General features: G+C 37.0%; 2 protein-coding genes, 1 long non-coding RNA gene and 1 other non-coding gene across 6 annotated transcripts in view; 2 read left to right on the top strand and 2 right to left on the bottom strand.

Moving 5' to 3' along the window:
- Nucleotides 1-7,626: 7,626 nt before the first annotated feature.
- LOC144240791 (uncharacterized) lies at nucleotides 7,627-13,444 on the bottom strand. The gene is made up of 2 exons (XR_013337855.1): nucleotides 12,647-13,444; nucleotides 7,627-7,755 (listed from the first exon to the last, which is right to left on the bottom strand). It is a non-coding gene; the product is annotated as an uncharacterized LOC144240791 (long non-coding RNA).
- On the top strand, nucleotides 12,535-85,114 carry TBC1D15 (TBC1 domain family member 15). 2 transcript variants are annotated; one of them, XM_077775194.1, is made up of 17 exons: nucleotides 12,535-12,616; nucleotides 36,978-37,076; nucleotides 37,619-37,693; nucleotides 43,172-43,310; nucleotides 47,097-47,307; nucleotides 55,306-55,408; nucleotides 57,198-57,395; nucleotides 58,452-58,580; nucleotides 59,121-59,224; nucleotides 60,508-60,602; nucleotides 67,921-68,037; nucleotides 74,162-74,262; nucleotides 78,261-78,360; nucleotides 78,723-78,820; nucleotides 82,038-82,154; nucleotides 82,674-82,760; nucleotides 83,771-85,114. In XM_077775194.1, the coding sequence occupies exons 1-17, from the start codon at nucleotides 12,587-12,589 to the stop codon at nucleotides 83,990-83,992; spliced, it is 2,025 nt and encodes a 674-aa protein (XP_077631320.1). In that variant the 5' UTR covers nucleotides 12,535-12,586; the 3' UTR covers nucleotides 83,993-85,114. The 2 variants fall into 2 exon arrangements, 1 of the variants encoding a protein (XP_077631320.1); XR_013337854.1 differs by lacking the exons at nucleotides 82,674-82,760; nucleotides 83,771-85,114 and adding an exon at nucleotides 79,266-79,406 and having other exon boundaries at nucleotides 82,038-82,091.
- LOC144240879 (U6 spliceosomal RNA) lies at nucleotides 46,251-46,357 on the bottom strand. The gene has a single exon (XR_013337878.1). It is a non-coding gene; the product is annotated as a U6 spliceosomal RNA (small nuclear RNA).
- A 17,266-nt stretch (nucleotides 85,115-102,380) lies between the features above and the next one.
- The window catches only part of TPH2 (tryptophan hydroxylase 2), a 100,330-nt gene continuing 88,634 nt past the window's right edge, over nucleotides 102,381-114,076 (top strand). Inside the window, exons 1-5 of one of the 2 annotated variants that reach the window (XM_077775229.1) lie at nucleotides 102,381-102,484; nucleotides 105,110-105,281; nucleotides 107,963-108,146; nucleotides 108,248-108,348; nucleotides 113,660-113,727. In XM_077775229.1, the coding sequence (XP_077631355.1) occupies nucleotides 102,381-102,484; nucleotides 105,110-105,281; nucleotides 107,963-108,146; nucleotides 108,248-108,348; nucleotides 113,660-113,727 (629 nt within the window). Of the gene's footprint in view, nucleotides 102,486-105,109; nucleotides 105,282-107,962; nucleotides 108,147-108,247; nucleotides 108,349-113,659; nucleotides 113,728-114,076 lie in introns of both variants that reach the window. The other variant, XM_077775230.1, reaches the window with a different exon arrangement.

Raw genomic sequence — 114,076 nt, 5'->3', positions numbered from 1 at the left:
AAAATAAAATAAAATAAAATAAAATAAAATAAAATAAAATAAAATAAAATAAAATAAAATAAAATAAAATAAAAAACCATTCTTCTTCCTTGAAGCTTTCTAAAAGGTTAATTATCAACCAGTTCTTTCAAGCCTTAAATTACTTTCTGAGAGTGAATTAGAAAGAGGAGCATGAATTCCATTAGGAGATTGTGGTACTACCACAGATTAATTCTTCTTATTAAATGATACTGTGTTGTTCATTTGTCACCACAAAGAGGCTAACTTAATCCTTGTTTTGCATATTGAGCAATTCTGGATAATTGCATATAGAATGATAACCTTTATAATAGGCAGAATCCAATACAGAGAAAAATTCATTCTTGGAATGCAATTTCAAATTCATAAAGTGAAATTCAGCATCTTAGAAAGAGGGTATATGAGTTTAATGGTGTAGCATCATTATTCCTAAGGGAAATTTCCAATATCTTGTGATTCAATATAGACTCAGGATGAATATATGCTACTGACACTACCTGAGACATTCTAACAACCACATTTGATTCATTAGTAGATAAGTATTATTAGTCAAAGGTTATGTAATGTTGGTCACAGGTACTTTGGTTTTCTGTTAGCATTTTCTTTATGAAAATTTATTTCAATAATAGAAGAGCTCTCCATGTAAAGAAGGACATGTTATAATCCGGCTCTTTGTAAAAAATATTTTCAAAAGATATATTGTACTTTTTTTCCTTTCAAATTAACAGGTTCTTGTGAGTAAATTTGATGAAACGGTTTACCACAAGAATTGCTTTTTATATTCTAAAACAAAAGCATTAAACAAAAGTTGACTTTAACAGAAATGGATATTGCATTATTTCTTCTGCACGTGGCTGTACTTTTTATTTTGTAATGATTTGTGTTCTCTGATATGCTTTATCTCATGCTCGACTGATTACAAGTGTGAAGGGGGGGGTTCAATGTATTCGCTATTGGCAATTTAGCATTAATTGTAATACACTGTAATCCAAATTACAATCTGTCATTTCCAGTCAAATTGTGAAGCACTGTAATTGGATTTTAGAGTTTCACTGCCATTGATTATAGCTACCTCATTTGTGTTTTAATATACCATGACGAATTTGCAAATGGAAATACAATCTTGTAACAAGCCAGGAAACAAGTATTGTTCTTCCTATTATAACAGCTAGAAAATTATTTCTTAACAAATGAAGAGAAGGAGATGGTAAGACAGTAAAGAGAATTCATTTAAGGATGAAAAAGACAAAAGGACTCCAATTTTCTAGCAGTGCATAAAAATAAGTGAGTCATAGATTTTTTTGAAAACCTTTTCAGACGAAACATAAAAGTATTCTTAAAAATAATTTTTGAAATCTACCCATACTAATACAAATTGCTCTAGTTTATTCCTTTGAATGGGCATATAGTATCCCACAGCTTATATAAAATTCTTTCTTTGGTGCTGTTTCACATTGCTTTTACTATTACAAATAATGCTGCAGGGAACATTCTTATATATGACTCTTCATAGCATGGGGGAAGGTTCACTAAGGAATATACTTAGTAGTGGGATTTCTGGGTTACAGAGTATACCTGTCCTCTATTTCACTTTAAAAATTTTTGGGTAAGAACACTTAACATGAGATTCACCCTCTTGACAAATTTTTAAGTATACATTATTGTTGACTCTAAGTACAATATTGTACAGCCAGATATCTAGAGCTCATTCATCTTGTTTGACTGAAACTTTATATATATTGATTAGCAACTCTCCATTTCCCCTTTCTCCCATTCCTTGGCAACCTCTGTTTCACTCTTGGATTCCACGAGTTTGTCTATTTTAGATACCTCATAGAAGTAGAATTATGTGGTATTTGTTTATCTGTGATTGGCTTATTTCATTTACCTTCACTTATTTCACTGTTTTCAAGGTTTATCCATGTTGCCACATATTTCACATTTCCTTCTTTTTAAACAATTTTTTAAGTTTATTTACTTATTTTGAGAGAGAGAGAACAGGAGAGGGGCACAGAGAGAGGGAGAGAGAGAATCCCAAACAGGCTTCACGCTGTCAGCACAGAGCCAGAACTTAAGAACCACGAGGTCATGACCTGAGCCGAAACCAAGAGTCAGACACTTAACCAACTGGAGCCACCCAGACACCCTCAGATTTCCTTCTTTTTAAAGGCTGAACAGTATTCTTGTACATATATGCCACACTTTCTTTATCCATTTATCTACCAATGTACATTTAGCTTCTTTCCACACCTTGGTGATTGTGAATAATGCTGCAATGAACGTAAGAGTGCTAATATCTACTTAAGATTCTGATCGATGTCCTTTGGATAAATGCCCGGAGCAGAATTGCTGGACCATAGGGTAGTTCTATTTTAAGTTTTTGAGAAAGGTCCTTACAGTTTCCCATAGCAGCTGTATCATTTTGCATTCCCACCAACACTATGCAAGAGTTCCATTATCTACACGTCCTTGCCAACATTTCTTGTGTTTTTGTCTTTTTGATAATAGCCACCCTGGCAGGTATGAGATGATAAGTCATTGTATGTTCCCCTGATGATTAGTAACAATGAGCATTTTTTCTTAGATCTGTTGGCCTTTTATATGTTTTCTTTGGAGAAACATCTATTCAAGTTCTTAGCCCTTTTTTTAGCTTTTTAAGTTTTTATTTTAATTCCAATTAATTAACATACAGTGTTATATTAGTTTCAGTTGTACAATATAGTGATTCAACAACTGCATACATCATCCGGGGCTCATCATGACAAGTGTACTCCCTAATGCCTATCACCTATTTAACCCATCATCCCACCCCACCCCCAACCATCAATTTGTTCTCAATAATTAAAGGCCTGTTTCTTAATTTCCTACTCTCTCTCTCTTTTCCTTCTGTTCATTTGATTTGTTTCTTAAATTCCACATGTGAGTGAAATCATACAGTATTTGTCTTTACCTGACTGACTTATTTTGCTTAGGATTATACTTTCTAGCTCCATCCATGTTGTTGTTGCAAATGGCAAGATTTCATTCTTTTTTATGGTTCAGTAATATTCATTGAACAGAATATAATCATTCATCTCTCCTTATAGATATACAATGAATATTATGTATAACATTATACATAATGAATATTATATATGTCTCTATCTCTATCACATCTTAAAAAAATTTTTTTAATAGTTTATTTTTGAGTTTATTATACAGAGACAGAGTATGAGCAGGAGAGGGGCAGAGAAAGAGGGAGACACAGAATCTGAAACAGGCTTCAGGTTCTGAGCTGCTAGTGCATAACCCGATGCGGGGCTCCAACTCATGAACCATGAGATCATGACCTGAGCTGAAGTCAGACACTTAACCGACTGAGCCACCCCGGCGCCCCTCTATCACATCTTCTTTATCCAGTCACCAATCACTGGACACTTGGATTGCTTCCATATCTTGGCTGTTGTAAATAGTGTCTCTATAAACATAGGAATGTATGTATCCCTTTGGATTAGTGTTTCTGTATTCTTTGGGTATAATGTGATTGCTGGATCATAGTGTATATCTTTTTAACTTTTTGAGGAACCTCCACACTTTTCCATGGCAGCTGCACCAGTTTACATTTCTACCAACAGTGCAAGAGGGTTCCTTTTTCTCCACATTCTCATCAACACTTGTTTCTTATGTTGTTGATTTTAGCCATTCTGACAAGTGTAAGGTGATATCTCATTGTAGTTTTAATTTGTATTTCCCTGATGGTAAGTGATGATGAACATCTTTGTATGTGTCTGTTGGCCATCTGTATATCTTCTTTGGAGAAATGTCTAATCATGTCTTCTGCCCATTTTTTAATTTTTTTTTTTTTTTTGGTGCTGAGTTGCATACGTTATATATATTTACTGTTTATTTATTTTTGAGAGAAAAAGAAACAGAGCACGAGCAAGGGAGGAGCAGAGGGAGAGGGAGACACAGAATCTGAAGCAGGCTCCAGGCTCTGAGCTGTCAGCACAGAGTCCCATGCCAGTTCAAACTCAGGAAACACGAGGTCATGACCTGATCATGAACTGATCATGACCAGATCATGACTGCACACCCGACTGAGCCACCCCAGCCCCCCAGTTCTTTACATATTTTGAATGCTAACCCTTTATCAGATATTTCATTTGCAAATATCTTCTCCCATTCTGTAGGTTGCCTTTTAGTTTTGTTGATTGTTTCCTTTGTTGTGCAGAAGTTTTCTGTTGTGCAGAAGTTTTGATGTAGTCTCAGTTTATTTTTGCTTTTGTTTCCCTTGCCTCAAGAGACTTACCTAGAAAGAAGCTGCTATAACCATTGTCAAAGCGGTTACTGCCTGTGTCTTTTCTAGGATTTTTATTACTTCAGGTCTCAGTCTCACAACATTCTGCAAGTAAAAGAGCAGAAATACGGCAAGAAGTTTAGTCTTTGATGACCATGTTGAGGTGGTGAGTTAGTCAGTCCTGATACTGCCCTATCTCTTGAATTTTTATGTAAGACAAAACAAAATCCACTTATTTAGTACAATTCTCTTTGAATGGCTTTACTGCTGCTTGCAGCCAAGGTATCCTAACTGATATGTATATGAATATGTAATTGAATTAAAAAATACCCAATATGCAAACTTTGGAAATTTGCACACAAAAAAATCATGGGATGTCCCATATACCTTTCACTTTTCCCCAATGGTAATGTCTTATATGACTATAGCATGATATAAAACCCAGGAAATTGTTATTGGTACAACCCACAGAATTGACTTAGATTTCACCAGTTTTATATGCATTTATTTGTAATTGTATGTGCACAGTGTGCATAGTATGCAGCTATCACATGTGTAGATTCATGTAGCCATCACTATGATCAAGATGTGAAACTATTCAGGGGTGCCTGGGTGGCTCAGTCAGCTAAGCATCTGACTTAGGCTTAGGTCACAAACTCAGAGTTTGTGAGTTTGAGCTCCACATTGGGCTCTGTGCTGACAGCTCAGAGCCTGAAACCTATTTTGGGTTCTGTGTCTCTCTTCTCTCTCTCTGACCCTCTCCTGCTTGCACTCTATCTCTCTCTCAAAAATAAATAAACATTTAAAAAAAAGTATGAAACTATTCCATCACTGTCAGCACTTCCATACTCACCCCTTTTTCTTTCCTCCCCAACCCTCAAACTCCTGGAACCACTAATCTGTTCTCTGTATATATAATTTTGATATTTTGAGAAGGTCATGTAAATAGTATCATATAGCATTGTAATAATTTCAGGGTTTTTTTTCTTACCATCATTATCTTGAGATCCATCCAAGTTGTTGTATGTATCAACTTCATTCCTTTTTATTGCTGTATAGTGTTTTATGGTATAAATGGATCACAGCTTAATCATTCATCTTTTAAAGGACATTTGGGTTGTTTCTAGCCTTGACTATTATAAATAACGTTTCTATAAATGTTAACATAAATGTTTTTATGTGTGCATAGTTTTCATTTCCCTGGGTAAATGCCCAAGAATACAGTTAATTGCTGGGTCATATAGTGAGTATATATTTAGTTGTAAGAAACTGTCAAGCTGTTTTCCATAGTGGCTGTACCATTTTATATTCCCACTGGCAATGTATTAGTGCTTCTGTTTCTCCACATCCTTACAAGGATTTGGTGTTACCAATATTTTATATTTTAGTCACTCTAATAACTATGTGGTGATATCTCATTGTAGATTTAATCTGCATTTTCCTAATGGCTAACGAAGTTGAATATCTTTTATGTGCTTATTTTGCCAATTTTATATCCTCTTTAGTAAAATGTATGGGGCACCTGGGTGGTTCAGTTGGTTAAGCATCCAACTTCAGCTCAGGTCACGATCTCACAGTTTGTGAGTTTGAGCCCCATGTTGGGCTCTGGGCTGACAGCTCAGAGCTTGGAGATTGCTTCAGATTCTCCCTGTCTCTCTGCCCCTCGCCCACTCATGCTCTGTCTGTCTCTCTCTTGAAAATAAACACTAAAAAAATTTTTTTTTAATGTTTATGTCTGTGGTAGGCAAAATAATGACCTATCAAAGATATCATCCATAATCCCCAGAACCTCAAAACATTTACTTTACACAGCTAAGGCACTTTGCTGTTGTGATTAAGGGTATGGACCTTGAGATGGGGAAACTGTTGTGGATTATTCAGGTGGGCCCATTCTAATCCCATGAATCTTAAGTGGAGAGACTTTCAGGGAGAGCTGTGACTAAGAAATAAAGACCAGAGATGCAGAGATTGCAGAGCTAGCATATTGCTAGCTTTTTTTTTTTTTAAGTTTTATTTATTTATTTAGAGAGTAAATGCATAAGCAGGGGAAGGGCACATACACACACAGAGAGAGAAAGAGAGAAAGAGAGAGAGAGAGAGAGAGAGAAAGAGAGAGAGAGAAACCCACACAGGCTCAGAGCTGTGAGCTGTCAGCACAGAGCCTGATGTGGGGCTCAAACTCACAAACCATGAGACCATAACCTAAGCCAGGATCAAGAGTCAGACACTTAACTAAAAGGTAGGAATTTAAAGTGCAGGAAGAGAAAAAACAAAGTGACATAAATGGTCAGTTATTAAAATCAACCAAGACTTCTAAAACCAAGGAACTTCAATGTGGGGAGGTAGCCTGGCTCTTCATCTAGTCCTGTGGCTAGAAACGTTTTTATTTGAAATAGCCATCATTGAAGTTGATGCTTCTTTTTTTTTCTTTTGAAATTTTTATATAATTTCTAGTTACTTAATTGTTCTGTATAGAAGCTGTCTGTGTGGCTTGTCATGCATTTCTGCTCAGAGCTGCACATAGACAATCATGGGGCTTAGTTGGCTTGTACTCTGTATCTGGCCTCGGGATCAGAATTGGCCCTTCTGTTCCTGATGCCAAGAGGGATAAACTTGCCTCACCTCCTTGAGCCAGACCAGGCTGGCCCCCTGGAATGGATCAGGGAGGGAAGAGAAATATGCAGATGCCTAGGCTTGCGAGATACGATAAAAGAAACAGAAAAAAACAGCTTGCCTAGGACTACGCTTAGGCAAACTTAATGACTAACTGTAAATCACACATGGGTAATGTATATATTGCCCTGCTGGGAAGAGTTAGTTGGAAGTCTCACTTGAGGGGAGAGTCACCCAGGATCCTCAACTGGGACTCCAATAAGGCTGGGGGCTGTCCACTGTGGGGCTTCCTCAGCCAGAAGGTTGGATGTTGTGAGTGCCCAATTTGCTATATTAACCCTTCTTTGTTCTCTATACTTCTCTCCCTTTCTGTAATTGTATATTCCCTTTCCATTATAATTAATAAAGTTTTCCTCCATGAAACAAAGTGCAGCTATCATGAATTACTATCATTCAGAACATTAATATACAGTGAAATATTGGTTTCAAGAGTAGAATGAAGTGATTCATCACTTACTTACAATACCCAGTGTTCATCACAAGTGCCCTCCTTAGTACCCATCATCCATCTAGCTGACTCCCCACCCACCTCTCTCCATCAATCCTCAGTTTGTCTGTCTTTAAAAGTCTTTTACGGTTTGCTTCCCTCTCCCCACCCCCCGCCATTTGTTCAGCTGTTTTGTTTCTTAAATTCCACATATGAGCAAAATCATATGGCATTTATCATTCTCTGACTGATTTATTTCACTTAGCATCGTATACTCTAGCTCCATCCACAGTGTTGCAAATGACAAAGTCAATGCTTCTTTGCAGTGGACATTTTTGTAGTCAAAGCTTAAGTCAGGCACCTGCATAAAAAGAAAAAACAACCTGTCAGGGTTTACAGCACAGAAATAGAATTTCCTCTAAAGCCTCAAGAAAGGAATACAGTCCTGCTGACACCTTGATCTTAGGCCAGTGAGACCTGTGATTGACATCTGATGTGTTGTTGTTTTTTTTTCCAGCAATTAAGTTTGTGGTAATTTGTTACAGCAGCAATAGAAAATTCATGCAATTCCTTTAACCCATTTTCTTTCTTTATTTTTTTTTTTAATGTTTTCATCTTTATTTATTTTTGAAAGAGACAGAAAGAGACAGAGTGAAAGCAGAGTAGGAGCAGAGAGAGAGGGAGACACAGAGTCTGAAACAGTCTCCAGGCCCCAAGCTGTCAACACAGAGCCCAACATGGGGCTCAACCCCACAAATTGTGAGATCATGACCTGAGCTGAAGTCGGACACTTAACCGAATGAGCCACCCAAGTGCCCCTAACCCATTTTCTAACTGGATTATTTTTAAATGTTGAGTTTTGGGAGTTCTTTATAAGGTCTAGGTTTTAGTTCTTTGCTGGATTTGTGGTTTGCAAACATTTTACCCTAGTCTACAGCTAGTTTTATTTTCATCCTTTCCAGTCTTCTGGAGAGCAAAAGTTTTTAATTTTGATAAAGTTCTACTTATCAACTTTTCCTTTATGGATCATAATTTTGATGTCAAGTCTAAGAATTATGCTTCACCATACGTCCTGAATATTTTCCTCTATTTTTCTAATTATTTAAAAGATTGTGGTAAAATACACATAACAATTTACTATTTCAGCCACTTTTTAAGTGTACAATAAGGTGATATTTATTGTAATTAGAAAGTTTTCCTCTGTTCTCTGCATTGCTTGTATCAAATTCCTTTTTTTTTGTTGGTTTGTTCATTTTGGTCCCTGCCTTTCAGCCTAAAGATTTTCTTCAAATGGGTAGTGATTTCTGTTCATATCTAAGGAACTAAAACCAAAAGCTGATTGGAAGTTTTAGGTATACAGGTGGGGTTTGTTGATATTTGGTCTTCACTGTAGGATGATGTGGTTGGTCATCTCAATGGAGATCCCTAACTATTGGTACCTATAGGCCTGATTTCTTCAGCTGGTCAATTTACCCAGAGAGAAGTCCTACAGTCTTTGGCTGTCAGCTCTTTTCATGGTCCTACTTTGTATAGTTAAGCACAAAAACAAAGTTTTTCGTCTGACTGTTCTAAGAGTTCAGGAAAGGTGGAGGTCAGTGAGTTGTGGCAAAGTTGGTAAGTCTTAATAGATGATGTGTGACATGGGATTAGCCCTGAAAGACAAATAGGTTGGCCAGAAACTGAGGTGAGAGGGAATCAAATTGAATGGGTAATTAAATGTCGTAGTTTACAGAGGTGAGTAATCACTTTCAGCTGATAGTGTGGTATAGCTGACTAGGACATATACCAGCAGTGAAGTCTCTAATTTTAGCCATAAAGCAGCTTGTGACTTTGGCAAATCATTAATCTCCTAAGAGACTCAATGTCTTCAAATGAAAACATGAGGAGACTACTGCTAAAGTCTCGGCCAGGTCTAAATTTGCTTTAAGATACTTCCTAAGATTCTTTTACATCAGATGACTTTTTGAGTATAAGTTATAATTAGGGAATGACTATATAGTTTATGGGAGTGAACTTAGGAACTATAAAATTACTCACTCCCATGAAAACAGTAATTATTTTAAGTTATAGGGAACACCATAACTTTATTTATATTAAATTTATATTCATGCTTCTTTTAACAACATGTCCATTTGTTTCATGTAGGTATACTTTGATGTTTTTCTTCTAATATAGTAAAATACTAAAACAAGAAACAAACTACACTGAAATCCTGATCTTGTTTCTTCCCTTTGCATTTAGACAGAGGACATCACTGAAGAAGGAAAATGGTCTCTTTTCTCTTGAATGTAAAGCATAACAGTGCCATTTGTAAATAGAGAATTGAGTTAGTCTGTTAGCCCAGACTTAGTATCTATTGTGGGTCAGGCATTTGTGCCAGGGCTGGTGTTCATAACAAAGAAAAGCATCGTCCACACTTTCTATTAGTTTACAGTGTAGCAGGCAAACAAAGGCAGGTCGGTAAACCAAGTATTTTACAGTGTGATACCATGGGAGTGCAAACATGGGCCCCCTGTAATTGATGTCTGCTTTGGCTTGCCCAGCATCCACTTTCCTTTTTTCCTAGAATGTTTCCTGAATTCTTCTCTGGGAATTACCCTTCCTCTCATTCTCTGCCCTTTGGAGCTGTGGGCATGTGAGTCAAATCTGGCCAATCAAAACATCATATATACTTTGGGCTGCAGTGAGTGGTTTAGGGATGGTCCCAGGACCCAAGCTAAGCCAATCTGCTATTGTTACAAGGAATCTTGGGACACAGCATGGTATTCAGGGAGCAACAGATATTTGACTGTGGTTGGAAAATTGGGTCTGAGTGGGAAGAGTTGGGAAATAAAGCTAAAATGGTAAGCAAGACAAGTTTATGAAGTGCCTTTTCCGTTATGCTGGAGAATTTAGACCTTTTCTTAGAGATGGAAAGCCATTAAGGGATTTTAAGCAGGGAGTTGACTTGATCACATTTATGCTTTGGAAAGGTTAATCTGCTGGGGTTATGAATGACGGATTAGGGGGAAGAAAGTGAATGGATTAAGATGCCACAGTAGTTGTTCAAACAAGTAACCAGAGACCTCAACTGTAGGAGTGGTAGTGGGAATAGGAAGGTGACCCAATGGGGATGTTTGCCATGAGCTCTCTAGAAGACACATCAGAACTGATAGCAACACTTTCCTGGAGAAATTGTGTTCTGGCTGCATCTCTGAGTAAATGGTAGTAAAAGCAAAATGTAAGACTGTGCTTCTTAAAAGTTTAATGTGCCCACAGATCATCTGGAAATCTTGTGAAAATGCAGATTTTGATTCAGTAGCTCTGGGGTGGGACCTGAGATTCTGCATTTCTAACAAGCTTCCAGCTGCTGCAGGTCTGCAGACTACATTTTGAGGAGCAAAGATTTAGGATTTTTTGAGGTATGATGGGCCATTCAAGTAAAAGGGTCCAGCAGGCAGCAGGTGTTGGGCCTAGACTTTAGGAAAGAGTGAGAGAGTTGGGCTGGAGATATTTCAGAGTCATTAGCACATAGGATGTGTGATGTCAGAATATAAAGATAATGGTCTAGGAATAGTGCTTGGAAAAAACTAAAAGAAGCCCAAGGATAGCCCATGGGTAGTGCCAGCATTTATGGGGCATCTAGAGGATGGGGCTTAAAAACACGGAAGTAGCAGATGAAACTAGGATGCCAAGTTTTCAATGAGAAGGCTTTAATTCCCAAATTTATTATATAAATAGTAGCTGCCACTTATTGGGTATTCTATTCTAGGCACTGTACTAAGGGCTTAACCTTTTCTCCAAAAGACAAGGTTTAAGAAAAGTCATATTAAAAAATTCCTCTAACCACACGCCATTACTCTGCACAGGTGGAAAGTTTAACGTGGGTCACTATTAATGATCTGCACACCATACCAAGGATGGTATGAAGGTTCTAGGGGTCTCACTCAGTTCAACACTTTCAGGAAAGGCCTCAAGTCTTCACTCAATGTTGATTATTGCTAATATGCTTACTCCCTCAGCTCATTTATCCCTTGGCAGTGAGCTGCCTTGCTGATTCAATGACAAGCTTAGGCATGGGGTCTCGGCCATGGTTGGAATCTCTGATGCCTCATGGTCAGTCAGCCTCCTTAAGGGAAACTATACATCTATTCCTTTGAAAGTCTTGACACCTTCATCACAAGATTCTTGATATTCACAGAACTTTCAACCCTCTTTTTCTCTTATTCCCTTTGGTTGACACTTACTCGCCTAACCTCACAAGTCTCTAACCTCTCTTCAGAGTCTGGAGAGAGAAGTGTCTCCTACCTCAGTGGGTACAGGTGTTTTGATACAAGGGGACCATTTATTCTGCCCTGGGGCAAGGAAAGTCCCAGAGCTATCAGGAGTAGTACCTAATCATCCTGTGGCATTTCCCCTGCCGCACCCCCCGCATTCTTTTACAGCACTGAGAACAAAACAATGAACATCTTAATATCTCAACAAATCGTCGTAACACACAAGTACTGTCCCATGAGAGCCCTACAACCACTCCATGGGTAACTCTTATTCTACATCCTGAAGCTTGGATGAGTTTAGAAACTTGTGTCAAGTGACACAGCTATCAACTGTGGAGGAACTATGAGGTATGTGATTTCGATTTTAGAGCAACAAGGGTGTGGTATTATCGCAATTCCTATCAAAATACCTTACTCAGAAGGTCATATGTGAGTCACAGTGAGCAGACCCAAATCCAGAAACTTCACATACAGAAGGGGAATGTGCCCGTGTGTGGGATTGCTTCAACCTTCGCCACAGTCCTACTATCCCGGTTTTCAGATGAGAAACAGAAGCTGAAGGTGTGACCTACTCATGGCCACAAAGCCAGGGCCACGTTTGTTGGTTCCCAATATGTGTTCTTCCCATCATACCAAACAGAAGGGGCTTGTGAGTGGCAAACCCACTGCAAAAACACTTCAATTTAGGCTCCCTTCTTGGAAAAATAAATTGGCACATGCGCGGAACGCACCAGAGACCCCGCCCCAGCGGCCTCTGAGATCTACTCAGTACGCCTGCGTCAGGCTGTTCCTCCCACCCGCCCCTTGGCTCGGCGCGGTTCCCGCCACTCTCCGCCCCTTTCCCGCCCGGATATCAGCCTAGTTTTGGCGGATGTTGTTGTGAATCCGAGAGACACGTGAGGCTCTGCTACGTCATCACCAGCACGCGAAGGAAAAATGGCGGCGGCGGGGGTTGTGAGCGGGAAGGTAAGTAACGGCCGCGGCGAACGCCCCTACTTCTCTCTGGGATGGCGTGCTTTGTTGCTTGGAGGCCGGTCGGGGAGGGACGCGAAGGCCATTCTGTATCTGGAACAGCGTGTGGCGGGTGTAAGAGGAGAGGACTTGGTCGTGTCAGCTGTTTTCTCGAGCTTGCCGGCTCAGTCCGTGAATTAGAGACCGGCTCCGGCTCCAGGGCCAGCTAGGCCTCGGCTCTGTTCTCCCCTGCACTGCTCCGGAGCAGGGGGCCGTTTATTTGTATTGTCTAAGGAACGGGTAGTTGCGTCGTTCCTTTCTTTTTTTGTGGCTCACGTTTTTCCTGACTCTGTATTTTTTTAAATCTACTCTTCTGACTCCAGCATTTTTTTTTTTTTTTTTTTTTGGTCTTCCTTTGAGGCGTTAATCTAACTTGCTCCTGTCTTTCTCTACTTCACTCTGGGGAAGGCATCTGTGTCCCCTTCGGATGGAGCTGAAAACAGGTGCTGTGCAGCTGGGCGCTTAGAAGAGAAAAGTGTGTTGGATTCATTTGACCAGGCTGCCGCGTTGGCTGGTGGTTGTGAGCAGCAGGGTACGTTTCCTCTCAGGGAGCAGGAGATTTACACCATCCCACGCATGTCTACGAAGGCGTTAGTTAAGGTGTTTATTTCCTAGGCGCCTCTACGGTGTTCTCGTGAAAGTATCTGTCATGCTGCCGTAACCCCCTCCTGGTGCGTTAGGAACAGGATTAGGTGCGGAGGAGATTTCGTTGTATAGGGCATATACACGTTCCGAGGGCACATTTTAAAGCCTGTTATTTAGGACTGTCAGGACATGCCACAGGCAGCATTTCCCACTGCGGGAGTATTTCGTAAACAGTTGGGTCTGGTGATGACTCATCGAACACTAAAGACGACGTATTTACTTGTCGCCGATAGCTTCCTATGTTCCTTGAGTTTCAGTCATTTTCTCTATGCTGCTCCTTTGCATTTTGAATTATTTTGCCCATTTTGAATTATTTGGCAGCGTTTGTGGTTTGGTGTATGCACTACTAGGCTTGGCAGAACGGCACAGTTGGTCTTGGTTTTACTGTTACTTTGAAGTGTGACCTTGGGAAACTAAGCGTGCGTGACTTCTCCGTCCTTCCTATTTTTTATTTCCAGAATAGTGGTGGTGCCACTTATCGTTGCATAGGAAGTGTTTAGGATTACATGAAATAAAAAAGCATTGAGACAGATTTCATGCTTCTGCATATTGGCTGTTTTAAATGGTAGATTGGTCGTACTTTTTGGATTATTCATGCTCTTTGATTACTGTGTTAGTTTTTAAGTCTTCATGGTGGATGCTGATTTTCTATTTGACTCATTACATATTTGAAAGTTATCCTCCTTAATTTTCTGTTTGGGCTGATCCAGTCTAGGTCTTTTCAAGAAGGGATCCTTTCTGTTTGAACTACACTTCCTTCTTTCAGGTGTGGATTGATTTTGAGAGAAACCTTGAGGTGAAGAAACCCAGTTGTGAAATGTAAGGCTTTTTTCATCCTTTCCTTCCAGCCACTCTCTTTCATAATATGACTTAAAGTTAGTCTTTTATTTCATAACTCTACTTCATCACCTCATTTTTCTCATTGCAAATTGACACCCATTACCATCATTCCATCTAAACCATTTTTCAATGCCAAAAACTGCCCCTCTCCAAACCATGAGAGACTCTTGAATGCTGACAAAAACTGAGGACTGATGGATGTGGGGGGAGGGGGGGATGGGCATGGAGGAGGACACTTGTGGGGATGAGCACTGAGTGTTATGTGGAAACTAATTTGACAATAAACTATTAAAAAAAAAAAGAAATAAATAAAACATTAAAAAATTTAAAAAAAAAACAAAACTGCCCCTCTCCTAAATAATACTGTCATGACCAGCAGAACCCACTTATTCGTCCCTCAGTAAGTTCGGATCTAGTTTAATGGTATCATTGTTCATGGGTTACATGTGAAACAAACTTGGAGACATCCTTTTCAATAACAACAATTAATCAAGAACCAAGTCTTACCAGTTTAAAGAGATTTCTGAAATTTCTGCATCCTCTTCATTCTCTGTGCTTAGTTGTTTTAAACAGTCTGCCTCTAGTCTTGAGTTCTTAGCTGATTTTTCTCCTTGTTTGCAGTTTCTTTGCCCACAATCCCCTCTACACTACCACTGGAGGTTTTCTTTTCTAATGTACAAATCTGAATGTACCAAGCTGATCGTTTCTAGCTTTAAAAAAACAAAATCTTTTTTTAAACATTTATTCATTTTTGAGAGACAGAGGGAACTGTCAGCACAGAGCCCAACATGGGATTTGAACCCACGAACCGTGAGATCGTGACCAGAAATGAAGTTGGATGCTTAACTGAGTCACCCAGGCGCCCCCCCCCTTTTTTTTTAATTTAAAAAACTTTAACGAATAAAACCTTTGCCCCGTCCTCATTAAAGTAATACTGAAGGCTGCTTAACATGGCATAAAAGGCCATGTTCCCAGGCACCTAAGCTGTCAGCACAGAGCCTGAAGCCTGCTTTGGATTCTGTGTCTCCCTCTCTTTCTGCCCCTCTGCTGCTTATGCTCTGTCTCTCTGTCAAAAATAAACGTTAACAACAACAACAACAAAAAGGCCATGTTCCCTTCCTGGCTTTCTGCTTCCCTTCTTTCCAGTCTTGTTCCTTTGGAAAGGGAACACACGTGTGTGCGTATTTAAGAGAGTGAGTGTATATATGTATATGTGTATTTTTATGTGTATTTCTTTATTCCCACACCCCTCTTTTCCCCCAACAAACCTTTCTAGCTTAGAAACCTCGGGCAGTGGATATTAACCAAGATTCATAGGAACCACAGGTGGTACTTAAAAAAATACAGATACTGGACCAAAGCCCAGCTTTATTGAATTAGAATTTCTCACTGTTGAGATGTAGGATGTGGACTGACTTCTAACAGTTCTGTTCTGCTTCTTTGTACTTTGAGTGTAGGAAGTGATAGAGGAAGTTAATCTTTGTCATATGGAGAGGCATTAACCATTAAGAGTTTGGATTCTAGACCCAAACCAGTTTCAGAAACTAACTTCATACTTACTAGTGATTTCAGTCAAATTACATAACCTTTCTGTGCTTCAGTCTCTTCGTTTGTAATATGGGATGATATAGTACCTACTCTGCTGGATTGTGAGGAGAACAAAGTTTGGCACATGGTAGATGCTGTGTGTTATTTGTAATCTCAGTTTCTCTGCAAGTCATTGTTTGGGTTATGGCAGAATCTTAAAGGTTTATAATACGGGTTTTGATATGGGCATAAGCTTCATTTTTGAAGTTAGCTCTTGTTCTAAATCTCATTGTTACTTTAGAAATTGAAAAATACATGTTTTAGAAATCATGTAGTTTTGATGAATGAAAAATCATCACAGTAGGACAGTGGTTAAGGAGATGGAGCCTGATTGGGTTCAAACCCTGGCTCCAGTGCTTTATGGCTGTGTTACCTTGGGTAGATTTCTTAACTTCCCTGTGCCCGTTTTTCTCATTTGTAAATGAGGGATAATACTATTTCCATTGTGGAATTATAGTTATAAAATTATAAAAATTATAAAAATGGTTAATATTTGCAAAGCATTTAGAATAGTTCCTGGTGTCAAGTAAGTACTGTTAGCTGCTGTTATACTATAGTTAAAGAAAATCTTTCAGACTCTTTAAAAATTACAAAGTTATTATTGGTTAGGATATAATTGAATGTTGATTTCTGCTGCCATTTTCCGCAAAGATTTAAGCAATATATTTAAGTAAAATGAATTAGAAAAAGAAGGTAAAAGGGAAGTAAATAAGGATAAGAAAGGTAAATGGAACTGGAAGTACTACGATTATTAAATAAACTGTATGCTGGAATGGGCCACGATTGGATGATAGATCCCTGGTAAAATAAAACCAAAAGCAAAACCCCAGAAAAGTAGTTTCTAAAGGTAGAGCATAGAAAAGAGTCTCCTGTAGGTTCTTTTTACTATATAATATAATGTATGTACTTAAATGGCATATTGTATCCTTTTGGTAAGAAAAAAGGACCCTATAATACCCCTAGTATGCTGATGGTTTTATACCAGTGGGTAGTTCAGTAAATACAGGGTATCAATTTGATGTCTTCTGGTCTCTGATAATTTGACTAGATCCAAGGGTATATGATACATATATTGCATATATATTTTAGCTGAGCTTTTGAAAGTGGGTTGGAGTGTGATTATAAACCCTGATAGTTCTTAAGAGTTCAGTTATTATTAATTATTATTATTATTTTTACTACCTGTAGGTAAGTTTTAACGTCAACCAAATAAGGAAAGTGACTTTTCTTTTATGAGTATCGAGGGAAGAAAGAGGGACACTGCATGTAAAGACCATCCTGTATCTTCTATAACTGATGGACAGAATTGAATTAATGGAATGAGTTGAATTTATCTATCACAGAGAAGGCGGGAGAAAGAAGATAGCCTGAAATAATTTTTGGCTTTAGACCCACTTCCCTGATTGTTAAGGTTTACTTTCATTTATTCAGCAAATGTTTATTAAGCACCTGATTTGTTCCAGGCACTATATTAGGTATTGGCGATATATCAGATATCCCCTTACCTTCTATCTTGTAGACTTCAGTTCTTTAGAAGAATATTCACTAGCACCCATCCCTTTATCTTGTCTAAATAAATGCAAAATGAATTGCAGGTCCTTGAAGGAGGTGCTATTTTTAGTATATGTATTCTGAAGACCAGCAAACTGGCTAACCATTAGGGCAGGACCTGAAATGTTTCAGCTGCCTAGATTCTGGCACAAAGCACATCTTTGATGAGTAGAAACAAGCAAGAAGGTAGAGAAAATGATTGGGGACTAGAGTGGGAGAGATGGATTACTAAGACTACTCTTCTTTTGGCGTTAAAAAGTCTTATTTTAGTACATTTGGGTTTCACTCGGTTTCTACTGTGATTGTTTCAGAATTTAGTTCTGTTGAAAATAACTTCAGGAGCACCTGGGTGGCTCTGTCGGTTGAGTGTCTGACTCTTGGTTTTGGCTCAGGTCATGATCCTAGGGTCGAGCCCTACATTGGGCTCCACACTCAGCATGGCGCCAGCTTGGGATTCACTCTCTCCCTCTCTCTCTCTCACATAAATAAAGTGAAAAAAAAAATTGAAAAGAAAATAACTTGAGACCTTTAGGAAATAACCTTTATTTTTGTTAGTTTGTTTTGATGGCATTCTTCGTAGGAATTTATTTTGTAACTTCTATTTGGCCCCTTCTAATTCCTTTTAGATATGCTTATACCCCTGTGAAACCCTTGTGTTTAAGAAACATGAAGAATATTCTTGGTATTTATATATTCCTGGAGACCTTTTCTTTTCCTAGGTATAACATGCTAATACCTTCCTGGTGTAGAATACAAAAGGAGTACTTCTTTTTTTTCTGGCATTCTGTAGCAAACATTTGAGTACCTTTTGTATGCCGAGTTCTTTGGACACAGAATGGTTAAACACAGACTTTATTCTTGACATAACACAGTAGTTAGCAATTTTAACAAGTGACTTCAATTTATGAATTAATAAAAACATGACTTTTTTGGTGCAGGCATTAAACTGCTAGGTCTTTGAGACATGACTGCTGGGATTAAATGAAATATTATAACCTGACTTTTATTTTCACTTCTTGGTGGAAGATTTGAAATCCTTATGAAATCTATTTGCCGTCTCTTAATGTGCAGTAATATAATATATATGTAGTTCTTGGTATAAGAGAAGACATTCACTTAGTCCTCCTTATATCTCCCCAGACTGTTAAATTATTCCTGCCCTCCTGTCTGACGTTGTTTGGCACACTGTTGTTCTTAAGCAAGAATAGTTCTGCCTGCCTGTGAGAATTGTAACATCCTTAATATCTCAATATCTGTATAGCTTCACTCTCAGAACTTCTGTGGTTTGTTACTCATTTTCAAATTTATTTTATTTTTTAAAGATATATTATAATTTTTAAGTTTCAATCCAAGTTAGTTAACATACAGTGGAATAATAATTTTAGGAGTAGAATTTAATGATTCATCACTTACATATAGTACACAGTGGTCATCCCAGCAAGTGTCTTCCTTAATGCCCCTTGCCCCTTTAGCCCTTCCCCCCACCCAGCACCCTGCCAACCGTTAGTTTGTGGTGTGTATTTAAGAGTCTCTTATCGGGGCACGTTGGTGGCTCAGTCTGTTAAGTGTCTGCCTTCAGCTCAGGTCATGATCTCAGTTTGTGGGTTTGAGCCCTGCTTCAGGCTCTGTGCTGGCAGCTCTGAGCCTGAAGCCTGCTTCAGAGTCTGTCTCTGCCCCTCCCCCACTCACATTCTTTCTCTCTCTCTCTCTCTCTCTCTCTCAAAAATAAACAAGCATTAAAAAAATTAAAACGAGGGGCGCCTGGGTGGCTTAGTCGGTTAAGCGTCCGACTTTCGCTTAGGTCATGATCTCACGGTTCGTGGGTTCGAGCCCCGCGTCGGGCTCTGTGCTGCCTGCCAGTTCAGAGCCTGGAGCCTGTTTCAGAGTCTGTGACTGCCTCTCTCTCTGACCCTCCCTTGCTCACGCTGTCTCTCTCTCTCTCTCTCTCCTAGAAATAAATTTAAAAAACATTTAAAAAAAAATTAAAACGAGTCTCTTATGGTTTGTCTCTCTCTGTTTTTATATTCTTTTTGCTCCCCTTCCCTTATGTTCATCTGTTTTATATCATAAATTCCACATATGAGTGAAATCATACTTGCCTTTCTCCAAGTTATTTTGCTTAGCATACTACACTCTAGTTCTGTCCATGTTGCAAATGGCAAGATTTCATTCTTTTTGATTGTTGAGAAGTATTCCATTGTGTGTGTATCTATCTGTGTGTGTGTGTGTCTTCTTTATCCATTCATAAGTCGATGGACATTTGGGCTCTTTCCACACATTGGCTATTGCCAACAGTGCTCCTATAAATATTGGGGTGCATGTGCCCCTTCGAATCAGCACTCTTGTAGCCTCTGGATAAATACCTAGTAGTGCAATTGCTGGTTGTAGGGTAGCTCTATTTTTAATTTTTAGAGGAACCTTCATACTGCTCTCCAGAGTGGCTGCACCAGTTTGCATTCCCACCTGCAGTGCAAAAGAGTTCCCCTTTCTCTGCATCCTCACCAATATCTCTTGTTGCCTGAGTTAATTTTAGCCATTCTGACGGGTGTGAGATGGTATTTCAGTGTGGTTTTGATTTGTATTTCCCTGATGATGAGTGATGTTGAGCATTTTTTCATGTGTCTGTTAGTCATCTAGATGTTTTCTTTGGAAAAGTGTCTATTCATGTCTTTTGCCCATTTCTTCACTGGATGATTTGTTTTTTGGGTGTTGAGTTTGATGAGTTCTTTTTAAAAAAACTTTTTTTAGTGTTTATTTTTGAGAGAGAGAGACAGAACATAAGCAGGGGAGCAGCAGAGAGAGAGGGAGACAAGAATCCGAAGCAGTGTCCAGGCTCTGAGCTGTCAGCACAGCCTGATACTGGGGCTCAAACCCACGAACCATGAGATTGTGACCTGAGTTGAAGTCGGATGCCCAACCGACTGAGCCACTCAGGCGCCCCTGAGTTTGAGGAGTTCTTTATAGATATTAGATACTAATCCTTTATACAGTGTGTCATTTTCAAAGAACTTCTTCCATTCCACTGGTTGCCTTTTAGCTTTGCTGATTGTTTCCTTTGCTGTGTGGAAGCTTTTTATCTTGATGAGGTCCCAGTAGTTCCATTTTTGCTTTTGTTTCCCTTGCCTCTGGGTGACATGTCAAGTAAGAAGTTGCTGCAGCCGAGGACAGAGGTTGTTGCCTTTTTTGTCCTTTAGGACTTTGATGGCTTCCCATCTTGCCTTTAGGTCTTTCATCCATTTTGAGTTTACTTTTGTGTATGGTGCAAGAAAGTGGTCCAGGTTCATTCTTCTGCATGTGGCTGCCCAGTTTTCCCAATAGCATTTGCTGAAGAGACTGTCTCTTTTCCACTGGATATCCTTTCCTGCTTTGTTGAAGATTAGTTGGCCATACATTTTTGAGTCCATTTTTGGGTTCTCTGTTCTGTTCCATTGATCTATGTGTATGTTTTTGTGCCAGTACCATACTGTCTTGATTACAGCTTTGTAATACAGCTTGAAGTCTGGAGTTGTGATGATTCTAGCTTTGGTTTTCTTTTTCAACATTACTTTGGCTATTCAGGGTCTTTTCTGGTTCTATACAGATTTTAGGATTGTTTGTTCTAGTTCTGTGAAGAATGCTGGTATTATTTTGATAGGGATTGCATTGAATGTGTAGATTGCTTTGGGTAGTATCAACTATGGTTTGTTACTCTTAAAACAACTTATGTTCTGCATTTCTTTAGTTCCAAAGTCATTACGGATTAACTAGTCCCAAGTAAAACTCACTTCCTTTTGTATTCCCTATGTCAGTGAATAGCCTCATCCACTCAGTTTGTACTTGACTTCTCTTCATCTTCCACATCTAATCAGTTGTGAAGTTCTGTCAGTCGGTTAAGTGTCTGACTCTTGATTTCAGTTTAGGTCATGATCTCGCAGTTTGTGAGATGAGCCCCATGTTGGGTTCAGTGTGGAGCCTGCTTGTGATTCTCTCTCTCCCTCTCTCTCTCTGCCTCTCCCCTGCTTGCACATCTTTCTCTCTCTCAAAATAAGTATAAACTTAAAAAAAAAAAAGAATGTATGTTATGTATAGTAGGTGTTGGGTTCCCATGTTTGAACAAAGATTTAGGGCAAGAATTTTATCCCTAATAATAAATTTAAAATATCTGGGTTGAATGTTTTCACTTATTTCTAGTTTTGGAAAATAATGATTATGGTAATCATAATACAAATAAAAATCCAATCCCACTTAAATGTAGGAACAGTATAAAATATTACTTGCTGCGATATAGTGCAGCTTACCCTTTTCAGCTTTTTTTAAAGTTGGGAATTAAAACAGTTTTTTTCAATGTTTATTTAGTTTTTGAGAGCTTGAAAGACAGAACATGAACAGGGAGGGGGCAGAGAGAGAGAGGGAGACACAGAATCCAAAGCAGGCTCCAGGCTCTGAGCTGTCAGCACAGAGCCCGATGCAGGGCTCAAACTCAACCCATGAGATCGTGAACTGAGCCAAAGTCGGATGCTTAACTGACTGAGCCACTCAGGTGCCCCCTTTCAGCTTTTTTTATTTTGTTGGGAAGTAGCATGGTCTTGAGTTGGATTGTCCTGAGTACATTTCTTTTTATGTAGAAAGTTGCATTTCTTTACCTGCCTCATTTTTTGCATTTTAATTCTAACTTTTGCTAAATTAGAGGTCAAAAACATTTGTTGTGATCCCTAGAGTTCTTTTAATAAATGTCAATCTGGCATAGTTACTTGGCTAAAGGAAAAAAAATCTGCAGTTTCTGTTGCTATCAGCAGGCCATCGTTATTGGGGGTTTTATAAACATACTTACCTGGTTAGGCATCTTAGCGTATATTTAAGAATAGATGAGAGTCTGGAAGGTATGAAGCAGTTTTATTCGAAATGGACTTTTCTCCTTTCTTTAGTACTTCAATACATTGTTCTCCCCTCCCGTCCCCCTATCCCCCCCAAGAGGGTGGGGAGCATTTAAAAGAATATTCTAGCTTGTGTAAAGATTTTACCTTTTAACATTGCCAGGTACACACAAGCAAGGAACTTTATCTTGTTTATTTGTTCTTCATGATGTCTGGCATATAATAAGTGCCTAATAAAAGTTTCAGTTTGAATCAACTTTTTGTAACTAGCTTAGTACCACAAAGTGGCAAAGTCTTTGTTGATAGTAGTTTGCTCCCTTGCTTACTCTGCAATGAAAAACAGGGTGTGATTTAAAATTTTATTCTTGGGGCGCCTGGGTGGCTTAGTTGGTTAAGCGTCCGACTTTCGCTTAGGTCATGATCTCGCGGTTCGTGGGTTTGAGCCCCGCATCAGGCTCTGTGCTGACTGCCAGTTCAGAGCCTGGAGCCTGTTTCAGAGTCTGTGACTCCCTCTCTCTCTGACCCTGCCCTGCTCATGCTGTCTCTCTGTCTCTCTCTCCTAGAAATAAATAAAAAAATACAAAATAGCCTTTTTTTAATGGCACTATTTTCTACTCTTTTACATATTTACGTTTATATGGGGCTTTACAGTTTAAACAGCAAGGCTTCCGTGTAACTTATTTTTTTTATATTCTGTTGAGGTACAGTTGACAATAAGTTGCAAGTAGAGTGTGTAATTTGATAGTTTATGATGTATGTATACACTGAACTGATCAGCACAGTAAAGATAATGATATTTTTACCGAAGTTTCCTCTTGACCCACAGTAATCTGTCACTACCTTTACCCTGTACACAGGCAACCATTGATCTGCTTTTTGTTACTATGGATTAGCTCACATTTTCTAGAATTTTATGTAAATGGAATTCTATAACTCTGTTTTTGTACTCTGTTTTTAGTTTTCATTCAGCATAATTATTTTAAGATTCATTAATGTTGCGTTAGGTTACTCATTTTTTTAAAGTTTTATTTATTTAAGTGATCTCTGCACCCCATGTGGGGCTTGAACTCACGACCCCAAGATCAGGAGTCAAATGCTTCTCTGACTGAGCCAGCTAGGTGCCCCAGTTTATTCATTTTTATTGCCAAATGGTATCCCACTGTTTAGGCATACCAAGATTTACTCATTAATATACCTGTTGATAGACATTTGGATTATTTTCTACATTTTGCTGTTAAAAAATAGAGCTGCTATGAAAATTGGTATAGTCTTTGTATGAACATACTTTCTGTTTTGTTGGGCAAATACCAAGGAGTAGAGTGGCTGGATCATAATGTTAGTTGCATGCTTAGCATTTTAAGAAACTGGCAAGCTATTTTTCTAAGTAGATATACCATTTTACATGCACACTGTGATGTACAAAAGTTCCAAATGTCAACATTTGGTATGTTTGTCGTTTTAATTATAGCCATTCTAATAGATTTGTAGTATCTCATTATGGTTTCAATTTGTATTTTCCTAATGATTAAGGATGTTGAGCATCTTCTCGTGATTTTATGTCATCTGTATATCTTCTTTGGTAAAGTATCTGTTCAAACCTTTGCTTATTTCATTTTTGAGAGCGAGAGTGAGCATGCACACTTGTGTGGAGCAGAGAGAGAGAGAGGAAGAGCGAGAATCTTGTTATCATGACCTGAGTGGAAATTAAGAGTCACACTCTCACCTGACTGAGCCACCCAGGTTGTCCCTTGCCCATTTTATTTTAAACTGTGCTGTTAATTTTCTTGTTAATGGGTTGTGAGAGTTTTTTGTTTGTTTTTGTTTTTTGCAGGCAAAAGCTTATTAGAGTATTTAGGAAGAAAGAATAGTATGAAAGTCCTCTTTACAGAGAGGGGACATTCAAAAGTAAATGCCCTGTGAGAGTTCTTACCTCGATACAGGCCCTTTATTAGATATGTGATGTGATTTGCAAATGTATTTTCCTTGCCTGAGTCTTGGCTTTTCATTTGGTTGATGGTGTCTTTTATTGTTATTTTTTAAAATTATTATTATTATTTTTTTAATGTCTTTTTATTTTATTTTGAGAGACAGAGACAGAGAGCAAGTGGGGGAAGGACAGAGTGAGAGAGAGACACAGGATCTGAAGCAGGCTCCAGGCTCTGAGCTGTCAGCACAGAGCCCGACACGGGGCTTGAACCCACAAACTGTGAGATCATGACCTGAGCCGAAGTTGGATGCTTAACCTACTGAGCCACCCTGGGGCCCCTTAAAATTATTTTTTAATGTTTATTTATTTTTGAGAGAGAGCGAGCGCAAGTGGGGGAGAGTCAGAGGGAGACAGAGAATCCTAAGCAGGCTCTAGGCTCTGAGCTGTTGGCACAGAGCCTAATGTGGGGCTTGAATTTATGAATTGTGAGATCATGATCTGAGCTGAAGTCGGACATTTACCTGATAGAGCCACCCAGGCACCCCTTGGTAGTGTCTTTTAAAGAGCAGAAGTTTTTGGGGTGCCTGGGTGACTCCATTGGTTAAGTGTCCAACTTTTGATTTCTGCTCAGGTCATGATCTCATGGGTTGTGAGGTGGGACCAAGGGCTCTGCACTCACAGCATAGGGTCTGCTTGGGATTCTCTCTCTCCCTCTCTTTCTGCCCCGTCCCACGTGTGCCTGCTCTCTCTCTCTCTTTCTCTTTCTCTCTCTCTGTCTAAATAATACACACTAAAAAAACCCCAGAAGTTTTCAATTTTGTTGATGTGTGAGTGTTTTTCTTTTATGCTTTTGGTGTCATTTCTAAAAAATGTTTGCTGAACCCAGCGCCGTAAGATTTTCTCCTGTATTTTCTGCCTAAATATTGTCGTTTTAGGTTGTACATTTAAATCTGTGACCCATTTCAATTTAATTTGCATTTGTGGTGTGGTGTATGGATTGAAGTTTATGGTTTTGCGCACTGATTCAAGTTGTTCAAGCACTGTATGTTGAAAAGGCTATTCTTTCTTTGCTGAATTGCTTTTCTACTTGTGTTAAAAATTTACCACATGTGCATGTTTATGTTGATTCCAGAATTCTTTATTCTGGACTGTCAATTTGTTTGTTTCTCTTTACATTAGTACCACATTTTCTTGATTACTGTAGATATATACTGAGTCTTATCGCCAGGTATGTTAGTGCTCCACCATTATTCTGTTGCAAGGCTGATTTGGTTATTCTAGGTCATTTGAATTCCCACATAAATTTTAGAATCTGCTTTTTACTATCTTCAAAAGAGCCTGCTGGGATTTTGATTGGCATTGTAATCAGTCTAGAGGTCAGTTTCAGGGAGAACGGACATCTTAACAATATTGATTCCTCTAAGCCATGAACATGGTGTATTTTGGATTTTAACTTGGGTCTTTTTCCATTTTTCTCAGAAATACTTTTATAATTTTCAGTTTAGAAGTTTTGCACATTTTCTGCTAGATTTATATTTGAATATATGATATTTTTTGAAGTTACTGTAAATGCTGTATTTAAAAACCTTTTTTATTGATATGCATGTGTGTATATAATTGATTTTTGTATATTGGTTTTGAGTCCTGGATCCTTGCTGGGTTTTCACTTAATTTTAGTAGCTTTTATGTAGATTCTACTGATTTTCTACATAGACGACTATGTCATCTGCAAAGAAGTTGTTTTACTTTTTCCTTTCCAACCTAGATGCCTTACCTCAGGTATAATGTTGAACAGAGTGATAAGATTGGACATCTTTATCTTGTTCTTGATCTTAGGAGAAAGCATTTAGTCTTTAAGTATATGATATCAGGTGTAGTGTATCATACATGCTGTTTATCAGACTGAGAAGGGTTCCTTCTATTCTTAAATTTGTTGAGAGTTTTTGTCAGAAATGGGTATTGGGTTTTGTTGAATGCCTTTTAAGATGATCATATGGTTTTTCTTTAAAAATTTTTTCACTATGATGAGTTTACAGGGATTGATTTTTGTGTATTAAACCATGAAGTATTTTCCTTGTTTACATATTGGATTCTGTCAAATTTTGTTTAAAATTTTTGCACCTAAACTCATGAGATATATTGGTCTATTATAGTCTTATTTTCTTGAAAAAATTTTTTTTTTGTAATATTTGCTTTTGAGAGAGAGAGAGAGAAACATCGTGTGATTAGGGCAGGGGCAGATAGAGGGGGAGACACAGAATCTGAAGCAGGCTCCAGGGCTTTGAGCTGTCAGCACAGAGCCCGACGTGGGGCTGAACTCACAAACCATGAGGTCATGACCTGAGCTGAAGTTGGACACTTAACTGACTGAGCCACCCAGGTGCCCCTTGTTTTATTTTCTTGTAATGCTTTAGTCTCTTTTCAGTGCCAGGGTAGTGCTGGCTTCATAGAATGAGATGGGAAGTTACTCCTCATCTTCAGTTTTTTGGAAGAATTTGTGTAAGATTGGAAAAAATGATTTTGGGTCTCTTAAAGTTTTTTAGTTGATTAGAGCACAATATTTGGTATGGGACTGATTTTGCCCTACTGCTGAGGCAAGGCTGCTCTGAGTACTTTACCCAGTGCCTGTGAATTATGAGGTTTCCCACTTGGAAGAATACCACGTGAGCCTGCATTTTGTTTCTGCTGATAATTTCCTGTGGCCTTTCCTCCTAGCCTTTGATAATTTACGGATACACCTGCACTTGACCAGCACTCTACTGACTACTCAGCGAGAGACCTCTACAGATCTCTTGAGTTCTCTGTGCACTTCTCTTTTCTCTGGTCCTCTGTCCCATGAACTCTGACTTGGCTTCTCCCAATTCCCATCTCTGTGTCCTCAACTCCAGGAGACCACTAGGCTTAAGCTGGGTTTTCTCTCCCTTTGCTAGCTAGAAACTCTCTCAACACAGTAAGCTGGGGCAGTTGTATGGCCTACCTTATTTGTTTCCTTTGAATAGTCATTGTCCTTCATTACCTGATTAAACACACACACACACACACACACACACACACAGAGTTTCATAGATTTGGCCTGCTTACTTGCTTGGCTTTCCTTCTTTTCAGTTTTTGTTTTCTGGTGTGAGGGTAAATCCAGTCTGTCACTCCCTCTTGGCTGGAAGTATAGGTATTATAGGGGATTTTCCCCTCCATTTTTGATGGGGATTAATACCTGTTTCTGTTATACATCTTGTTTCTTCTCAAGCTCATGCTGAATGTTTTCCAGATTTGTTTCCTTGGTAGTTATGAACTCCTGAGCTGGTCTTTTTCTTCCAGAGTTTTTCTAATAACTGTTTTATTCTTGTTGGTCTATGTTGGTGTTTTCTGTCCAGTATCTTCTGAGAGGTGACATGGTGAACAAGACCTTCAAGAATTTTATCAGATGCTGATTATTTAGAGAATGCCGGTAGATATTTGGGTAGCTGAAGGTCATCTTCACCTCTATAGAGTGGGCTTATGTCAGTTTGTAATTTATATTAAAGTATCTTTTTCCCCCATTTCATTGGTAGTCTATCTATACTCTATAACCATAGCATTCTTTTCCCTCCTTCGCTTCCTTTTATTTTGCAGGTACACTTAATGATAGGTGGTGCTAATCCCTTAGATCTTCTGCTTGATGTGTCCTTCCCTTTCGTTTTCTCAGGGTAGGTCCTTTCATTGTTGAGGTCATGTCCTGGTTTCCATCTGACAATATTCCTCCACTACCTTTGAGATTTGATTTAAATTCTTTTTAAAACTGCATATTTTGAATTTATTACCAGTAGTTTTTAGCATTTTGGTTGTAACACAAAACCTAATACAGAAAAATGACACCTTTATAACTTCATAAGGCAAACACTACTTTAGTCAAGAAGTAAACCTTTTTGCAGCCACTCCAGAAGACCTTCCATGTACCCTATTCTCCTAAGTAACCACTGTCCTTTAAAAAAAAAATATATATATATATATATATGTATATATTTTAGAGAGAGCGAGAGAGCATGTGTGCAAGCTGGGGAGAGGGGCAGAAGCGGGGGGAGAGAGAAAATATCCCAGACAGGCTCCATGTTCAGCATGAAGCCTGAGGTGGGCTCAATCCATGACCCTGGGATCATGACCTGAGCCGAAATTAAGAGTAGGATGCTCAACTGACTGAGCTACCCAAGGGCCCCATTCTAACTTTTATAGTACTTATTTTCTTGCATTTCTTTATTGTTGGTAGGACTTTTTAAAGTGTATATATTTATTTTGAGAGAGACAGAGACAACACAAGTGAGGGATGGGCAGGGAGAAAGGGAGAGAGAGAACCCACAAACTCTGAGAGCATGACCCGAGTTGAAACCAAGAGTCAGTTGCTAAACCTTAAGACTAGGCACCCCTTAACATTTTTTTATGGTTTATTTTTGAGAGAGAGAGAGAGAGCAAGCGAGCACAAGTGGGGGAGGAGCAGAGAGAGAGAGGGAGACACAGAATCTGAGGCAGCCTTTAGGCTCCAAGCCGTTAGCACAGAGCTAGACATGGGCCTGAACTCAACAAACTGCGAGATTATGACCTGAGCCATTTTCGGATGCTTAACTGACTGAGCCACCCAAGCACCCCCAGTTTTGTTTTTTCTTGCATTTGTCTTTTATGATATATGATCTTTATTTTTCTTTAGGTAATTTGTTTATTCTCTTCATATTTCAATTTAAATTCCTCATCAAGCACAGTATTTCTTGATTTCGAGAGGTTGAGCCATATAGGAATCATAGTTCCAAAACCAAAACTACCCCAAACCACCCACATCTTGATTTTGACAGCTGTATCTCCTGTTGTGTACAGTTTTTATACTTAGCTTTCTCTGCCAAATGAACTGGAAGATGAAGTGGAAACACCATTTGAATCTTCATTAGAGATTATTCCAGGTGTGTTTTTGCCATATAATTTGTTCCATTGTAGAATATCACAAATCAGTAAATTATTAGGCTTGGAGAATCTGACATAGACTTTTAATAATATCTCAGATATATGTGCTAGAGAAATGATTAGGCTGTTATATTTTTACATTTGGTGCCTCTGTGTCCCTAGGGTAGCCATCAGGGGATGTCTTTACTGCCTATAGATCGTATTCCTATGGGGTGCTTGGTGTGGATAACTCAGAGTCTGGTTTCTCAGTGAAAGGAGTCTCAAACATGTTGTGCATCTTTAGTAGTACAGACTTTTGTTTCAGTCTTTTGTCTTTTTTTTTTTTTTTTTAACATTTATTCATTTTTGAGAGAGACAGAGCATGAGCAGAGGAGGGGCAGAGAGAGGGCGACACAGAATCTGAGGCAGGCTCCAGGCTCTGAGCTGTCAGCACAGAGCCCAATGCAGGGTTTGAACTCATGAACTGTGAGATCACGACCTGAGCAGAAGTCAGATGCTTACAGGCGCCCCTGTCTTAGTGTTTTCTTCTCCTGGTTTTCCATTTGCCAGCTTCTTTACATTAGTTTTCATTGACCTTTACTTCAGTAGAATATAATTTTTTCTTGTTTTTCTTTCTGACACTTTTTTCTTGTTATGCTTATGAACTCTTTATCTTCTCTCAAATCTTAGGTAGTAGAAAGAAAGAGAGGCATTGCTGATGCCCTTTCTTTGCTTCCTGTAGCACAGAGGACCAACTCCTGTTCACAGTACTGGTAATTGGTGACTACTTTGGATTGGAATATGAGCATATAGTATATTGGAATAATTTTGCCAGTTTCTGTATATACTGAATCTTATGTTGATTGTCTTTTTCATTGTGTACCTTTGGACACATAAAACTTTTCAGAGTAGATCTCTGAATCTCAACCCCAAACTAGTGGAAGAACCTTGGTCAAATCACTTAATTTCCTTGCATTTTTCCTGTTACACAGTGCGAATGATAACACATACCTAATTGTGTTATGAGGATCAAACTGATACTGTAGAAATGCTGTATAAAGTAATGCATAATAGAAATGCTACATGTTGATAATAATAGCATTTTAACCTTTCCTTTTTATTTTCATTAGAGATATCAACAAAACCAGAGTAAAGAAATTGAAAACCTGTTTTACTAAATGTATTACCTCACATAAAATTCCTAATATCATAATTATTCCCTATAGCAGAATAATATTTTATATGAAACAAGCTTGGAGATAGCTTTTCAAATACTAATTATTACCATTGATGAAGATAGGATGCAGAATGTCCTATGGCAGAAAGATATTCATCAGGAATCAATTCACTTATAGAGTCTAATGAAGAAGAAATACCATTTTAATGCTATTATATACGATCAAAATTTTAATTGGACTTCTGTTTTTGTGTTTTGAGCTATTGTAGGTAGTAGATACTTGTAGAGTTGTATTTTATTAATAAGCTCATGTACCTAGAAACTGGAGTAATGAACAAACATATTCTGTAAATTAAAAAAAAAAAAAAGTAAAATCATTCCTTCAAAAATGGAGTGAAGACTTTAAGAGTAAAATGCATGATTCTGGGCACATGGGTGGCTCTGTCATTTGAGCTTCTGACTTTGGCTCAGGTCACGATCTCACGGGTCACAAAATCTAACCCTGTGTTGGGCTCTGTGCTGACAGCTCAGAGCCTGGAGCCTGCTTCAGATTCTTTGTCTCCCTCTCTCTTTGTATCTCCCCCTGCTCACGCTCTCTCTCTCCCTCAAAAAACAAATATTAAATAAGTAAAATGCATGATTCAAACCAAGATGACTACAAGTTTCCTGTGTGTAATATTTAGGAGTTCAGATGGGAAAGAAACCAAGAGTTTTTGTTTAAAGGCCCAGTTGTTCGTTAGCTGCTACATTGATTTCTAAATGAAAGACATGGCAATGAGAAAGAATGAAATCTGGCCATGTGTAGCAGCATGGATGGAACTTGAGGGTGTTATGCTGAGCGAAATAAGTCAGGCAGAGAAGGACAGATACCATACGTTTGCACACATAGGAGGATTAGGAGGAACCTAACGGCACCATGGGGGAGAAGAAGGGGAAAAATAGTGGGGGAGAGGGAGGGAGGCAAACCGTGAGAGACTCTTGAATGCTGAGAACAAACTGAGGGCAGACGGGGTCGGGGGAGCGGGAAGGGGGTGATGGGCATGGAGGAGGGCACTTGTGGGGATGAGCACTGGGTGTTATATATGGAAACCAACTTGACAATAAACTATTAAATAGTTTTTAGGCCTAAGCAGCAGCATTTTCTACATCTAAGCAATTTCAGAAACTTCTTTCCTTTAGGGAAACCATGTGGAATTTTTCTGGTAGTTTCTTGAGGCAGTAAAGTTGAGATTTAATGGATTAAGGTGTTAGGAAATCTGAAACCCACTCTTTCCTATGGTCTTGAGTAGTCAACTGAATAGCTTTGTGTCTCAGTTTATTCTTCTGTAAAATGGAGACGGAAATAAGGTCTATTTCTGACACATTCATTTTGGCTTTGAGAATCAAAAGAGATCACAGTGCTTTGAAAATGAAAGTGAATCGTTTGGGTTCCTGGGTGGCTCAGTTTGATAAGTGTCCAACTTCAGCTCAGGTCATGACCTCATAGCTCGTGACAGCTCAGATCCTGGAGCCTGCTTCGGATTCTGTGCCTCCCTCTCTGCCCCTCTCTCACTTGCGTGCTCTCTCTCTCTCAAAAATATTAATTTTTTTCCAGAAAAAATAGTTAAAACTATTATCATTAAGGAGTCCCTGGGTGGTTCAGTTGGCTAAGTGACTGACTTCGCCTCAGGTCACGATCCTCACAGTTTGTGAGTTTGAGCCCTGCATCAGGCTCTGTGGGGACAGCTCAGAGCCTGGAAACTGCTTCTGGTTCTGTGTCTCTCTCTCTTCCCCTGCCCCAGCTTGCAGTCCGCCTCTCTCTCTCTCTGAAAAATATATAAACATTAAAAAAAATTTAAAATTGTTATTAAGTTAATATTTGAAGTAAATTACAAAATGATGCAGCTAGATTTTTTTTTTTTTTTTGTCCTTTTAATTCTTACAAGACTTCATAAAGGTTAGGAGCTCAGTAAGGTAAGTTTATTCATTTCATTCTATTTCTGGCAGAGTTAGTAATTTGTATTGGTTAACACTACAGCCTTCAAATTAGAAAGCTGAACATGACTGCTTTCTAAAGATAGTACAAGTGTGAGTTTGGATTTGTGAATATTTGGACATGTAATTTGTCTCTCAAAAAGTGCTAAAGAGTTAAGGAACACAGAACACGGAATGAGTGCAGCTTGGACTTTTTCGTAAGGTGCCTAGTATTTTAACACTTTTTAGGTATTTTGCCAGCTAAGTTACTTAGATACTAGTTACTTAGTATCACAGAATCTTAGATTATGTTGTTAATGATACCAAGCTTTACTGGGCAAATAACTGTCCCTTTTTCTACTATGAGAACTATGTAGCTGTTGATTCATTAGCTGAGTCTTAGGTGAAAGTATGCTAACATGTAGTTTTGGGATATGTCCTTGATCTATTTGTCACAAAAACTCGAAATTTTAAGGGATTTTTTTCCCCCTCTTAACCTTTTTCTACTTTCATTTTGTGGCCTCAGATACAATTATCTAGTTTAACCTCCTGTTTTAAAAATTGATAAGCTGAAGTCTGGAAAGGTTACAGCTTATACTTCTGGAATTCCCTTTTTCTACCTTACTCATTAAAATTATTTTTTTTTTATTACTGAAGCAATGTGTAACTATATTTTAACATCAAAATATTCAAGTCAGCTAGAGGCATTAACATACACAGTTACAGTTCTGTTTCAGCATTTCCACATCCCATTCTCTTTCACAAGTAACCTCTGTTCATAGCTTTAAGTGTATCTTTCCAGAACTTGTTATGTGTATTAGAGATTTAGAGAAACTTAAAAAAAAATGCAGATGTCGTATACTATATATAATTGGCAGTTTTTCTGTGTCTTTCTGTTCATTTAATGTACCATATTCTTTCTTAACCGCTGCATAGTATTCCCTGTAGAATGAATATGCCAAGATATATTTGATCATTTCCCTCTTTGTGGGATATTTAGATTCATAACTTCCTTATTTCCTCCTTCCCTCACCTCCCCTGATGTCAGGAATAATACTGTGAATAGTCTTAAACATATTTTTTATGCACATTTGTGAATAAATCTGTGTACTTTGAAAGTTTTTATTTTTATCCAAAGAATACAGAATTGTCTCCCACCACTCCTCAACTCATACTGTCCCCAGTCTTTGCCTTCTGCTTAATGCTGGTCTGGTGCTTAACAGCTATTTCATTGCAAGCTGTCTGGGTTTTTGAAATTAGAATTTCTCCATGATCTTGATTACTAAACTAAAAGGACTCTTTTCCTAATACACAAATTCATATCACAAGTGACTAACACCACAGGACAGGCAGTAAAAGTAATGTGGTGCTTTAAAATGTAGTAGTAAGAACAGAGTTCCGGTGTTAGACTGCCAGGATTTTAATTTCCACACTACTCCTTAACTATCCCTTAGTATTTGTGTAATCAACCTTAGGCAGGTTATTTAACCTCTTTTTCAGTTTTCTCATTAACACAAATGGGCTTCTCATTCTAATGATGTAGTAGGATACAGTTATAGAGCGTGAGGTCTAGAGTTGTGGGGATTAAGCTATAATATGCAGAGATCCTGGTGCATAAGTGTTCCATAAATGTTAGCTAAAAACAACAGGATGCATTCCCATTTATATTTTTTTAAGTTTGTTTATTTTTGAGAGAGAGAGTGCGCATGTGTGGGGCAGAGAGAGAGCGGGTGGGGGTGGGGTACGGAATAGAGGATCCCAGCGGGCTCTGCACCAACAGCAGCAAGCCCCATATGGGGCTTGAACTCATGAATTGTGAGAGCATCGCCTGAGTCACCTGACTGAGTCACCCAGATGCCCCGTACCCATTTACATTTGTAACTAGTGTGTGATGATGCTTGTCTTGCATTGTTAGTCCACATGCTATTCTGAATAGTGATGTGGTTATATTAATAAAAGTTCTACATAAGTATAAAATGTCCATAGTACCCAAAGCAGTCTATAGATTTGATGTAATCCCAATCAAAATATCAACAGTATTTTTCACAGAACTAGAATAAGTAATCATAAAATTCATATGGAACCATAAAAGATCCCAAATAGCCAAAGCATTCTTGAAAAAGAACAAAACTTAAGGTATCACAGTCTCAGATTTCAAGATATACCACAAAACTGTTATAATCAAAACAGTTTGGTACTGGCACAAAGACACACAGATCGGTGGAACAGAACAGAAAGCCTGGAAATAAATCTATGATTAGATGTTCAGTTAATCTTCAACAGAGGAAGCAAAGTTATGTGATGGGAAAAATCACTTTATTCAACAAGTGATGCTGTGAAAACTGGAGAGCTACACGTACAAGAACGAAACTGGAATACTTCTTTTACCATGGATTGAAGACCTAAATATGAGACCTGAAACCATACAAACCCTAGAAGAAAGCATAGGCAGTGATTTCTTTAAATTCGGATGAACATCTTTCTAGATACGTCTCGTAAAGTAAGGGAAACAAAAGCAAAAATAAACTGTTGGGATCACATCAAAATATAAAACTTCTGCACAACAAAGGAAACCATCAACAAAACAAGAAACCCTCTGAATGGGAGAACATACCTGCAAATGATATATCTGAGAAGGGATTAGTTTTCAAAATATATAAAGAACTTATGCAACCCAACACCAAAAAACCCCGAAATAATCCAGTTACATTGGCAGAAGACATGAACAAACATTCTCTAAAGAAGATATATAGGTCGCTAGCAGACACATGAAAAGGTGCTCAATGTCACTTATAATCCTGGAAATGTAAGTCAAAATCACAGTGAGATACCACCTCACACACTTATCACAATGGCTAAAATTAAAAACACAAGAAACAACAAGTGTTGGTGAGGCTATGGAGAAAAAGGAACCCTCATGCCCTGTTGGTGGGAATGCCAGCTAGTGTAGCCACTGTGGAAAACAATATGGAGATTCCGCAAAAATTTAAAAATAGGGGCACCTGGGTGGCTTAGTTAAGCATCTGACTTTCGCTTGGGTCATGATCTCGTGGTTCGTGGCGCGTCGGGCTCTGTGCTGACTGCCAGCTCAGCGCCTGGAGCCTGTTTCAGTCTGTGACTCCCTCTCTCTCTGACCCTCACCTGCTCACGCTGTCTCTCTCTCTCTCTCTCTCCTAGAAATAAAAAAAAAATAAATTAAAAAAAATTTAAAAATAGAATTACCGTATGATCCAGTAATTCCACTACTGAGTATTTACCCAAAGAATATGAAAACGCTAATTTGAAAAGGTATATATGCACCCCTATGTTTATTGCAGCATTATTTACAATAATCAAAATACAAAAGCAGCCCAAGTATTCATCGATAGATGAATGGATGAAGATGATGAGGTATACACCCCTCCCCACACACAATGGAATATTACTCAGCCATAAAAAAATGAAGTCTTGCCATTTGCAACAAGGATGGATCTAGAGAGTATAATGCTAAGTGAAATAAGTCAGAGAAAGACAAATACCATATGATTTCATTCATGGGGAATTTAAGAAACAAATGGACAAAGGAAACAAGACTCTTAAATGTAGAGAACAACCTGGTGGCCATCAGAGGGCAAGTGATTGGGGGAGAGGTGAGATAGGTGAAAGAGATTGAGTACACTTACCATGATGAGTACCGAGTATGTATGGAATTGTTTTTTATTATTTTTTTAATTTTTTAAAAAATTTATTTCTGAGAGAGAGAGAGAGAGCGTGAGCAGGGGAGGGTCAGAGAGAGAGGGAGGCACAGAATCTGAAACAGGCTCCAGGCTCTGGGCTACCTGTCAGCACGGAGCCTGACGCGGGGCTCAAACCCACGAACTGGGAGATCGTGACCTGAGCTGAAGTCGGACGCTTAACCAACTGAGCCACCCAGGTGGCCCTGGAATTGTTGAATCACTATATTGTACACCTGAAACTAGTATAACTATGTTAATTATATTGGAATTAAAGAAAATGTCTACATAAATGGAAACTGCACTCTGTTCTAAACTTATATATGTCAAAAGTATTTAGGTCCAGAAGTGATTGTTTTATTTTTCTTTTACTTATTTTCATAATGAAAAAAATTTTTAATGGTTTAAAATGGGTTGCAGGAATGGAAGCTTAGTTTATAACCTTATGCTTTTAAAAAAAATAAGGCTTAACTTTGCATGGTTCAGTTTATTCAGGAATTCAGTTTCCTTTCAGGGTCCCTTTAGGGACCATGTTTTAGTCATATTTATGTGACTATAGTCTTTTACATATTCAGTAAATATTTGTGTGCTTTAACTACTTTAATCATTCCTAGAAGGTCTTCGTCATTACTCTTTGAAATTCCCATATTATTCCCTGAATTTCTGTGCCACTTTGCTACAAAAACACACTGAAATGATCTTAGAGTAAAACGTGCTATTCTAGGAAGTTAGAAAGCAATGACTCCTATTGCATTTCATCTGTTCTTATTCTTGAGTATTTTCAGATCCTTTTTCATTTTGAACCCAATATCTTGCTTAATGTTTGTTAAAAATATATTTTAAGTGGAATCCGCTTGAAAGGCATAACAATTAGTGGGACATCTTTGTTTATGGAGAAGATCAAGATTGTGATTATCACTAAATCAACAAACTTCCATTCATAACAAAGCAAACTTCCTTCCAGTTTATCTTAGTGTGAAGTGCTCTTAAGCCTGAATGGTATTTTTTAAATATATGTAATAATCAGAAATATGGTTTAGGCATTATAGGACAGTATCTTTTTTTTTTAAATGTTGAAATAGTACTTAATAATGTGTGATTAATTCTTTTTNTTTATTATTTTTTTTTATTTTTTTTTTTTTTTTTTTTTTTTTCTTTGCTGTTCCAGATTGTATATGAACAGGAAGGGGTCTATATTCACTCATCTTGTGGAAAGACCAATGACCAAGACAGTTTGATTTCAGGAATATTACGCGTGTTAGAAAAGGTGGGTTTCTAGTAAATGATTTTATTTATAATTGTTTATGGCAGATGTTCATCGTTGGGGCATTATCAGTAAGTTTAAATTTCATGTGTAAGGTAAAATTATGTAATTGAACAGTGGTTGTAAATTTAACATGAAAATGATGTTAGAAAAAAATACTTTATTAAAAAAAATTTTTAAAACATTTTAAGTAATCTCTATTTCCAGTGTGGGGCTTGACCTCACTATTCCAAGATCAAGAGTCTCGTGCTCCCCTGACTGAGCCAGCCAGGCATCCCAGAAAAAAATGTACCTTTAGATAGCCAGTAAAACGGCATGGATTATTATAAAACTTATGTAAAAGTTACAGTTAATATAAATTTTTTATACTAAATAATAAGTTTGAAAATCTATATGACGTTTATAAAATTATGATATTGCATACTTAAATGCTAATATTTAGGGGTTTAAAAATTTCATTTTAGGTTGAGGGAATTAAACATAGGTGGCTAAGAGTGTAAGATAATTGCTGAATAGTAACTGTAGTCCATAATTTCTTTCTCTAGGATGCTGAAGTAATAGTGGACTGGAGACCATTGGATGATGCTTTAGATTCTTCTAGTATTCTCTACGCTGGAAAGGTATTTAAGAAAGAAAGGAAAGGTGTGATTAAAGGAAGGAATGCTATTAAGAATTTTTTTAAGGTTATTTATTAATTTTTGAGAGAAAGAGAGAATGTGAGAGTACGATCAGGGGAGGGGCAGAGAGAGGGAGAGAGAAAATCCCAAGCAGGCTCTGTGCTGTCACAGCCTAATGCGGGCTTGAACTCAACAAACCATGAGATCAAAACCTGAGCCAAAACCAAGAATCAGATGCTCTACCAACTGAACCACCCAGGAGCTCAAGGAATGCCATTTTTATTTTTTTGTTACTGTTTTTTTGAATGTTTATTTTTGAGAGAGAGAACCAGAGTGTGAGCATGAGAGGGGCAGAGAGAGAGGGAGACACAGAATTTGAAGCAGGATTCGGGTTCTGAGCTGTCAGCACAGAGCCTCATGCAAGGCTTGAATTCAAACCATGAGATCATGACCTGAGCTGAAATTGAATGCTTAACTCAACTGAGCCACCCAGGCACCCCAAGGAATGCCATTTTAAAATAACTTTTTTTGAACTATAATTCATATGCCATAAAATTTACTCTTTTAAAGTGTATAATTCAGTGGTGTAAATGTATTTACAGAGTTGTGTAACAATCACCAGTATCTAATTTTAGAACCTTTTTATTACTCCTAAAAAAGAAACTGTACCTTTCAGTAGTTAGTATACCCGTCATTCCCGCTTGCAACCACTAATCTACTTTTCATCTCTGAGAACTTAACTTTTGTGGATATTTCATCTAAATGGAATCATACAGTATGTGGCCTTTTGTGACTTTTTTTTTTTAATGTTTTATTTTTTTCTGAGAGAGAGAGGCAGCATGAGCAAGGGAGGGTCAGAGAGAGAGGGAGACAAAGAATTTGAAACAGGCTCCAGGCTCTGAGCTAGCTGTCAGTACAGAGCCCAACGTGGTGCTCGAACCCATGAACCGTGAGATCATGACCTGAGCTGAAGTCGGATGCTTAACCGACTGAGCCACCCAGGCGCCCTGTGATTTGCTTCTTTGACTTAACATGTTTCAAGGTTTATCCATGTTCCTGCACCTCTCAGTCCATCCTTCCTTCTTTCCCTCTTCTTTCCTTCCTGCCTGCCTTCCTGCCCTCCTTTCTGCTGAACAACATTGCATTTATGGATATACAGTAATCCCCCCTTATCCATGGGGGATATGTTCTGAGACCCCTGGTGAATGCCTGAGTACTATCAATACAGATAGTATTGAACCTTGTACATACTATGCTTTTTCCATACATTACCTATGATAAAGTTTGACTTATAAAGTAGGCACAGTAAGCAATTAACACCAATAACTAATAATAAAATGTGATGATAATAACAATATACTATAAGTTATGTGAATGTGGTCTTTCTCAAAATCCTGATTGTACTGTACTCACCCTTCTTGTGATGATGTGAAATGATAAAGTGCCTACGTGATGAAATGAAGTGAAGCGAATGATGTAGTCATTGTGAAGTAGTGTTAGGCTACTATTGACCTTCTGGTAATATGTCAAAAGGAAGATCATGTGCTTCTGGACCATTGTTGACTATGTGTAACAGACCGTAGGTAACAAACTGTGGAAAAGAGAAGCCACAGATACAGGGTGGGGGGATTATACTACATTTTATTTATTCATTAGTTGATGAATATTTGTGTGGAGTTTTTTTTCCCCCCATTTTTAGGTAAATATAAATAATGCTCATGTGAACATTCAAAACCAAGTGTCTGTTTGGACATATATTTTTCTCTTAAAAACCTAGGAGTGAAGGGACGCCTGGGTGACTCAGTTGATTAAGTGTCTGATTCTTGATTTCCACCCCGGTCATGATCTCACAGATGTGGGATCAAGCCCAGCATTGGGCTCTGCACTGAGTGTGGAGTCGGCTTGGGATTCTCTCTGCCTCTCTTTTTGTCTCTCCCTCCACCTGAAATCCACTTGCTCTCTGTCTCTCTATTTCCCTCTCTTAAAATAGGGGTGGCTAGGTGGCTCAGTTGGTTAAGCGTCCGACTTTGGCTCAGGTCATGATCTCATTACATTCTAAATTCTGATCCATTGTATGTTTTTTTCATTTTAGAAACTTTTAGGATTGCCTGTTTGTTTTTAGTGTTTTAGGTATCCTCATAGTATGCCATTGTGGTCCTTTATATTCATTGTTTTGGGCACTTGATGGACTCTTGTAATATGGAAACTTAGTCTTTTAGTTCTTAGGGAATGTTGTTGAATTATTTCAGTGATGATTTTTTTCTTCCTCTCCAATTTCTGTTTTCTTTCTTTCTAGAACTCTTTAGACCTGGACTGGTCCTCTAGTTTTTTAATCCTTTCTTTCCTATTTTTAATTCTGTGTGTGTGTGTGTGTGTGTGTGTGTGTGTGTGTGTGTGTGTGTGTGTGTGTGTGTGTGTGTACGGTTTCCTAGAAAGTTTCTTTAATTTTATTTTTTAGTTCTTAGGGAATGTTGATAAATTATTTCAGAGATGATTTTTTTCTTCCTCTCCAATTTCTGTTTTCTTTCTTTCTAGAACTCTTTAGACCTGGACTGGTCCTCTAGTTTTTTAATCCTTTCTTTCCTATTTTTTTTTTTGTGTGTGTGTGTGTGTGTGTGTGTGTGTGTGTGTGTGTGTGTGTGTGTGTGTGTGTACGGTTTCCTAGAAAGTTTCTTTAATTTTATTTTTTAGTTCTTCTATTGCCTTTTTTTTTTCTTCTATTGCCTTTTTAATTTTTGCTTTGTTTTTAATTTATAAGGCATCTTGTTTAAGTGCCCCATTTCCAGTCCTTTTTAAAAATAACATCCTGTTCTTTGTGTATATATCTTTCCTTATTCCTAAGGAGTTTTGTTTTTATCTCTTTCTATAATCTACTTTTAATTGACTTTTCCCCCCTTGTTTCATTGGAACTTTGCCTTTTGTGTAGACACTTGCCTTTGATGTTTGGTAATCTTTGTGGTGTGGTGCTTAGATTTAACAGCAGACCAAAAAAAGTGATTGATTATACTCTGTAGGTATAGGTAGGTTTATGTAGGCTTAGTAATTCCTTGGGGAATCTCTAATGTTAAAACTAGATCCTTTCTCTTGGGCTAGTCATTTGCCTGAAATTCCTGCAGATTCCTACCTGGGAGGGTAAGCCTGGATTCCAGTGTTCTGGCAACTGAGTGGAGGAAGAAAGCTGGGAATGTCACCAATTCATTGTATAAATAGACTTTTAATTCATTCTCGTTTTCAGTGTGTTATCCCTTTATTCAGTGTGGTTGGTTTCTCCTAATCCAGAGATAATATGTTGTACTTTCTTTAGTGAATAAAATACCTCTAGCTTTCTGACCTATTGTTAGTCCTCTTTGTAGTTTGACCTTTATCCTAACTTCCAAAAGTACTTGATCTAGTAATTCTAAACCTTTGTGCTGGTGGGGTTCTACAGATGATTCTTAGCTTTCCCCATTTTCATTTCATTCATTCAGTTTTCCTCTCTTTCATTCTGTTTCTATTTCTTAATTTTTCTTGTGCCTTTATAATATTTTTATGTTCCTACCAATTTTGCTCTTTCCCTTTTTTAAAAAGAATTACACTAGCACTACATGAATACATTCTTGTAAAAATATTCGAATAATAGAAACAGACAATAGAAATTGAAATCCTGCTTGACTAGAATTCTATCATCTGTTCCTGTTTAGTGTATATCTTTCTAGACTTTTGTCTGTATACATTTCATTATCTGTCTAGACCTAGTTTTCTTTCTGTATTGCTAATTGCATACACTGCATATTGTTATACAGCATTGTTTTGCAACTTTTTTTTTTTTTTCTAGGAGAGAGAGAGAGACAGCGTGAGCAGGGGAGGGTCAGAGAGAGAGGGAGACACAGACTCTGAAATAGGCTCCAGGCTCTGAGCTGGCAGTCAGCACAGAGCCCGACATGGAGCTCGAACCCACGAACCGCGAGATCGTGACCTAAGCGAAAGTTGGATGCTTAACTGACTAAGCCACCCAGGCACCCCTGTTTTGCAACTTTTAACATATATTAGTTTTTAAACTGTGGCCTAGTATTTCCTTGGCTACCCCCTAGTTTGTGTCTTCATTCCTTTACTGATAGATATTAGGATATTTTCAGTTTTTCATTTTTACAAACAATGCTGCAGTAAAAATTCTTGCATATGCCTCTTTGTATACATGCGTTAGTATTTCTCTAGAGTGGAAGATGTAAAGAGAATTTTTTGGGTGACACACATGCATAGTTTGAATCTTTTTTTTTTTTAATATTTTTAAATTTATTTCTAGGAGAGAGAGAGAGAGAGAGAGACAGCGTGAGCAGGGGAGGGTCAGAGAGAGAGGGAGATACAGACTCTGAAATTGGCTCCAGGCTCCGAGCTGGCAGTCAGCACAGAGCCCGACGCGGGGCTCGAACCCACGAACTGCGAGATCATGACCTAAGCGGAAAGTCGGACGCTTAACCGACTAAGCCACCCAGGCGCCCCTGCATAGTTTGAATCTTAATAAGTATGGCTCTATTGCCCTTTTGGAATCAGTTCTAATTAGCATGGTCATCAGCAGTGTGAGATACCATGTTTTTACACTGTCTTTCATATTTTTATTTCTAACTTCAATGGGGCAAAATATTGAGCTTCATCTTAACTTGCTTTTTCTTCAGTTTCTGAAGTTAGACATCTTCCTGTATGTTTGTTATTTCATATTTCTTCTTTGACTTGCTTGTTCCTACCATCTGCATATTTTTGTTTTGATATTGCTGATCTCTAAATAACTTAGTAGGTGTTATTGTATTCTAGGTGTTTTTCTTTAGTCTGCCATATATTTTTGGAAACATTTTCACTCAGTCCTGGTTATGTGTGCTATCTTTTATTGTATAGAAATTAAATTTTTTGATTTAGTTACATTATTAATATTGAATTTCAGGCTTTTGGTTTTATTCTCTTTTAAAATGTTAAGTTCTATAGAACCTTACATGTAGATTTGTTATTCGTAGCTTTTAACTAATTTTGATTGAGAAATAGCAACTAATGGTGGCTTAACTGCAAATCTAGAGGCTTGGAGTGATTCTCCTTTTTTCTTTTTATGGTCATAAGATGGCTGCCACAGTTTTAGGCATCTTGGCTACACTCAGAGCAGGAAAAAGGGGAAAAGGGATGAGGCTTTTATTAGGAAAGCAAAAGAATTTCCAGAAGCCAGAAACCCTGAAGTTGATCTCTGCTTTTATTTCATTGGCAACCCTAATAACTATAGGGGTGTCTGGACAGAATTTTCTTTTTTTTTTTTTTTCTTGTTTTTGGGGGAGGATGGGGTGGATGGCAGGTAAAGATAAGCAAGAGGGAAAAAAGAATAGGAAATAGTGGTCAATTTTCCTACCAGTGATGTCTGCCACAACGTATAGATTATGTAGAAGCTGAGAAAATATTATTAATTGAATTTAAATTCTAGTTTTAGTTCCTAAATATTTTATAACATTTTTTTTTTTTTTTTAGGATTCCAGTTCAGTTGTAGAATGGACACAGCCCCCACAGGAAAAAGGTTATCGGGGTTCAGAACATCTGAACAGTTATGAAACAGAGTGGGACATGGTCAATACAGTTCCACTTAAAAAGAAACAACATACCAATGGAGGTATGAATTAAATCTTTTGAAATCTTAAACTAATTTGCTACAATATAATAGAAATAAAAGTTCAAAGAAAATTCTTTAATATTCCTTTGTTGCAAGGGTGATTTGGTGCTTTAATACATTAATTCTCTTATTTTAATTATATTCCATCTTCATATCTCTTCTGTTGGTTGTAGCTTTGTTAAAAAAAGGCTTTAAGATACTTGTTCAGTTTTGTAGTTATTCATGGCAGAAAATAGGAACACTAAAAAATTGCTTTAGGTGTCTCTCATGCACATTTTTCTAGAAGAATAAAAAAAAAAGTCATGTTATTTCATCCTAAAACACCAGGGGGAGATGGAGTATACCACTAAATTTTACTGTTCTAATTTCAGTGCTCACTGAGATCTTCACAGCTCATTACAGTTTCCTATTTATGTATGTTGAGTGACTATTGTCCTTTATATATTACATGTATATTTAAATTTATGTTGCTATGTGATGATTATCTACTTGCGGATAACAAAAAAGAGCAAAGTGAACAGCCTGACAGAACACATATACTACCCCAAATATGATTTAGGTAGCCCATCTATGATAGAGCCAGCCTATTTGTGATTCTTTTAAAAGTAGTGAATACTTGTACACAGTTAAAGTGTTTTATTTCCTAGTGATTAATTTGTGTTTTATGGCTTAGAGGACATTTTATCTCTTAATGATTTTGGTCTGAATTTAGGATTTATCCACATTTCCCAGATTCAGAAAAGCTGGCCACAATTGGCTGGAATACATACTTTATATTTATATAGCATTGTTATTCAGTGAAATTGATTTTCATCTATGGCCTGGGGAATCATTCTCATATACAGTAGTTATCCTTTGTACTGTATCATTTCTTGGAAGCAGTGGTAATTAAGAAGTTAATAGTAATTTGCAAGCCTTTGGTGAATTATAGTCAGCTCAATGCTGGTGTTTTGCTGGTTTTTTTTTCTTTTTGGCATTCTCTTTCTACTAAAAGGGAAGATTCTTACCAGAACAATACCATAGGATTTTAGTATATTTGGCATGTGAAGTGATTTTTAACTGCTGTAGATTAGGTCTTCAGAGTTAATTTATGTGAATTGATCTTTTTTTGTTTGTTGTTACCTAATAATGTTGAATTCTTGAAAATGACAGGAATGAACAAAGGAATGGGTTTTCATGAACAAAAGAGTGAATTTTCATAACTGAAAGAAGCATTGCATGTATGAGAAAAGCATAATCTGACAATAAATATCTTTTTAGATTAGTAGTTTTCAACTTTGGCTGCACATTGAAATCACCTAGGAAGGTTAGGCTTTTTAAAAAAGCCCTAATGCCTGTATTTCAACCTGCTGGAGCCTGGGCATCTGTTTTTCAAATGCTGTCGCAATGATTTTAATGTGCAGAATTGAGAACTTGTGTGTAGCTGCAGAGTTTAGCAAATACTGCTCCTATGACTTGGCCATACACTGTGACTTATAAAGTAAAGAGGCTTTACTTAGCAGTTATTAAAAGTTAAGGAGATATTTTATTTTTTCCCCCAGTATTTGAAAACTATTAATGATTGTGTATAGCAGTAAGGAATAATATTGAACCTAGTAGGACCCAAGTATGACCCATTATGCATACACAGGCACACGAATTATGAAGTACCGTGCATTCTGTCCCATCCCATCCCTTCCTCTTCCAGATTATTTCATCCAATTATATTTCATCAGAACTTTCTAAAGGAGACATTTTCTAAGCTTGATGTTTCTTCCATTGTTTATCAGAGCTTCAAGTGAGGAAATGTTTGAGGCATTTTATATATGTATTTCATATTTCGTATGTGATGTGTTTTTTCCATCAATGTGGGAAAATCTATGTAAAAGACTTTACTTTTGAATATGCACAAACTCCTGATAATTCATATAGCTTGCATGTATTAATATACATGGTTTTCTGGCATTAATTTAGATTATTTTTGTGTAATTTAAGAATTTAATTAAAAAATTGGCTATTTCTAGTTTTTAATTGCTTTGAAAACATTTTTGGTCTTTGCAAATAGCCTATTAGTATGTATCCTTTCTAGGTGGTCTAGACACATTTGCATGTAAATGATTTGGGAATACGTTGGAATTTAGAATTGTTCTCACTTTGATATTATCTTGTAGTGAGTGACATTATGACTCTGTGGTATAAATTCCAGTGAAATAAGATGTACAGTAGTCAAATGGGCACATGGTACTTAATCAAGTACCAGCCTTGGATATGAATTCAACGTCTGAACTGGTATGGAACCTGGGCAGGTCACTGTGTAGTTAGGTTACTTAGCCTCTCTGGACTTCCTTTCAAATGATACTTGTTTACCTGTCCCTCAAAAAGTGATGGTGCCTGTAATCCTTGTAGATAGAGGTTCCGTGAGCTGTAGATTTCTTTGTGTCCGTTTAGGAGATCTTGTTGGAGGTGATGGAGCTATGGTGTCCCTGACTATATAGGAAGGTGACATATGTGCAGATAACACTGATCTACCCCTTGATCAAGTTCTATAAGCACATATCTTCTGTGCAGTTTTATGTTTTTGCAGTTGATAGTGTGATATTGAATTAATTAACATCTTGAATAACAAGATAGTGCAACATATCTTGGGAAATAACATTCGAGAAATGTTTTAAAATTTCAGAGACACGTCATGCTGATATTGGAGTTAAAACAGGTCAAAATGGTATTTTTGGATAAAAATTAGTAGTAGTAGGAAACAGTTTCCCCTTCTGTTCTTTAAATCTTTATTTAGGTATTTATTAAGCTGCTTGTTATTATATTGTTCACAAACCTAGGATTTTAAGCTTCTGTAAGTAGCCCACAAACTCAGAAGATGTTTTATTTTACGTTACTATAGTTGGGGTTGAACTGAGGTCTTGGTTGATGTAGTAAGAAGATTGAATGTATTCATTCTCTTTGTTTTTAAATGTTGAACGCTTCTTGTGTTTGCATGTCATCCATGTGCAAGGGCCATGCTAATCTTCTCTGTGTTGTTCCAGTTTCAGTGTATATGCTGCTGAAGCAAGCATTGTATTCCTTCTCTTTGAAGCACTAACAACTTATATTTTCGTCCTCAGTTCTCCACTGCTGTGTGGGTTTTTGCAAATAAAATGTCTGTATATTTACTCCAATGTTATTTTTTGTACCAGTGAACTTACCTTCACTTAGTAAGGTCTAGTAAAAGTAATTGCAAAAAGAAGTGAGGAAGTAAAGATTTTTTTGGTTTTTAATAACTCCAGGAGCATCATGCCATTTGTATTTGGGGGGAGGGGACAGTAGAAAAGATTAACATTTGTTGAGTATTTGCTGTATAATTGGCCCTGCAGTAGTTAGTTGAAAAGTATTATCTCTTTTAATTCTTAGAATAACATTGGGAGGTAAGTATAATTATCTCCATTTTACAGATGGAAAGTAAGTCTCAGAGAGAATCAATTATTTGCTCCAGATCATTCAGTTAGTAAGATGGTAAAGCTGCACTCTGAATCCAGCCTGCCTGCTTCCAAAGCCGTAGTCATTTTTGGGCAAAGTTTATACTTTAAATAGGAATAACATTTTTTCACTCTGTCTGCAAATAAGATAATTATTTAAAAAACTAGTCTTTTAAGAAAATGTATGTTGCCATTTCTAATACAGGTAGAAGCCTGTAATATGAATGCTATAGTCATTCCCTAGGTTCAGCAAATATCTGTTAGGCAGTCATGAAGAGCACTGTCAGTACCTTTTAAAAAGGTGAACAAAAATATTTTGCCCCACTTTCTTGTTTTTAAGATGCTCCAAGTCATAGAAATGGGAAAAGCAAATGGTCATTCCTGTTCAGTTTGACAGACCTGAAATCAATCAAGCAAAACAAAGAGGGTATGGGCTGGTCGTATTTGGTATTCTGTCTAAAAGATGACGTCGTTCTCCCTGCTCTGCACTTTCATCAAGGAGATAGCAAGCTACTGATTGACTCTCTTGAAAAATATGTGGTATTGTGTGAGTAAGTATCAAAATATTTTCTTCTTATTGAAACTGGATTATTGTATTGGTCCCAAGGCAAACAATTTTTACTTGTCATTGGGCATCAGTGACCTGTGTGCGGATGAGAGCTCAAGCAGCTTTGTTCTTCCTGGGATATTGACTGCTTTGGATGAATGATTGAATAAAATTTTGCTATTTTAGTACTTTGGGTCTACAATGTATCACCTTATTACTGTTCTAAAGAAGAGTGGTCCAGTATTTTTTATACACATTTAAATGATGCATCAGTAACTTATAGATTACATATTTACCTAATTTACATTTTATTATATCTGTTTAAGAATTTTATTTGTAAATTAAATCTGGCAAACCTAAGGCCTTTATAAAATTATTTTAAGTATGGAAGACAGGGCTTTCTCACTTTCCAAAAATCTTTTGTCTTCTATTTATTCACCTATGTGCATTTGTACACACATACTCTTTCTTGCCTTCTCTCCTAACAAATATATTTTGGTTATCTATTATATTTCTGAGGACTGTGCTGATTGCTTGATAATTAGTAGTGAACACAATAGGCTTTTCATAGACATCTGAGAGCGTGTGGTTTTGTGAAGGATGCCAACCAGTAAATGGCAATAAAACTCAAGAACTAAGATGAAGTACAAGGTACTTTGGGAGCTTCCAGGAAGGGAGGAAGGGTCCCTCTTTCAGACTAGTTGGATAGGGGTCAGGGAAGGGTTTCTGGAGGAAGCATCATCTGTGTTGAGACCTGATGAGTGAATGTTAGGACGGAGGGGAAGGAGATAATTAGAGGGAGGAGAGAGATTTTAGATAGAAGGAAATGTATAAAACATGATGTAATCACAGAGCAAAGTAGTCGAATATCACAGGGCTACATAGTGGGGGAACAGAAGGTACCAGATTTAAAGATGAGGCCAGAGAGCTGAGTAAAGTCCAGAGCATGAAGGATCTTCTAAAATCATTTTAGCCAATTGTTCCAGTCATTTAGATGAGATTATGGTGGTATGAACTAGGAGAGTGACAAGGAAGATAGAAGTATTGGAGAAAAATAGAGTTTGATTTAGTGATTGATGGATATGTGGAGGTAAGAAGAGAGAAGCTGAGATTTTTTTGTTTGGGGAACTGTAGGGATGATTGTTAACCTTGTTATAATGTTATTTTATATAAGAGAGTAACATAATGCCTAATTTTAGATTATATAAATCTGAAAATGTTCCAGAAGTTGTAAGGTTTTGGCTGTTTTTTTTCTTTCTTTCTTTTCTTTTCTTTTTTTTAAATTATCATTTATTGTCAAGTTGGCTCACCTACAGAGTGTACAGTGTGCTCTTGGTTTTGGGGGTAGATTCCCATGATTGATTGCTTACATATAACACCCGGTACTCATCCCAACAAGTTTTCTCCTCAGTGTCCATCACCCATTTCCCCCTTCCCCTGCCGCCTCCCCACCAACCCTCAGTTTGTTCTCTGTATTTAAGAGTCTCTTATGGTTTGCCTTCTTCCCTCTCTGTAACTATTTTTTCCCCTTCCCTTCCTCCATGGTCTTCGGTGAAGTTTCTCAAGTTCCACATATGAGGGAGAACATACCTGTCTTTCTCTGACTGACTTATTTCACTTGGCGTAATACCCTCCAGTTCCATCCATGTTGCTGCAAATGGCAGGATTTCATTCTTTCTCATTGTTTGATTGTGTTTTGTGATAGGAAATTCTTTCCTCTGCCATGTTGATCCATCTTTTACTGGCACTAAATATATCCATCAGACCAATATCCATAAGAAAGTCAGGCCTGGTTGGCAGTATGTGGATCTTGAATCTTGAAGAAAGAAGCTATGAATAGGTTACCACCCAGGGGCTTATTGATAAGTAGATTTCAGGAGGGGCATGATCAGGGCAAAAGATTTGGCTGTTGAATAGCAAGTGTTAAAGGCTTGGGGATTTTAGTACCATAGCAGGCCCTGTATCAATCAGTGTTGTGATGTAACTGTCACTTAAAAGTTCATTCAATCTGAAACCATTGATTAAAGCATAGTACTTAGGATGAAATGGTAGTTCCTCTCTACTCTTTACTGGTCTTTACTTTGGAGAACTAGGATTGATTTTAAGCATTTTATCTATCTATTTATCTATCTATCATCTATCTATCTATCTATCTATCTATCTATCTATCTATCTATCTATCTATCTATGTAGAGGGTGTGCACACATACTTGCAAATGCAGAGGAGGGGCAGTGGGAGAGCGAGAAAGAGAGAGAGAATTCCAGGCAGGCTCCATGCTTAGTGTAGAGCCTGATACAGGGCTTGATTCCATGACGCTGGGATCATGACCTGAGTCAAAACCAAGAATCAAGTGCTTAATTGAGCCATCCAGGCGTCCTTAAGCATTGCATTTTAAGTGTGTTAGACTACTGTACTATATGGAAAAGATGACTAATGTAATGAGAGGGATCAAAGTGGTATTATGAAAAACATTAGTAGGATGTAGGGATTTAACTTGAAGAAGAGGAGTTTTGATGCAACATTAAATAAAATCCAAACCTCTTAAAATAATGGTCAGTGAGGTCCTGCCTTGCCTTATTAACTTTATCTCTCACTGTTTTTCTAAATTTTTGATAGAGCACATGAGTGGGGGAGGGGGAGAGGGTGTGCGAGTGGAGGAGAGAGAATCTTAGGCTCCATGCTCCGTGCACATGATCCCACAACCCTGAGTCATGATCTAAGCCAAAATCAAGAGCTCTGCTGACTGAGCTACTCAGGCTCTGTTTATCTCTTAAGCCTCTTCTTATGCCATTCTCTTTTATATTGGAACCATATGATTTTCTTTCTGTTGCTGAAACACCCCAGACTCTTGTGTTAGAGTCCTTTATATATGGTCTTTCTTTTGCTTGGAATATTCTTCTCCCTTTCTGATCCCTAAAGTCTCAGTATAAAGTCACTTCCTCATTGCAGCTTTTCTGGGTGTGCCCTCTCCCATGTAATGTAGTTTCCCACCCTTATTCTTTTTCTTTGTCTCATTCCCTTGTTTGCTTCCTTCAGCTCTTAATCGAATAGAGTAATATTATCTATTTACTTCTTTCAATCTTCTACTCTAAAATGTATACCCACAAAGGCAGGAATTGGATCTATTTTGTTTACATTTTCTCCTAAGTTCCTAGCCACAGTGCTGGCATGTAATACTTGCACAGTAAATCTCAGTTGAATGAATAAATGACACAGTACTTACCAATTCTACAAATAATTTTGAAAAGGTTATAAGAAATATATTGTAGATTTGTTTTGTATGCCTCCAGAGAGCAGTTAGAAGGTAACAGGTTGTAGCTCAGGGGTTAGACAGTTTTCTGTCCTGGATGGGTTCAAAGAGAGACTGAACAATTACTTAGGTGCTTTTAAGAGTATGGGTATGTGAATGTGTGTTGGTGATATTTTGATGAGGGTTGTAAATGAAACTTCTTTACTAATACAGAAAAGGAAACAAAGTGAAGAGTAAATATAGGAATCAGACATGTTGGTAAAAGTATCATTATTGGTGAGGCTTAGATAAGCAGTTTTGAAGTCATCCGGTTATTTTTGGACAACTACACATCTCCATAGTGAGGACAGACCACTTATGATGTGAGTGAAAGCAGACTAGAAAGCACCTTCTCTGTTGGTAGGCAAATCCAAGAGAAAGCGCCTAGAAGGGGTTATATGTCAAGCATGCACCTTACTCTTTCCTGATCTCAGCAATCAGGTATGTCCTAGCGAAGGAGAGTTTGTTTAATAGAAGTGCATATTTCCATTTGAAAACATGAAGCCATGGGAATGGTGTTCCTCCCTATATTTTGTGTGTGTGTGTGTGCGCGTGTGTGTGTGTGCGTGCGCGCACACACACGCGTATACATTTCATTCAGCGAATTTTATTTGAGGACCACTTATGTCCTGGACACACTGTGCTAACTGCTCGAAAGAGCAATAATCAAAAAAGATATGGCCCCAGCCTTCATGAAATTTGTACTATTGTGAGAGAAACATAACTTTTAAAAATAAGTGTGACATTTCAGCTGTAATAAGTGCTCCAAATAAGAGAGATGTAGCACTGTGAGAGCATATAATAGGATAATTTGTAAGTTTTTTGTGTGTCAGTAGTAATTGAAGCTTTGAGAGAGAATGAAATTAAGGGGAGGATAAAAAGGGATGTGATGTGAACATCAATGATTAATCGCAACCTTTAGTGACCTGGTCAAAGAGAAAAACCTAGCAGAGGAGACTGACCTACCTATACTTTCTTTTCTTTTTCCCTTTTGGGCTTTGTTATTAAATTTATGGTCATCCAGAGATGTGGCCATTCTGGGGGTGGGGGGGTAGGGGGGTGGGAAGAGGTAGCTTAAAGGGAATCCATCAAAAACTATACTCCTAATACTAGCCACTTCTCCACTGTGTACTTCTGTGACACTGGGGGCTAACTTATTCTTTGCCCCCTGAATGGTCTGAAATGTGTAAGAACAGTACATCAAATAGTTTATCTCCAAGACCTCTCTGTATCCTAAGTTAAAAATAAACACTTCTTATTCTCTTCCCTGTCATAAATTATACCCAATTATATTATTTCATAGAGTTCACCAGAGATTATATGTTGAGTCCAAGTGGTAGAATGTAGATACTGCAAATAAACTGTCACTAATATTATAAGAATTCCATATTTGTATAAGTCATCTCTGTCAGATTCTTAGGGAAATATTAAATAAAGATCCTTGTTCTTTATTAGTTATGATTAAATAAATGGTATTCTCAATTAAGTTGAACCCTGAAGAAATGAAAATTCCCAAATATTCCGAGGTTTTTACTCTACTAGTTGTCAGCCATCGCAGACTTATTTCCTGTCCTGAGAGCTATTATCTTAAGCAAAATAATATTCCTAGAATCATGTTCTTGTGGTCAGAGATTGTTGTAGAGACCAGAAGGAAGAAGAATAGTTCTGGAAGACTTTGGTTTTTGCAGCCTCACTGAGATGTCAGGCAGGCTATGCCAGGGTCACCCTTCTTGTCTTCTTTTCAATTCAAAACCAACAGACAGAAGCAGACTGTATTCTTTTACTGTTTAACCTAAGTTGAATAATGTGGCTTGCATTTGTGGGCATCTTAGCTTTCTAATACTTCCCCTAATGAATTAAGGTCCTTACCATATGGATGAACAGAAATTGTGAATGCACTGGGGATGTGCAGCCTTGTAAGAGTGAGAATGAGGCTCGGCTATGCACAGTTCCTTCTTTCATTCTCACATCAGTGCAAAATAGTCCAGCTTCTTGAGACTTGGTATTTCTCAGATGGTTTTCTTATCTGCAGGGGAAAAACAGATTGCACCATCCATTGATGTTAGTGATCTTTAATTTATTACCATTTAAAACATGATACTCAGGTAAAGAATGAATCACAAATACCTTTATGTTACCTTGCTAGGATATGAATGAACGTTGTGATACAGAGGTTCCAGTAAAATTAATTTGTATATTGGGACATTTTTACATTAATATATAAATATCCATGCAGTAAAATATTCCCTAAAAAGCCAAATTGGCTTTTTACATCATATAACAATTTAAAAAATTTAATATAGTTTGTCAAGTTGGTTTCCTTATAACAGCCAGTGCTCATCTCAACAAGTGCCCTCCTCCATGCCCATCACCCACCTTCCCCTCTCCCCCACCCCCATCAACCCTCAGTTTGTTCTCAGTATTTGAGAGTCTCTTATGGTATAACACCTAAGAGAGTCTCTTAGGTTATAGACTTTCATTTATTCCCTTTGAGACATATGTATAAAATAAGAATATCATGTATATAGTTGTAAATATTCTGCACCTTTTTATTTTTATTAACCTTTTATGACAGCCTTTGCAATGATATTTTTATTTATTTCTTTAGCTTTCCATATTGGTCATTCTCAGTAGCAATGGGAAATAGTTACCACCACATCTCAGCACACAAAGCATTCTTCATCTGTTATCAATTCAGAATTTATTCCGAGGCCTTTGGGAGAGGCTCATTCCAAAGCCTGGGAAATACTTCTGAATTTATAGTAGATCTGCTTCTATAGTTGTAATATTAGACTATAGTTTTTAAGTCCTTTAGGAGGCTTTAATAGAATTGCTGATGTTAACATCGTTAAAAGTTTTGTCTTGCTGCTGCAGTGAGTTTGAAAGTCTTGAATAGTGTTGTCATAAGATACCAACTTCTCAGAATCCATTATATTTCCCCAGTATATACATATAAATCATAATATTTGATCTTTCCAAATTAAATCAGTGTGATAACCTGGCTGGGGGAAATGTAACAATATTCTGGAATGCCAGCTCTCCTTTGGATGAGTTCTGCAATTGCCTGGCAGTATACAACTTGTCCTTTGACTGATGTTCTTTTAAAAAAATGTTTTTGTTGATTTCCTTAGCTAAGGGCCACCAAATCTTAAATCTTATCTTTCCTTCCAGAACTTTCCCCAGCCCCTCATCACAGAACATTGGGTATAAAAAGTGAAATCCTTTCTTTTTAAAAGAGTATCTGTGGTTGTGTATTGGTTGGGCAGTCATTTCTTCTTCCCATCACTAGTTTCTTGATTACAGTTTTAAATCTGGAGCAATAGTATAATTCTCTGAGGCTGGATAGGTGAAGGTTACATATCTGTTCCCTTTTTACATGCATAGTCATGTTTTGACTTTCATGATAATTTTTTATTTGGGTTTTAAGGAAATAATTTGGCTTAATTTATTGTTAGAAAAAAATAATAACCATAGTGCTAGTTGCATTGTGCCAGGAAAACGTATATTGCTGTATTAGTTACTTTTTCTGAGGCTACATTTAAAAGACTTATCATTAAAAAATGCATTGTGAGAACATATAGGTCTTCGTATTAAGCATGATCCCAATAAGTGTTGAGAAGCATGACATTTAATGAAAATTGAGCATTTTAAAGGATAATAACAGTAAAAGTTATTATTTTTTTCCTGCCTCAAATGACTCAACCTCAGCTTCTTAAAAAGCCAAGGAGCTTATTAATACTGTTGTCTCTGAAGACAGCTGTTGTTTCTGAATGTGTAAAAATAAGATGCTGTTGGAGTTCATATCCCCTCTAGCATTGCTGTTGCATCCTGTTATGTTAGAATTGGGAAGAGATAACTGTTATTAAAGTTCTTATCTCAAACATTTATAATAAACTAGAAGTAGATAGCAGTAACATAACACATTTAAGTTTTATTTTAAACACAGAAAAGTTGTGGATTTATTATAGCTAACTTACTAAGTTATAAAACTTACTGAATAGAAAAAAGACTGGATAATCATTTGATTACTTGAAATTAGATGCCTATTTGGGAAACATTTATTTTGTAGTTATTAAGAAATGTGAAGAAAAACTTGCTTCTAGAGCTTAATAAGCAAGAACTAAAGGCATAGTGTACCTGAGCTGTACATTATAACTTTGTTAAAAATGTTCATGTGTATGTTTATAATTATGTTAGCATAATTAATGATCTTTAACAAATAACTAATCTGCTTCATCTTGTGTTTTTAATACCTTATATTGCAATACTACCACTCTGGAATGAAGTTGGAAATCCTTTCCAAATAGGACATTTTCCTGTGTTGTACATATTAAATATACTGATGAATCCTAAAGTATGTTTTAACGTTAAATATTTTTTATGATAATAAAGGCAGATATATTTGTAAGGGTTTTCTGTTATAATTATAAACAAAAATTTGGGTTTGTTACAACTTAGTCCTCTTGGCTTTACCTAGAATAAAAACATGCTTCAGTCCTTTTATATTTGTTAATCTAGTATTTCATGTTTCATATAGTTTGGGAACTCATTTAGGATAGTTACTAAGCAGTTGCTAATGTTGTATAATGGGAAACAGTTCTAGAACTGGACATATGAGTTTTGGGATAAAAGTAACTAGGCATTAATAATTATTCAGGTAGTAATTGATGCAGTGTGCTAGTATTTTCTACAGATCCCTTCTTTTATTGCAGATCTCCACAGGATAAAAGAACACTTCTTGTGAATTGTCAGAATAAGAGTCTTTCACAGTCATTTGAAAATCTTCTTGATGAACCTGCGTATGGTTTAATACAAGTATGTTTCTTAATCTATTTTGTATTCTGTTATTCTGATTTCGTTATTTTTTATCCTCCCACCTCTCACTTTCTTGGAGATTATACAGAATGGGCAAGTGTCTTCTCTATGTGTAAACTTTATGAAACTATTCTTTGTAAGTTTTTAAAATGTTTTTATTTATTTACTTTGAGAGAGAGCTTGTAAGCACAAGTAGGGGAGGGACAGAGAGAGGGAGAGAATCCCAAGCAAGCTGTGAGCTCTTAGCACAGAGCCCATTATGAGGCCTGATCTCATGAGCCGTGAGTTCATGACTTGAGCTGCTGTCAGGAGTCAGACACTTAACCAACTGAGCCACCCTGGTGCCCCTATTCTCCATAATTTTTAGAAATAATATGTATGTTACTTTTAATAGTCAGAAACTTCTTTGGTTCTTAGTTACTATTTAGACAATTTTCCCCTTTATTGTAATTCTGAAATTGGACATTAGTAGATTTTTATTGTTATAGCTTTCACTGTTTGAATCAGGTGAAAGGTTACTGGGTAAGTCACTTTGAATTCATTAATGATAAACTTAAAAATATAGTTTGAATTTTTATTTTCCATTTAAGTGGATTCATTTGGGTCATGATAATCTAATCCCCCTTAAAGTATTTGAGTATATTCTTACATTTGGCTAAAAAGAATTCACTTAGCCCAGTCAGAAATAAAGCTAATTTTTTTTTTACTAAAATTTCTGTGTAAACTAATGAAATGGTTATTTGTTCACTTAATCATCCAACAAACGTTTGAGTGCTTACTGTGTCACAGATGGTCTCTTCTTGGTTCTGAAGATAACAAGATAAAGAGAACTTTTGAGGAGGGAGGACAAGACAGCTAGACATTGCTTAAAGTAGAAAGTGAAAAAAGTTTTTCTTATTGTGAAAATAATCATTTAAAAGTTAGACCTTTAAAAAGTAACTAATTTTGCTAAATATGAATAAGCAGTCAGTTTGGGATTTAGAAGTAACCCTAGCAATACAAAAACCTTTTGCTGTTTTCCAGGGCAACACTGTCCAGAACAAATTATACTCATTGGCATGATTTATTAACCTTATGTAAAACCTTCGATTGGGAGTTACTTGTTCTGTGAGTGTTCCACAAGACAAGCAAACATTTCTAATAGATTTTAACTTGATAAACGAGCTATGTCATGCAATAGGAGTAGTACATGATGCCAAATGTCACATGATCACAACTGAGCCAGTGGTTCGTGGAATTTGATTTGTGCTATATAAGTGCTTTGGATTACAAGCATGCTTCCTGCCTCCTGAATGAATTATGCTCTCAAAGCAAGGTTTTACTGTAATTAGCTTAAAATGTCAGCTAATATTTAAATATTGTGAGCTTTGAAACTTAGCTATTGAATATTTTCTGTTAGACTAGTGTGGTTCTGCACACTTCAAGCAATATTTTTTTTGTGAAGGCAGGACTGCTAGACAGAAGAAAGCTGTTGTGGGCCATGCATCAGTGGAAAGTAAGCACTGCATATATTTGTGATGTATGCAGCTCGAATAAGCCTGCAAATCATTTATCTGCAATTCAATCAGTAGCATTAACTTGCAGTTTATATACTATCTTAACCAAATGAAAAATTGCCTTAGAAAATATAAATTTTTCTTTCCAGAAAAAAAAATTTCAAAATAATCTTAGAACACTGTTTTAGTTGTGATTCCCCCCCTTTAAAAAACTTTGTCCTTTTGCCCATCAGAAGGTATTTTTATTCTTTATTTGAATTTATAATGCTAATGTTTTTCTTCTTACTACATAGAAAATTAAAAAGGATCCTTATACAGCAACTATGGTAGGATTTTCCAAAGTCACAAACTACATTTTTGATAGTCTGAGAGGCAGTGATCCCTCTACACATCAACGACCACCATCAGAAATGGCAGATTTTCTTAGCGACGCTATTCCAGGTTTAAAGATAAATCAACAAGAAGAACCAGGATTTGAAGTCATCACAAGAGTGAGTGGAGATTTATATGAGCATAGCTCTATATTCTAGCAGGAGAAATGCATTTGAAACATGCACTGGAAGTGCTAGAAATAGAAACTCAGTTTTGGTTATATCTGCCTCTTTCTCGTAATTCTTTTTTACAACTTTTTTGCTAAATTATATATTCTAACAACTAGTACTTATTCTACCACCAAACTCATGGGTTGTTCTTCGTCAATTACTGGTTATACTTTCTGTTAATTAAGTTGGATCTTTTCTTTGATTACTTTTTGATAATGATGAACAAGTTGTTTCATTGAGTTTGTAGCAGTGAGTGAAAAGTGCACCCTGCATATTGTACCTAATTTTCTTCCTAGTTTATGTTTTTCTCAGTAGGTGCCCGAGTTAGTCAGTCAGGACACTACTCTAAGGCTTTCATTCTCATATCAATCTTTTCTTTTTTAAGTAAGATGGATCTTAGCCCAGAACTATGGCAGATCTTTATAAATGCTCAACAAGACTTTTGAATTTGCTACAAGTTTAGGTTGTACATAGTTAGAATGTTATAAATATATAAATTGTAATACTTAAAGGGCTTATCTTACAGATGGCATTTTAAAATTACCAACATATGTTAATTGAATAAAAAAGTGTAGAAAACACCAAGTGGAGCTAATGGATCATGAATCACTTCTGAGAGCTACAAATTTTAGTTTGGAAGAGAAGCTGATTTTAGAATATGATTAGTGGATTAATACTGTCTTTTTAAATAATAGAGCATACCATTTAATTTGAAGGGTCTCATGGAATTTGCATGTTGAATGTTTTATAGTTATGTAATTGAAACTCAGAATAGCAAATGTACTCTGAATTTATAATCCCATTATTTGTATGTTTAGTGGGAAGGAAAATGTATGGAATGCTGTTACACTTCATAAATTAAACATTGGAAAATAAGAGAAGTTATTAGAAATGTTAGAAATCCTGCCTGAGTAATAAATAGTATTTATTTTAATTTTTATATACATTGATTTTGTTTCACTGGCTAAAAAAGTATCCTCCTCATTGCTTATTTTCTTATTTTAGATTGATTTGGGAGAACGACCTGTTGTTCAGAGGAGAGAGCCAGTATCCCTGGAAGAGTGGACTAAGAACATTGATCCTGAAGGAAGAATTTTAAATGTAGATAATGTGAAGCAGATGATATTTAGAGGGGTAAATACCTTAATATGGATGATATTTGAAACTGCTGATATTTAACTTTTTTTGTGTGGGAGGTGTTTGGGGAGTCAGAGAATGAATTCCTTTTTGATGAATGATGTCTTAAAATTCCTGTAGGACAGAGTGAGGTCCCTTTGATGTCCCTGAGGGTTGGGTAGGGGAAGATACCATTAAGTCTAGGGAAAGATAGTCTTCCTTACTTGAAGTTCTGTGGGTTATGTGAAGGAGGCATGTATGTACCCCAATGATAGTTTCCTTATCTAGTGAAGTTTGGGCTTAGAAAGACTAATCAGTCCCCCTGCCTTCTATATAATACACTGTGTCCTCTGCATTGTTTAAGCTTTCTGGCAACTACTTAACATCGTCACAATGTAGAAGTCAGAAACAAGGTGTAGTATTAATTGAATTTAGCTATTTTTATATTTAAAACTGTCTCTTAAATATCAGTCTTCCTGTATATTTATATGCAAGTTTTGTGAACTTAAAGGATTGAATACTTTTTACGAATGTGTTTAATATGCATATTTTCTTTAGGGACTTAGTCATGCATTGAGAAAGCAGGCATGGAAATTTCTTCTGGGTTATTTTCCTTGGGACAGTACCAAAGAGGAAAGAATTCAATTACAAAAACAAAAAACGTAAGTAAGATCTTTTCTGTGTTCATCAAAGAAATTCAAATAACTCATAAAAATTAGTATAGTGCTTCTAGATGACTATTTGAAATAGATGAGGGTATGGGAAAATAATTTATTTTCAGCTTTTTAATTGAAAAATTATGAGCTATTTCATACTAGTTATTTCAAACTAGTCATTTCAAACATTGCAGTTGTGTTGGTGGGTAATATAGAAAGATGGCAACAAAAAAAATTCTACTTCCCTTGTAAAAACATTTTGCATAATTGAAAAATAACTAATTAGATATGGATTTTTAAATATACATTCATCTTGATTCTTTTTTAAACTTTATTATGAAATTATAAAGATGGGCCATAAGAAGTGTGTTTATTATATAGGTTAATTACCTTTATTTTCCTGGTGCTCTTGTAACATAAACTAATCTTTCATTTTTTTGGAAGAGTGTTTCTCGGGGCGCCTGGGTGGCTTAGTCGGTTGAGCGTCCGACTTTCGCTTAGGTCATGATCTCGCGGTTCGTGGGTTCGAGCCCCGCGTCGGGCTCTGTGCTGACTGCCAGCTCAGAACCTGGAGCCTGTTTCAGTCTGTGACTCCCTCTCTCTCTGACCCTCCCCTGCTCACACTGTCTCTCTCTCTCCTGGAAATAAATAAAACATTAAAAAAAAATTAAAAAAAAAAAAAAGAGTGTTTCTCTAAGTAATTTCTCAGACTTGAAAAGAAACAGAGGCCAACTTTCCAGGTGTCCTTCTTATTCCCAGCTTATCAGTCTAGCCTTTGATTTAAAGCTCACCCTGAATCTTTCTAAATCTTTCTGTGCATATTTAAATTTTCAGACAATCCTTTCTCTTTCAACACCTTTGCCAGTCCTCCTAAGATACTTCACATTAACAAGTTTGTGTAATAAACTAGTTGAAAAATGGAACTCTTAAGTCACATTAAAAAATAATTTATAGATTTGTATTTTCAATTATTCAGAAACTTCAGTGGTTAAAATATTTAATAACTAGAATAATTTTAGGAATCATATTAAGGATTAAGGTAAATATTTTCTTAAAATCATACCTAAATATTCTAGTAGCTTAAGCAAGGCTTATGGTAAGTATAAGGTTATTTTTCCTTTGTTTTCACTCAGTGTATTATAACTTTAAAAATTTTACTGTCATTTATAACCTCACATCTAACTAGCATCATAAATGGTTTGATACATTGTTTATACAAAAACCCAATTAGAATTTTTCAAAATATAGTATTCTAATAGCTTTTTTTGGTATAAAATTGTTTTCTGTAGTGATGAATACTTCAGGATGAAGCTACAGTGGAAATCTGTCAGTGAGGAACAAGAGAAGAGAAATTCAAGGTTAAGAGATTATAGGAGTCTTATCGGTAATTTTTTCCTAATTTTGAAAATGCATAAGAGGGGTTTACATTGAAGTCTTGATAAGATTTAAGAAGTGAAATATATGTTACAGAGTTAGGGCTCAGAAGAGAAATCAGAATTGGAGAGTACATTAGAATGTGTATTTGATGTTCTTGGTTGTTCCTTTTCTAATAGGATATGAATTCAGTCAGTATTAAGTACTGATATATTTCATTTTCAATTCCAAAATGTGAATTTTAAAAAGTGTTTAACTTTGCTTATTGAGTTAATTTCATTAAATTGTCTCCCTAATTACAAAAACTGTTGTGTCTGTTATAGAAAAATTAGAAACTATAGATAAGCAAAAAATAAAAAAATAAAAGATTGGTTTTGTTTCTGTCATGCAGAGATAACTATAGTTAATAGACATTGGTTTATGTCCCTCCAGACCATCTCTAAAAATGCAGCAGTTCATTTTTTTAATGAATGACTTCAGATAGTAAATTTTTGTATTTGAGAATTTAGTAAGTATTCATCTAGGAATAACTGTTTCATAAAAAATAGGTGCTTGACACAATTTTACATCAAAGGAATTAGACTTATTTCTAGAGAGTGAGTAGTGGGTCATCTAGCTCTTATGATAAAAGCCAGGTTGGTGTAAAGTTATTGAAAGAATACATAGTTACTCTTGTACATGTCTTAAAGTTTTAGTTGATAATTTCCATTTTACAGAAAACTGAACCATTGAAGGTTTAAATGCCTTGTCCAAGATCACATGATTCAGTAAGAGCAGAACCCAGTTTCAGTACTCTTAATTCTCTTGTTAGCTAGCCTCTGTATAATTTTAGGATAGCTTTGGATAGTAGTGGAATTTACTTTTTTTTTTTCCTAACGTTTGTTTATTATTAAGACAGAGAAACAGCATGAGTAGGGGAGGGGCAGAGAGAGAGGGAGACACAGGATCAGAAGCAAGTTCCAGGCCCTGAGCTGTTAGCACAGAGCCCGACGTGGGGCTTGAACCCACAAACCGTGAGATCGTGACCTTAGCTGAAGTTGGACACTTAACCGACTGAGCCACCTAGGCGCCCCGGCATTTACTTTTTAAATTCCTGTGTTGCTTTTGGATTTATTTATAGCTTCATAAATAAAGATGGGGAATGTTTTTACCACCATTGTCAACATCACCTTCCCATGGAAGAAGAAAATCGAAGAAAATCTCTATAAATTATAGTTAGAAAGCTCAACATAACCAATTTGGTAGCTTTTGTAAAGACGTAAAGACAAATGAGATCTTTTTGGCATTAGTACTTTTGATTATAAGGTTTTTATTTATTCATGTAAGTAATCTCTATACACCCAACATGGGGATGGAACTCACAACCCTGAGGTCAAGCATTGCATGCTCCTCTGACTAAGCCAGCCTAGTACTCCAGTACTTTTGATTGTAAAAAAATTTATTTTTCTGAAAAGCAAATTATACTGGAATAAACTATGTCCTTCCTCTGGTTACCTCAAAAGGTTGGGGAATCTTGAGGCATGGAATTATCTGAAGTTTCCCACTGAAGTCCCCAGCTATTTTAACTTTTAGTAGGAAAAAATGGTAATGGACTGTTTTTTCCTGCTTGAACATAAAATATTTGAATTGGAAGGGATCTTACAGATTAAGTAATTTTCTTTTCTCTTTTCTTTTTTAAGTATGTATGTATGTATTTATTAATATAAGTAAATAAGTAATCTCTTCACCTAGTGTGGGGCTCAAACTCCTCACCTCTCGAGGTCGAGACTTGTGTGCTCTCCCCAACTGAGCCAGCCAGGCACCCCTTAAGCCTTTTCTTTCTGCATGCTATGTCATCTTCCTTTTTTTCTTTTCTTCTCTTTTTTTTTTTTTTTTAAGTCAGAGAATAGTGATAATGGCTTTGATTTTCCCAGTCTTTCTTGGGTCTTATTCTCACTTCAAGGAGTTTAGAGGAAAAATATAGATGTTTCAAATCAAAAGAATTGAGCCATACTTTCATCCAATTTTTTCAATTTTAGTTTAGCAGATAACAAAATTGAAGCCCAGAAAATGTTAGTAAATTGTCTTTAGTCATCTACCTAGTTAGTTCCATAGCCCAGACTCATTCATTAAGATCTGATTCTTAATTCAGTTGCCTTTCAACTCTACCATATTTTCTACCAGTAGAAGTATATATAATAAGTTGGTTTTAAAGCATTCTTTTCCCAAAGTAGTTTTTTTCAGAAGTATTTTTTGGGGAAAAGTTACCAAAAGTTTTTTTCTTTTTCTTTGGCATAAATTCACTTTATTAAAAAATACACAGGTAAGCTGTAGATCTTATGGTTAGTGCCAATAGGATTTCATTTTAAATATGAAGAAACTATTGGAGTATTTTGAGTAAGACCATTTTATTTATATTTTAAAATCAGTATTTCTGCTGCATGAAAAGTAGATTAAATCAAGGTAAGTGTAGGAACAGGGAGACCAATTAGTAGAGTAGGAATAAGTCTTAAGTAAGAGATGGTAGTAGTGGAAATGTAGATAAATAGTGGGTTCAACTTATACTTTGGTGATGGAATCAATAAGACTTCCTGGGGCATGAAGTGGGGTATGAAGAAGAAAGAGAATTTAGGATGAGACTACATTTCTTGACTAGAGAAATTGGCCAATTGGTGGTGCTACTTATGGTATGGCAGTGAAGAGGATGGGGGATAGGGAAATTGAATTAGATATCATTTATATACCTTATGGTGAGATATACAAATGGAATGTCAAGAGGCTAGTTGAATAATCTGAAACAGTCTGAGTAGGAGATATAAATTTGAGTATTATCAGTGTAAATATCCTTGGGAATGAATGAATCACCAGGATTAGGGGTGGAGAGGAAGCAAGACAGATAAGAAGGACCAGGAATCCTGATCTTTACAGCATTGGTTTCTAACTGGCTGCATGTTAAGATCACTAGGGATCTTTTTGAAAATCACATTTTAAACATTCATACATTTGTTCATTCAGTAAATATTTACTTAGTGCCTGTTATGTACTAGGCTGTCCGCTAGGCACTGGGTATTCATTAGTGAACAAAACAAACAAAATACCCTCAGGGAGCTGTTTTTCTTGTGGGGAAGAACAGACAATAAACAAGATAAGTAACATATGTGGTATGTTAGTGATGAGTGCTAAGCAGAAAATCAGGGAGGCAAGATGGTTAGGAAGTTTATAGGTCATGTTGCAGTTTTAACATAGGTGACCTGAGAAGGCTTTTGTTGAAAAAGTGATATTTGAGTAGAAACTTGAAAAAGGGGAAGAGTGAGCTATGCCAATATCTAGGTGAAGGGCAGTCCAAGTAGAAAGGAATAGTGTGTGTTAGACTAGTTTTCACCCCAGGTTCTTTGCATGTTTGAAGTACAGCAGGGAGGTTAAGTGTGGTTAGAATGAGCTGGAGTAGAGTACAGAAAGTAGTAAATTCAGAAAGGAAACACTGGAGGAATAGGTACAGATCACATAGAGCCTTGTAGTTCATTGTAAAGACTTAAGCTTTTCCTCTGAGTGTGATGGGGAGCCACTGGAGGATTTTTAGCAGGAGAGTGCTATGATCTGACTTTTAAACAAATCACTCTGGCTGTTGTTTGGACAATAGCTGTAGGTGGCAAGGGTGGAAATAGGGTGAGGCTATTGCTATAATTTAGGCAAGAGATGATGATTGATACAGAGGGCTAGCAGTTGAGTGAGATTTGAATAGAGACTTGAAGAAGCAGAGAGTGTGTGCCATGCAGCTATCTGGACAAAGGGCATGTGGACAGAGGGGAACAGTGTGGTCTAGACCTGTTTGTGCCTCAGGACCTTCATATGTTTGAAGAAGAGCAAAGAGGAGACCCATGTCTAGAGTGAAGTGAATGGGAGGGGTGGCATGCAGTGAATGGATGGGAGAGCTCAGCGTTGGTTTCTATATGTATTTTGAAAGTTTGACACATACACACACACACACACACACACACAGATATAGAGGAGGGGAACAAAGACTCAAGAAGGACTCCAAAGTTTTTAAGGTGAGTAACCAGAGTAATGGAGTTTTAGGGTTTTTTTTTAAATTAAGACATAGAAAACTGTGAGAGAAGCAAGTTTAAAAGGGAATATTTGGAACTTAGTTTTGGACATGTTAGGTGTGAAACTGCCTCTTGGATGACGATATATTAATATATAGAGTAGGAAGTATATGTACAGGGCTAGAATTCAGGGGTGAGAAAGGGGCTGGAGATAAAAATTTAAAGGTCATCAGCATATAGATGATGGGGGACTAGGTGACATTGCCAAAGGAGCGGTGTTTTTAGAAAAGAAGGGATCCAAAAACTGAGCTCTGAGGTAGTATTTTATTTATTTTCTAATTTTTAAAAAGTTTTTACTTATTTTTGAGAGAGAGACAGAGCACAAACCCAGAGGGGAAGGGAGACACAGAATCCAAAGCAGGCTCCAGGCTCTGAGCTGTCCACACAGAGCCTGATGCAGGGCTCAGACTCACCAGCCGTGATCATAACCTGACCCAAAGTAAGATGCTTAACCAATTGAGCCACCCAGGTGCCCCTCTCAGGTAGTACTTTAACTTATAAATAGGAACAATTAGGAGAAATCAGCAAAAGAGACTGAGAAAAGAGCCAGAGAAAAAAGAGGGAAAACCTGAGAGTTTTGACTAGAAGTCAAGTGAAAAAGGTATTTCAAGAAGGAGTGACTAGGATGTCAAGTGAGATGAAGACTTGCGTTGACCATTGCACAAGGTTTTGAGATCAGTAGAGATTGTGATTAGAGAGGAGTTTTGGTGAAGTGGCGAAAGTGACAACCTGATTGGAGTGAGTTTAGGAGGAAATGGGAGGAGTGGACTTGGAGACAGTATATACAGCTCTTTCAAGAAGTTTTGCTCGAAACAGATGGAGACAGAATAGGATAGGATGCCATTAGAGGGAAATGTATGGTTAAGTAAGGTCTTTATGAAGAGAGAAACAACAGTATGGTTGAAAGCTATGTAAGAAAAACTCATGAAACTAGAGAGGGAGACAAGAATTACTAGAGCAGTGTCCTTGGATTTCATGCACAAGAGGAGGGGTTGGACTTAGTCACTCTCTTGGAAGCTCATTTAGAATGAGTGATAGGAGAGAAGGGGACTCTATGAATACAAATGCAGTTTATGTGGTTTAAATAGTGGAATCCTTTGGAAGTTCTCCTTGGATACTTGGAAATAGGAAACAAGGTCCTCATCTGAGTGCTAGAGTTAGGAGAAGATTACATGTTGGAAGCTTAAGGACAGAAAAGACGTGAAGTAGTTCTATGAATGGGGACTGGGAACGGATGAACAAAATAGAGCATGAGTGCCAGGCAGCATCAAGGGCCCACGTGAGGTTAGTCATGGCAAATGTAAAGTGGGATCTGTTGGCCGTGCTTATGTTTTACTTCAGTCTTTTTTAGCTATAATAAGTTAGATGGAGAGTTGGATTTTTTAACTTAATTTTCTTTCTAGAAAATTAGTTTCTGATGGTACTTCCCTTATAAAATATTTTTACATATTACTTTTGACCCCTTTTGTTTTCTTCCTGGTATGTCATTTCTAAATGTACAAGAGGGAAGAAACACGGATCATGAGCGTACAAATTTTTTTTACCACGTTTAAAACCCCTATTAAGGCAGATAATTCTATATAATCATTATGACTATGTAAATTGTGTTAGATGGAGTCAATAAAAAAATAAACTTATGTACCCGTTTATCAACATTGATTTGAGAATGAACCATTTTGATGTTTTTAAATGAAATTTTACATTTATTATTCTTTCTTTGGTATTGCTTTTCCTTACTTGCTTGACAAACAGATCTACAATCCTGTAGATATATACTTGATTTTATTAAATCTAGTATAGTGAATTTTAATAGAAAACTATAATATTGTTCTAATATTCTTTAAAAATGCCCTTACAGAGTATACACTCATGTCATCTTCTATTTGTTAGATTCTACTCTGTTATAAAATACCTCCCCAGCTCTTCACAAGTACAGGCTTACCCAGCTATCTGAAAGTAGAGCATTCCTATGAGAACTTTCATAAGCCTAAATGGTGTAAAGCAAAGAAACAGTTACTATTAGCTTATATGAAAGATTTCTTAAGGATTCTCAAATCCCAATAATAACCCTTCTTAGACTTTTTTGATACCTTAGGATACATCTTGCTAATAGATACTCAAAATAAATTAAGATAAAGCATAGATGCCTGCAGACACAGTTCAAAGCTATGGATGCTGAGTGTAGGTCTCCGAGAAGGAGCTTGGCGGGACCCCTCTGGCTGCCCAGGGTGCATTCTGCCTCTGTAGTAGCTTGCTGAATGCTATTTTTGCTTCTGGATGTTTTTTGGAAAAGTGAAAATTCTCCTCGGATTTCTTTTGGTTAGTGAAAACAGTTACTAATGTAGGTCGTTTGTAAAAGTGAAGTGATGTAATGCAAACTTCTGAAAAGCAGGAGTATCTGTATTGACAATGTTTTCAATTTATTCAGTTTAATGGGGTGGAGTACAGCAGGGAGAGGTCAGTTACAACTTTCAAACAGAATTGATTATAGAATAAACTAATCATTTTGAGTTTCTGTAAATTACTTCTTCCTAAATTGGGGAAATTTTGTAATTGTAAAGCCTTTCACAATTAGCTGCATTTACTAATATCAGTGTTTGGGAATTGAATTGGCAGTACAGTTTGGGATGTGCCCATGGTGAATTTTCCAAATCTGTTTTCAGTGTCAGATTATTTCCAGCAAAATGTAGGTTTTCAGTTTTTCAGAATTAATATATATTGTTTGTACTAATATGTAAACAGAGTAATGTATATATGAGAATAAGGAAGTCATTCATCCTGAAGATGATTATGGAACATGACGAAGAAGTTGATAATGAATGAAACGAATCTCTTTGATTACATTTGATTGCCTAAGAGCTTTTTTTGTTACCATTTTCAAATAATATGGCCTATCACATTCATGACGCATTTTTCTTGCTAACTAATGTGAATTATTACTTGGTATTGCTTTTAATTAATTAAGAGTGTTTCCTACTATTAAAAAATTTCTATGTTCAGATAAGAATTGAGAAATATTTGAAAACATAACCATGAGGAAGTGGACTGATTTTTGAAAAAATATTCCAAAATTTTACTTTATTGCATATCTGAAATAGAATTTGATGATTTTTTTTCATTAAGTAAAAGGTTGGCAAGAGAGTGAAATTAATACCAAGAAGAATTTTGTTTTTCTAAGATGTAAGCTTTATAAGAGTCTGTTTTTTGAAAGGTTTTCAAATATATGATGATTTTCCTCCTCAGAAAAAGATGTTAACAGAACAGATCGAACAAACAAGTTTTATGAAGGCCAAGATAATCCAGGGTTGATTTTGCTTCATGACATTTTGATGACCTATTGTATGTATGATTTTGATTTAGGTAAGTTCTCTGATATCCTAATTTAAAAAGATTTATATACATTTATTTAAAATTTAAATTTATGAGCCTGTTAGATGTGTATAACAGCTCTGTGGGCTACTTGGACTAGTTTCTGTAGGGATTGTTCTACTGGGCTGAAAACTTAGAAGACTGTGATTCCCAGATTGCACTGAAGAGCACTGGGTTGTCACAGCATACTTGTGGGGCAGTGTGGGTTGTTTGAAATTTTTTAGAGAGATCGTGAACTCTGTAGGGTACCCCTCTAAGTTCTAGCTGAAGTATTTCAGAGTTTCAGCATTAGATGGCCACATCTGTCCTGATGAAGTTAGTTTTGCAAAGCAGGACTTTAGGCCTTGTGATTCAACAAGTACTGTGTGAAAATGGATGAAGGACAGGAAATGAGAATGGTGATTTCCAATTAGATTCCAAGGTTTGAGAAGTAGTGTAGTGCCCAACAGGTGCTGACTTCTTTGGATATAAATAGTTATTAAATTGTTTGGATCTAACTACTTGATAAATAGAAATGTTAGTTATTCTCTTGAGCCTAGGGGTGCTTTGTAAAAAAAAAATGACTAAGATGTTAAGGAGTCTGTGAACTGAGAAAGTTTGGGAACTTTTGTTTGGAAAGCTTTCCTTCTTTGTGAAGGAAAATACTGATATGATGTCTTGGGCAAGCCATGCAGATAATTATCTAGGCCATGTAGAACATAACTGTCTTTTCTTGGTAACTGTGTTTCCTACCAAGTATGCGTTAGAAAGACAGGCTGGGACGGGCAGTTGCAGTTTGCATGGGGAAGGAATGATAAGGGGTAGAAAATACAAGGAATCAATATTTTAAGGGATAAGAGAATTTGAGCTGTTTATTTTTTTTTATTTTTTTATTTTTTAAAATATTTTTATTTATTTTTAGGAGAGAGAGAGAGACAGCGTGAGCAGGGGAGGGTCAGAGAGAGAGGGAGATACAGACTCTGAAACAGGCTCCAGGCTCTGAGCTGGCAGTCAGCACAGAGCCCGACGCAGGGCCCGAACCCACGAACCGCGAGATCATGACCCAAGCGAAAGTCGGACGCTTAACCGACTAAGCCACCCAGGCGCCCCTTGAGCTGTTTCTTTAAAGGACCAACAGATTCTCTAAATGTCAGCCTTAAATAAGTATAAGTAATGGAAAATTTTCGGAGTTATCTACCATGTGAGTAACTCCCCAGTAGAGAATAGTGGAAATGGATCGTTTCCAGATTATTTTAATAGAGCTTGAAAAGGTTTTGGAAAAGGTAATTAGGTATTTAGTGTATTAAAACCTAAGTGAGCCTTGAAATGTGGTACATTTTCTTCACTGTTTGTATCTGTGTGAATTCCTATTGGCTTCTTTTATATGTTAGGGGAAGATGTAAACTCTTTGGATCTTGGCATCAGCTTTGTTGGTGACAGTAAACGGAAAATCACAGATTTCTCTTTAAAATGTAAAATTTAATCCTATCTATTACACCTCAAATAATGAGCCTCAAATTGGATCATTGAAAACCTATTGGTAGAGTAGTGCTTTTCAGGTTAGAGAATGCTCTCATACTTGATTTTTGACTCTAATAGCAGCCTTTCTAAGAAGTGGGGAAATCATCCCAATTTTATGAGCAAGGTTATATTGATTCAGAGAGTGACTCAAGGTTGTACAAGTAGTAAATATTGGACTGGAGTAGAGACCCAGGTCTTTATTTCAGGCTAGCATTTTTACCTTTATACATCTACCACACTGACCATTGCCATTTTACTGTAGGAAATAGGACCATTGTCTTAGGGAATGGAGGCATTACCCTGTAATCTCAGATGATAATTTTGAGATAGGAATTCATGCATATTCTTAGGAGTTTGTGAATGCTTAGTTTTTTCAGAGCATAGTCTCAGACCAGCTAACTGTATAAACTGCTATCTTCATTTGTCTCTATTAATCCCCCATTCTTTCTAGTCAAGTACTTAAGTTATCTGAAACATAGTCACGGTTCCTGTTAAGAACTCCGGCCTTGTGAGAAGCCAGTTTAGTTTTCATAGAGCAGTGGACCAAATTTCTTGCCTTTTTACTCATGGCAAAGTAACCTGGGCAGCTGTAAATTTACTCTTGTAGGTAATTCTATCATACTGAGTTGTTTGGCTTCATAGATGATATAGATGAAGTGTAGGCATATTTACATTTACATTGAATACAACCTCATTAATAGTGAGGAAGGAGACAAATATTACCAAAAGCAGACAGAAGAACTCAAGGAAGAATAATTTTTCATTAGTGCAAAGACACTATACTTAGGACGTTTCTATGGGAGGTATCTTTTTTAATTGTGTATGTACATAAGGATGATCCTAAAACCAGTAAGACATTAAATTGTATTTGAAATACCGTATGTAAGAAGGCAGAGAGTGTCTAATTAAAAAAAAGTGATTTCCAACTCCTCTAAGATTTTTGATACTCTGAGGGCTAAGGTTCAGTTAACCTGGAAATTGACCTATATATATGTAGGTGAATTTTTTCTTTTCAGTGTAAGAAAGTGTACGCTAGGATAAGGAGTTCTCATACCCACCCCCCTCTGAAACAAATTTGCTATGGCGATAATTTTAGGAAACTTCTTGAGAAGTTGTAGTAGTGCTGATTAAGATGTGCATCAGTCAGCACTACTGCAATATCTTAGTGTCACTGAATGCTAATTTAAACAGCTTTAATCTTTCTTTAATTAAAAGGAATTTGTACATTAATTCCACCCCCACAACTCATGACATACCCCAAAGAACATCATGTATAAAATAAAATAGATTAAAAGCAACTAGAGTGTGAAGATTAATTTGACTACTTGCTTCAGCTAAGACTTGTATAAGAAATATGGTAGTGATCCCATATGAAAGCTGAAGGCTTAAATGATTAAATTAGCTTCTTAGAAATTTTCTTTCATTATAACTTTATAATAAAGCATTTTTTTTTCCTAGATGAAAGGTGCTTTGTAATCTTTTGAATAGCACACTTTGAAATATTTTTATTATAGGGGTGTGTGGGTGATTCAGTCAGTTGGGCGTCTGACTTCAGCTCAGGTCATGATCTCACAGTTCGTGAGTTCAAGCCCTGCATTGGGCTCTGTGCTCACAGTTCAGAGCCTGGAGCCTGCTTTAGATTCTGTGTCTCCCTCTCTCTCTGACCCTCCCCTGCTCGCGTGCTCTCTCTCTGTCAAAAATAAACATTAAAAAAAATTTTTTTATAAAGGCTAAACCAATTAGAGCATGAAAGAAATTTTATCTGAATTCAGCAAAGTGCAAAAGAGTACTACTTTACTAGGTCTGATTGTATACAATCTATAATAAAAATATTTCTTCTTAAAGAAATTTTTTTTTAATATTTATTCATTCTTGAGAGAGACAGAGCGTGAGCAGGGGAGGGGCAGAGAGACAGACAGAATCCGAAGCAGGCTCCAGGCTCTGAGCTGTCAGCACAGAGCCCAATACGGGCTCACAGTCTCTCATGACTGTGAGATCATGACCTGAGCTGAAATCAGAAGCTTAACTGACTGAGTCACCCAGGTGCCCCTGGTTTAGCCTTTATATTAGTCATTGTATTCACTATGTCAGTGCCATTTAGAGAAGTTCTGATGGTAACAATTTAGTCTTCCTTCTAACCCACTTACTCTTTCCTAGAAGTGTTTTTTATTATGGTTCTCCAAGGAAACCGAGCCATTAAGAGTATGTACTTTTATATGTTTTTTGTGTGTTTACGTATATTTTAACATACACAGAGAGAAAGAGGGAGCTAAAGAAAGAAAAAGATTTCTTCTGAGATGTTGGCTCACACGGTTCTGGAGACTGAGAGGTCCCACAGTCTGCTGTCTGCAAGCTGGAGACCCGGGAAAGCCTGAGAGCAGGAGAGCTAGTGGTGCAGATGCCAGTTCAGATCTGCCGGCTTGAGAACCAGGAGCTTTAAAAGGCAGGAGAAGATCAGTGTCCCAGTTCAAACAGCTAGGGAGAGAGCTCGTGCTACCTTCCTCCATCTTTTCCTTCTGTCCAGGCTCTCCATGGACTGAGTGGTGTCCACCCAAATTTTGGGGGCGGGGGGCAGGGATCTGCTTTCATCAATTCACCATATCAGACACTAATTTTTTGTAGACACACTCTCAGGACATTCACAGAAATAATGTTTAACCAGGCATCTTGAGTGTCCTGAGGCCCACTCAGATTGATAGATAAAACCAGTCATCACAAGTGTGCAGGATTTTTAAAAAGCCTGTGATAAATTTGTAGAAATACTTATATTTAGATATCATATCATATGCCATTTTTCCCTGCCACTCTTCTCCACCTATTTTGGTAACTTTGTTGTCTGGCAGTGTAATAATTAGATGCCCACCATGGCAACCCAAGTGTTCTTCCGTGCTAATGCAAGTAGAGCCATACTTTTCCACAGGCTATTGTGTAGATAGAGGTTGATAGGAACATAGGAGTAGATGATAGGGCAGAGGCTCAGAGCAGATAGAGATAAATTTGTTTGTAAGGTGATCCCGAAGTGATCTGAGTTGTCTCTCTGTTAATATCTCTAATCTGAAGTTTTCTCAAGAGACTCTGGCCTACCTGCTTCCTGAAGTCATTTGTTAAAGTTTTATTTAAAAATGAGGAAGAGAGATGCAGAATTGTATATCATATCTAGCAGAAATTTCCTCTTCCCTTTTAAATTATATACTCTTTTAATGGCTTCAGTGCACATAGATTTTTGTGAATGATAAGAATGTAAACTTTGGACTTGCTCATGAAAGACTATATTTTCCATGAATTCAAGCTACTATTAGAAAAAAATCTGTTTGTAACTTTACAAAGATATACAGATGTACAGAGTTACCAAAGTTGAATGATAATCTGTATGTAAAAAAGGCATATTAACTTTTGCCCTTTTGTTCAAGAATGTGTGTCTTAAATCTGAAATCAGTTGTAAAACAGTTAAGAAAATTGAAAGTTTCATAAGGTGGAACTAAATAAAAAGTAAGCTTGATATGTTCAGTTGAAAAGCAAAACCAAGACTTTTTAAGTGAGGGGCCTGTATCTTAAACTTTACAGTTTTTCTTTTTAATCAAGGGCTGTATTTGTCATGACAGAATTATAACAACATCCAGAGAAAGGAGGTCAGAGTAGAAGTTTCAGGTACTAGGTGTTGAATGGTTTAAACCCAGTTGTTAGCATTGGTTGTGCGTAGAGTAACAAGAGGAAAGGCAAGAAGAACATAGATAGGACTATTTAAAAGAAGTAATTTAAAAGAAAAGTTTAAACTTTTGGTTTAGATTACCAATGATCTTGTGGCTAAAGCAGTTGGGCCCTTTTTAAAAGTTCTTATTTTATTTGGCTTGTTCATGGCCTTTAGGTGCTGTTGACTACTTGGGCACTGAAATTCCCTGTCCCCTACCCCCAACTTGACTTTTACAACACTTTTTTCTTTTGATTTTTTTTTTTGTCCACTTATCTCCGACTGGTCCTTCTCAAATGGGTATATACTCTTATACTTGCTGTTCCTCTGGGTTTAGTAATCGTAGTAATTTTGCCCATTAATTTTTTTTTTTTTTTGAGAGAGAGAGAGAGACAGAGCATGAGCAGGGGAGGGGCAGAGAGAGAGGGAGTCACAGAATCCAGAGCAGGTTCCAGGCTCTTAGCTGTCAGCACAGAGCTGGACGCGGGGCTCAAAACGTGAAACCGTGACGTGAGCCGAAGTTGGATGCTTAACCTGCTGAGCCACTCAGGTGCCCCTGCCCATTAAGTTTTGATAATACTACCCTCTCTTGATAGTGATGTCCACACTAAGACACAGCTATATATCTGTGTCTTACACACATATATGTATATAATATATGTATATATATAGGTATATGTATATATAAAATAGCAACTATATATCTGCTTGACATCTCAGTCTATGACAACTCCTCTTTCTTTACCTGATTGCTATACCTCCTCCTTGTTTATTTTCTTTTCTTGGTAAATGTCAACAGCTACCAGTTTCTGAAATCAAAGAAAAGATGAAATTTTAGGTGAAATTGTAATGATATGCACAGAAGGATTACATAAATCTTAGGTTTTCAGAGACATGTTTTTTTTTTTTTTTTTTTCCTATTCTTAGGGTATGTTCAGGGAATGAGTGACTTACTTTCCCCTCTTTTATATGTGATGGAAAATGAAGTGGATGCTTTTTGGTGCTTTGCTTCCTATATGGACCAAATGGTAAGAACAGGGGGCTCCTTCCTTTAATCAAACTAATTTTAAAAAATTTAGTTGTATAATCTTATTACATAAGATTGATGTTTATATTTAGCCAGTTATGGTGGAACTTAAAAATTGCTCCATGTTGTTTGTTTCTTTGTTTTTTTAAAAAATGTTTATTTTTGAGAGCAAGAGCAGGGAAGGGACAGAGGGAGAGGGAGACAAGAGACAGAAAATCCCAAGCGGGCTGTGCACTGTCAGTGCACAAAAGAAAAACCCCCAAACTGTGAGGTCATGACCTGAGCCGAAATCAGGAGTTGGATGCTTAACCGACTGAACCACTTAGGTGCCCTGGTTTGTTTCTTTTTTAAATAGTCTTTTCAAAGGACTTGAAAATACTGACATTGTTTTTAATACAAGAAGTAGATAGTAAGTGCCTGTAACACAAAAATAATCAGGATTTAATATCAGTAAATGCTTATGTCCTGCAGAAGGCTATGAGTCATTATAGAATATTGATGAAGTAGATGAATTCACTTCTTGTGAAGTAGTTGAACTTCATATCAGCTGTTTCAGAGATAAAGCTTAGTCATGCCAAGTAATATCCTTACTTTTTGTGAACATTTTTGGATTTTGTTATTAGAGTAACTGATTTTTCTTCTAGATCTCTGAACTATTTATAATGGTGACACTTTCTTAGTAATTCATTGTTCTTTTCTCAGAAGCATGTGATTGTTAGAGTTGAACTGTTTATGTATACGTATTACTACAAAGAACATTTTATCTACTATCCCTGATATATCTTGGAGACAGAATTCTGGGACAATAGCACAGAGTATTAACAGGGAAATAAAATAGAACAGCTTCTCAAGTAATCTATTAGAAAGAAAAAAAAAAATAGAAGAGGGCTAAGAGTAGATAAAGGCATATGAAATCCAAAGACCTGACTACATAGGTCACTGTACTGTTTCAGAGTAAAACTGATAACACTTGCCACTGGACCTTGCTGTTGGGTATTCAAATGGCTTGCTTGCAAGGGGATAAAGGTTTTAAATATATAATCATTTAAAATGTTTCCCTGTAACATAGGGTTTAACTCAGTTTCTAGGATACAGATGTGGAATTTAGAAGTAGTACGCTTCTCTGTCTTCCTTACATCTATTCTTCCTGTCTTGGGAATTAGCGTGCCAATTTTTCTTTGCCTTTCCAGTTTTGCCCACTTACACCTATTTCTTCAAGTTTCTTATCATGATTCCAACTCATCCTCACTTCTTCTTCTCCTTTTCCAAATGCATATTTGATAAGATTTGATAATTTAAAAATATCTTTTACTATTAAGTTAATAAGTATTTCAGGTTACATAGTCATGACCAGGAATTAATGTTTTGGATTATTTGGAACGATTATTAATTGCAGTAATCTGCTAATATCATAGTTTGTCTTCCTTACCTATTTGATTGATTTGATTTTACCTGCCTTCTTAGTTCCATTTACTCCCAAGTGCTCTAGAAACCTGAGGCATTTGTTATAAAGGTCTGTACAACTGATACTAATTGTATAAAAACTGTTGTCTTCCTTTCTTGTGTTTTTGTTGTTTATCCTCTTTTCACTAGAGCTAGTATGTTCCTTGATAAAAGGCTCATGTCTTTGTTTAACTAGTTCTCTGGTATGCTTCCAGAATTTTCCTAATGCCAACATGAGGTTTTTGTGCAACAGATTTTTGTAGAATAAACACATGAATATTTCCCCAGTGCTTAGACACTTATAGTAAGTATTCCAAAAGAATTCACATGAGCATACTGACTGCATTTCGATTTTTACAATAATAGTTTTCATAAAATTGAGCCAATACTGGCATGTGCAAACAATTGGCTTATGATTCCATTATATACATGCGTGCATACAGACTTGTGCATGCATTTAGGCCTCAGATGTAAAGACTTCTTTCTGAACATCTGTAATCTACACTTTACGGTCTATTTGTCATTTTTGTGTATGAAGGTTCAAATTCTTCTTTTTCATAGTAAATGTTTCTGTGTTTGCCTTTTCCATTGAGGTTGGTCTGGGGATTTTTCTAGTCTTTATTCTAAAAAAAATCTCTTCATATATTGTCTACTAACATTTTCATATTTGAATAAAAGGGTAATACGTTGCAATCAAAATAATCTGCATGATTATTTTTTATTGCATTGCTGTTGGTTTGGTATCCTTAAATCTAGATTGCTATTTGACTCCTTCTTCTTGTTTTACAGCTTTATTTCATGTAAGTTTTTATTTCTTTTGTGATGACTGAACCTAGTATCCATAGATTTACTTTTGTTATATTTACTTCCATCTAATGTAGGTGTAGACATAGATTGTGTCTGTTTTAGAAATGTTATAGAAAGATTAGCAAAATGAGCTAATGAACTTTCTTACCCACCCATTTGTTTTGTCATATAATTTAGTTCTTCCCGTCCTTCTCACCTCCCTCCTCATATATACCGCATGTGTATATATACATATACATGGATATATATGAGCATGTGTATATGAATATACATGTGTATGTGTATATGCACACATATTTATTTACAATACAATTGAAACCATTTGTATATCCATTGTTGATCTAATTTTCCCTTCTCCAGGAGTAACTACCCTTCCAAAGTTGTCTTCTATCATTTTGGGAGTGCTTCTTTTTATAGCAGAGTGTGCCATGTTGGTACTCCCAAAATAACTCTACCCTTTGGCTGTCATAATAAAAATGATGCTGTTAATCAAAAAGTTAATTTTGCCTTTGGCTTACAGGTCTGTGTGGTAAAGGAGAGGAAACAGTATCCCAAAGGCTTGTGACCATCTAGTAAACTAGTTCTTTAAGGCATAAAAGAAAAATCAGGTTTTTGAGAGTCAGTAGCCTTAATTAATTTATTTTTTTAAACCAAGAGCAATGCTGTGTCTCCAAAACTAAAAAAAGAAGTGTGAGGGAGGAGATGTTGTCCTTAGGTATTTTTATAAGCATTGGGACAGTAGGTTACAATTGAGGAGTTGGGGCACATGGATAAAAGGGATCAGAATGACCTGAGGCACCTTCCAGTTATTTTGGTCTCACCACCCACCTCCCAACCCTTGACTAAGTTTTGGTAGGGAATTTTCTCAACTTTGGAGATTAATATTTAAAGTATGTAAACCGTAACTGTTCTCAAACTTTGTGATTTCAGGACCCCTTCACACTCTTAAATATTACTGAGGTCTCTGAGAGCATTTGTCTGTGGGTTATATATCTGGATGTTTATCATATGAAAAATTAATAATGGGAAATATATAAGTATTCATTATTTAAAAATAACAATAAATCTTTGTACCTTAACATCTATAACACTTTTTTAATGAAAAGTAACTTTTTCAAACAATTTCCTGAGAAGAAGGATTCTTTTCCATTTTCTTTAATGTCTAGTTTAATGGAAGACAGTTGGATTTTCTTATCTGCTCCTGTGTCACTACTCATATATCCCTTTATACTTGGGGAAGAATTTCAAGTGCAAAATGCATATAATATTTTGGAATTGCCATGAAAATGATTTTGACTTCACACATTCCCTAGTGTCATCAAATTTAAGAAATAAAGTAATTCATTAAAATGAAGTATATGTTAAAGCTAAAATTAATTTTATTTTATATGACAGTTTGCAGAAATATTTACCAGTGTAGGTGATTTGATAAAAGTATATTTCCCAAGTGTGTATTTCTTTCACCAAGTTTCTTATTTGATGTAAGAAATAAGTGTATCTGTCTGCATTCTTCTTTATCTAAGTCAAATGAACAGAGGAAAAGTATTCCTTATTGATTCCAAGGATTCTCTTCCCTCCTTTTTAATGTTGCTTTAGCTTTTTAATTTGTTGTGATTTTTTAAAAAATATAACCAGTGTGGTATAAATCCAGCATTTGTCCTTAGACTCCTGCTTTAGCTATCAGTGATTTTGTACTATAAAATATGTATTCAGCATTACTTATGTGGTAACATTTATTTCCTTTTAAAGCATCAAAATTTTGAAGAACAAATGCAAGGCATGAAGACCCAGCTCATTCAACTCAGTACCTTACTTCGATTGTTGGACAGTGGATTTTGCAGTTACTTAGGTAAGTGTAATCAAATTATATACCCAGCAAATTGTAGGGTGATACACAGAAAAAAATGTAAAGAACTGTCTTAAATACATATATACTCTAACGCTATTGCCTGAGTTCCTCTGAGAAATAAAAGTGTGGTACCAAACGTGCTTTAAAGCAATTTATTCATAAAATGAATTATTGCTATTTTATGGATTTCTTTTATACAAATGTCAATAATTGTTTCCTTGAATTAGTAGAAGGCATTTAAATTTATAGAACTTTAATAGCCTAAGCTGTGTAGAAAAATTTGAATTTGAAATAAGTCACTGTATTCTGAGATAATTAATGTAAGAGTAATCCATACATATGTTTTTTTTTCTTCTGTGTAGAATCTCAGGACTCTGGATACCTTTATTTTTGCTTCAGATGGCTTTTAATCAGATTTAAAAGGGAATTTAGTTTTCTAGATATTCTTCGATTATGGGAGGTAAGTTCTTAAATTATTATACAAATGTAATATTTATTATGGAAAGAAACACTTTATTATTCCATAGAGTATAGATGAATTATAGTAGTCTAACTGAAATTTCTAAAGCAAGTATGTTATAAAATTCTGATGGTTTTTGTGGTCTTTCCTTAAAACTTTATGATCTTGAATTGAATATCTGGTCTTTGGAGCATTTTTCTATAAATCACAATCCTCATGAGGTTTTGGGGCCACTAGGTTTCACAGAACAGGTTCTCTCTAGACCATTTGTATTTGTGTTCTTTCCTTGGGAGGCTTGACTTTATGTGAGACTCTGCTACAGTCTGGTCTAGGTTTGTATAGAGTTCAAGAAGTTTTGACATGACAGGCCAGTCCATTTAGATAGCACTTTGTTTGTAGTCTGAAGTATTGAAAGGGAGCTGACTTGTGTTTCGCTTTTTTAAAGAAATTGAAGTTAGAGAAAAATATTAATAATGTAACAAACATCTTCTGAATCTACGACCGTTCGACCATTTAATTTCTACCTGATATATATTTTGCTTGTTTGCACCAGCAGTGTTGCAATGACATCATATTTAACACTAAGGCAAGTATCTTAATATTCAAATTTTCATGGATACCTCCAAGTATGTCCTTAGAACAAATTTCAAGATACCTCTAAATCAGAGAGTAGCCAGTTTCTAAGGCTGTTGATAGATTTTGCCAGGTCGCTCTCAAGAAGAGATAAAAGGTCTTTATTTTCAGTATGTGCACACCAAAGATAGGAAAGGTCACATTTAATCACTGGTAGTCAACTTGAACTCTGACCTGATTACCTTAGCTAATTACTTGGGTTGAGGAGATGGAACATAATTGTGGATTAAAAACAAACTTTCCACTATCCATATTTAACATATGTAAACATTTTTCCATATTTACTTCTAGGGGTTTTTTTCCCCAAGAAAAATAATTATAACTAAAATCTTTAATCTCCACCGCATCTCATTTCCCTGTCCCCAACTCTAGAGGATATTCATGATCATGTTTTTGGTGTATGTCTTTTTACTTCATTTTGCACCCAGGGTAACTCTTGATGAAAAACAAAAAATTATTATATTCTTCCAAAATCTCTGTTAATTGTTAACAAATCATTGTGCCTTTTTTTTTTTTTAATGTTTTATTTATTTCTAGGAGAGAGAGAGAGAGAGGACAGCGTGAGCAGGGGAGGGTCAGAGAGAGAGGGAATCACAGACTGAAACAGGCTCCAGGCTCTGAGCTGGCAGTCAGCACAGAGCCTGACGCGGAGCTTGAACCCACGAACCGCGAGATCATGACCTAAGTGAAAGTCGGACGCTCAACCGACTAAGCCACCCAGGCACCCCCGAATCATTGTGCTTTTAAATAGAATATTGGTGTAGTGACTAATTGCTACCTTATCTTCATAAAGATTAAGGATTACAGAAACTCTCCTAAGGAAGGAATGGGGGAAATAATCCATTTGGATAATGAATAGACTTATATATAGTGGAATCCCTGTGCCCTCTGAGGCTTTTATAGCTGGAAATTGGTTCCTTTATAGCTGACTATCATTAGAGAAGGTGACATGCTCACTGAAGGATCATTGCTTTGTGTAGGATAACTTCCTCTGTTTGAAATTAGAAGCAAAACACACCTGTTCTTTACCTGGAATCCTATTTAATGAAAATTTATTTTTTGAGGGTTGTCTAATTTTCCAGTAAGTATGTTGCTGGCAACATTGTACTTTTCAAAAATGTATTTATTGTTTGTTTGTTTCTTTGTTTTGTGGGGCTTTTTTGGTTTGTTGGGGGGGGTTATGTTACTTTTAAATTTTATTTGAGAGAGAAGGAGTGTGCAAGCAGTGGGGAGAAGCAAAGGGGAAGACAGAGAAAGAGAATCTCAAGCAGGCTCCATACTCAGTATGGAGCCCATGATGGGGCTCCGTCCCACAACCCTGGGACCATGACCTGAGCCAAAATCAAGAGTTGGACACTCAACCAACAGAGCCACTCAAACACCCCTCTTTATTTTTAAATCAGAGTATAATTGACATATGGTATTATATTAGTTTAGTGTACAGCATAGCAATTCAGCATTTACATACATCACAAAATGCTCTCCATGATAGGTATAGTTACCATCTGTCACCATACAAGCTTACATCAGTACTATTGATTAATATTCCCTATGTTGTACTGGAATTATGTACCTCTTAATCCCCTTCACCTAATTTGTCCATCCACCCATCCTTTTTTTCCTTTTGACAACCACCAGTTTATTCTCTGTATGGAATCATATTTTAAAGTTTATCAGTTTGATTAAATAAATGTCTCAGCTTCTTTTTTAAAAGATTGAGAATATTACTACTGTATAGTTAGAATAATTCTCAATCTATTTACCAAATAAATTGAACTTCTAATGAAAACTTTGAGGTTAATTGCATTGTAGTTAAACTTTCAAAAATGGGATTTACTCTGAAAATTATTCAACTTGACTTACTCCTGACGAAGTAAAAACATTTCAGGTATTATTTGTGTGGGTCTTTAGTTTTTTCAGGTAAGATATTATTCTGTACATTAACAGGAGGCAATTAAGGCCTTAAATTTGAGGTCATTATCTCTAGTTAGGACATGCAGCTATTGATGAAGTGTTTTATACATTTGGGTATAAATTTTGCGTAGTTGATTCAGTTTTTGTCACAATCAGGGACACTCTGTGTTATGTAATATAATGTAGAGCTCTCATGGGTGGTTTTGATTTCATGCACTATCTAACTGAATTTTTCCATCCAGGATTTAGCTCCTACCTCCGGTCTCCCTCCCCACCCCCAACCGCAAGACTGAAGATGATTTAAAAGTGAGAAACTGAAGGGTCAGAGAAATACTGAAAGTGCCTCTAACCCTTAAACTTAAACTCATGGATGTAGCTTCTTAATTAGTACCATTCATCATATAGGTTAGGGTCAGCAATTTGCTAATTGTAGTTACTTAAAGGGCCACATTTGGAATTCATCATATTCACATAGTGTTGAACTTGATGTTAGTCATTACGTAGGTAAAGGTTAAGACTTCTCTACTCCTCATTTCCTAACTAGAAAATCAGTGACCCCAATCTAGGTACCCTCTGCTTTGCATAGAAGTCATTTAGAGTTCAGCATTGTTTTTGTGAGGAAAATATTTTAGAATTGATACAGTTTACTAAATAGTTCTATTTTTTATAGGTAATGTGGACCGAACTGCCATGTAAAAATTTTCATCTTCTTCTCTGTTGTGCTATTCTGGAATCAGAAAAGCAGCAAATAATGGAAAAGCATTATGGCTTTAATGAAATACTTAAGGTAGTTATTCCTTTAATTTAGATTTTAATATTTTGGCTCTTTCTTCTGTTTGGTGGTACTGATAACACAAAACACTTCCTGGAGCTTTATTGAATCCCTTGAGTAAAACTTAAATTACATCAGTAACCCTTGGTACTAGGACTGACTCTCTGAGAATGACAGTTTGTTGAATACATATTGGCCAGTTATTTTTTACCTGGGTAATGAGAAAGAGAAATTTAACAAATGCTCTTTTAATGTAGTTCAGTTTTCTAAAAAAACTAATTGTCTTTTGCTTATAACTTTGAGATGGTAGACTTGGGACAGCTGTTGGATTAAATGTTCCATAAGTTTATTAGCTATTCTTTAACTTGAAAATGGAAAGATATATTGAACCTCCTGCATATTTGTAGTATGTGAATATTCTTATTTTATAGATTTTATATGCAGTGAAATATAACTGGTAATAAGTTGTTTATATAGTAGAATATATAGTGCTTTTAGTTTCAATTATCATTTTATTTTATGGATTCATTTTAGCATATCAATGAATTGTCCATGAAAATTGATGTGGAAGATATACTATGCAAGGCAGAAGCAATTTCTCTACAGATGGTAAAATGCAAGGTATACAGTGTTTTAAATAATTGTAAGGGGTTTTTGTTTGTATGATTTTGGTGGGCTTTGATCAAGAAAGAATTTTTCTTCATCGAAGTAAGATAAAGGCAGTCTTAGCAGATTGAAGGCAGACACCAAGTATTGGCTAGCATTTTGTTCACCATTATGGAGTTACAGCATTTAATTGAAAATAGTTGATTAATTAGGCTAGATAAGAAACAGAGTGCAGCAAAATGGCAAAAATAATGAAAACATTTCTGCAACAACTAAAGGGGCTGTAGAATTGAAGTATTGATTGATGTATTATCCAGTCGAATTAGTGAATATAGACTAGGACTCATATTAAATATGGTATCCCCAAATAAAGACAGATGCTAATCAGAAATGATTAAATGGATAGTATCAGTCAATGTCTTTACTTTTGTATTAGTGAAGCTCTCAGTTATTTCTGAAAACAAAGCAAATTTGATGTGTTACGATCTGAATTTGAACTGAATCATTCTCTTCTGATGTATTTTGGCTTTTGTGTTTTTATGAGAGTGCCTCTTTGGTTTTTGTGTCATTTGTTCATGGTTCCAAATACTTACGGTTCACTTTCTGCCAACATTTATTTGGTAGCTATTCTGTTCAAAATATGTGAGTGAGACACTTCTTTCTTTAAGGAACCTTGGGTATTAAGGGAAAAGATAGTGTAAATAAGATCTCAGTTAATATCTAAGACACTATAATAATAATAATGAGAATGAAATAAATTGTAAATACTGGAAAACTTACATTTGTGGGAGTGGTAGGGTGGGGTGGAGAGGGACTAATTCAGAATAAAAGATCAGGGAACCACTTAGGAGAAAACTGGTTAGGATTTCATTTGAAGAAGGTGCCTGTGAGAAGATATGTAACAATTACACTGTTAAAATAACTGTTCAGATTCTGGAATAAGTGTAGTCTTAAGTCCAAGTGTTATTTTGTCATTACTTTTCCTCTGTAATGAATGATGGTGTTGTTTGATTTTGCAACTTCAGGAATTGCCACAAGCGGTTTGTGAGATCCTGGGGCTTCAGGACAGTGAAGTTGCAACACCAGATTCAGACACCGGTGAAGATGAAAGCGTTGGCTTGACTAGTTGTCCTGCGTCTACATTTCAGAGTGATTCCTTGCCTGTACTTGCTACCAGTGGAGCCGGAGATGACAGCCCAACACAGATATCAGTGTCCCCAAAAGTTAGCAGATTAACACCTGCATGATCATTCTTCTTGCTTAATTTTTGAAGAGACACTTTGTTGCAACCTTTTTCAAGTACTTGAAAGGTGGAAATTTAAAATCTTGGTATTGATCATGCTTTAAGGTTTATGGAAAGAAAGTGTACTGATGTTTCTTGCATTAAAGCTTTACAAAGATTTAAACTAATTATTTTTGTAGTTACTTCTACCAAATAGCCTTTCCTTTTCAATAACATTCCTTAGTATTTTTATAGCCAAGTACGTTTTATTTTCTTGCTGATGAACTGGAATTGGATAAATATTACAAGTGGATGAGTTGGAAATTATGCACTTTGAAAAACATTCACTTTGTTTACTCTAAGTTTAGTGGGGTTTGGATTTGATTAAATTAAATGTTAGGCCTTTCTATAGCATTCTAAGCTGAGAAGTAGATTGTGTTACCCAAGTGATGAAATAAAAGAATTTGTTTTTCTCTCTTGTTTACAACAGTACTCAGCTTAAATATTTATGCTGGTTGAATGTGATTTAAATTGGATATTTTCATCAATGCAATTTAATGTGTAGATAAAAAGAGCTATTTCAACCATAATAAGTGGATTGGCAGTATATTTTTTACATTGAACTTTTCTTCACTTGTATATAAAGACTATATAATAAGTACTTATTTATGAGTATAAGAAAGGATAGGCGTATTTTCTTTAACTGAAGAAACTTGACTGTTGATTTATATAACCTGATTTGACAAAAGTAGTACATAGCTTCAATATGAGATCTTTTTCAGAACTATTTTCTTAACCATTTATTTCATGAGACTACATTCAACCCTGTACCTTGTGTAATTTTAAAATTAATTGCCTGTAACCTCACTTTACTAATAATGTGTTTATTATCTTTCCTAATAATGCATTAACTGATTAATCAGGTCTTTACATTTTTATAAAGTGCTCTTTGCAGAAAGCTTATGTCAAAAAATTCAATATACTATCACGAGTCTCAAAAAATACTTTTTTGTATATGAATGAAGCTGTTGTTTTTACCATGCAGTGTTGCATGATTTTAAGTTATGTGGAAGTAACATAACTGATTCCGTTTTAATTGTAATTTGTTAACTCCTGTACATATCATTAAAATAAATTTGAAGTTGAAGTAGTGTTTTCAGTTAAATTATACTTAGAAGTAGTCTGTTAGTTCTTCACTGGAAGAAAAAAAAAATCCAATCAGACCCCCAGCACATTTCCTACTTTTATGTGATTGAAACAATCATTGAAATGAGTTATGGACATGAGAAAGAAACATGACCCCTTTTATAACTGAAAATGAATTTTCCTCATCATGGATTTGGTTATAGTGCTGTCTTGGAAGATATAGTTGTCAACTTGGGAAAGCAACTTCCTACAATTGATGTTAATAATGTAAGATAAAAGTTACGCAGTTCTGAAATGGTCCAGCAGATAGATTTCCACCGTCCTCCCCATGCCCCCCAGAAAACTAGGGAACCACATGAACTTTTTTCCTACTTGAGTATTAACTGACAATCATGACAGGAGAATCATTAGATTTTAGTTTTTAATATCATATGTGTGTTATCTTTCATCAGTTAATAATGAGCAAGTCTATTTAGACCAAAAAAAAGTAAACTATCAGAAACTCGGTCTCTTCAGCCTTTCATTTCCTCCTGTTCAGGAAATTGCTTAGAACATCTTGATGCCCTTCTTGTTCTTCCTGGATAGGGGTTTTGAGAGAGTTTTTCCCTCCCACCATGTAATGCAATATCTACTTCAGAGTTTAAAAAAATCTTAACACATTTAATAAGTTGAACTTTTATCAAGTTTTATTATAAAACTACTTGTTAAAACATTTTTACTAAACAGTCTGAATTTCTGTATAGCTCATTTTTTAAATAATAATGCAGCATAGTGTTAGATAAAGTCTTAATGAGAGTCCACAAAACCCACTTAGGAAATGCCGTGTAAACTTGAGCTATTGAGATTGTTAAAATAGATAGTTCAGGTAAATTGGTTAGATTGACTTCTTAAAGATTTATTTCAGTTTTCACGGGATGTTTCTTTTGAACCCTGATAACATATAAAATATTAATGTGCTATGTAATATGATATTTAAAGTTGTTAAAATTTAAGTAATTTCTAATTTAACTGTAGAAAGTATTTCCAATTCTGATATGAGAGTCTGTGGGAAGCCTTTTTGCATTTAATGACACCCCTGTTTTGATTGTCTCACATGTCTAGGATTCTTCATCTTTTCGTATATTAGGAACTTTAGTCTTGGTGATGACTAAAAAGCTTGAGTAAGGAAAAAAGCATTTTAGGATAGTGCTTCTTGCTGAACCTGACATTTCCAAGGGCTTTTATGGATGCCAATGAATTCTTATGGGAAATTCATATATGGCCATTATTAAAGATAATTTGTATAAAGTAACCCAGAATGTTTATTGAAGAACCTAGAACTTTACCTGACTTGTGTGTCACTGTGTAACCAGGTAACATCCTTCTAGCTTGGATTTCTTTACATTGGGCTTTCAGAAGATGTATGAATCTTTTACCGTATTTGAAGTCTTGCGTGCATATTTTTGGGGACAAGTCACATAGTTTTTTGAAGTTTCTCTCATTTTCTCCAGGCATTCAGATGGTTACTGAGCCTCCCTGAAGTTACAGAACTGCCATTATATATTGTATTTCATAGGTTAGCATTTTAACTTACGGTCAGGTAGACAAGTCTGTGAGTTTTAAAATACTTTCTTGAGGGGTGCCTGGGTGGCTCAGTCAGTTGAACATCTGACTTCAGCTCAGGTCATGATCTGATGGCTCGGGATTTCGAGCCACGCATTAGGATCTGTGCTGTGAGCCTGATCTACTCAGAGCCTGGAGCCTGCTTCGGATTCTGTGTCTCCCTCTCTCTCTGCTCCTTCCCCATTCACACTCTGTCTCTGTCTCTCAAAAGTGAATAAGACATTTAAAAAAATCGTTTCTTGATGATAAGGTGGATTTGCCCTAGTTTGGGCCACCATTTTTAGTAAAAAGTGGTGACTGTCATCATGGCCTATTTTATGTAGATTTCCCCCTCCATTCTACATTTTGAAGGTAAATTTCCAGTGTAATTTAAAAAAATTTTTTTAATTTATTTTGAGAGAGAGTGAGAAGTGGGGGGAGAGAGAGAAAGAATCCCAAGCAGACTGCATGTTGGCAGCACAGAGCCCAGTGTGGGCTGGATCTCAGAAACCATGAGATCATGACCTGAGTTGAAATCCAGAGTTAGATGCTTAACCAACTGAACCACCCAGGCACTCCCAGTGTTAGTTTATTTCTAAACATGAAACAGGATTGAATTTGAAGTGAATATGAAAGGCTTCCATCAGTATCTAATGTCATTACTTGATACTAAGCATCTGTACTTCTAATGTGAATACACTGGTATTTGGATGATGCAATGTATGTGGCTTGTTCTCCTCTTCGGTTCTTATATGAGGATTTTAAGTTGTAGATTTTTGAGTATTGTTCTGATTACAAATATTTTTCTCACTGTTTTGTAAATAGCTATTTTTTAGGTTATCCATCCTCGGGAAAAACATTGTATTGCCTTTTGATGCAAAGGTGGGGTGGGGTGGGGCAGTTAGACCATTATACTTATATAACTCCTTTTGGATATCCAAGCGCTTTATTTTAGCCCATGGGAAATTATACTGTTTACGCACTCACTGTAAAGAAAAGCTGGTTATAACCAGAGTCTCTTTTTCTAACAACTGTCAGGAATCAGAAATACCATATTTGCCTAAGTTACAATTGGAATGTTAGAATAACAGGGTCAGCCATTTTATATGCTTCTTCTCAAGTATCTATGTGGTATATTCTCATGTATCCATGTGCAAAAGAAGATAGAATGAAAAGAACATTCTGATAGACTTAGCTGTGATCAATGAACAGTCCCATTTCTGGTTCTGCTTTTTTTTTTTTTTAATGTTTTATTTATTTCTAGGAGAGAGGAGAGACCGCGTGAGCAGGGGAGGGTCAGAGAGAGAGGGAGTCACAGACTGAAACAGGCTCCAGGCTCTGAGCTGGCAGTCAGCACAGAGCCCGACGCGGGGCTCGAACCCACGAACCGCGAGATCATGACCTAAGCGAAAGTCGGACGCTTAACCGACTAAGCCACCCAGGCGCCCCAACTGGTTCTGCTTTTTTAATTAAGAAGACTTATTAACCTCAGAGATGGGCTTTTGCTGTGACCGTCAATAAATAGATGCTTCCATCACCACACTAGTCTGATTGGGGGCACAAGACCCAATGGGTTAGTAGACTTTTAAAAACACAAATAGGGTTGCTTTAGATGGAGTATGGCCTGGTTGTACAAGGGACTAGAATCTCTTCCATGGGTGTCACAGGCTCACTTTGTAAAGCAAATTACTCTCCAGTGGAGAAACCATCAAGGTACTTCTGAGTGCTCAGCAATTACACTGCATGCTGCTGTCACTGTTGGGCGCAACTGTGCAGGATACACCCAAAGGAAATTTGGGGCACATGCGTTTTGTTAGCTGAGTCAAGTGTTAAATGAGCCAAATGGAGTATTTGCTGACCAGGAAGTCATTAGCAGTTAAAGCAGCATCTAACCCATATAGGCAATGTGAAGACCAAATTGTTAAGTTTTCTGAGTGAAATTGGTTAAGTACTGTAACTCTTGTGCTCTTAATAGACATGCTATTATAAACACATAGATGTTCCTATACCCTCTTCCTCCCAAAAAGACAAAATTCAAGATACATTCTAAAGAAGTTAAGTCCAAAAACTGAATTTGTTAAATTGCTCAATTTAAATTCAACTTTTGAGTAACTTTGGGACAAATACTTTGTTTTGGTTTACAGAGTTTTAAGGATTCTATATAAAGGCTAGTGGACTTCCCAGAGAAGGGGAAGCCCAGTCTTAACGGTTCTCACTAGCTTCCTTCACATCCTGTTACCGAATTAGCTTTTACGCTTTCTATTTAGTACGTATGACTCATGCCAAAGTTTTGCTGATTGGTGAGGATAGACAGAATTCCTTTTCCTTGATATTTCATACCTAAGAAAGGTGATAAACCCTAGTTTCATAAACTGCAATTTGAAGAATGGGTGGGTGAGCCTTGGCATAGGCACATCTTAATGAACTGATGGCCAGCAGATTGAATTTAGGTGACAGGATCTTGGGGCCATTACAGCCTCAGCAGGAGCCTTTTCCTAATATATTCCCTAATATGTTTCCTTGGTCCTAACTTACAGTGGACTCATTCCAGACATGAGAAAGAACTCATTCCTCTTTTTTTTTTTTTTTTTAATGTTTATTTTGAGAGAGAGCATGAGCAGGGGAGGGACAGAGAGGGAGAGAGAATTCCAAGCAGTATACATGCTGTCAGCATAAAGTCTAATGCAGGACTTGAACCCACGAAGCATATATGTATGTATACACACACACATACACATATATGCACACATCTTTACCCATTCATCAGTGGATGGACACGTGGGCTGCTTCCATAGTTTGGCTATTGCAAAAAATACTGCAGTAAACATAGGAGTGCACGTATCCTTTTGAATTAGTGTTTTTGTATTATTTGGTTAAATACCCAGTAATGTGATTACCAGGTTGTAGGGGAAAAGGAGGTTCTTTACCACAGAAATTCTCGCTGCTTTTGGTCACTCTCTAAATTTGATTTTACAATGCTTTTCACATATCTGGGTTGCTGACATTTCCATATCCCTCTTCAACTCTATTTCAGAATTAGACATTTCTGTGTCTCTGAATTAGACATAAAAAGGTACGTTTAGAAGATTGGGAGTTTATTCTGTGAGAGGTCAAATAACTGTAGGCATTTCTTTTTTCTTTTTCTTTTTTTGAGAGGGAATGTGAGTTGGGGAGGGTCAGAAAGAGGGAGGAGACAGGATCCCAAACAGGCTCTGTGCTGTCAGCACAAAACCATACTTGGGGCTAGAACTCATGAACTGTGAGGTCATGTCCTGAGCTGAAACCAATAGTTGGATGCTTAACTGACTGAGCCACCCAGGCGCCCCAATTGTAAACATTTTTTTAACATTCAAGTCTTCAAACCATTTTGAATTGATTTTTGTGTATTACGTAAGCTCAAGGTCCAGTTTCATTCTTTTGCATGTGGATGAGGATATCATGGGATAGTTTCACAGCAGAGTGGATCCATGAAAGGCCTGGCTTTGGTGCAGGGGGATCACTCTTATTTTAATCTCTTCTAAGATTCCCAAATTTGTCTTAAGACCTCTCACCTTGTCTGGCTGCATCACCATGGATTTTAAATATATTACATGCTGCTCTTTGTTTAAACTTGCTTTTAAAATCCTTGGGGAGCATTACATGCCTTATTTTTCTTGTTATTTATCACTGATTTCAAAGTGTCTTGGTCATAATTTAGAGTCACACACCTATGTAAACACAGAATGTGAATTGATAGGTGGTACTTCTGGACAAATAGTACAACTTGCTTGAGGCATTTGTTTCCTCAAGTAGTTCAAGGTGGCTTAGGGTAGAATGTGGATGCTTTCATCATCTTAAGCTTTATAAGTTTCATGATGTGGACATAGGATTTATCCCATAAGTTCCGGGAGTCAGATGTCGGAGGAAATTTTCAGTTAAACTGATTGAATTGTTCATCGTGGACAATGTCCACTGAACTTAGGAATATGGAACAGAAAAATGAAACTCTCTGGGTCAGAGCACAAGTTTTGGAGTCAAGTAGTCTTGGATTTGAGACCTGGTTCTGTTGCCTCGTTTTGTGACCATAACTGTTTTCTCTGAGCCTTCTGTTTCTCATCTAGGGGTGAAAATAATACCCCAGTTGTGAAGAGTAAATGAAAAGCATACAAAATGTTTAATATGGTGCCTGGCATGATTAAGCATTGATATCTGACAGCAACCAAATAGATATCGCCACAGGGCTGTCTCTTTTTTTTTTTTTTTTTTTGAATCTTAAAGCTCTGTAGTTTGTTTTTTCCCCAAAAACATACTGTCCTACAGCAACAGCCTTGGGGCACCATATGGTTTGTTTCCCATTGATTGAGGTCATGTTGAGTTTAAGTCTTCAACTACGTATTCTGGTTTCATTCTGAAACACTGACTACCGACTCCAAAATAAAGCACTATCTCCCTTGTGCTTCAGTTTTACCCTCTTGTTCAAATTTTGCTTAAATGGGTTGGTCATTTATCAATCTCCTTTTATGAAAGTTGTTATAAAAACATGATAGGGACCACCAGCATAAGATATTTCTCATTTTTTGCTTATTAATGAAGTCTGGTCATTCTCAACCAACCTTCTTGGTTAATACAGTAAATACAATAATCATAAAAATTAAAAATAATCATCAAGCCTGTCTGCAATAAGCCTTTTTAGTAGTATGGGAAATTACAGTGTTTATTTGACAGTGATCAGGCAACAAATTGATACCTAAGATGGTGGGTTGCTGGTTTAGGTTATTTTTCAACATTAGGTAGGTTTAGTCAGACACTAAATCTCCTTTGTGGTTTAATTTTAAATTATGTTATTTAGATATCTGGTTGGTTGAGACAATCTTCTTGCAAAGTTTAAATAGAACTTTATCTTTGTTTATACTTTCCCCCCCTCAAAATGATATTTTCTGTAGTATTTAGGGATACCCAAAAGGAATAAATACATGTCCATTGTGTTATAAACACCGTCTGTTATAATACGGGTTGAAGTGGTGGAGGCTACTTGTGTGGTATTGTTTGGAAATTCTCTTCCTGTGAGCATAGTCATATTGACTGTCATGATTAAATCAAATTTTATGAAGACTCAAAAGTTAAACTGAGATTTTCTAAGGTTTTAGTTGAACCTATGACTTTTTTTTCCCTACTGCTGCCTTATTTTTTTTGGATCCTTTTGTAGGTATTTAAAGTACCAGATAAATGCTACTTCGTTAACTATGTATGTACATGATGTTGGTCTGTGAATACCTTGAAAATGGTGTTATGTAGGGGCCTGCTTCAGCTTCCTACAATAGGCATGACAGGCTATTTCATTTTCTTTTATTGATAAATTACTATACTACTGCAACAAGGAAATACCTCAGATATGGTATACATTTGTTTTGGCATGGTATTCTTATGGTTAAGTTGGAGTAACTAGGAGTGGGTGGTAGTGATAGTGAACAATTCCTGCCATGGAGCCTAAACTCCACCCTGTAAGCTATAGGAGTCAAATGTCAATGTGAAGAAAATCCAACCCAACTAATTATTATGTTGGTTTTGTGTTATGAAGTTCAGCCTTTTCTTTTGCTTTATTTAATATGAGTTTAAGCACAGAAGGCATACATCAAATTTGCTTTTGACATAAACTTGAATGGCTGGAATGGTGGCCTAAACCTGAACAATAAGTTATTTAAGGAAAAGATCAGACTTTGGTTGATGCCCAATTTCAAAATAATCACCATCGATTCAACTATCTCCTTACTCTCATATTCCATATCTATTCTTTAATAACGTCATACCTGCTTTCTCCATTTACTTTGGGAGTAACCAGGAGAATCCTTTCTTACTTTTTAGGTTACTTCTTTTTATCATTTCCCCCAACACTTCTTTGCATCTCTGAGGCTTAGCTTTCTCTTTAAAAAAATTTTTTAACTTATTTATTGTTTATGTATTTATTTTTCTTTTTTTATCTTTGAAAGACATTTTTTATTGAAGTGTAACATATATGGGAAAATGAACAAATCTTAACTCTCCAGCCCAGTGAATTTTCACTGAACATACCTTCACAAATCAGCACAAATCCAGAAACAGATTGTTGCCATTGCCTCAGAAGCTCTCTCATGTTCCCTTCCAGCCACTTCTCCCCCAAAGGGAACCAGTCTACTGACTTCAACACTTTACATTAGTTTTGTTCAGTTTCGATCTTTCTTTTATTATTATTATTATTATTTTAATTTTTAAAATTTACATCCAAGTTAGCATATAGTGCAACAATGATTTCAAGAGTAGATTCCTTAATGCCCCTTACCCATTTAGTCCATACCCCCTCCCACAACCCCTTCTGTTCTCCATATTATGTTTTTGTCCCCCTCCCTATTTTTATATTATTTTTGCTTCCCTTCCCTTATGTTCATCTGCTTTGTATCTTAAAGTCCTCATATGAGTGAAGTCATATGATATTTGTCCTTCTCTGACTAATTTTGCTTAACATAATACTCTCCAGTTCCATCCACATAGTTGCAAATGGCAAGATTTCATTCTTTTTGATTGCTGAGCAATACTCCATTGTATATATATACTACGTCCTCTTTATCCATTCATCTATTGATGGACATTTGGGCTCTTCCCATACTTTGGCTATTGTTGATAGTGCTGCTATAAACATTGTGAAGCTTAGCTTTCTCTTGATGTCATATTTGGCCAGAGTGATTGGGGTGAGTGGTAAGGGAAAAATAGGAAGTCCTCAGGGTCTCTCATCTTTTGCCTATAAAATGGAAGTATGTGTGTGTGGTGGGGGAAAGTTGATAGAGTGGGAAAATTGGTCTGTTCCAATTGTGAACCATGTATATTCCTTGGTTTCCTTAGTCTATTTATATCACCTTTTTCATATCTTTGTCCTGATTGTCAAAAGCCTCCCAGGCTGGAGGTCCTTCCATTTTCCAGATGTTTAAAGGATGGCCTATATTATTTCTCTCTTGTTTTCACACCTGCCTCAGTTGGTATCACAAATGCCCATGTTCAGGACTCACTGATGTCCTTAAAACTTCCCTAATTTCCTAGACCCTGCCTCATTTCTTAACTTTTTACTTGCATGGCCATTAATGATTACATGGCCCTCTTCATTTGTAATATTTTGTATTTGGAGGTCTTTTCATCTGACAATATCTGATTTTATACTTCTGTGCTTCATTTTCCACTTTATGACTCTTTAACTGCTTGGTCCAAACCAATTCTGCTGGGTCATCTTATGACTGTTGGCAGCCTGCTTATCATGAACTTTAAGGACAGCCGTCTCATGAAAACCTACATGTCCACATCTCTTTAATTTCTGCCAAAGATTATAGACCAATGCCAAATTTCTATCACTCTGGTTTCAGAATCAATGAGAGATAGGGAGATAACTAACACTTTGAGCATCTAATATCTGTCAGACACTGTGACAAGCACTGTTAACACATCCCATTTAATTGACATAATAGCCCTATAAAATGTAGATTAATCACCCTATATGACAGAAATAGAGGCAGGGAAACATGAAGTAGCATGTCCTCAAATACGGCTAGGTAAGGGGCCCAGCAAAGATTTAAACTCAGGGTTATCCAAAACCAGTGTTGTATTTTGATGTGGCATAATTTATTTCTAAAATTTTTAGTTTTTGTAATTAATGTCACATATGCACATGGCTTCCACAAGATTTGTTGTTATGAGAAACTTTCCTTTTCCCCACTCTTCAATTTCTCTTCCCTGTTGGCAAGATTTTCAGCTTTTAGCTAATTCTTTTGGAATTTACTTCCATATAATACACTTGTGGTGCTACTACTTTAATTTTCAGTTTTAGGCATTGTCCACTGACTCACCTTGGAAGATGTGGATTTACTCTCTTTCTCCACCCCTCAGCCCTCACTATGCATATGCAAAATTCTTGATCTTTTCACCTTCCAATATAGTTGATACCACAATATGGATTAGGTCAAAGCAATTAGCTGAGGCAATTTAGCCCCAATGTGACTTTCCTTTGGGAGCTAATTCCTTTCTTTTTCTTTTTTAAAATTTAGTTAACATACACTGAGGAGCTAATTCTTATCAAGGCTTTTTACCTACTGATTTTATATATAATCCAACCCCACACTCTCGACCAAATATTTAAATTGGGGCTTGTCAACTGTGGGCTTCACTGTAGGCTGATCTGACTGCCCATTTTGTTCAGAATCTCTAGGCTTTGCCTGGCTGGAGGATAAATGCCTGGCTGTCTGCCTTCTGAGGTTTGTGAGTCTCAGTATCCAGTTCATTTCATCACTCTCCTTTCAGGATGATACCCCTATTCTCAACTTTGGCACCCTTCAGTCCAGGGGCCCTCTATTTTACCCCTTCCAGAGGATAAGCTCCATTCATCTATTAGGGGCAGGAAGGGAAGTGGCTTGGCTATGTGGAATAGGGGTGGAAAATATATAGGGTTTTAAGTTTTAAGAAAAACTTTAAAATTAAAATACAATTCATATGCTATAAAATACACCCTTTTAAAATGTACACCTCAATGTTTTTTAGCATATTCATAGTTTTGCAACTCTCACCCATATCTAACTTTAGAATATTTTATTACCCTCAAGAGAAACTCTATACCCATTAGTAGTGTTTCTTACCTACCCCACCCCTCCTTCCAGCCCTTAGCAACCACTAATCTACTTTGTGTGCCTCTCTGTCTCTCTCTTTTTTTCCTCTCTTTTGCCCTCTTCTAGACATTTCATGTAAATGGAATCATAAAATACGTGGTCTTTTGCAACTGGATTTTTTTTCACTGAGCATGTTTTCAAAGTTTATTCATGTTGTAGCACATATCAGTACTTCATTCCTTTACGTTGCCATTTGTGGATATACCGTGTTTTGTCTTTCTATCAGTTGATATCTGAGTTGTTCCCACTTCTAGCTGTTTTGGGTAATGTTGCTGTGAACATCCATGTACAGGTGTCTGTGGGGACATATGCTTTCATTCTTCTTAGATGTAACCTAAGAATGGGATTCCTGAGTCATATGGCAACTTTAGATTTAACGTTTGGAGGAGGGATCAAACATTTTTCTGAAGTGACTACACTATTGTACATATACCTAGAAGTAAAATCACTGGATCATATGGTAGCTATATGTTTAACATTGTGAGAAACTGCCAAACTTTCCCAAAGTGGCTGTCCCATATTTCAAGCCCACCAACAATGTATGAGGGCTTCAAGTTTCCCACTTCTTTCCAACACTTATGTGACTTTTTAATTTCAGCTATCCTAGTGGTTTGTGAAATTGTGTCTAATTGTGTTTTTTGATTTGCATTTCTCTAATGACTAATCATGTTGAACATTTTTTTCATGTGCTTATTGGCCATGTACTCTGTGGAAAAATGTCTGTTCAAATCCTTTGCCCATGTAAAAACTGGTTTATTTGTTTTTTCATTGTTGAGTTATAAGTTTCTTACATATTCGGGATACTGTCTCCTATGAGATACTTGATTTACAAATATTTTCTTCTAAACTGTGGGCTATCTTTTCATTTTTTCTGTCCTTTAATTTTCTTGATTGTGTTCTTTGATTAAGAGTTTTATAGTTTTGGGGTGCCTGGGTGGCTTAGTCGGTTGAGCGTCTGACTTTCGCTTAGGTCATGATCTCGCAGTTTGTGGGTTCGAGCCCCGCGTCGGGCTCTGTGCTGACTGCCAGCTCAGAGCCTGGAGCCTGTTTCAGTCTGTGACTCCCTCTCTCTCTGACCCTCCCCTGCTCATGCTGTCTCTCTCTCTCTCTCACTCTCTCTCTCTCTCTCTCTCCTAGAAATAAATAAAACATGAAAAAAATTTAAAAAAAAAAGAGTTTTATAGTTTTAGCTCTTATATAGGTCTGTGGTCCATTGTGAGTTAATTTTTGTGTGTGATGTAAGGTCGATGTCCAGCTTTATTGTTTCTCATGTGGATATCCAAAGTGGTCACAGAAACATATGTTACAAAGATTATTCTTTCCTCATTGAATTGCCTTGGCACTTTGTTTGAAAATAAATTGACCATAAAAAAGGCTTTATTTCTGGACTCTAAATTAGTGTCCATTTATCTGTAAGTCTATCCTTACACTGAATTTGTTGCCAGACCCCCGGTACCAGGTTCTTGATTCTCAATGTCACAGAAATGAACACTGAACCCGAGAGAAAGAAAGCGGGCAGAGTTTATTAGAGGTAGCTTGTATATGAGGCATCCAACAAAAAAGAGCAATGTCACTCTCCATAGGGGTAACTAATGTGTAAGGCTTATAAAGGCTCTTTTCCAAAAGGTGAGAGGCTAGGAGTCTCCTTTAGTCCCATGGTCATTATCTTGTGATCATTACTTTTTAGTAGACACAGAACAATCACAGGATACCTTTCTTCATGGTCAACATTCTTTAGGACTCCTGCAAAAGAGAAATACTTGTGTAAGCAGGCTTTAAATTGTTACTTCTAATTTTGCTCAGACAACCATTACCCATATTAATGGCTGTATCTCTCATTTGTTTTCTCTCCCAGAAGGAGATATTTGTTTCTAAGCATATGGAAACTTTTAACTTTTGTCTCAGACCAGTGGCTTTACAGGCGTGAATTCCCTCTTGCTTTCTCACTATAGTCTCAATCTGATTACTGTAACTTTGTTAAATTTTGATATTAAACAGAATTTGGACCACTCTTTTCTAGTCTCCTCCATTTTACTTCCTCTTCTAGGGGAAGTGTTTGAGCCTTTAGGGGAACCTACAATGTAAATTGATTTGCTTCTCTGTCTTCTTTGATAGCTGAGAGGTCTGCAAAGTCTTTGATCACTCTTTCATCTCCTTTCAGCTTCCAATTTTCTGTTGCTGTTGTTTCTTGAATTTATGCTATTCTTTTGTGCCTTAAAAAGGAAAGGAAATCTTATACTGTCGTTTTAGCTGGGTTCCTGGAAGGAACAGAAGTAGTTAAATCTATGTTCTTAATTTGGAAGTGTCTTTTGATATGTTATATAGATGATCTAGACCAGTGGCCTGCACTCAGTACCCACACTCTTTTTAACTCCTGTAATCTGGGTTTTATGTTTTCTCTTTTGCTAAAACTGCACTCTTTATGGTCATCAACAACAGTTTCATAGCCAAATCTAGTAGACTTCCTCTGGTCCTCATTTCCTTCCTCTACTCCTTAGTATTTACGTATTTTTTTCAGTTTATTTATTTATTGAGAGAGAGAGAGAAAGCACAGTTGGGGAGGGTCAGAGAGAGAAGGAGAGAGAGAAGCCCAAGCAGGATTCACACTGTCAGCGCAGACCCTGATGCGGGGCTCAAACCCATGAACCATGCGATCATGACCTGAGCTGAAGTCAGATGCTTAAACAACTGAGCCACCCAGGCACCCCTACTCTTTAGTATTTAAAACTATTGACCACAAGTCTTTCTTATCTCTTTCCTAATCTTATACGTTTCACCTTGTTAATCATATTGTTACCTGATAGCTTTCCTTTTTCACTCTACCTTTAATTGTGAGTATCTTCCATGGATTAGTTCCTGGGTTCTCTTGGGTTTTATTTAGTTATTAATAAAAAATTTTTTAAAGTTGTAAAACACAGGGTGCCTGGGTGGCTCAGTTGGTTGAATGTCCATCTCTTGATTTTGGCTCATCTCATGATCCCAGGGTCATGGGATTGAGCTCTGCACTGGGCTCAGTGCTGAGTGTGGAGCCTGCTTGGGATTCCCTCTCCTTTGGCTTCTCTCTCCCCGCCCTTGCTTTCTCTCAAAACATTTTTTTCTCTTAAATTGCTATTATTTATGTGTGGTCTAGTTTAAAGTATGGCACTGTCATTAGCCCAGTCCCTCAAGTCAGAAACTTAGAAGTTATTCTCGCGCCTTTTTTCCCTGCTCCTACATCCAAGAAGAGATGTTCGATGGGTTTTACCCCTTAACATCTCTTGTTTTTTCCATTGCATCCTTAATGCTATTGCCTTACTCCAGGTCATCATCTGCTGGCCAGACTATTTCAAGCCCTAAGTGGTGTGTGGTGTATGCCTTCAGTCTTGAAGTCTCCTCTAAGTTGCTTCTTTTCTAAGATACCAATGTGGTTATGGTATTAACTTGCATAATGCCTTCTAATTGTTCTCTTTCACCTGCAGCAAAAGGTGATGATAAAGCATAAAGCCCACCAAATGCCATTCAAGTTTTAGCAGGATTTGACTCTGCTTTCCTCCTCAGCCTTATCTCTCACAGGACACCCTTGCCCCAAATCCATACTCCAGCATTGTTAAACAACAACAATTCTCTGTATATTTTCTTATTCTTTCTACCTAGAAAAAATTTTATTTTTAAAAAATTTTATTTAACTCCAAGCTAGTTAACATACAATGTAGTAATGGTTGTAGGAATACAATTTAGTGATTCATCACTTACATATAACACCTGGTGGTCATCCCAGCGAGTGTTTCCTTAATGCCCATCACCCATTTAGCCCATCCCCCCCACCCAACACCCCTCGAGCAACCCTCAGTTTGTTCTCTGTATTTGTTTCTTATATTTGCTTCCCTGTTTTTATCTTATTTTTCCTTCTCTTCACCTAATGTCATCTGTTTTGTTTCTTAAATTCCACATATGAGTGAAATCATATATTTATCTTTCTCTGGCTGACTTATTTCACTTAGCATAATATACTCTAGTTCCATCCACACTGTTGCAAATGGCAAGATTTCATTCCCTTGGATCACTGAGTAATCCATTGTATATGTATAACATATCTTCTTTATCCATTCATCAGTAGATAGACTTTTGGGCTCTTTCTGTATTTTGGCTATTGTCGATAGTGCTGCTGTAAACATCGCGGTGCATGTGTCCCTTAAAATCAGTATTTTTGTATCTTTTGAATAAATACCTAGTAGTGCAATTCCTGGGCCATAGGGTAGTTCTATTTTAATTTTTTGAGGAACCTCCATACTGTTTTCCAGAGTGGCTGCTCCAATTTGCATTCCCACCAGCCATGCAAAAGGGTTCACCTTTCTCCGCATCCTCGCCAGCATCTGTTGTTGTCTGACTTGTTAATTTTAGCCATTCTGACAGGTGTGAGGGGGTTCCTCTTTGTGAATAACTTGCTTTCTATCTCCCATTCCATTTTGATTGACAAACACTTTTTTGAAGCTTTAAAAATTTTGTTTTTAAATTAGTGTATAGTAAAATCCGCTTACGCAGTTCTCTGAATTTTTACATGGATAGATTAGTGTAACCACCACCATAATTAAGATATAAAACATTGCTCCTCAAACTTCCTCTTGCTATCCCTTTGGAATCACACCCTCCCCCACCCATAAGCTCTGGCAACCACTACAGTTCTCCACCACTACAGTTCTATCTTTTCAAGAATGTCATATAAATGTACATGGCCTTTTAAGTCTGGCTTCTTCCACTCGGCATAATGTCTTTCAGGTTCATTCAGGTTGTGTACATCAATAGTTATGTTCCTTTTTTATTGCTAAGTAGCATTCCATTTTATGAATGTCCTATAGTTTTTGTGTCCATTCACCCACTGAAGGACATTTGGGCTGTTTTCAGTATTTTAACATATGAATCTCTGTAAAGGTTTTTGTTTGAATATAAACTTTCCTTTCTGTAGAGTAGATACCCAGAACAAACTCACTTTTAAATATTCAGCCCAGGCAATACCTCCTAGGTGCCTCTCCTGACTCGCCTAAGGTAGCATTGAGCACCTGGTTTCTTGTGCATCTAGTGTCTTCTGTAGATAAGTCACTATATTTGTTTCACTTATTTATTTGCACGTGTGCTTCTGGCAGCTCATCTGTGATTTGCTTGAGGGTAGGCCCTGTTTCTTATTCATCTTTGCATTGCCAGAATTCAGTTTCAATGCCTAATAGTAAGTGAGTTAACTTAAGTATAAGTTAGTTAAGTATAACAAAGTTTTGTTGAATTACTCATCAACTCAAACCCTGTTCTAGCTGAAATTATCTATGTGTGGTCTCTTGAGCCTACTTCGGCTTCCTCGTTTGGAATACCTAAGCAGCTGTATAATGTAATAGTTAAGAGCATGGATTTGGGAGCCAGACTGCTTGAATTTAAATCCTGCCTTAGCCATTCTTTAATTGTATGAACTTTTCGGCAAGTTACCTAAATTCTCTGTGCCTCAGTTTCTGTCTATATAAAGTGGAAATAATAGTTACTGCTTGCTAGTGTTGTTGTGATGATCGAACATGTTTTTACCTAAAAAATTTCTTGGAATAGAAATTGGCAAATATTAAGCACTCTACAGTAATATTAGCTATTGTATTATTACTTCAATCAATGTATTTATTTTTTTAATAGAAGTAGCATGATTTTATTGAAATGTTTTAGGAGCTGGACAATCTTAAAATCCTATATTCTAAACCTCAATCAATGTATTTAAACTTCATCTTCCTAGGGCTACCTGGTTGGTTTTGTCCATAGAGCATGTGACTCTTGGTCTCAGAGTTGTAAGTACACGTTGAGTGTAGAAATTATTTAAAAATAAATCTTAAAAAAAAAAACTTCACCTTACTATCAGTTCATCAGAGCTGATTTTGAAAAAATCCATGCCAAATAATATTTCCAAAATTAGGTCAAATAATAATTATATTCCCCGAAGATTCCAGAAACAATTAACATCCAGTTAATATGAGTTCATCCATTTCTGTTTTGAAAATTTTTCATCTTGTTTTCTGTACAGAGAAGCAGTGCCAGCCCCAGGTTTTGTTTAGTTTTGCAGGCAAATAAGCATATTTGGTGAAGAGTCTTTCATCCTTTAGGAGACTGATAATATTTTCCTGTGACATGATGATTATCACTTACTAAAGTTTGAATAGTAAATACTTCAATTGATCTATACATTTCAAATTATTGGGTTTGATCTAGTTACAAGTGGAGAGGAAAAATTCAGAAACCGCCAATAGCATCAAAGGAATAACTGATATATAGACATTTACTTTCCTTTTCCTTCTCACGAAGTGAAGAAGATTCTAAGCTTAGTGTCTCAACTTTAGATGTGGCTAACTCAAAGCCTTACATATCCTTTACAGTATGATTGCCTTAATATCACCACATAGCGGCATCATAGGATTGGGAAGCAGTGCTTTTTATGAAAGCCATCACACACATACAATTGTAACACATCAGATCAGAAAACACTTATTAACACAAAATAAAATGGCTTAAAGATTCAACAGTGCTGATCTTTCTAATTTTTTTTTTTTTCCTTTTGGAAAGGAAGCACAAAACCTTTGAACTCATAGTCACCGAAAGTCTGAGGTTAGCTTGCCAGTAGCAGGTTTGAGAGATGAGAGCTAACGTCAGGGGACGGGTGTTTTCTTTTACAAATAACATCCCATTATGTATTGTTCTCCACCACCCACGCCCAAACGACTGTTCGACCTATGAAACAAACCGCACCGGGAGCAGAGATAACCCCAGGCTTCAGGTCTGTAATCTGATTGTGGCCATCAGCAGCCAGAAATGAGTTTCTTTCTAATCAGCCTTCCATCAGTCCCCAGTCACTCATATAAAGGAGCCTGGGGAGGGGACGATTCTCATTGCTCTTTCTTCAGCACCAGGGCTGTGGACAGAGCCTGGAGCAGGCAGCTGTCTTACACCCCTTCCTCTCTGTTTCTGCCAGTGCTGCTAACTGCCCCTCTAGTCCCCCTGCTGCAGAGAAAGAAAATTGCATCGGGATCCATGCAGCCGGCAATGATGATGTTTTCCAGTAAATACTGGGCAAGGAGAGGGTTTTCTCTGGATTCAGCAGTGCCCGAAGAGCACCAGCTACTTGGCAGCTTAACTGTGAGTACTGAGTAGCTGGAACTCTAGAGGAGTGTGTTCTAGGGTAGCAATCGATTAATCCTTGCCATAGGGACACCTGATATAGAGGAAGCATACACACCTCAACCTGTTGCTGTCATCTGTATACCCTGCTTCCCTGCTGTCTGCCTTCAGTCTTTCTTCTCTCTCCATAAAGTAATGCCGGTGTACTGATCACTGTGTTCTCAACTTCCTTTCCTCAAAGTTTATAAGTAGAAAGTAAAGAAGTTCCTGAACATAAAAAACAAGAGGTTGTAGGAATGTGTAGAATTTTGAAAGGCCATTTGTTACGAGTAGGAACAGAGAGAAGAAATTAAATAGATTTCTGTGATTCCTGCAAGATTATTGTGTCTCCTGTATCTCTAACCATCTATAAAGCTTGTTTTTTTAATGCAGAAGTAATATTTCCTCTTCTTGCCTATAGGTGCTGATTATTGGAATAAAAGAAAGATCAGTTCCTTTCAAAAGTTTTCCTGCTTTCCTCATTACTCCATTTTTTTTTCATTTTAATTGGTGGAGTAATGAAAACAATATACCACTTGTTTCAGTATTTAGTATAGTTTTTGTATTAAAATACTAACAATATAAAAAGGTAACATTTTATAGGATTTTAGATCCTGATTTGAGGCAATAGTCACATGATTTAATAAAAAAGACAATGAACAGAAAAATCTGTTCAGATTCCTAGTCATTAAAAATATAAATACTGTTTCATTATTATAACATCAGAGTTTAAAAAACCAATTACAATTCAGTCTGCATCACAGAAAATTCTCTTTTATTATTGTAGCTACAAACATGTGCCGGAAGGTGGTATTGTGCTGGTGTATTATTAGTACTAAAAATGTTGAAAACTAATCAGGGCAAGTTTTATAGAACTATTTAAATGCATTTGTGGAAATGAGACCAAAAATGTAAATAGATTTTTTAACATCTAAATATCATGAATATTTGGATGAGATATTACACTGAGGAATTTTGAAGTCATAATGAACTGAGGGAAGCAAAACAAGGAACTCAGAGTTATGGTTAATGTATGACCCTTTCACATAAAAAATTCTACTTAAATAGATAAGATCTGTGTGTTAGGTGCTGAGGAGAAGGCAGATGTTGAGAGCACTATGGCATTTGAGCCTTTAATGACTAAACATACTGTCAAATGTCAATGTCTGCATAAACTTTTTCTCCTTCAAGTCATATAATAAAATATTCATTTCCATGATATAAAAATCTGGTGAGTGAGGCAATGTGAAAATGTGAAGCCTGTGAAAATAAAGCCGGTAGGGAAATCAGAGGGAGAGAGTTGCAAGTCCCTATTTACTGGGTATATATCAAATGTACTTTTCTCAGTTTCATGGAAAACTCAGTTTCCCAAGACTGGTCTGATTGTACTATCTTCCTACTTGCCAGGGAGAAACTTCTCTGTTTGCTCAAGTCTTCGTTTGCATGCAAAGAACACAAAAAAGTACAACCTAACTTCACTTTGTCTTTTACCTGAAAGTTCCCAGCTCTTTTACTTTATTTCTGACAATGTGATCCAAGTATCTGAAATCTGCCATTTTTTGTCTTTAACCAATAGGGCTCATAGTCATCAATTAGTCCTGTATTACAATATCTTGAATGTCTAATAAAGTGTTAATCATGTTCAGTTTTTCAGATTTTACTTTTTGCTTCTAATGATTAGCTAGTTTTCCTTCCTTCCTTCTTTCATCTCTCTTTTTCTTTTTCTTTCTTTCTTTCTTTCTTTCTTTCTTTCTTTCTTTCTTTCTTTCCTTCTTTCCTTCTTTCCTTCTTTCCTTCTTTCGTCTTTCTGACTGGATTTCATCTATCTGTCTGGCTTCCTGCCCATCTTTCTGTCCGTCTTTTTCCTTCCTTCCTTCCTTCCTACCTTCCTTCCTTCCTTCCCTTCTCTCTTTGTCTCTTTCTTTCTCCCTCCTTCCTTTTTTTCTTTTATTTGTGGGTGGATTGGAACAGCCACTTTTCAGATATCGTCACTGACACAGATGGCCTTTATTGAATATGCTCCTCTGTGTTGAACTTGTGCAGATAGATTCACATTGGCAATGTGGATCTAACTGTATAAAGTAAGGTTATCAATTTCAGTGCATGTCCTCACATATTTCAGAATGAAATGGATAGTTTAAAGATTTAATTGAAACTAAAATTATTGTGAAAAATATGTTTGGTCATATTTTTGTTTTGTTTATTAATTACTATAGTTTCCATAGTATGCAACTAGGCTAACAGACTGAATTTCATGCTGTAAAATGAACCTAGAAAGAAAAGCAGGAATTATGTTTATATGAGACTTTATGATGGTCAGATTTTTGTTGCTATTAAATAAAGTGAACCAAATCTGATCCCCCTGGATTAGATTTCAACCACTGGAGGGTATCATAGAGCATTTGGAAATAGTGTCTCAGAGTACATTAGACCAGTATTTATGATTGAAAGTTATGAGTGATGTAGTGGCTTCTCTTTGAGTTTACATGATTGCTGTAGCTTCCAGCATATGAATGGAATATCTGACAAAAACTCTAATAAGAATTCTGGATCCTAATCAATATTTGTGTGTGTGTGTGTGTGTGTGTGTGTGTGTGTGTGTGTGTTTCTACCTTCTTGAAGCTAAATAAAGCTAACTCTGGCAAAAATGATGATAAAAAAGGCAGCAAGGGGAACAGCAAAAGTGAAACCGGTCCTGAAGGTGGAAAGACGGCTGTTGTATTCTCGTTGAAAAACGAAGTTGGCGGATTGGTAAAAGCATTGAAACTCTTTCAGGTAAATATAAAACATCATTACATAACTCTAAAAGCGACCACATGTGTGCCCCATTACAAACCCGTCCTCTGCTGTGAAACAGCACTGAATCCATTTCCAGATAATGTGTTCCAAGGTTCAAAGAAACCAAATTTCATGAAGCTTCACAAGGGAAGTGTATCTGCCAAACAATGAAATAAGCAGATTTGTGTCAGCTATGTTTTATTAATTCTGAATTAGCCGATTAGGAATTCTGCACACTACTGCCGGATAAGAAATTAAAATTAATTAAATTAATTAAATTAATTAAAAATGGGAGCCTCACACCTGAAAAAGCAAACGTAAGAGGAGCCAACTGGCTATCTTTAAATATCAAGAGCCTGCAGCCTTATTTGATTTGTTAACATTTGAATTGTGTGTATGTCTTAGGAGCACATTTATTGACTAAAATGAGATGCATAAAGAAAGGCAATCGGTCATTCCCTACGCCTCATTGTTTCATGAACTTAATGTCTTTTGGAAAGAGGAGTCACTCTCCCCATATGTAAGCTAGGGCTAGCTAGCTCTCTCTTTCTTTTATAGAAATGCAGTAGCCTTTTTTTCCAAGTCCAGCTTGGTGGCTTGAACCCTCAAGAAAGAGCCTGGTTGAAGGGGAGGTTAGAAAGCCCAGAAAAAGTATTGCCCTCTTACCAGGGTAGACCTGATGGCTACCTTACCCTTCAGCAAGCATCTTCCCTTACAAATGTATTTTCCCTGGGGGCACTGGCTGCTGATTTGAGCTGCAAGATAGGGAGCCTAGCTCTGCATGGTGCCTGGGGCCTGCTGGTGTGGCGGAAAGGTGATTGGAATTGTAGGCAGAGAATTCAGGCTTGTGTTCTCCTGGCTTGGCTAATCACTAGCTGCTTCCTAGCTTCAATTTCTTCATTTGTAAAGTAGTGATAATAATTCCTAGCAAACAAGGTTGTTGTGACACACTAATATGAGTGAAAGGGCTTTGTAAAGTGTACAGATATGACGCCTATTTATTGTAAGGTCTCTTTGATGACCATACAGGGGGAATTAGCAGCCTCATTTGGCAAATATTTCCTTGTTCTCTCTTGACCTGGAAGAAAGGATCAGGCACCATAAACAGTGGTAATGGAAATCTGGGGAAATATTTTACACATAATTATATCATCCAATGTTGTCTCCATTCAGTGCCCAAAGGCAGACCAGACTCCCTGGAGAAGGAGTTAGCAGCCCAGAGTTTTTACTTGGCCATCAGCTAGTCATAGGGTTGGAGCTAAACCACTTAACCCATCTGAACCTCAGTTCCTTTGTCTAAAAATACCTACTCCGCTTCAACCAGTGAACATTAAAAGCCCAAAGTGACACAGTATGTGTGGGAAGACCTTTGACCTTAATATTAGTCTTGCCTTTATTATCAGCCAATTTAGAAAGCAGAGTGTTATTGTAAAGGTTAATAAAAACAGAAAGAGAGCATCTAGTTTCCTGGTCACAGGACTAGTTTCTTTATACAGGGCAGGGTGCTGTTTGATTTGATCTTCCTCTGGCACTGGAAACCATCTACCCTGCTCCTGTCCTGAAAATTCTGAGACCATCCAGGATTGTATTAGGAAACGTGAATTGATAATCGCAGTATACCATCTGGTGCGATGGGGAGGTTTTGGCTTATTTATGGGTAGGTAGGGTGAAGAGGAGAAGTTAGCCTTCACTTAACTCAGGGGAAGGGTGGACTGCATCACTGGGCAAATTTAAACCTGATCAATAAAGTATTAAATTGCTGTCCTCCCTTGAACACCTTATTGTAAGGAGACTTTTACCCCTGAAATCCATCATGGGGTGATGGTTGCAGTGATGCATCCTTGCAAGGAGCTAGTCTGGAGATTGCTGAAACAGAAGAGTGAATAAATGGTCCCTTTTAGGTGTGTTTTTTGGTTGTTGTTTTGTCTTTGTTTTTGCCTGTCTGGAGATTGCTGAAACAGAAGAGTGAATAAGTGGTCCCTTTTAGGTGTGCTTTTTGGTTGTTGTTTTGTTTTTGTTTTTGCCTGTAGAGATATTTTCTTGGCTGCTTTTCTTCCTTTTCTTTTCCTACAATATGGGTTACACTTTGGCTTGTGTCTCCCAATTATCAGTCATTTTCATACCACCTGCCCAATGTCTGCCTCATTTGCCTGCCATTTGTACTACTTACTTATTTTTTCAAAGATTATTGTATTTTAAACTTTAATTTATGGTGGAAAACTTATACAGCTATAAAATCGGGTTCAAGGTTAGCTATGTTTTTTTTTTTTTTGGAAACATATGAAAATAAAAATATAAATCTGGAGGTCATATGATGATATGGTAAGCTAATTTCCCCCTCCCCCAAATAGCCATGCACACCCCCAGTAGGATGTGGGCTGTTCAGGAAAACAATGTCATAATTATAATATATTTTATAGGGCCCTTTATATGCTCTTCTATGCCCTCTTTTTTAAAAAAATAAGACAGGAAAAACTATATACAGTGTCTTTTCCTATTAACAGAGGCAGCACTTGGAAACATTTCCGTGTTTTAGTCAACCAGAGAGCAAGGAGATGGTCTTTTCCTCCTCTGTGGGCACTCAGCACCTGTCCTTAAGAGTTGAATAAGAACAGCCCGTGGTGTCCCTGTTATTGTGCCCTGAGGCTAATTTAGAGATGTCGCTTATATTTCCACAGGAGAAACATGTCAACATGGTTCATATCGAGTCCAGAAAATCCCGGCGAAGAAGTTCAGAGGTTGAAATCTTCGTGGACTGTGAATGTGGCAAAACGGAATTTAACGAGCTCATTCAATTGCTGAAATTTCAAAGTACAATTGTGACGCTGAATCCGCCGGAGAACATTTGGACAGAGGAAGAAGGCAAGGCCTTGTCGGGTGATTTAGCAATCTGAGAAATGTTGAAAAGAGGAAAGTACAATCTGTGAGCTAATATTTTTGAACCCGCACTGTGTTTTCAACAGAGGTAGAGGATGTGCCCTGGTTTCCCCGGAAGATCTCGGAGTTAGACAAATGCTCTCACAGAGTTCTCATGTATGGTTCTGAGCTTGATGCCGACCACCCGGTAAGCGTCCAGCAAAATCCATTCCATCCATGCTCCTCCAGCTCCTCGCATGTGCCAGGCAGTGTGCCATGTTGTGTGCTGTGACGCTTTATTGTAGAGCAATTTATTATTTATTCCCCATAACGGAGGGCAGACTTTCAAATGATAAAGTTTCCCTGTACATATGCGGTGGCCGGAAGCAGATTAGAAGGATGGCATTCTCACATAACATTTGTTCTTAAGAGGGTCGGATAGAGGAGGAGGTTCAAAACCTAGGAAAATATCTCTGTAGCATTAGACAGCCTGAGATATACTTGCAGATGGTGACCCTTGGAAAAACGAAGAACTGAAATGGATCACCCCTTTGAGAAACCAGAGAGGACTAGTCATTACGGGGCTCAGTGAGAGAATAAAATTCTCCTTGCTATTTTCCTTGACTGGAGGTGGTTAGGAGGAGAGTAATGTGGTGGGCTTCAGTCTCAATGGAAAGGCAGAGGGTTTTAGAATAAGGTTGTGATGGAAAACACATCTTTCCCCACATCTACCCTGAATCTATTTACCACTATCTCTCTTCTATTCCGATAAAAACAACCACCTGTAAAGAAATATGATACGTAGGTAAGCATTTCCCATTATTTCCTACTCCCCCTTTACATCAGTTTTTATTTAACACAAGAGACTTGGAACTTCTTTATGGTCAGAATGAAGTATAGTTAATAGTCTGGGAGAAATAAGCAATGTACTCATTTGTTACAAGCACTTTTTTCCCAGGGCCCCTTGTCTAAAAGTGGGTAGATAAAAGAGTGAAACCCAAGCAAATCAGTCATGCTTCTAGAAGGGCTTTGCAGTCTGAGGGTAATGGTGTACAGATATTCCTTTAATTCAAAGGGAAGAAACCTGGAAGTGTGACAGTGTGACTATACTCTACGTAGTGGTTCTCCAAGTGTGGTCCCAGAATTGGCCCCATCAGCATTACCTGAGGGTTTGCTTTAACAAGCCCACATCTAAGTTTGAGAACCATTGCTTTAGAGGAAACTATGACAACTTCAACAAAGAGGGGAATTTTCAATCGAATTAGTCATTTGGCACAATATACCAATTCATAAGATACCATTCAGGCAATGATTGAACAGACCTAATTCAATTGCATTATTTTCAAGAAGCTGAATTTATTAAAAAACGCGGTGTGTTACATTTGCCCGTCTAAAATTTCAGAATACTTCACAGTAATTCACGTGTGAGGCTCCTGAATGTTAGAAAAGCACTCAACAGTGCCTTTAATAATAATCCATTTGTTATTTCCCCCTTCCTCACTTCCAGAGGAGTCACAATGAGCACAGATGCCTGATTTAAGAGATTAGCAGTAATGGGACTTTCCAGATACCAGCTATTAACTTGCAGGATGACCTTTGGCAAGTCCCTTTACCTCTGCACCTCAAATTCTTTATGTAAAGTGGAAATAAAATTCTTATTGAGCTCCAAAGGGCGTTTGAAGAGCCTTCGTAATAAAACAACTGGGAAGCATTTTGGCAAGAGTAAATGCTAATCCCAGTGATGGAAATGCTGTATTAAATCACTCAGATCAATGCCTGGCTGGTAAAGGATTTTCTGCTAAGCTCGTATTTCCAAATGCTCCCCTTAGTCTAGTTTTTAAATTACTTGACCTGGAGAAAGGGGGTCAGCTTTGTTAGTGGAGCAGCCACAGAGACCACTGACCTTGCTATGAAAAAAAATTTATTCCGATACTCAGTGTGAATTTTTCTGTGTTTAATTCTGTTCTGTTATTCCTAATTATACCTACTTTATGATACCTTCTCTTATTTTCTGTGCAGCCAGTTGAAATAATTGCAAGTGCTTAGTAATCTCCTACTGACTTGTCATTTTTTAAAATCACATGCATTTCTTTTATAAGCACACCACATGTTCGTTATGCAAAATCTAGTATTGGTAAGTTGGTATTTTTTGGAGGTTATTATTTGATGATCATGGAAAAAGTTGTCTAAGGACTTTTGGTGCCTGGGAAGACTCTCAGTGAGGATAGCATTTTTTTTCTTTCATGTTTTAAATTTGCTATTAATTTTTAAAAATTTACATGCAGTTTAGCATATAGTGCAACAATGATTTCAAGAGATTTCTTCAATGCCTCTTCCCCATTTAGCCCATGCCTCCTCCCAGAACCCCTCCAGGAACCCTCTGTTTGTTCTCCATATTTAAGTCTTATGTTTTTATCTCCCCCTCCCTATTTTTATATTATTTTTGCTTCCCTTCCTTTATGTTCATCTGTTTTGTATCTTAAAGTCCTCAAATGAGTGAAGCCTATGATATTTGTCTTTCTCTGACTAATTTCAGTTAGCACGATACCCTCTAGGTCCATCCACGTAGTTGCAAATGGTAAGATGTCATTCTTTTTGATTGCTGAGTAATACTCCACTGTATATATATACCACATCTTCTTTATCCATTCATCATAGGATGGCATTCTTGCTCTTGGTTGGCTCAGAAGGAGCTGGGATGGGAGAGTCAGGTTGCTGAGGCTCCCTAGAAAGGGTTAAATATCTGTCTAGGTAAGTGCCTCTCAAACTTTAATGGACAAATAAATCACCTGGAGGGTCTTTTCAAAGTTCAGATTGGGGTCATGGGATTCTGCATGTCTGGTGAGCTCCCAGGCTTTCGCTGGAGGTGTGTGACACTTTGAGTAGTGAAGATCTGGACTGGGAGAATCTTTCAAAGTATGATTCATGGCCCACCCAAAAAGTGCTCATTAAAAAATGCAATTCCTTGGGGTTCAGGCCCCTGAAACTTTCAGGATGAACCCTAGAATCTGCATTTAAGAGGATTTGCAGGAGATCCTAATGAGCTCTAGTGTTGGAGAATGCATGTTTTAGCCTTGAGATTCTCAACCTTAGCTTTCCATTAAGATAATCTGTGGGGAATTAAAAAAAGTACTGAGGCCACCATTTCACCTTGGAGGGCTTAAATCGGAACCTTTGGGAATGTGTCTAGGTTTGGAGTATTATTTATTTATTTTTCTTTTAAATTTTATTTATTTTTTAGAGAGACAGAGAGACAGAGAGAGAGAAGGAACACATGGGTGAGCAGGGGAGGGGCAGAGGGAGACAGAGAATCCCAAGCAGGCTCCACGCTGAGCACGGAGCCCAATATGGGGCTTGATCTCACCAACCATGAGGTCACAACCTGAGCCGAAATCAGGAGTCGAATTCTTAACTGACAGAGCCACCCAGGTACCCTGGAGTATTATTTAAAGCTCTCTAGGGGATTCTAATATTTCACCAAGGTTGAACTCTTTGGGATATCTGCTTGAGTGTCAACGCACACTTGGCTGAGCTCCTTAGGATGTTGGATGGGTCTTCAGTTCTCGATTTAAATTGAGAGAGGAAGGATGGGTATGTGACAAATATTCGCTGGGGAGTAAGGTTGCCAGCTTTCGCAGATAAATATATAGGATGCCCAGTTAAATTTGAATTTCAGGTAAACAAGGAATAATTTCTTAGTATAAATACGCTCCAAATATCGCAGGGGTGCCCCTTATTTTATCTGATAACTTATCCCTGCCGTCAGTCCAGAATAGATGGCCAAGGGATGCTTTGTCTCTGTACTCACTGGTGTAGCGGGGGTCTCTTTTATTTTGCTAGTCCACAGCTCCATCCTAGAAGCGCTAGATCACCAGTGGCATTTGGATAATCACTGCTATATGAGGCTAATGAGGCATGATGAGTAAATCACTCTCTTGCATACATGGGAAAAGGTGCATGTGTTTGCCAAGGAGAGGCAGTCGAGAATCTTCGGGAAGCCCAGCAGAGAACGATGCTTGCAGGATGGTGTCTGGTTTGGCAGGTGCTGTGCTTTTCACATGACTCTTTTCCCTTCGTCACGGCCTGCTTTCCTTTTGAGTAAATAAAGGTCCTTGGAACTTTCCGGTTTTACCATCCTGGGCTGCTTGGTATGACTAGTGAGTTGAACCTTGTACTTTCTGCTCTAAAGCGGGCAACCCATTTTTAGGGCACAGACGCCTTTGTGAATGTGGTAGCTGTGGTCACACCATTCTGTGTATGCGCATTATAAGTTTTCACAAGCCTGCCTGTGGGCACCAGTTAGAAAATTCCCAATTCATAGCAGGTGAAAGAAAGCACCAGCTTCTCCAGTGCGGGCACTTCATTTCTGCAGCGTGTCTGGGTGATCTCAGGGCACTCTGTCTGTCTCCTGCTATTAAGGATGCTCTTCTGAGAGAAAGGCTGTTGGCAGAGGGAGTTCTTTACCTCAGACAGTCCTGAAGGCCGGTGTGCCTTCAACCATAAAAGAGAACAGAATGATTTTCTCTGAGTTCGAGGTTCCTCTGGACCAGCTCACCATTGCTGAAGTGTGTAAGCCACAGCAGGGGCAGTCTAGGGCTCTGTGGGCCTGGCCCAGCTCTGCCCTCAGAGCCCGGGATCCCAGCGGCTGGTCTTGCCTGGACTCCCTTCTCAGAGTGGCCCTTGCTTCCTGGCTACCCTTTAAGGTTGCAAGGGTTGCAGACGTAAGAAGTTAAATTGAAAGAATTCCTTCTGGGTTTCCAGTAGTTTGAAGAAACAACCCCAGAAAGAATTGATTGAAAGCACCTGAAGGAAAAGAGAGTGGAAAGTCTGTTGACAAGAGGAGAGATTCTTGAGTAAACCAGGAGGTTCCTGTCAGTAGTCTTCCTGATAGAACAATGACAGACAGGATGTTTAATTTCCCGGGTGCAGGATGATGGATAAAAGTCTTGAAGTTGCTAAAGAGTAAACACCTTTACGGGATGTCCGTGTGGAATGGAACCAACTTACTATGCTGTGCATGAGTCCCTTATGATAGATTTTGCATTGTGTGGCTATACTCCTAGAAAAACAGCAAAACCTCTTTAATTCATGCTAATTTTGGGGTTCTGTGATTATTCTGAATAATAGAATTTTTAATAAATGTGCACTTACTGGTTATTTACACAAAATTACATTTGGGTTAACTTACTGAATAAGCAGGTTAAAGGGACCTGTTTTAACAAACAGGATAAGATTACCTTGTGATTAACATCGATTACATGTACATGACACTTGAAAACCAAAGGGTATCCTTCGCTTTAGCCTGAATTCCTGCGTATCCCAAATTAGTACAACCCACATTTAATGAGGTTTTACTGTAAGCACGATTCGCTTCTGCCTATGTCATCAAGATGGTCATCCAAGGATCGGATTTACATTTGAAGTGAACACTTAAGAACTCTGCAGTGATTTTCTTTTAGGCCTTCTGCAGCTACCTTTTTGGTACTTGGTTAACTAACTTAATCTCTTTTCTGTTTAAGGGATTTAAGGACAATGTCTATCGACAGAGAAGAAAGTATTTTGTGGATGTGGCCATGGGTTATAAATAGTAAGTACCTGTGTTACTCTTTTCTGCGACTTGTTACTGGCTAATTAGCGAAAACACACACTGTGCTAAACAGATCTGTCTTTTCTTCACGTTAACTTTTGCAGAAGGCAGGCACGAGCCATTTTAAGCACTCACCAACTTTGTAGGGTTTAAATGCCAACGCTGATGTTTGACATGCAGGTATGATTGTAAAATAATGAGACCTGCAGGTCACATGCCAAGCGCTACATTTTCACCATTGTCTTTGCTGCTCTGCCAAGGCAAGGAGCCATTTTTATATACTCTGCAGGGTCTGGAAAACGTGTTTAAATTTTTTTTTTTTTTTTTGTGTTTTTTTTTTTTTGAGAGT

The sequence above is a fragment of the Crocuta crocuta genome, unplaced genomic scaffold (assembly GCF_008692635.1).
Source record: "Crocuta crocuta isolate KB4526 unplaced genomic scaffold, BGI_CrCroc_1.0 scaffold97, whole genome shotgun sequence".
Classification (NCBI taxonomy): Eukaryota; Metazoa; Chordata; class Mammalia; order Carnivora; family Hyaenidae; genus Crocuta; species Crocuta crocuta.
This window is presented reverse-complemented; position numbering and strand designations above follow the sequence as displayed.

Coding starts and splice junctions, on each gene's coding strand:
- TBC1D15 (XM_077775194.1), top strand. CDS start 12,587: ATGGCGGCGGCGGGGGTTGTGAGCGGGAAG. Junction 82,155..82,673: donor GCTTTAATGAAATACTTAAG/GTAGTTATTCCT, acceptor GATTCATTTTAG/CATATCAATGAATTGTCCAT. Junction 82,761..83,770: donor TACAGATGGTAAAATGCAAG/GTATACAGTGTT, acceptor TTGCAACTTCAG/GAATTGCCACAAGCGGTTTG.